This window comes from Myzus persicae, unplaced genomic scaffold, assembly GCF_001856785.1.
Source record: "Myzus persicae strain clone G006 unplaced genomic scaffold, MPER_G0061.0, whole genome shotgun sequence".
Lineage (NCBI taxonomy): Eukaryota > Metazoa > Arthropoda > Insecta > Hemiptera > Aphididae > Myzus > Myzus persicae.
In genome coordinates this window covers 124,856-267,844 of record NW_019103730.1, presented here as the reverse complement: position 1 = coordinate 267,844, position 142,989 = coordinate 124,856, and the positions used below count along the sequence as shown (strand labels likewise).

Sequence of the window (142,989 nt, the reverse complement as noted above, 5' to 3'; positions counted from 1 at the left end):
AGTTTGGAGAAAACACAGCAACAACTTAATTTACCAAAATTAACTCTTTTACAATATTGTAAAACGAGATGGAACTCTAGCTTTTTAATGCTAGAAAGACTGTATATTAATAGAGCACCTATCACAAATGTTCTCGCAGATCGTAATATAACAGCATCTAATATTGCCCAAAAATTAGAAATTACAGAGTCTGAATGGTTAATTATTGAAAAATTATTGGTACTTCTGAAACCATTGCAAGCTCTCACTACTTTATTTTGTGGAGAATTAGAATCTTCTGTTTCAATGGTACGACCTTTAATTCACAAAATTGTAACTTCCCATTATGAACATAGTATCGATGATGACAATATAACGGAACGATTTAAAAACAAAATTTCATATCAACTGACCACGCGTTTTGAATTGACATATTGACATGGAATGAAATTGTTACTGCAAGACACGTCGCTTCTTTTCTAGATCCAAGATATAAAGATATGGATCATGAACCCGTAAGAGCTAGAGAGATAATCCGATCACATGTCTTGCAGCTCATTGAATCAGTTGCCCCAACTACTACAAATCTTAATGATACAGAAGAAAGCGATTTGAAAATGAGTAATGTTTTAGCATTTATTTACAAAGACCATACTAATAGTACAAATGATGCATCTACACAGTTTATGGGATATCTTTCAGAACCTCAACTTCGATTTGATTTAAATCCCTTGGAGTGGTGGAGAACACGAGAAGAAAAATATCCAGCAATAGCAACTATTGCCAAAAAATATTTAGCAATCCCATCTACATCGGCAAGTTCAGAGAGGTGCTTCTCAATGGCAGGTAACATTGTGAATCCAAAAAGAAGTTGCCTTCTTCCTGAAAATGTGGATATGTTGGTATTCTTATACCAAAACAGAAAATTATATTTCTAGAAATTAGAATTATAGACTATAGTTCTTGTTATGTTTAGTTTAAGTATTATTATTATTATTATTATTATTGGTTATATCCACCTGTGAATAAGGTTCATAATTTATATTAAACGTTTAATAAATTACGTTATTAATTATATTATTTAGTCTTCATTATTTCTGCAATTATAAATTTCTTTTATATAAACGTGTATTTCACGTGTAGGATTTATAAATACATGAAATTCACGTGTAGGATTTTTAAATACTCGAAATTCACGTGAATTACGTGAACTACGGATTACACGGTTTTCATCACGAAATTTTTAATTTCACGTGTACACGTGTATCCGTGTACACGGGTAATAAGAGCTCTATTAAAAACTGACTTACTATTGGTAGATGCAGATGATGTAGAAATAAAATTTTGTTGAAATTTAAGCTTTCGGTCTCTATTGTCTCTATGTTTACTGGTATTTATGTGCTGAATAACTTGACCACGTTGGTCCATAGATACTGATTTATCACAAGATTGACAGTATAAAACTTGTCCACCACTTTTAAAAGTTTCATTTGGAAATTCTTCCAAATAAATATTAACCTTTGATCTTTTTGTGGGAGCGACTTTTGGCATATTTAAATAGTTAACAATACTATAATATACAAACTACACAAACGGATACAATACGAAAATAACGTGATCGAATAACGCTCATACGAATACTAATCAAAAAGCGAACACATATATACAGAAGTAAGAAATTGGTACCTACTACTTAGATAAGATATCGATTATACATACAATAGATGTCAAAGAATCGTTTTTAGGATTTTATAAATTGACAAAACATGGTGCTGAAGACCATGTCAATTTAATTTATGATGTACTAAATAAATGTAATTTAGACATAAAAAAATGTCGAGGTCAAGGCTACGACTGTGCTGCAGTTATGAGCGGTGTATTCTCTGGTGTTCAGAAACGCATATCCGATATAGTTCCTAATGCTTCATATGTCCATTGCACTGCTCATAACTTGAATTTAGTAATTTCAGATGTTGCAAAAAGCTCATTAAAATTGTCAAATTTTTTTGATGTTGTCCAAACAATATTTTTGTTTTTTAGTAAGAGTGATCCAAGGTGGGCTTCTTTGGCATTTGGTAACAAAATTGCTTCAAATATAAGAAATAAAGTTTTAAAAAAAGTTTGTAACACCCGTTGGGAAGCAAGGCATACTGCTGTTTATGCACTTAAAGTGAATTATATACAAGTTTTAAAATCTTTAACTAATATAATTTTAACTAGTAATAAAAATGATGAAAAAAATACTGCAGTATCACTAAAGAAAAAAATGGAATCTTTTGAATTTGTAATTTTAATGACAATATGGGAAAAAGTTTTGAAACCATTGTCTGTAGTTTCTAAAATTTTACAGAGTTCACAAACTAGCTTACATCAAGCTGTATAATATTTACAAGTATGTATTGAAGCAATTCAAAAAATGAGGAATGGTTATGAAGAACTAGTTTCTTCAGCAACAGAATTATGTTCAAAATGGGGAATATCTATAATAACACAAGAAAATAAACGCAAGAAATTTGCAAAGAGGCAGTATGATAGTATTGATAATGATAAACGATTATCACGGATATAGATACTATAGTATCTATATCCGGGACGATTATACACAATTGAAAAAAACTTTCGCGTTTTTTTGCCCCTTACTGATACGCTATATTTCAATTACAAGAGCGTTTCAAAGGACTTGAAACAGTTTCAAGAAATTTTGACTTTTTACAACCACTGAATTTAATTAAGTACAGTGAAGAGGATATAATTAAGTCATGTTATGATTTCATTTCATTTTATAATACTGATGTTTCGTCTGATTTGACCAGGCAAGTTTTATCATTAAGAGATTTTCTAGGAAAAACTGAAATGAAAACAATAAAAGAATTGTCTTTATATATTATAGAATATGATATTTCATCACTTTTTAGTGAAATACTTACTGCCTGCATAATTTTTTTGTCTCTATAGAGATATACCTGTAACTGTTGCATCGGCAGAACGCTCTTTTTCGAAACTTAAGTTGATTAAGAATTATTTACGAAATTCAATTTCTCAGGAACGGCTAACAAATATAAGCATTTTAAACATTGAAAAAGCACGAACAGATGAATTGAATATTGATCACATAATCGATACTTTTGCAAATCAAAAAGCAAGGAAAAAAAACTTTTTAAAGTAAATATAGTATTAAAAATTACCCATATTTAATGAAATAAATTTTATTGTTATTTTTTTTATTATTTATTATTTTATAAATTATATATTATGTGTTAATATATGTGTTTTCATGAAGTGGTTCTTACTATCTTATTATTTTATCAAAAAACTAGTTGCTTGTGACACTCACTGTCGTGAAACTCGGGGGCTTGTGAGACTCGGCGATGCAGACGTCAATGTCGTTGAAATTACTTATAGAAGTCACTCCTGTTGACGTCATGGGTAGTTAAAAAACAAAAATGTATTCGAGCGCGGGAATGTTTGAAATTCCAGTTGGCAGTTTCAGTGTCAAGAAATCTCACTTCACCTACGAAAATCGGCAATTGAATAACACGGTTCCCCGTCCTTTGCTTTTTCGTATGTAAAAAAAATGTAAATTCGAAAACTGAGTTGGAATATCTAGCAAGTCCGTCACCTCAAGCAGTGCCGGATTTACCTCTTCAGCCGCCCTAGGCTATTAGGAAAATGCCGCCTCAAAATCATACAACCATTTTTTTAAAACCAATATGAGATTCATATAAGTGTTATTTTAGTGCACAATTAAAAACTTATTAAATCAAGTACTCAAGAAACGGGAGATTTAATTTTAAAATACAAATACAAAAGTCAAGATATACAGTGATTACTTTAAAAAAACTTTCTTCGTGCTCTTTCTTCAGTATCTTGGTATATTAATTTGTTTGCTCACACGTGTATTTTAATAGGTGAGCGAAACACTAAAACGACACCAACAGTGTAAAAAAATTAGCGACACTAACGACGGGTTAATTTAAGCCAAGTTTACTAAAATTGACAAAATAATTTTGTGATAACATTAATAAGTATGAAATGTTATATTATGAATAGTGAATACTAATTCAGAATAATAATACACACTAATCTATGTGTTAAATTGTCTAATATAATATATTTATAATAATAATTAAAAATGTATATATAAATTATTAAATTAATAGTCCAATAATTAAAATTGGTACTTACGTAATAATCGTTAGCTCATTGCAGGTGTTCGTGTAAAAACAAAATGACATAAATAGTTTGAGCATCAAGTATCGTGCCGCATCCGTATACAATGTATACATGCAATAATCGTTATCGTAAGTTGACGACGACAAACAAAAATTGAAAAACAAAATAATTCCCAGAATATTAATAACGTTCGATTCCAATAAAATACTAAAAATAATAGGTTTGATTAGAGACGTCGGATCTATATGTCCCAACGGTCGACGTGGCCAGGAAAGCGCTAATAAAAGAGAAAAATAATTTTTTGTCTGTTTATAGAGATGAAAAAAAAGAAAAAATTTGCCGCCCTAGGCTACAGCCTCAAGTGAAAATCGTTTTACATTCAAGTTAGCCAGCTAGGTAAGCAATCCGACTTTGTCGGATCGCAGACCCTCCGTTCAGCGTCTATGAGTGAAACTCAACTAAATTGGTTGTATTTACCTACATTATACACACATAATGTATAGAAAATGAACGTTCACATGAGGCAGATGATATTGGTATAGCAAGTGCAGTTTGCAAAAGTTTATAAAAATTTGGAAAAATATTGTTGTCTACAACTGGTATGATGTCATCTATTTCATAATTTTCTTTATTGATCACATAAGAAAAATAAAAGAAAGAAATGTGATTGCAGTACATGGGCAAACAACAAACCACGGTTTTCAGAAAAATACTGAAATAAATAAATATTATGTGTGTGTGTTCTAAACAAGTATAATACAATTATGTTATCGGGTTATCGTCATCGGACGACGCGACAATATGCACGACACGACGTATAAACTATAAAGATCCCCACACACTGCAGCGGTGGCGGTGAAATTCTTTTGTCTTGGCGGTGCCGCCGCGGTGGCGGTGAATTGTGTCCGGACTCATTTTACCGCCACCGCCACCGCGGCAGTGTGTGTGGGCCGTGGGGACCTTAACTAATACGGCGTTTCCGCGTTGGTCTATAAATAAATGTGTTTATGATAAAAATAAATAGGTATATGTATGTAACTATGTAAGTACAATAGTATTGTCAATAAACATTACACTACTAATATTATACTATGAAGCTTTGACGAATTTTAGGGAAAATTATAACATTTAAAACTATAATTTCGGATAAAATGTAAAAAATGAAAGTAAACACCACGGGGATTGAGGGGGCTACATCAATTTCTGTGGGGGCTGTAGCCCCCACAGCCCCCATGCATACTACGCCCATGTAAAGTACATATGGATATGGTACAGTTATTTTATTAGGCTTATGACAATATTAAGTTATGAAGTTTTGTGGCGTAATAATGTGAATATCATTACCACCGGAAGCCGGAATTTTTTAAAAAAAATTATTGATTTGCATTTAGGTATAGCATTTGGGCTGCAAAATTAATACGTCAATATGCAAGTGACAATATTATGGCATTGAAGAGTCATCCAGCTATCAGCGAGATGGTAATGCCCGGGAACCCCGGGTTTGATGAGGCGTAACATAGACTTTATAGACACTAACTGTTGGAAATTGGAAAACAATGTATTTGGATTTTAAAATTTTAGTAAATAAAATATTTTGAGATTAATAATATACTTATTTTTACATAATACAATTATTTTGATATCATTGATTTCTTTAAATTAATTTTGAAATTTATGATACATGAACAGTGGTATTTTGAATTTGAAATAAACACGTTTTATGTAGATAGTTATAACTTATAACACTTATAACGTAAAAGTACCTATGCAAATTTTAATTTTATTTTCCTTAACTATACTTAGATATTGGGTATTTTTAATTTTTTTACTACTAGGACCTCCCAGCCTAGGGACATAAAAAAAAATTTGCCCCGACCCGAGGACATTCGGAAGTCCAAATCCAACCATGTAGGTATGACGTATACTTATGTGACATACATATAATAATTATTATTGAATATTGATGTCGCATAATAATGAAATATTCATTGCCATAATACAATATTATTAAAAATGTTAAACCGGTTACAGCGTGACACACATTTATAATTTGTGATTATTATATCGACGTCAACACAATGGTCCACGGACTAAGATATAATACTGTAGTACCTAGCCAGTAGCCACTGTATAATCACTATAGAGTGTTCTATGAGTCACTACTAAGCACATAATAGATTAAATTTAATCTATTTTGTGTTTATAGTATTTAGTACCTACAACTCAATTGTAGGGACTACTGGACTAGCTATATTTTAAATTTAATATTTTATATAAATTCCATTTGACCAATGGCCGGTTCTGACATAAAGTTTCGTATTTTATTGTTTTTATTCAACCATGATAATATTATTATCTAAGACCGCGCCATCATATGGGATTTGTCATGGTGCTATCACAAAATATAGGAAATTTCAAATTATATTCTATGGTGCTATTATATATCTATAACAAATTAACAAACCCACAGATATATTCTGTGAATAAACCTTGAATTTAAAAAAAATAACATGTAAATATTATTGTATCATACTATCACTCGGCATTCCATAGATAACAGCGTTACGATGTACTGTGTACAACAACACCGTAAAAACTATATTAATTGTTACTCCTACATTTATGTAATATACAAATTATTAATATATTATACTCGGACAGAGTGCGATGGGAATAATTTTTAGTCATTCGTCAATCGTCATTACTCGTTAAGGCTTAGGATTAAAATTATTTATTACATACCGTTCTTAAATTTTAAATACTTGAAAAACACCGATTGTGCAATCGATATTGACCCTGTGAGACGATAACGTTTACGGTTTTCATTGTGATTACTTATTTGTTCGATTAGACTTTAAACCGAATGACCAGTTTTAGTCGACAGTTCGACACTCGACAGTGCAATAATACGAACTCGCCGCTGTTGTCGTTCTACTCTTCGTCTTGAAACGTTGTTGTTTGTTTATTGTACAATTTGCACTGTTTGCGATGAGATTTAGAGAAAATATACTTCATCAGATATAAATTATTATATATTGCAATATTAGCATTTGTCAGCTAATGGTGAAACTCTATCATCTGACAATGAGTCACGACATAGAGGAAACAGAGTAAGTAAATAATATCACAATGTAACAATTGTTGGGAGTTAACCCTGAGTTAATTGTAAACATTTTTAAACATCTTCTATCCACCTAATGCTCTTTAACAACTTCTATTGAGAAGTGTACAACTCTGATCAATATTAATTATTGGTATCTTTTATTATTAGATATTAGGTAATTAAGTCACCAAGATTTGTTATAATGTAAATTTTGCTATAGTAAATAATCAGTTAAACCTAACACCGATAATTTGCTTTTCAAATTATTTTTGTCAATATTGTTTACATTTTACATAATTTAGTGTAGAAATAGTACAATTTCTAACATAAATACATTGTTTGGGTACCCCCCTGTTTTAATTTGTTATACCTATATAAATCTTAGATACTCACTATTATGTTTTAATTTTATTGTTTAACAATTTTGATTTTGTTTTCAGGAGGTTGATCACAGCCAAAAATGAGCATAAAGACTCAAAATGTTGTGGTTTCTGGTGTCAACTTACACTGTCATTGCTTGGCATTATATTTCTTTTCACAGGAATTATCATGGCTGATTTGTGGCCACAGATATTTAACAACATAATGAAAAATGTAATGCCTTATTGTATTTAATAGTTTGAATGACCTCGTAGGTTTAGTACAAACGCTAGCTATTTTTCTATTTATAATTACTAATTATTACTTGCTGTGGGGTATCTACTACCGTCTACCACTTTTTAGTTTGCTAAAATTTCAATTTTCCCATTAAAAAACGTCTTATAATAAATCATACAATAAATGCAAAATATTAAAAACTTAGTTCATAAATGTTTTGTGTTTTCAGAAACTCGAATTAGAAAATAATACATTAACATATAAGTATTGGAAACAAATTCCAGCTCCATTGCACATGAGCGTATACTTATTTAACTGGACAAACCCAGAAGCTACACTACAAACCGGAGATTTACCAATATTGCAACAACTAGGACCATACGTCTTCAAGTATAGAATTTAAATATTATACTTAATTTAATTCACCTTTAAATTAGGTTCAAAACTTGATTGGAAGAATAAATTTAAAACTGTTCTGTACTATATTAACTCTACAAACGATAAAAATAAAATATGTTTAATTTCAGAGAAAACCGTACTAAAGTGAATGTGACATTCAACAATAATGAAACAATAACATACATGCAGTTGAAAAGTTGGGAGTTTGATCAATCTCTTTCAAACGGCTCATTGTCTGACCATGTTACCACAATAAATATTGTGGTTAATGTAAGTTCTGTAGGAAAAATATTGAATATTTGAATTGTTTCAAATAAAACTTTTGTAGATTTTGGGTGACAAACTACAAGCCTTGAATAAACATTGGATATTTGTTCTTACAAACTACTATTTGAAACTGTCAAACATTAACAATCCATATGTAACAAGGACAGCTGGTGAACTAATTTTTAATGGTTACGAAGATCCACTTTTGGACATTGCAATCAAACTAAAAGCTTTTATTCCCATCGACATACCGTTAAAAAAAGTGGGATGGTTGTATGGTGTAATATATATATTTTTTTTTTATCTACTAACACTATATTGTTGATTTACCATATATATATATTAATTAATTACTGTACAAATTTACAGATGAATATGTCTACTTCTTCAGATGGCTTAATCAATATGTATACTGGAAAAAATAATATAGAAAATGTTGGACTAGTGCATTCGGTCAATTACAAAACCAAGTTGAATGTGTTTAAGAAAGATTGTAGTTATTCAAATGCTTCTGCAGGCGATCTATGGCCTGAACACACAGCAATACAACCTAACATGTCAATTTATATACCCGGTTTTTGCAGGTAAATCAATGTATGAACTTATAAATTCTAAGATCATTTATTTATCCCAATATACAATTAAATGTAAATTAAAAAAATACCCATAATGAAAGAAAATCTGTTCTAACCAAAACATTTATAGAATCTCAATTTAATGGTCTTTAGATCAAACTTTTTAGAATATGTCGCCTAAAATATTGAAATTAAATTACCTTAATTTTCAAATATTAATTAAATTAAATGAAATTAAAAGTAATTATTTACTAGATTTTAATAATTTATAGTGCAATTACTATGCTAAGCAACAACCATACATTTATCAATGGCATAAAAGGAGTTGAATTTGTTGCTGGATCTGATAATTTTAACAATACTTGTTATTGTCCAACATCTGGATGTCCGTTACCTGGTATACGGCCATTAAGTTTATGTGGAGACAATGCACTTCCTGTATTCATATCGTTTCCACATTTCTATTTAGCTGATGAATCATACAAACAATCAGTAATTGGTATGAATCCCAACCGGACTTTGCATGAATTCAAAATAATTTTGGAAAACGTAAGTACCTAAACAATTTTATTTTTACAATTAAATATTATTATAAAATTGTAATTATTAAATTAACCTTATATTAATTGCTGTAGGATTATTCAATACCGCTCAGAGTAGATGCTAGAATTCAATTTAATGTCAAAGTGAAACCAATCAAGGGATTAAAGTAATTATTTTTAATTTTTAATTTTTAATGCAGCCCATGTTTATTCTAATTTTAATTTTTCAGAATTTTAAAAAACATGCCAGAAATCTATTTACCTGTGTTTTGGTTTTCTGAAAGTTTTGAAATTCCACGCAATATGTCTGACCAATTGTTGATTGTTACAAACGTATTACCAATGTTTGTTCCTTACGTATGGCTTATATTGGCATTAGCCGGATGTATAATGTTAGTCTTTAGCACTTACTTATGGGTGAGCAGAAAAAATGAATCCTTCACCATCTTGGACCCCTTGTGATAAAGACACAAATATTTGTTTTGTGACGATCTCAATATTCCTAAAAAAATATATATCAAACTAAAAACATCACTTAGCGGAGATATATTACCATTTTTAACATGCAATATTAAATAATTTTAAATTTTACCTTATCTTAAATAATTAATAAGTTAATAACGTGACATAATTGAATATTGATTGTTTTCGTACACTTAACTTCACATTTTTAATCGCATTTTTAATTACAATATTTACCTATTATCTTATATATTATTTACTTACTTTAAAGAAATTCTATGTACTTTTTATTGATGTTATTATTAATTTAAATATTTTTCTTCATTGTCTAAATATTGTTAACATATTTTGAAATTTCTGTTAAGTTAAATGAGAAATATGCAATATGTAAAATTTGCATATTATAAGTGTACAAAACATTTATTATAAAACAGAACAATTTACACTTTAATCCATTTAATGGATAAGTGTAAAAAAAAATTGACAATGTGTATAATGTCATATTTTTTAACATTATATTTTTCAAAATGACTGCCAATCCTTAGGATTAGTGTACAATTATTAATATTTGTTATGCCATATTAAAATTATTTTTGATTAAATGTGTTTTTATTTTGGTTTGTGTCTCGTGTAAACAAGATGTAATAAATTCGCCAGGTTGTAAAGGGTTCTCAATAATAATCAATGAAGTACTTGATACGGCCCCAGCGCCTCATCACTCTCTCTCAATCGTACACACTGCCACTCTGGCCTAAAGAGGGAATATCGGGATTTAATGAATAATTCGCTGAGGCCCAGTGTTACGCGTCCGGCAGTCTCGCGCGTGGGTCGTGGGTTCAAATCTCGTACCGTGCAATTTTTTCATTAATTTCTCGATATCTCTCCCAAGACCGGCCACATCATCTGTGGTCGCGTCATACTGTTTAACACGTTGACTGTGTATGTATTATGAAATTTTCAACCAGTGTGTATGATAAAAGTAAAAAACAATAGTAGTCTAGAAATAACATATAAAAGCTTCTCCAATAACCTACTTGGTCATAAGTCCAAAGGACGTACGTATACATGGTTTAAAATGTGCGTTTAATCCATGCTAAACAATAATAAAATAACAATCAGCCAAGCGTAAGAGATAATAAACTGTTTACCCTAAATATATATTGAATGCCAATTTTGCACCGTAAGCAGTCAACGTATTCAATAAAAGAACATTCAACGTTAAATACAATTAGTCCTAAGGTACTAACATAAGAGTAGTTTATAAACATCCAATATTTTCTGTTAATATGGAAATATGTAAACCCTTGGAGGTTTAACGAAGGATAAATTCATCATCTTCTAAGCGTCCCCTGCAGAGGGATGGTGGATATTTCAGCAAATCCATTTAAATTTTAGAGTTAATACTATTCCTGGAACCAGTCATGTGAGAATGCCAAGAATGGTGTATTCTCTTACCGGACAGATTATAGATTTAGTAGTTGCCAACTATCCAGATATGACCAAAATATATGTGCATTGCGAATCCATCTGTTGGCTATTTTTGAGAAAAAGAAAATTAGGATTGGAATTCGGACAGATTTTTTGTCATAACTAAAAACAAAATATTGATAACATTGTCAAAAAGTATTCACTATCTGGACACATACTTAACTCAAAAAAATAATATACTCAGCCAACTACGGAACACTATAAATAAATATTTTTGAAAAAGAGAAATAATTGTCTAATTGATTTAAACCAAAAATAAAAACAATTATATTATATTAGTATCTATACCTTAATAACTATAACAAATAACAATATAAATTAAAAAAGACATGGTCAAATAAATAAGTATTTTGTTAGATGAACAACTTAATACTCTTTCATAAATAAGGTATGTCTCATAAATCATTAGGTTCATTTTTTGATTTAACAATGATTTAATATAATTAAAGGTGTATTTTTATACCAATTTTTAAAATATACTGTGTTGTAATGAGTGCAGTACGTTTTTCATTTTTGTTTTGGTTCACTATTAATCAGTTACTATGAAAGAACAGGAAAATTTTCGTCATATGACTGCATCGTGTTGACTCCGGTATACATTATTTCAAAAGGATCAAAGGCAGCCAGATCATGTCTGAAAAGTTTTTAGAAAGTTTAATTACACATGGAAATTCAACCCAAATTAGACAACTTGATTGATAACTAAGGTTTAATAAATAACAGAAACCTAATTATGATGAATTTATTTACTTTAATGATAGTGGAATGCGTAGGTCGTTTATATTATCAATTTTTATTTCTTCCATATTCTCCCACACATTTACCATACACATATCTTTTAGACTGGGCTCTGCGAAAAAGAAATAAAATAAAATATATTGTTTTGACAAGTCAGATAATTACTAAAAAATTTGATATTTTACTCAGATCCAGAACATGAAGGTCATCATGATCCTTGAGATTTGAATTTATCATCGATGGATCTGGGTGATTGTACTCCAACTGTCTCGCAGTCACTGCTGGTTTGGGAAAAATCGGACTAGTACCGCCAGATATAAATACCCTGTCATTGATTAATTGACAAATCTGTCTTCTTCTAGCACACGGTGGTGTCCCCTTTGGTAATATTTTCATCCAGGTTGAACTAGCTGGATCATATCGATTTATGTCTTGAAAATGTAAGTCTTTATTCTTATTAAACCCACCAAAGATGTAAAAAAAACCATTATGCACAACTGCAATCAACCGAACAAAAGTATTATTAACATTATTGAATTTTAATTAAATAGTTTTGACATACATGCGGAATGGCTGCGTCGTGCTATGGGTTTAATACCATTAACTTTTGGACGAACCCACTTTTTTCTAGAGGTATCTAAATAATAAATATCGGAACAATATTTATCTTTATCAGTTTGTCTTGGTGCTTCCCAATCACTACGACCACCAAATATATACATTTTATTATCAATAGCAGTTGCAGTATGAAAATCTCTATACGACGGGGGACATCCCTGTAAAAATAAAAACACAGTATTGCTAACAGCGTGCTTGACAACAAGATACAATTTTATAATCAAATATTACCTTTGTTTTGACTATACTCCATACCATGGAATGAAAGTTTAACATATACAAATCCGAAGCAAACAGACCTGAGTGTTCTTCAAATCCACCAAATATGTACATGCAGTTTTTAATGACGCATGCGGAATGACCATCTCTTGGTTCTGGTATATATCCATATACACTTGGTGTTGTCCATTTTAGAGTATCTAAATCAAAAAACTATTTTATTGCACAAGAATTATTACAAACATTTATGGGGAAAAAAAATTTCAAAACCAAGAATCAGACAGGCTAACATTAATTACAGATAAAATGTTTCTTTAAAGCTCTAATTTGGTTTTTTATATTATTATTAGAGAAAAACATCAGTTGGAAACATACAAATAATACAATTATAAATACCGATACACTATTTAGTTCTAAGACATTATATTTTCAGCAACTTATAGACGTATTAAATGTATAATATTAATTAAATAAATTATAAATTTCAATAAAAAATAATATTTTTTTATTATTTAAATAACTAATTTAAACACAAACATAAAAAAGGTACCTTATTTGTCTATAACTATTTAATATGCCAAAACAGTTATTTAAAAAAAAACATAACATCATAGATCAATGGCATTTTCACTCAATGTTAATATTAGCAATTTCTATACACCATCAAATATTTGAAATATTGTGATTTTTTTGAGTTACTTTTAAACATAAGTACAGGAACGCCCCCAGAAAATCAGCTCAGTGGGTGCAAAGTTAAATTTTTGTGATACATACATAGGAAATCACATATTTGCATTACTACACACTGATTTTTTGATTCATTTAAAAAATCCCAGTGGGTGCATTTGCACCCACTGCCCCTCTCTGTGGGCGCCCCTGCATAAGTAAATTTTGAGTTTTGTTTAATTAATTGTCGATAAAAATGTTTTTGCTCAAAAAGCTTGTTTATGTAATTCAACAATAGTCATAAGTTATTAATGGTGGAAATTAAAAAAGTTTAGTGTTTATCTACAATAATTTTTTATAAGCATCTAAAGTTAAAGTTTTGACAAAATTAATCAAAATCACGAAAATTAGCAAATAATTATGTGTTAAAAATGCACACATTTTATCTATTTATATCTAAAGTTTTAAAATGTAATATAAGGTTCTTCTTAAGTTTTTTTACATTTAACAATAAAAAATGAATAGTTCATACCGTAACCAAAAAATATACACGGTTATTTTTTACAGACATAGTTCAAATTTGGACACAATTACATATAAAAACCAAGAATGGCGATTTTGGTTTATTATTTTAGTTATTTGAGATTTTGTTGCAGTTTAAAAACATTATTCATGAGACTTTTAAAGTACATTATTATATTGTACACAGTATAAATTCTCAAACACAATTTTTTTGGCAAAAATTAATTTAATCTACAGTGATAATAATGCCTAACAGTAAAATAAATTACAAATCACAAAATTGACTCAGTAACATTATAGGTTGACAGATCATCTATACTCAAAATCATTTTCGTATACAATGATTCCTACTGAATTCAAATTTAAACCATCCATTAAAGTGACTCTCTAGACACCTAATGTACAGCAGAGTGTTACTCATTTTCCTGCTTTTTAATTTTGAAAGCTTATAGAAACAATTTCTTTGTGAATGAAAATTTGAATTGTATAATTAACTGCTGACTAATTAATAATGAACTAGTCAGCTATCAATCTTGATGTACTTTATCATTTAAATCATGACTTGTACATCAGTTTAACTGTTAAATCATGCATATTTATTTAATGATTTTAATAATTTCAATAATAATACCTTTATAATGCCCTTATAAGCTAAGTGTTAAAATTATGATTTTAAAAGTGCATTGTACAAATATGAATGAAATATTTTAATTAACATAGTAGGTACCCTTAAATTAACCTTTTTGGTTAAATTATAATACTATGCTTCTAGATAATGATAGAAAATTTTTATTAATTTTCCTTATTTGAGAAGTAGATACAAAAATATTTCTTAAGAGGATGACAGGACATGAAACCTATATGGGTCTTTCAAACGGTCAACATAAAAATAGTGTGTTATGAGCATTTTTAAATATTAATACTTAACATAGGTACTCATAACTCGGTTAAAAATCAAAATAACATTAAAAAACTTATGAGTGTACATGGATAGGCAATATTTTTACCTTTGAGTTTGATAATAAATCAATTTATACTAATATATTTATGTTAACAACACAAAATTGGAACTATTGAACTTACAGTTTGGCACTTATTATGGGTTAGTAAGACAAAGGGACAAAACATACAAGTGCAATATTATTTTTAATAAGCATACTTTAATTTAGGTACCTATTACTACCTAATAACTGTGTAAGTATTTGAGTACCAACATTTGATATTTTTTTATTATTAAGATTTAAAACAATTACTTGTGTCAAAACAGTACAGAGTATTGCAAACTTGATTGTCGTTACGTCCACCCCACAGGTAAATATTAGAACCAAGATTAATTGCTGTGTGGCCATACCTCTGGAACGGAACACATTTGCAGTCTTGATTGTTTAGCTCCAATTTCCACCATTTCAGTTTCACTAGAATTACAAAAGTAGCATAATTTACATTAGGTACAATCTAAAGCACATAGTACTAGACCAGACGTCCTACAAAATTTTACCAGTGTCTAGTATATGTATGTCGATCGGCTTGAAGTTATTGTAGTCTATACCGCTGCAGTAACCACCAAAAGTGAAAATGCTCGTGCCAATCGCGACTGCTGCGTGGTTGACACGTCGGGGGCCACCATACATGTGAACTGTCCAGTACATATTCGAGCTAATGGATTCCAAGCTTCTGTCGCCACGTACCTACTCTGATTTTTTTAAAATCTTTTCTGGCAACACAGGTGCCTAGAAATCTGGTCGCAGCTGACGACGAGAGCACGAGAGGTTCTTTGGACGTTATACCTCAGTCTCGGACGTGCGAAAATAGTTAAGAAATAAGAGCACAAGATAAATATTACAGGGACTACGTACACAATATTAGTCCTTTCAGGGTACTAGCGTTCAACTACAGTAGTCGATTGAGGCAAGTACCTGCCATCGATGAGACTTTGAGAGTACGAGACGTGACATAAACGAGCTGAAAAATAAAATTAATAAATTGTAATATTGTAATAAACAAAAAACTAAAAAGGCCAATAATAGATAAAAACCGTAATAAAAGATAATAATAATAATAATAATAATAACAACAACAACAACAACAACGAACTAGTTCGGTTCCGAGGTTTGTTCGCAGTTGGCAGTTCTTTTCTCGCTGGTGGGTCTATTCTACATTCCTAATTCCTATATCCAACGGTTGGCGTCTGTCCCACATACGGTCGTCGACTGGACCGCGGTCCGCAGTACCACAGGCCGGAACCGGAACGGCAAGAACACCGTGGGGCGGCACGTGCGACGGCCGTCGTGAACGGTGAACGGTAATGTTGTCGAAACTCGATATGGAAATTGATAGGTATTCCCAACGAGTGGTGACGACGACGGATGAACGGTAGGGGTAAATTATAATAATAATGCCATGTTCAAGGGTGGGGGGAATGACTTGAGAATCGCAATGGAATAATATTATTATATTAATCATAGATCAATAATATATCATAATATTAGGTTTTGTATATTATTATGTAGTGCTTTGAATTGGTGGGGGGGAGTACATCTTATTTATAGTAGTATGCAATTTTTTAGTGTAGCCAAGAAGTATTTTTAAATACATCTTGAGCCAGTTGAGCGTATTCCTTTTAATTAATATGCACTGTTCAAGAATCGTTCATCATTAGGATTCTCAATTTAAATTTTCAGGTACACAATTTATTTTACACTTTTGGAACCCATTATAATTTTCAGAAAAACCCCTCTCCGTAGTCAATACTGGATCTTAGACCTTAGTCTAAATAAGTAGAAGAGGCGAGACCATACAAATATTGAAGGCCCCTTATTAAAAAAAAATGTTGCTATTTATAAATATTAATTAGTCTGAAGTCATAGTATTATGATGTATGAATGTATGATGCATTAATTATATTTTTTCGGTGTTAAATAAAAGTGAATATGAATTTTAAAAAAGAAAACATTTCAACCAGATACCTCTTGACCATGAATTATGAATTAAGATATAATAATATCTGTTCTTGACTATTATGTGTTCCTTTAAATTGACAAGAGTAGGGATGAAAAAGATAATTTATAAATATTCTTTTTACTTGACCATTATTTATTATTCTTATAATTTATTAATTTTCAAAGTAAGAAAATCTGAAACATCAACTCGAGGCACCTAAAATAACCTTAGCCTTGAGTCTTGACCCCCAATAATGGTCATGCATCCCGCTAAATCTGGTACTGGCTGTGGTACTCGGGGTACAAAATATGTTTTCACGATGAGTAAAGTCAATAATAATAAAAATTGATGCATGTATAATGTTCAAATCAAGGGAAAAAACCAAATCATAAAAAAACATGTAAAATGTAAATCAAATCAAATTTTCATACTTCACTATTACGCCATATTTTTTTAACATAAGTTATAATTTTATAATTATAGTATAAAATATAATTCAATACAATTGTATAACATTATAATTTAATTTAATTTAGTACAATTTTTTAAATATACTTTTGTTGAATTTCGCATGGTTTATATAAAAAGGTTGGTTAATTTAAAATTATTAAAGACATAATAGTAATAAATAAAACAGTATCTATATGGCTGTTGAGTATTTTCTCCATACTTATTTCCTACTAATACACATATACATACAAATATACTACGGATACATACACAGCTAACCGAACCTAACCGATATCGAACAAGATTTTAATCAACTATATAATATAGACACAGTGCCACATACACACACTAACTAAACAGAAATTTAACATTCCTAAGACGGAAAAACTACTCCCAAAACGTAAAATAACATACTACGCATAGGTAAAATAGTTTTTATTGTACATTTTTATTAGGTACTTATTCAAATTTAACAAATTTGTAATTAGAAAATTAAAACTAATGTTAGGGCTTGGATTTAAATGCTCTTTTAAAAAATGTAAAACATAAAAACTCTAAAAAAATTCCCCGAATTTCTTCAGAAATCAAGATGAATTTGTGAATCATTTGATTTAAAAAACAGATTATCTTATATTGTTTAAATAGTTGTAAAATAGGTTAGGTTAGGTTTATTTATAAATTAGATTTTTTCGTTATAATAATATAATTAGATTAGAAAATGTCCTAAAAAAATAAATAATGCCTTAAAAACATTTAAAAATGCTCTTAAACGTCAAAAAAACTTTGAAAAATGTTATTATGTTAATCTTGAGCACTGCAGGTATGTACTTGAGACACCTAACACTTTTGTAGGACTATAAAAATTTGGTTTTTTTCCGTCCATTATATCCAATATTAGTTCTGGGAGAATAAACATATGGAAAATTATAAATATATATATATTATATATCAATATGACAATATTTCATAATTATTAAATGTATAGAAATATACAATTATACCTAGGTGCCTACTCAATAATTATTTTATTGGCTATCAGCTGTAAAGTATAGATCTAAACTAAGTTTATAGTCTATACTAGTTTAAACTATTGAAGGTTTATGTATCATGCATTTAGCATTAGTATGCATTAGCTGTAGCCCAACTAACCACTCGTTCACGCACTAGTGAAATGACCAATTTCCATACATTATGTAATGAATAATGATAGAACATAGAAGATAGAACCTATAGCAACTGGTAAGAAAAAAACAAGATGAAATATGCCCATGTTCATGAAGTTTTTGAGTTTAAAAAGGATTAAGTCCTATCTTATTTTCTTTTTTTAGAGAAACAGTGAGGGTATGGCAGAAGTAAATATTTCTTCATTTTTTCATTTTTTTTTGTTGAGATACTTATATAATTAGAAGTAAGTATATTGTATTATTATTATTTTATTCAACGTGAAGGGCGGAAGTCCAATTAAAATATAATACAGCACCTATTTGGCATTAACATTTTTCATGTTATATGAATATAATAATGTATACCGTATAGGATAAAAATAAAAACTAATTTGTAATTTAGTTAAAGTAATATAATCAATTAAAGAAGGAGTAATAGCAGTTGAAGGTGTCTGGATTGGCCCATAGGCTTGATCACACTTTTTTTCGCAATGTACCTATGCATATTATGGCACTTTAATAAAATAACGATTAATAATAAAATATATTACTTAAAAACTTTAAGTCTAAAAACCCTAGTATTCTACACACTATTGAGCCTATTAATACCTACTTATAGCCTATAGGGGTAATCGAACAATCATTTTCAGTCCTAAGCCTGTAAGTGGGAAGGGAAATGAGTGTTTTCTAAACGTTTAACTCCTTCAAAGTTCAAATGCATGATATTTTTGTTGGAATACCTTTTTTGGCCGTAGCCATTTTCCTCCAAAAACGAGATATTGTTTTCCTCCAAAAAAATAAAATATAATTCTTAACCATTTTCTTCCACTTCCACTTTCCTTCAAATAATAAGGTATATTTCTTTTTAATTTTAGGACATTTCAGCAGCAAATGAATACCTGTTTAAAGAAAAGAAAAATTTGATATAATTTGAACAATCAATTTACTTTTTGTAATTACATACCCAGAAATTTCTCCGTTTTCCAGTTTAATAATTGCATTGTCGATTGCTCTACGATGTTTGTTTGTTCGGTAATCTTTCGGTTTTTTAGAGAATGGACATTTTTATTTTATCAATTTGAATTTGCTTCATAATATTGAGCCACATAAAAATGTTTGGATTTTCTTTATAACAATTTTCTTTAAAATGCGAATGGAATGAATCACATGCATTGGTAGTTCATATTAATGAAGATGAAGATTCTGCCCAAATGAAGTATTTCTTGAAATGTACGTGTCTGTTAAATAATCAGCGTACTCATTCACTCTATTGTCGTCAGGTTTAATGCTTATAAAATCTTCAATAAAACATAAATAAACTTCTTGTGGAGTTAGAAATGTGAGCCCAAACGTATTTCTAATCCAAGAACCAATTTCAAAATTGTTTTCTGAACTCTGAAATCTTGAACTAAACCAAGACTTTGAATTTTTCGAAACCATCATTGTGTCAGGTGAAACCTACAGCTAACTATTAGTGTATTAGGCCACTATGGCACTATGCTCATACTATAGAAACAGCATCATAATTAATGAATAGCTTTCTCAAAACCGATTAAGATTGATTTTGGATTTATTGTCAATTTTAATTCAATACATTTAAGTGTAATATATTTATATGGTTAAATGTATTAACATATGTGTTAGTGGATTTATTAACTTGAAGACAAAACATAATCGGTATATAATGTCCGTTTTTAAAGTCATGTATGGTAAACATTTGGTTAAAACGTTTAGCACTGTATATGTAAATGTACCATTGAAATAAATACTTTTAGATTCGCATTCATCTTTCATGCCCGGCTGTAAACCCACCAAAACCCACTCATTAAAAACCTATCCATCCAAACATTACCTGGCAACCCCAGGCGTCGATTAAAAAGGAGCTGATGCCGTGACTTGCTAGGGAACTAATATCAAAAAAAAAAAAATCAGAATATATAAATATAGCTAGTTTCATACAACTTCCAGTCAAGTGCCATTAGTGGGTGGCTTCTTACTCATGTACTCATGTATTATTGTAACCCTTATCCCACAAAATTATACCAAATACCCAATTTGGTTTCAGAGAAAACTACTCCACAACCCACCAGATCCACCGAATTGTCGACAAAATAGCCTCGTCGTTTGAGGTCAAAAACTTCTGCCCGGGAGTATTCTTAGACGTATCACAAGCGTTCGACCGTGTCTGGCACACCGGATTACTCTTTAAACTAAAAATGTTCCTCCCGACTCCACTTAACTTGTTGACCAAATCATATCTACAAAACTGCTCATTTTTTGTCCGCAAAAGGAGACGCCCTCTCATCACAATTCCAAATCTTAGCAGGAGTACCTTAAGAAAGTGATTTATCATCAGACCTCTACAAAATTTACACACCTGACATTCCCAACTCCGAAAACACACTGATAGCCACTTACGCCGACGACACGGCAATCCTCTCATCCCATTCCGATTCCACAACAGCATATCAAAACCTCCAAATTCATCTTGATAATATTTCAAAATGGTCCATCAAATGGAGAATAAAAATCAATACAGACAAATCCTTTCACATTCCTTTTAATTTAAGAAAAGCTGTTCTTCCTACAATCTATTTTCAAAACAATCCAATCCAAACCACAACTCAAACCAAATACTTAGGTCTAATTTTAAATAAGCGTCTAACTTGGGGCCCACACATCAAAATTAAAAGAAAGACTCTTAAAACCAAACTTCACCTTTTACGGCCTAACCTCAAGTCCAAACTCTCTATTGACAATAAATTACTAATAAACAAATCAATGCTAAAACCTATCTGGGCCTACGGCATCCGTATTTGGGAAGGTACTTATTACTTATATACAAGCCTTCCAGTCTATTTCCCTTCACCTAATAACATCTGCACCATAGTACGTCTCAAACTTCTCACTTCATAAGGATCTTAAAATTGAAACAGTCTCTAAAACAGCCAAAAACTACTACAAAAATGTACACACCAAAACAGCTAACCACACAAATCCATTGATTTCCAACTTGGCCAGTGACTTCATGCCTAATAACTCCCCACGTCGACTAATAAGACTCTGGTGTCGCAATCTCCTGAATCCCGAACTGCACTAATCAAAAAAAAAAAAACTCTCTCCCCCAAGTTTGAGGGTATCCACACTGGTGGGCCTCCCTCCTCACGCCATTCATGTTGTTCCTTTATTATATTATCAAATTTACTTATTGTATGTATATAAATATTACAGATTGTAAATATTCTATTTTATCCAATAAAAAAAAAAAAACATTTATAAGTATATACGTATATGCGTTATAATATGTACGTATCTTTATTAGGTTTAGTCTTTAGTCGATAGCTGATATAGATATAGTCAATACCAGAATGTAATCATCAACCGATAAGCGCAAATTGCGATCTTATAGCCTTATGTCTAATACTTTATCTTTATAATACGGAACGTAATACTACAACACTGGTTAAAATATTGGAGGAAAATAGACACAAAATTTTATGTAAGGTAATGTGAAAAAAAACGAAGGGGCTTCAGCACCCCCACTTCTTTCATTGAAATTGCGCCCCTGGCTATATGATTTATTACTGTACAACAAATCGAAAGAGCGTCATACAAAAAATGTTACCATTATAAAAATTATTAAAAAATCATGCCAACTCAAGTTTTCAAAATGTATTGTTGTAACACACTTCACTCCTACTCCCAAGACAAATCTACCTTATAGGTACCATTAAATATTTGAGTATAGATAGAATCTATACGACTATATTCAACGTTCAATGTTCATAGCCTTATAGTGTTTATAGGTTATAGTACCTCACTACCTCAAGTCATACACCATATGCTCGTAGACATGATCTAAGCCTTATACTTAACTACTTAAGGCAAAAGCAGGGGAGGCTCCAGATAAGGGCTCTAGGTGCCACACTGCCGCTACCCCAAAGAACAAATTTGTAAGAAATTGTATATTGTTACAAAAAAAATAAATATATAATATAGTATCGAAAGTTTTCTGAAAATAATGATTTAGCCCCCCCTACCAACCAAATTCCGGAGCCGCTCCAGGGCAAAAAGCAAAGGCATTGAACCTGTGTCAGTATATGGTGTAGTTACTAGTTAGACTGCAACTCATGAGCAAAGGGAGCAGGCTGCAGCAGTGCACCATAGAAAAGATAATTCCATTCTTTAAGATATCTTATTTTGTCCGTTTTATCCTTAGATCATATACAATGGATGGAGTCATAACATACTAGTAATTAGTATTATACTACACATCCATTCCATTGTATATGATCTAAGGTTTTATCCATAGATATATCTTTATTATCAATGATATTATCACAATCCGTATTATTCCGTGGTATTATCAAGTTTCCTTATCTGCAATAAAATAATAATATTTTAGTAGTAATAACAAAGGCCAAAACCTTAAACCAGCGCTGTAGGTAGGTACCTATCTAGATAGTAAATGACTATTTAATTCTAAACTATTTAGGCATTACTTATTATATTGTTATTATTTAGTGTATTGAATTACCAAATAAACATAGAGTTTAGTTAACTTAATTATTATTACGAGGTATCACGATGTTGTCGATTTCGTTGTTTCGTTGAATTTGAATTTCTACGACTTTCTGCAGTGGACAGTGTAAAAGAAGACGTTTTGAATAGCTCGCTAAACAAACGGCCTTGCAACTCGACTACAAGAGGTACGCGATTACGACAATCCTCTCCGAACGTGAATTTCGTCTCAAATTAAGGGCGACAGTATGGAGGAGTTCAAGACAAGAGTTAAGAACGAAGGCGATATGGATGCATGGGAATTGTCAGAAGCATACGACGTAAGTTCAAGAGAGTATTAGTTTACTCGTCGAGATTAAACTTAACGCAAATCTTCAAAGATGTTGGATGTTTGTCTGCGTGTATGATATTATTGACTCTTTCCACATGATTGTTCGTAGGGTCTGTCTAGTCAAGATCTGCCTAAATAGGTACTATTACATAATCAACTTGTGTGCCCTCAAAATTATTATGTAATATATATTTACTTGTTTATTTATTTATTTAAATTTCATACAATGAATACTGTGCGTCTGTGCCCCACTGAGAAAACTCGTGCAGTGGCCCAGAAACTATGATTGTATTTAGTTAATTTACATTGATTACTTTCAATTTCTGTGAGAAATTAATAATATTCAAGTCATATATACAATATACATATATATATATATATAGGTAATATTATGTACTATTTCAGCGCAGAAATTACATATTATAGATTACTAGTCTTGTAAGCTTTACTATATATCTTCTCAATGTTGGACATATTACAAAATGTAATGTTGAGTTTGATTTTTCAAATCTGAGGACAACGTTAATTTACTTATTAATGAACTAATTTACTAACAGGGGGTTACCTATATAATGATTATAACAACATGTGCATTGTCTCTTTTTTAGGATTATGTTGGATTCATAATAGCCATGAACAAGTCTGTGTATGCCATACCATTGAACAAAACTTTGACGTTGTCAAATGAGGTTTCACAGTTATTAAGTGTATTAAACACAATTGATGATTGGATTACGGAAGTGGAACCATTGAAAGAGAGCTGTAGGTTTGGAAATAAAGCTTTTTCTACATTTTACAATTTATTAAAAATGGTTAGATAATAATGATTGATTTAAAAATTGTATTTATTGGTAATAATTTATTTTAAAATTTATTTTCAGAGATTACCCGAAATATTGTCAAAGGAACTGTCATCAGTTGACCAACAAAACATTATTGAGCTAACCGCTTATATTGTTGACAGCTTTGGTAATCCAACTCGTATCGATTATGGCACTGGACATGAAATGTCATTTTGTATGTTCTTGTGTGGCCTATACAAAGTAGACATATTGAAACAAAGTGACAGTAAAGCTACAGTCAATGTACTGTTTTCAAGGTTAGTTAATTATTTTCATACTTTATGTAGATATAGTTAATTGTTGAATTGTCTACGACTCCTGTTTTCAGATATTTAGAAATAGTTCGTAGACTTCAACTCAGGTATCAAATGGAACCAGCTGGAAGCCACGGTGCTTGGAGTTTAGATGACTACCAGTTTGTACCTTTTGTTTGGGGTAGTGCACAACTAATCGGTAACACAAACTTAATTATTGTAATTCTATTTAAGATTTTAAAAACTAAATTGATTATTATTTTTAGAAAACCCAGATTTTAATCCAAATTTGTTTGTTGACGAAAAATGTGTACAACAGTTCAAATCAAAGTATATGTTCCTCGGATGCATTGATTTCATAATGCAAGTAAAAAAAGGATTGTTTCATGAACATTCTAACCAACTTTGGAATATTAGCGGTGTTCAAAGTTGGAATAAAATCAACGAAGGTCTAATAAAAATGTATAAAAAAGAGGTAATAATATTACAATACATATTTTTATCGTTTAACTTTCATCTGAATGTGTAACCATTCATAAATTACTATTATTTCAGGTCCTGGGAAAATTTCCAATCATTCAACATGTACCTTTTGGAAATTTATTTAATTTTAAACAATGCATAAAAAAAAAACCGTTTGCCACAACTTCAGTGATGAAAACTCCCGCACTGTCACTATTGGAAAAATTAAAGAAAACTGACCAATCAGTGCCAAACAGTAAATAAGTAAATTGTTGTCACATTTGTTTAACTTATACAAATGTGTTTATACTTGATGTGAATTAATTATAATCAGCTATATCTTAAACGTTTTCTACAAGTTCAATAAAATTACAAACTTAATATTACAAGACATTTGCTTAACTATCACTAGTGACCACTGATGACTTTCATGAATATTCATTGATCCCTATATTGAATTATTTACTGTTGATGAATAATGAAAACAGATTATTCACTATTATTAATTAATACTAATTAATAATTATGAACTTTAAAAAGTATGGAATTCATTTTCTTGATTTGAGTTTGACCCCAGGTTGTCGAAATAAGTTTAATTTGTATAACATTAAAATATGTAATGATTTGTTTTACTTTGTACTAATTATCACTTGTATAAATCTTTCATCTATGATTTCACAAACAATCAATTTGGTTTGTTGTTTTGCAGATAATTTGTATGGTAAATAGTTGTAGTATACTACTATCATTGAGCTTACAACACACCCACTAGCTACGTACTTAATTCTATTTAGGAGCAATAAAATATGGATTTTCACTTTCCCGCTTTGAATCTGTCACTACTAAATTACACAAAAATTAACATTCTCGTTGTGTAATATTAATTCACTTAAAATTTCTAAAAAATGTAACTTAAGTATATAATTAAGCTCAGCCAGTATTGTTGATAATAAATAAAATATTAAACAAACAATAAGCATAGTGTATAAAATGCAAATTAATTATATTCAATCTAATACTTTTAACTAAAATTAAAAAAAAAAAATATTAAATACACATTAGACATTCATTTTCATATTATGCAAGTAAACCAACACTTGCATATTTATATCGTATTAATTAGGTAAAATTTATGTTGTAGCAACAAAAATATAAAAAAAAAAAAAAACATTTTTAATATTTATAGTTATGATTTGAATAATTAGGATAAATTAACAAAAAAAACATCTCATTGTACAATTAAAATAATTATGAAATCAGTAGGAATATAATATATACATTTATAATTTAGACATTATTTTTTAATACGCAATTTTGATATTTGATACAGTGCCCGAGCAGGAGAAAGTACTGAATTCATGGAATTATCCTGTTAACAAATAAAGTTATTTTAATCTCATAAAATTCAAAAGTATTATGAAAAATGTTTTGTTCTTACAGAAGGTATATTACTACTGTCAATTAATGGAGCTTTGCTATCAAACAACTTGCGCTTCCGTGTACTGATTGGAATGTTCGCTATTGCTTCGTCCATCTTCTTTTCACAGCTATCGGGAGTTTCTGTATTTAAAATAGGAAGTTAAGAAAATTTAAAAAAGAAAAAAAAATTTAACGTTGTCATGTTTAAAAAATAGGAAACAAAATTTTTTTAGTTGGCAGCATTTTTACAGATTTACTGAAATGTATGTATTGTTTCCTGTCATTAATCAATGAAGTTTACGTTAAGAGGACACATGTTCTTTTCATAAAACAAATGTGCATTCAGCAGAATAGATTTTATTGTAAGAGTCCACTGATTGTCATAATACTTTCAAACATTAAACTACAACATTATTTATGTTTGTAATTGTGTAGGATGATATTTTAAGTTTTTGCCAATTTTTTTTATTGCAATACCTAACATTCTCAAAACTTACGAAAAATTTAATTTTTCTACAAAAACCATTAAAAAAATAATGAACCCAGATTTTAGATTTAAATTTAACTATAATCAATTTACCAATATTACACATGTGATATACATGTAGGATGAAAACAACACATATAGTGGTGTAGGGGGGGGGGGTACTCGTAAGTAGTAAATTGGCATTATTATCATTTTAGTGATATACAATAATTTATGTATCCTATACTAATGAGCACACAATGGTCTACCACACATAAATTATCCATTATTACCTGTTTTCCAATTTTTTGTTTTTCTGGAACAAAAAAAAAACACCAGTTTTAGTTAATGCTTAAAAAATAAAAACTATTTCTATTAAACTTAAGAGCTTTTTAAAAGCTAAATCAAAACATACTTTTTTTAAATAACTAAATAATAAACATAGATGATTTATGTTTCAAAATGTGATGTAGTTGTATTGAAATACATATGTCGGTAGAGAATTCTAAATTTAAAGAAACTGAAGAATACAATTTAATACTAATAATCAACAAACATTAGACAGTCAAAATACAGTCAGTATCATCTATAACTATGGCTAAGCGACCATAAAAGAAAAGTTGTTATGTAAATGTACATGTTAATAAAAGGGATTTTGCCAGGACATAGAAATGTAATTTGTTATACTTCATATGGTGTTATAGATGGTACATAAAAACCGAGTATGAGCCTAATAGAATGCACTAAAAATAGGTAAAATACATGCTTTTAACTTCTAAAAACCTGCAAATCTAAAAAAAACATAAAAATTATTCAAATCATTGTAAAAAAATACTGAGTAACATGCTATGCAGATATCGAGTAGGTCACTGTAATGAAAGTGTTAAATTTTTATTCAGTGATAAAATATTGTACACAAAAATGATTCGAAATGAGCTGTCATACTATATTTTTTAAGATAATTCATAATATATTTGGTCGCATTTGGACAAATTTAGATAATATTTTACAAATGTTATTAAAATATATAACGTTACTTGTGTTAAGAAGACCAGGTCTTTGATGCTGTATGATCAAATTAATACAAACAATAGCAATTACAAGATCAATCAACAAAGATTACAAGACATAAATTACTCAATTCTGTTATAAGAGAAAAGAAACTTGTTTCGTGCATTTTTTTCTTTATAACAGTGAAATGTTTAAGATTTAATATGAGTTATTATCATATGTAGTGTTACAATTCAAAAATGAAAGGTGCGTTTTATTTAAGATGAATAATCAAGCAAAATAATAAAATCGATGTCATATCAATAATTTGGCGATCTACACAATATCTGAAAATTTATGAATGAAAGTATTAAGTAAGAACTCCTAAAAAATATTTGAAATATTAATCAGTCAAAAAATATTTCATCTGAATAATAATATTACAATAGTTTTAACCACAGTTATAAATATTATACTTAAAACCAGTGATCCAGCAATGACACCAATATTTAAAACAGTAAATTATTTAGTGATGCCCGAGTGGTCATTCGCTCGCTGCGCTCGGACAAAGAAAAACAAAAACATCCCTTAGTTTGCAATGCAACAATACCTCAAGTTGGTCACAATATTGTTACCTAAACTATGGTTTGGCTAAACGATAATAATAGTAAGGTTCTGTCAAAATACCAGTCGGCTTAGATACGGTTCTGCTAATATACTTGTTTAAGTTATTATTTTTTGGCTAAATATTTTCATCCCAATAATTTTTGTAATAAGAGATTTAATTTTGAGATAACTCAATCATCATAAAAATATGTTGTAAGGTGAGAGTAAATGTTTAATCTATAGTAACAAGAGAGTCTGAGAGAAAATAAATGTTGTGAGAACATTAAGTAAATATAAATATAGGCAAATGTGTACTTTGTGAGGTCTAATGTCACCACTGCTTTTATAACCTGTTATCCGTCATATAATAGATACAAAGGAAAAATAAATAAATTCTTATAGAGGTAATTATTATTGTAGTTTACTTGATATTTGTTAACGGAGTCTTATTTTTACATCTTTGTGGTTTGCGTTCTGATTTTGAAAGCTAAACAAAAATTAATTAAGTATATTATATTTTATGATTAATAACATGAAACTTATATAAATAGTAATTATCTTACCACATTTTCTTTTTCTTCTAATACTTCAACCATTTGTAAAGGCTATTATAAATATATAATTAATATACAATAAATTTAAGAAGTTAATTTACAATATTGACTTACTAATTGGACATTGCTTAAATTTGTTACTACAGCTATACTTTTAGTTGCTGGTTTAGTATTTGCCGCTTTTAAATTATCAAATGTGGTCTGAAGTTCATTAAATCTATTATCATAATCCCTATAATTAAAGTAAATGTTATTAAAACAAAATATGCTTGTTTCATTGGTAAATATTTTATTACTTTAATTCATTTTCTAATTTTTGAATTCGTTCTTGGAGCTTTGCAATCTCTGATTCTTTATCTGTAAAAAAAAAAAAAATTAAAATTACGCATAAATAATGATTAATATTATATTAACCTGTTAACTTTGAAAGCAGAAGAGACTCATTAGTACTACTTGTATTTGACTGTTCTTTTAACTAAAATTAAAAAACATAAATTAATCACTAGCACAGGTAAAATAAGGTCTGTATTACCATTTGTTTTAAAGTTTGATATTGCTTTGCCATATTAGACTTCTCTTCGTTACATTTTTTATTCTTTGCTTTCAGTTTCGTTATTGTATTTTCCAAGCCAACAATTGTCTCAATTTTTTCATCCATGTACTTTAAAATATTTTGTTCTGTCTAAAAACATTTTATGTTTAAATTTCTTATATGGTTGCATACATAATTGATTTTTATCATCTTTAAATTATTACTATAACTAAGCTTATTCACTATTACGGCAACTATAAGAAAAAAAAATCTTACCATTTCAGATACACGTTCTTCTTGGAGTAATTCCATTTCTGTAATATAATTGTCTTTTGCCTCTAATGAACCAGTTAGTCGTTCGATTTCTAAATTCTATAAGATAATAATTACTTGTTAATTTATATTTTTATATTAAATATAATATGAAGAGTATGAACATATAGTTTGAATGTTGTTTTACTCTATTATTATTATTAATACTAAATTACTATAAATTTACATACAGCCAAAAGAGTAGTTTTAGAAATAAATGCTGAAAAAACTGAGTACATGACATGATCATGCAGAGGAGAGGTCGAGGATCATGTTCACCCACTTTTAGAAGTTGGGCAGTACAAGTTTCAGAGGGATAAAATACTTGGCATAAATATTGACACAAAAAATAGATGAAATAATTAAAATAAAAGATTGCAATTCAGTAATAAATGTTACTACAGACTAAATAAGTTGTTAAAGTCCAGAACGATATTAAAAAAACAACAAGATACAACTGTATCGCACTATTATCCATTCAGTGGCAATGCACGGATGTGTGAAGTGTAGACATTATAGAAATCATAACACAAAGACTACTGATTTTTAAAAGAAAAATATTAAGCAGATAACTATAAATTGGATTTACTACTCATCGGTATAATTTTTTTATTAACTATTTGTTTTACACAATTATATTGTGACTTACAGAACTGTACGTTATGTGTCTGGCGACACAATTTTGTTTTCTAACATAATATTTTATTGATATAATCTCGATAAGAAATGAATTGTATTCATATATTCTAAAAGTTTAGTTGCATAGTATCAGGATATGTGCCAGGTCACAAGTACATAATTAGATGTTTAAACTGTTAGAATCTCTAACTTCCCTAAAATAAATTGTAAAACAGCTTTTTTATTAGAAAACATCAGCACTTTAGCGAACAACTATAACTCTAATAAGTAGCCTTCTTCAATGATAGCTTTAAGACTAGTAGACAAATTGTTATTAAATATATTAAACAAGATTTTTGGCATTAAAATCGGTTGGTGTTTTCCGGTAACCCAAATACCCATAAATTAAAAATTAATTAATATTATCAAAATTTCAGAAAAAAAGTTCAAGACATTGAAGAAATATTGTTGAAAAAACCTAGGTTAGGTTTTAAAATTTGTTTAAGCCATATAAGTAGTTTGTTTCTAAAAACGATTTTCATACTTTAAATGTATGTATAGCAAATAATAAAGAAGACACTGTACCTTGTCTTCTACTTCTTGATATAGTAAATCAAATTTATTATTCATTTCATTTAAGTCAGCTTCCATTTGTTCATATTCAGTATTTGCCTCATCCAACATGACTTTATAGTTCTAAATTCAATTAAAAATATTACAATAATTAATAGATATAATAACAACATTTTTACAAAGTTAATACTTCAATTTCACGATTCTTATCATCAATATCTTGTTGTCTCAAATCATGTACATTTTTCAAAGCCTATAAAAATAAAATATGAATTACAAAAAATGGTTATTTTGATAGAAGTTTGTACATTTTACATTAATTTCTGTAAGTAATTCTTCTTTTTGAATTTCAAGTTCTCCAATTCTGAATTCATAATTTTCCATTTCACTTTTATTTTTATTGCTCTCATAAGTATTTGTGAGGTTGGGGTTTGAATGAAGCTAAAATAGATCATATGAAATAACATGGGCGAATTCATTAATAAGCTAAACAACTTACTGCTAATTTTTCATCTCTCTCACGAATTTCTTCACAATAATATGCCCTTATTCGTTTAATTTTGTTCTCATACATTTCTGTTTTGTTTTTTATCATAGTTTCTTTTTGTTTACTGAAAACAAAGTGCATAATTTTAATTGACTTTTTTTATTATAATATATAAAAATGGACGAGGTTTTACTTGTGGAATGCATTATTATTATTTAAAATTGTATGGAACTGTTGGAGTAATTCTTTTCGAAGTGTTGCTTCTTTTTCTTTGAATCTTGCATCAAACTCTTCAATAGAAATCTAATATAAAAGTAGCATATTAAAATATTTACAATAAACTTCATTGATTTTAAAATTACCACTGATTTTCTTTCACATTTTGAGTTATTTATGCTATTCTCATCTTCAACTATTGGACCTAATAGCCATAAGCAAATATTAGTATTGATGTGGCATGTAAACAACATTTCATAATGAAAATATATAAATACTTTGTTTGGAGGTTGCCTGTCTTGTGCTTTTTCTGTTATTTTCAGCCCATACCGCAAAACTTGGCCTTGGTTTTGAAATAGGTTTTGATTTTGTTTTAGTGATCGCGCGCACTATAGCAGACATGAATAAGACTTGCTTTGTTTCCTCAAATAGATTTGGAGACATATCTACATTCACTGCCATTGATATACCAGTTCTATTATTTCCAGTTAAAGCAGTTTGAAACATCTGAGTTAATTTGGACTCTCTGTATGGAACCAAATGATTTTCTCCCTTTTTTTGATTTTCACTAAAAGAGTATTATATAAATTTTTAAATTATAAATTAAAACTGTATTTATCTTATTCAATATCTATTTACCGTAATACGGAGAAACATTTGTTTAAAACTAATAAAGAAGTATTAATATTTTTAGATTCAGTGAGACGATCACCAATGTTCATAGTTTTTTTAAGTCGTTCAGAACCTGCCAAATCGCAAAATGAAATGCTGAAAACGAAAAGTTAAAGATATAAGCATTTATATGGTATATATAAATTATAAACAAAATTAAACCTGCTAATGACAGCTGTCGTAGGATTTTCAATGTTTTCTACTCTCATTAATTTTAATGTAAAAATGCAATGTGACCGGCTTGAAGATTTATTTAAATTGTTGCTTGCAATTCTTAAATTGTTTCTTCCAAAAGACATTACTTTATATGCTTCTTCGGCAGACTGGACAAATACATGAGTGAGATCTAAAAAAAGGTTCAAATATATTATATTAAGTACATTATTAATATAATAATTAAGCAATCATACATCTTAAGGCACATTTCATTTTAAAATGATTTTAAATACATAATTTATAATATATAAGAATTTAATGGGTTTGCAACCCACTTTTTTCTTAATTCATTAAGAATTGATATAAATTAAATTAAATTTATATTATTATATTTTTTAAAATTAATAATATAAATTATGTTAACACAAATTGTACAGTGATTTTTACATGCCATGAAGTTGTACTCGTAAGAAATGAGTATTAACTTGATAATTATGGGTTATGCGATTATTATAATTAAATATTAAGAGGACGCTATACCCACAAGTGTTGTCTCCATCTTGCAAGAGCGTAACATATAAAATTTTACGTTTAGCAGATCAAGTTTAGCTAAGTTAGCTTAAAAATTAGAGTGAATTTTACCTCTTATTAAAATTAATGGTAAGATTATTACGGAGGGCTTCTCATAGGCATTTCATTATATATTAATTTTAAAGAGGTATTAGTATTTAAAAATTGTAAATTGTTTGTACAACTTAAAATACTAACAACTCTCTTTAAAATTAATATATAATAAAAAGCCTATGAGAAGCCCTCGGTAATAATTTTACAAATAATTTTAATAACAGGTCAATTCACTCTAATTTTTAAGCTAACTGAGCTAAACGTGATCTGCTGAACATAAAATTTGACTTGTTACCCTCTTGTAAGACGACAAATGCGGGTATAGGGTTCTCTTAAAAACGGTTGACAAAAAATAATCCTGAATATAGAATATTTTGAAATTCAATGAGTATATGTATGTTAAATATTTAAATAAACCATAATAATTTAAAAATGGATAACTAACTTACTTTTCACATATACATTCTTATTTTGGTCAAGTGATAGTTTGAGAGGTGCTCGTTTTTGGTTAGCTGAGTATGTTATCAATAGATCATAGATAGATTCATTGTAAATTTCAGAATATGAAACCCAAACTGTGTAGGAGACATTGCCATGATCCAAAGACGCTATTTCATCATTTTTCAAATAATCAAACATTTTAATAATACTATGATTAGTAAGTTGATCAATGCTATGTATAGTTTGGCATTCATCCACTTGAGACTTAAAATCATCCTTAAATAATTAAGAAATTAGAAACCATAAAAATAAATAACACATACATTAATTGTGTAATAATTACTTGGGTTTTCTCATTAGACCAATTGTTTAAAATATTATTTCTAATATCCTCTTCAGATTCCATTAACTTTTCATCCAAAATATGGGCTGCAATAACTTTATCAGGTTTGTACTTACATTGTGACATTAACTTTTTATTTAATGAATTGAAGACAAGTAGTAAAGTTCTAGGAATCATACCAGGATCATTTATATTTCCTAATAATTTAAAATAATTAAATACATTGAGTATTGTTTTAAAAATAATAATACACAAATTGGAATTTTCATTAACTACCGTGAATTGTATATGTTTTTCCTGCATTTGTCGTGCCATATGCAAATAATAATTCATTGTTTCCATTTAAAAATCTTAATACTTTATCGTATACCCAGGTGTCAAAAAATTTCTTTTGATCAACATTTGGACCAAATACACTAGAAAATGTATACCTTGAAAAAAAATTTTTTTGTTAGAATACAATAGGAATATTAAGCCAGAAAAAAATCTTACTCAGTAACATCATCTCTTGCATTTCCATTGTTGCAAGCAACAATATTATCACTCAATATTGTTAATGTATCAAGCTAGAATAAAATTCATTAGTACCTACTTATAAATAATTATCATTATTTTAATTAACTTACCCCAGTAGGAACACTATTTATTCGGGGTTTCAAGCGTAAGCAAACATCAATTTTTGGAATTCCAGAATGCTCATTACATTTTTCCAAAGAATAATCCAGTACTTTCTTAGGTTTGCCATTAATTTTTCGCTGCCCAAACCCAGTAATACTTGGAACTCTTGGTTCAACATAAGAACCAGTTGAATGGTGATCAGTAGGATGATCTTTTGAATCATTCATTTTTTCTTTTTCAGTCTAAAAACATGATAGTTGGAGTGTTTTTATTATTATTTTATTGAACAATATTTATCAATTAAAAATGTACCATAATTTAATGAAGTATTCCAAAGTTTGTACATGAATAAATATGTTTTAATACTTAACAATAAAATCGATTTAGCATAAAAATTTCTGTTTTAAATCATTTATTTTTTCAAGTAATCAGAAAATTAATGGAATCTTTTACGTTTACCTCTTAGTGTATAATACTTTACATTCTACTTTTTTTACTGACCCCAAGAAGGTTTAGACAAAAATAAAATTATCCAAGAATAGTTAAATTCATTTTTTTTTTAAACCTTTTTTGTAGGTAGGTTACTTGTTTCAGCAGAAGCAGTGTGTATTATTTTTTAATGGCTTATACTGTTTTTGATTGAAGATTTATCAATCTCTATTCATTAAAATCATGATATACCTACTTCGGGATTTATTGAATAACATTTGGAACCAAATTTGAATAAAACAGTGGTGATGAGGGTAAAATGGATTATATTTATCATAGCTTCGTGTATCAAAAATTTAAGTATCTATTAGGTAATAGCATTACTACTCTAATATCAGTTTCTATATTTTTTTCTCATTTAGGCAACAATATTGACATTAATATTATATTATTCCTGGTTCATTTGCATTAAAATATACTCTATGATTATTATACAAAAATTATGGGTCTATAAATTCCTTGGTAAATATCATAGATTTTTATATCAAGCAACAAAGTAGTATTTAAAAATATCTTTCCTGCAATAACAATATTTATTTAATTTATTGGGAATTCATTTAACGTAATGGTATTTTCCTGCACTTATTAAAAATAAGTAAGACACTAATAGGCCACAACAATATTTATTTATTCTATTCTTATTTTTTTTGTAACCATTTATTGTTCATTAATGATTTTTACTGAACTATATATGAATTCTTTATTTAGCTGTTAACTATTACCATTGGTACTAATAATTTTTACTTCTTTGTTAAATTCAAATTCTGTTATAAGATAAGCTGAAGTGTACTTATAATAATTCTAATTGCTAAAGGGTTTAATACCCGTTTATTATACATAAATAAATACAAGTATCTTTAGGCGCACAGTGCAATGTCACTGTAAGAACTCAAAATAATTGCTATACCGAACACAGAAATAATTTATCTGTTTTTGTTATTGCTATACTATTAAATGTGGTTAAAATAAGATATCCAATTTTACTCATAGGTTTGATAAAATAAACATTATATTAATTTTATTTTTACCATACTAATTTATCATATTATGTATATTGTGTAACTCAAAATCAACAGTTTTTGAGTTAGCCGCGGCCGCCCTAAGGTACTGACAGTGTGATACTGTAATAACTAATGTTCAATACAAAAATCTTTAAAATAAATCAAAAATTATTCATATTTTATCACAATATAATGGTAATCATAAGTTTAAATATTTTTTTTTTTGTAGTATTTACCTAGCCACAACCAACCCTTATTTATATTTTTAAACAATATAACATTTTTTCATAATATTATTTCAACAGAATTAGAATTAATAGGTTGATATTTTGTTTCTATATAGGAAATATTTGTTATCGTTTAACGTTGGTACTATATAACAATACTTACGTAAAAACGATTGATTTGAGGAACACACTAATTAAATGTAAGCACTAAACACAAAACAGTTAATACAAAAGTATAGACCTCGAAAATTACAAGAATGTGCACCAAACACGAAATAAATTATGAATAGTCATTAGTCAACAGTTTAAAACACAACAGCAGTCTACCAGTAGCTGTTTGCCCGACATTCGAAACAAAAAAATTTAACGGTCATTAGTACAGTGGGGCATAGAAGTACGAATATCCATTATATGGATATGGAATAGAACGATGTTAAGGACGTCATGGCGGATAGCCAATGAGATCAACCAAACCGATCAAGTGTTGCCACCCTCACAGTAATGTAAAATTACAGTGTGTAAAATATACAAGATAAAAAAAAATGGTAACTGAAGATTTTGAGCACCAACTAAGACACTAAGTTGATATATCTTAGTTCGTGATTTTGAGATAATAAATAACAATATTATACATGATAAATTAAATTTATCATGATATTATACAATTTTTCAACTTTTGCCTAAAATTAGATCAATAATATTTTTCAGTACATTGGAATGAAAATCTTATATAATCTTATAACCATGAAAGACGGTCCATTACCAAAACCTTATGTATAATTTTAAATGTTCAACTACCGTCCTGGTGACAAATGACCGAATATCATTTATCAAAACCACGAACTACTACATATGTAGTAGTTCGTGATCAAAACAAATGCCTTGTTGATAATTAAAATAATAAAGGAAAAGGAGCATGGTACAGGATGAGACGGTAGTTGGGTGGCTCACTGTAACAGTTACTAAAGAAATAAAATGTTGTTGGCTTTTATTTTTAGTAATTTCTAATTATATTCAACATGTCCATACATAATGTAATAGAGTAACTCATAATTAATCTACGATGCTTTATGAGATCACCGAGTACAAGTTGGAAATGTCATGTTTTGTTATCCACCGGAGACCGCCGCCTATGTCAGAAACTGTAATAATTATTTAAAATGTCGATAGGTAATAAAGGCCCGGTGGCCGGTGGGCGGTGACAATGTAATCTTGTCCATACATTATACAAATACACTAGTACTACAAGAATAATCATAGTGAAATTGTTGGTTACGTATAAAAATTATACATTGCCCTTTAAAAAATATGATCAGTCTTATCAACGAGTATACTTATTCCTTATACTATAGAAATAATGATCCTGTCCAGTAGAATCACGATTTAAGTTACTATCTTAAATCGTCTGTAGACTCACATAACAAACTGGTAAAATTCACCAATTTATTTTTTTGACCAATAAAGGATAATATTCTACAGGCTGCATTGAACTTCGTTTTTCAATATTTAAATCTTAAACTTTATAATATGTCTAATGTCTTTAAAAATAAGACAATTGTCTTTCTTCACAAATTATTTCTATAGGTAATTTAAAATTTAATTAAAAATGGAGGTTCAATGTGGTCTGTAATAATCCTTCATCTTTCAGATAAAAAATAATTGTTATCAAAATCCGACAATTCCATTAGTCCTGAGAATTTTTCCTGTAAAGTTATTTTGTTGATACACCGAGGTATATTTATCAATTTTTGGAGGTTCTGTTTTAGTAACTATAGAAATCAGTTAATAAAATTGTCAATTTTTTTAATACCTACCTATAATGCCTAAAATAATTATGAAAATATTGCGCCAATAATGAATCCATGTTTCCTCGCACCGACACCTTACATTCAACCCCTATATAGGCGTCAGGTGATGGGTAAGTATATCAAAGTAATAGGTATTCATAAATCATAAAAATCGTAGTTGGTTCACATCAGTGACTATGCAGTACGCAGTATATACCTATACGTATACGGCCATACCATAGAGTACTGGCTGTGTCTTTTATTGTATTTCGATTACTGTTGTCTACTCGTCTCACTCTGTGTCTGAAACCACAGAATAGATACAAACATACTACGAACATATTTAGAATTGCAGGAATATACCGTGGCTCCGGCGCCCGGCGGTCTAGTGAAATGATCAACCCACGTGGTGTGTTCAGTATTGTACAATTCTGTGCTGATACTATAAATGCGATATAATAATCATATGAACTATAATATTATATTTACGTATAGCTAATTACATCACATAATATTACTATATGTTACTATATTAGTATATTGACGATACTAAATAAGGTAAAAAAAATAATAACTTAAGAATGCAGCTAAATGCTATGCACTTAGCGTCAAGGTAGTAGGTACCCATTTTATACATAAATCGGGTCGCTGCACTGTACTACGCACTACTACGTAGTACGTACTACCGCACTTGCCCTTATTGTAGTATGTAAAAAATTAAAAATAATAATGTTTATAAATGTTTTTCAGTTTTTTATGATAAGAATGTATTGCAGGAAGTATTGATAATAAGCGATGAATTTTGACATTTTGTAATGCCAATAATCTTCTACTCACTACTGCATCGGAAGACGGAAGTACTTGGTATTTTTCTGACAGTTCGACGATGTACTTACTATCTGAGTAAATTATCAGTATATTGACCACATTTCCATTGGGAAACAGGGTGACTTACGAGGTACTTATTTTTTTAAGCCTCATTCCTAATTTTTCAACCACGGAGTTTTCTTCAACATATTATGTTACTAGATTAATTTGGATCTCATCATTAAATTCAAATTTAAAAATAGGTGCCACACGCTTTCTTCACTTCCTCCAGTACTTCACGACCAGTAGCATAAAGTTTTAACTACATATTTTTTACGATTTTATAAATAATATTTGATACTAAAATTTTTTAATTCAATATTTTCTAAACACTGAATACTTCAGGGGGCAGTTATAGTAAACCATTTTACCTATCGGTTGATGAAGATAATATTTGGTCGTTGATATAATGATATGTTCCAAAACTTGAAGAACGACCACTTTCGGGATTCAGAATCTGATTCTAAAATCATGATCATCTCAAAGTATTATATGATCTCTCATACGTATGGTGTATGTACGATGTTGATAATTTAAGAATTCGACGATTTCCTGATCATCGTCTTCATAAAATATTCCAAATATATCCATTATTCATTTATACAAAATTAAAGTAAATATAAAAAGTAGGGGCTGGTTTAGTATTATTATAATAATAACAAAATACAACTTGGTTATCACAGCTATGCATTTAGATAACACATTTATTCGTCGAATAACTTGTTATTTAGTCAAAAAGTACCTAATAACTTATTTATCGAATAAGACTTAATCTGACATTGAAAAACCGGTAATTAGTTATTTTTTCTTATCTGTCGAATAACTCTTGTTATTCGATGAATAAATAGGATTGAAAAACCGGGCCTATGGCCTATAATACATATTTTTAAATGTTGTGTTATTATCATTATAACCGTTTTTGTGTTATGTCGGACGCCGGTGACGCTTAAAATTCCCGCTTGACGATCGTGATACTGTGATAGCCGAGTCCCGACCATAGAGTAATATTCTCGCAATTTTCAAGTATTAACCACGAATTGTATGAATGTACAGAATACGGAACGAACGTCGCTACCAATATTAATTTGAAGTTGGAATGTTCTCAAATTCTCAATTTCCAAATTAGACTACTAGCGCTCTCACAGTTTTCTATCGGTCAATAGTATCCCGCCAATTTTCAAACTCTAACAATATATTTTATACTTTAAGTATTACATTACGCCATTACGGTGCAATTGTATAAATGTACAATTAACATTATAATTCTTTTCTTTTGAAAAAATGTATGAGTAAATTAATATATATGATTAAAAGAGAATGTATATTGTATAACTTTTGATACTTTTCAAAAATAAGTTTGAATATTGGATCTAAATTATTAGATATCCATGACCTTCTATTTAATTCATTGACTATTCAAACATATTTATGTGAACAAACCAATAATATAATATAAATATATTTTAAAACATTAAATACAATACAATAATATAAGGTGTTGCTTTATTTGGTAACTAATTTTGATAATTTTTTTTTTTATCTATTGCTACCTATATTTTGTTGGTTGGATAAATAGGTATGCTGTCTCATACGCATTGTTTTATATGATGTAAAAATATATTGCACCATTTCTACTTTATGTTCATCGCAAGGGAATGGTATAAGATAGTTATCATTAAAAAAATCTTCAATAGTATCTTCAAATACATTTTGACTGTTACAGTGTTTTAAAAACGATTTTTCAATTTGTCTAAGAAGTATAAAAAGTGAATGATCTGGATGAGTAAGGTAACCATATGATTTTATATTGACAAGCTTTGCTGCAGATAAGTTTGAAGTCTTATTATTATTAGTATGGTTTTTGAATTTTGATACCAGATGAACACACTTCACAATCAGTTTTTTTAGATATGCATCTAGCTAAGTATCTACAAAAATAAAGAATAACATTGAAGTTAAACACAACTTTGTAGTATTAAATTAAATGTAAAAACTAAATTATTTACCCAGCTATGAAGTATAATATAACACACTGAAAAGTAGTGTTTTCGGCAAAGTCTTTATCCCTAAAAACATCATCTATATCCCAACACCCTAACACTCTTCTTCCACAATATTATCTATACTATTTCTTAACTTGGTAAGTTTTTCATTTCTAACTTCCAAACTATTTTCAGCGATAACTTCTTTGGGGTCTGCTATATTAATATATGGTACATAATCCGATTCTAAAAATTAAATATATTTAAATAATAAACAGTTTTAAAAAACATATTTTATTTATTAACCTCCAGAAATAGTACAATTTCCAGTCTTTGGTGGATAAAATTTGGTAGATAAAATTGTTCTTGTTCATCAGCACTCAGTTTTTTATGTAGCACATGCATGATAAGTTCTAACCCTAAAAATAAAAAAATTCTTTAAACAAATAATATATGACATACAAATTCTTTATGAAATAAAGAAACAAATGTAGATACCAGCGGTAATAACCAATTGTTTTTCAACCATACGAAAATAACATTCATCAAGGAGGCCCATTTTATAAAATGTTTGAGTATACTGATTCGTCAAATTATTTGAGGTAATATCAGATATCCAATTAGTAGGTAATGATTATTTTTGAGATAATATCATGCATAAGAAAAGTATGGTTTACATTTGGCACAGAATTTACCTAAATAATATAATGTACATTAATACATGTATAATAAGGTTGACAATTATGTTACGAAATAAAAATATAGGTGAGCACAATGCATATTAAAATATACTTAAACTCTAGATATGATGTCTCAAATAATAAATGATTCATCAGTCGAAATCTCAGTTTCTTTTGAATACAATATGAGAACATTTTCAAAAGACCTTAAGATATTTAATTTTGACATCACTCCAGGTACCAACCTTGGTTTTTTTAAACATATCTAATTCAACCAATAATCAAAACAATTAAATACAAATGTTAAGTGTATATTAATACTAAAAAATTTTGTAAATATAAATTCTTACTGAATATTTATTTTCACCAGTGTCAGATTCCCACTTATCCACAATATCTTCATTTTGAAAATGAATAGGACAAACTTTTGAACTATTTTTTAATTCAACACCTATAGCTCTTTCCCATAAAACTTTGGAAAGAGGTGGAACACCAAATAGAGTTCGAAAAGTTGATGATGAACAATATGGCACACAATCACGGCTTAAGATAGTTTTAGGTATTTGGTAAGAACGTTCATGGCTTTTCCTCATTTCGTTACGCAACCATACTATCTAAACTCTAATGCCGTGTACACAGTACACTATAATTAGCTACGTAATTATTGCTCATAATGATAATATTATAATATTTCTGAACTACGGAGAACCATTTTGTTCTGATGTTAAGACAATTTTACAACAAGAGTTTTATTTAAGAGGATGTCAGCGCACCATTTGTTTTCTCTCTCTGGCCCACGCGTGATATGGACAAACTACATTTAAGCAGAATCATTTTTTCTGTGTTTGTAAATAATCTTAGAGTAAAATCACCCATTACAAAAAAGATAGAGAATAATATTCTTGAGGGAATGTCATATTGATTTTATATTTTATTGGAATTTGACTTTGTATTCGACTTTCAAAATAAACAAAACAATGTTGTACATTTAAATGATGTTTAAATTGTTTTGAGAAAATATTTAGACAAATCGATATGTCATACCCTCAAAAATATTGTTCTCTATCATTTTTGTAATGGGTGATTTTACTCTAAGATTACTTAAAAACATAGAAAAAATGATTCTGCGTAAATCCGTTTTGTCTATGTTGCGCGTGGACCAAAGAGAGAAAACAAATAGTGCGCTGACATCCTCTTAATATGAAATACTAATTAACAAATGTAAAATAACTTATGATTTCATATCGGATTTATAAATAGTACCCACGAATTCAAATATCTTTTCGCGATAATACAAAATCTATCCACCGTCGATTATTATCGTTATGTGTCAAATTTGAACGAGAAACTTTTGTCATCAACTGATAAGGTTTCGTTCCGTATCCTGTATATCTTAATTCGTGGAATTAACTATTAAAATATAAACTTTAGTATGCTATAAATCACTGCCTCCTAAGTTCTAACTGTTAATTTTTTTTATTAATGATGAAATCAGTGAAAATTTAATGGTTCATGACGGTGTTTTAATTATTATTTGTAAACATAATTTAACGAATACCGATGACGATGGATCATTATTAAACAGTTAATTGAAATAATACGCGCCAAAAAAATGTCTTCATTACAAACTGGTAAACAGTTTTTTTTCTACCTAATTATAATTTGAAAAATTACTTTAGCTAATAAAATAATAAATATTATATAATTATTTAACTTGAAAGATAAGGATCCTTAACCTTGTATAATTTATATATTTTAAATATGTATTAAATCCTTATTAACTTTAATATCAAAAAAATAAAAATATATTCAGTATTGGTCTTACATCTCCTATATTTTTTTATACAAACACACTTGATTCCCAATATAAAATAATGGAAAAAAAACCATAATTTTACTTGATAATTTACTTTAATTAAGAAAATAATATTAACAATTTTTTTTTGTGTATCGCTTATTTTTTAACTTACAAGCAATATTTTTAGATAAAGTTTACTTTTCTCATACTTTGATTCATACAATTTTATGCTGTAGTAAAATTCTATGGCATTATTTTGTGCTTTTATTTCTATAGCTTTTTAACCTGTATTAGGAAAAAAAAGCCCCAATATCAAAATATGGTAAAAAAAATCCCTCCTATAGGAAAATGCCCGGTACCAACTAAATACATAACACTTTTTTTACTAAAGTATACGTTTCATCATTTTTAATTTTTAAACAATATATTACTATTTATCAATAGCCATATATCTATTACTACATATATAATGTATAATTTTTATATACTTTTATATCATAATAATATTTAATTAAATAATAAACCCAATATTTTAAATTATTTAGGTGAAAACATACATTTGAAATAGAAAACTTTTAAGTACCTACATAGTAATAAAAGTAATTGATATTGACTTTATCTTAAAAATTATGAAGGTATTATATTTTATTGTAGACTCCATCTTAGTATCTACAACATTTTATTATTTTTAAATATGTGGTTTTTTCGTTCATGTAGTTATAGCAATAATGATATAAGTTTATTAGATTTTCTAATGGCAGTTAGCCTCAACATTATAAATCAATGCTATTAAATCATTTTTTAATTTTTTAAACTTAAAACATTTTTTTAATTTTGTATAAATGACAATTATTGTAGATTGCAATTATACTTGTATATTTTATAAGAGTAATGTATCTTAAGGAATGTTATTTATGGAATGATTTTTAACTGTGATATAATTAGTTAATATTTAATGTCATATGCTAAATATAATTTTTTTTAAATAACTACCTTTATGTAACTCCTTTTTAATCAAATAAATGTACCAACTAGTACCTATAATAAATTAGATGCATAATAATATAATAAAATAATTTAATAATTAATAAAATAAATGTAATGATTATTATGAATATAATATGTCATCATGCGAATCAAAAAAAAAAAATCATGTATTTAGTACGGGGCTTTTTTTACCTTATTTTGATATTGGGGCTCTTTTTCCTAGATTCTTTTAGCCAAGGTGTTATACCAATTTTTTTTTCGGTTTTTTTCTAGGTTTGTTTGTCCCACCTTTTAATTTACCTTACCTAATGATTATTATTATTATTTTTTTAAATTTTACTTTTTAAATTGTCACTGTTTTCATTTTTAAAACTGAAACAAAGTTTTTTTTGCTGTATGTAATACCTTAGCAGATAATATTTAGTTTACAATACTCATAATCATAAATTACTTAGAAATTATAATTTTTATTTCAGAGGCTCGAGTGTTAATTGATGTGAGTGATGTAGTTGACATATTTACTCGTCTTCAATTAGGTGTCATATCTCAAGATTATGTAGACCAAGTTATGAGTAGCCATTACAGTTATTACAAATTTCCCGAATCATATGAATCAATTGTTATGCCAGATATTGATTTTCCATCAATTATAAATGATTCTTGTGAGTTATTAAACATTTACTTACAACAACCATCAGCTCTAATATTATGGGATCAGTTTATTAGTGATGATTCTTGTTATGTACATCCTAAACCATTGAGTTGTTTGCTCAATTGTTACATTCATTATGGACTAAAATGTATGGCTGAGCCTAGTGCTAGGAAAAATGGATTGTCTGCTACACGTTTATTTCTTTTAGCATCTACATTTATGGGTAGTAAGAATATTGGATTTTATCATATTAGCATACTCACAAAATGCACAGAGCTAGTGAAGTCATGTATCGCCATGTTACATTTTACCGGAGGTATAAATAGTGGCGATGATGTACAATTGGAAGAAGATGAAAAGATCGATTTGATGACTGATTTATTGGCTATTGTGAGATCTATAGGAATAATGGTCAAACGATTTCAATTCTTTGATGAAATTAGCTCTTTAGATATGATTGTAGATATAATGATAGATGTGACCCATTTAGAACGTAATTCTGGCAATATTTTAGAACGAGTGCCTACTGAAAACTTAAGCTATGGCACATTAGCATTCAATGCATACTCAGGTTTGACAGATATGTTTAATGACAACTGTGGATCAACACTTGTTATAGGTAAAAAACTTATGCATTGTATGATATTAGGTTTATTAGTTGATGGACAGCGTGAAATGCAATTGACTACTAGACAATTTAATACAATTCGTGATCATCATTTATCATTTATTCGTAAAATAACTAAAAAATTGGGATCTCCATTTGAGGGTGTATTAGAAATACTATTGCAACATTTATTACATCGAGGACCTGAACGAAGTGAACTAAGACCCCGTCAATTTCAAATCATATTAGATGTTTGGAGATTATGCCCAAATAATGTTCGAATTAAAATTAAATATTATTTTTTACGTTTGGTATATGATGTTGATGTTAAATTACGCATCGTTGCATTGGAAACTCTTTTCAAATTACTTTCAGAACCTGAAGAAATTGAACCTGAGGACCCAACTTTACTAAAACTTATGCCATCAACTAAACATGAATTCATTGTGGCTGTTATTCTTTCTAAATTTCAAGATTTATTATTAACAGTTCGTTCTAAAGCATTCTCATTATTTGCAACTTTAACAGCTGGTCCACCTACTGCTACTGCACATCAAACTGCTTTAGTCAAACGTGTTCTTGTTGATCCTTACCTACAATTTGATAATATAAATAACACACCATTCTGCAAAAAAGATTTCCATGATTTTTATCAATATTTGGAAAGTAATATGGCCAATTTTGATCCAAATAATATTAGCAATTTAAATATTTATCCTGGGGCCAAAATTTTATTGTGGATCTTAAATGTACATGCTCGTGATGAACGAGCTTATATTCGACGTGTAAGTCTTACAATTTTGTGTAATTTATTTCTTATAAATCATAAGTTCATGGAAAAATATTATTTAACATTATTGGTGAGTAGTTGTTCAGACAATGCAATGACCATCAGAAAAGTGGCGGTTTCTGGGTTAACTGATTTGCTTTTAAAATATCCAGATAATCAAGATGTGCTTAAGTATTGGTTTAAAGGATTAATTCATTTAGTTGGAGATCGAGACAAAAAAATTCAAGAATTGTCTGTTGAATCTATGAATCAAGTTATTTTAAACAATATCAAACCATATTCTCCCAAAATAATTGATGGTAATGATCCATTAGATTATTTACCTTGGCGTGTATTAGACAATGTTTTAAATGAAAAAGTAGGGAAGTACATGATGTGTTTGTGTGAAAAGTGGCGCATCAATGGATTCTTTACAGATCGTAATGTTAATGATTTAATGACATATGTGGGTTCTTCTAATCATGAATGGACTGTACACAGCTTATATTTATTACAATTAATATCTCATCAATTAACAATTTCAAATATATCACCTATTATTAAATATTTTGATACTCAGTTTGATTTATGGTTTGTTAGAGAAGAAAATCCTTCGGAACTTAACATCTTGTTAACACATGCACAAATGACTATTGATATTTTATTTTTAAATCATAAACGTTTGGATATAGAAACAAGACAAAGACTATTAAGCACATTTGAAGATCTTTTGTTTAATTTTAAAATACCAACTCGTCTTATATCCAAATCTTTGGATTTGTACACTGTGTTACAATTAGATAATTCTGAAAAACTAAATACCAATTTAAAAAAATTGTTTCAAATAATTTGTAATTATATTGAGACATCTACAAATATAGATAATGAAGAGATTATTATTCGATATATATATACATTGGGTGACATTGGTTTAGTACAGCATTTACAAATCAAAAATAAATTTCAACAATATTTACTAGGCTTTTTGGGAAAAACTGATGGATCTGTATCTTCAGCTCTTCAAACTATCGTTATCTTGACAATAGGTAAATTAAGTATTGTTGATGAACAATTTGCAAAAGAAGCAATAGTACAATATGGAGCAATACTGAAAAATCCATACCACCCATCAATAAAAATTAATGCTTTAACTGCTTTAGCTGATTTATGTTTACGCTGTACAACTTTAGTGGAACAAGCTATTCCAGAAATGTGTGTTTGCTTGAAAGCCGAAAGTGTTCCAGTCAAACGGGTAGCACTAAAACTACTAACTGGATTAATACTTGAGGACTACATAAAACTGAGAGATGTAGCTTTCTTTGCTTTACTGTGCATGCTTGAGGATCCTGATGATCAAGTACGGCAAGAAACTTCATCATTCATTGTGAACTATTTGCTGATCAAAAATAAAGACATTATGGAAAGTAAACTAATTGAAGTAATTTTTCATTTTAATGGCTATACTGGAGTACGGGCAAGTGGTGTTGAAGATTGTTTTACAAACCCTGAGCTAAAGGCATTTTTTTCAATGGAAGGTGATTCAAAGAAAGCATCTCGACATTGTGTTTATAGATTTATGTTGACACATATGTTAGATGATAATAAGTTGAAACTTATGGTGAAAATATTTAATATTTTTGAAGACGTTGTTAAAGATGTCAGTGCGACAGCTAACAATGAAGTCAGAGAGCGCGCCACACAAGTTATGAGAGATGCTTTTTGGATTTTAAAAGCCAAAGAAATGGCTTTGGCGTCTGGAAAACCACGTGATACCACCAACGATGATGATCCAGGAACATTAGAAAAAGTGGCTGATTTAGCTAAACAACGAGTAGTTATGGAAACATACAAGATGGTGATGACTGACTACATAATACCTGGTGTGTTAAAATTAAAGTATGAATTAGAAAAGAACAAAAAAATACTACCTAATGTAATGAATGATTTACGTGCCTATTTATGTGCTCTAACTTCGGGAAAATCTCCAATAAAGACTGAAATTGTGGAGTTGTTGTCAGTTGATAATGATCTAATGGCTGAAATTCTACATGATAATATGCTAATGAAACAACACAATAAACATTTAGATGGTGAAAATGGTGTTGGAGAGTTGGAATCTGAAGATGATGATGATGATGATGATGACCCCGCTACACATTTAATGCAAGATTTGGAGTATGTTACTTGGGCACAAACAATGCAAATGCGTGAAAATGCTGAGGAGTCTGGTATGGATGTAACAACACAAGCCCAAATGGAAGAGGAAATTCAACAAAAAGCATCTGAGATATCTATTAATGAAGATGATTTGCAAGATGTAGCAGCAGCCAATTTTAGTCAACTAACAGGGGAAGTTACCGTACGACCAATTAACACAGATAAGAAATCGGTTTCTAATGAAACATTTACACAAAACTCAATTTCTAAAAATAATTCAGCAATTCAACTGTCTGCTAAGAAACGACTATCTAATAAACATTGAAAATTACTGATGTAGATGACGATAACTTACCCGCTTACAGGTTGTTTGATTAGTGTAGATACATTTTTTTTTATTACCCTATGACGAAAAGAGGTATATATATATATATATATATATGACTTTTGTTGCCATAAGTTTTGAATTAAGATACAATTGTTAATTTATGTACTTTATTTTTATTTTTAATATATATAAACTCTTCACCTAGTTGAATGTGTTGTGAGAATATATAATAGTAAAATATTGGTGTTTTGTCAGATCACTAATCCAGTGATCACACTACATCGATCATAATTGTACAAATGTTTGAATCAAATGTGATTTGTGTATATACTTTAAGTGATATGTTAAATTTGATAACATTTAAATTATTGATAGTTAACTGAACTTGAGACATTTTAGAAAAGAAGAATGTTTAAGTTTAGTTAAATACAACTCAATATTCAACTAAATTTGTATTTTCAAATCATTTAGATTACTTACTAAGTTATGAAAAACAGCAGATATCGGTTGAAAAAAAGACATTAATTATCACATGTTCAAGGACAATTGCATATTTTTGTATTAGAAAAATTTTATTTTTAGTTTACTCTTCTAAGTATAATAATAAATTAATTACTTAGAAAATAGAAATGATTGAGGACCAGTTTTTTGGACAGCTAAAATAGTTACAAATTGTACATATTAGTAGTTTAAAATTACGGAAGATACGTGACATTTTCACCAAATGCTTATATAAGCATTTTCTATACACCATAATTTTAGATTCAGAGCAGAGTGATAAATGTTTATTTTTTTTTTGTCTGCCATCACTTTTTGGTTCAGTAAAAATGTTTCGATTTTCTTCAATAGTATCTGGTATTCTTTTCTGGTAGGAAAGTGAATCTAGTTATTGCTTTGGGGGTTCAGAGAATACAATTCTCAACAGTTAAAAAGCTGTAGGAAAAACAAACAACAATTTAAGGAAAAACAGTGATTTTTATGCAAAACTGGTTTTTGACTAAATCGATTTTGGTTTTTTTATTAAATAAAGTTTTACTGACATACTATGGTTTTGGTGTAACTCTAAAACAAATGACTATAAATACATCCAATTTTCGCTGAATGTTAATATCTGTATTTTCTATGCACCACACAATTTTCAAAATATTTTGACTCATGTTGAACTATTAATAGGCATATGAAATTTTCGATTATTATTAATTATTTCTTCGTTCACTCCGTCAAAAAATTCGAAAATTTAATACAACGTTTCTTGTAAGTTGTCAGTGGAAATTAAAACAAAAAGTGAAGTGTAAGTCCATAATAATTTTTTATGAGCGTTTAAAATGGGAATTTTGACAAAATTGCATACTAACAAAGAATTACGTTTATAATTTTGATGTAATTCGGTTCCAAAACAGCCAAATTGTACGAAGGTATATATTTTTTTCCAGCATCACTGATAATTTAAGAATAATATTAATTCAACTTACAGGCTACCATATTAATAATAAGTAATAACAGTATAAAATATCCTAGACTGACATACCGACTTACCGCTCAGAATTGTTTTTCATATTCAATGATATGATATCATTGAATATTTAAATTTAAATTTATTATTTAATACCATGCATTACATTACACTACTACAGCGACCTCCTAGATACCTAGTGTACAGCAAAGAGACATCCACTTTTTAAACTTATATTTACATTGTACTATAAAATACTACTATGTAGGTATTTCTGATTTCAACTAATTATTATTATTATGCCAATTCAATTCTTATATATATAGTCATTCGTTTTATTATTTAAAGAGTAAATTCTACACTCCCCTTTTCTTCAGTCAATATATATGAAATTTCTTCCACCGTAACTGGTACTTCTCCATGTATATTAAGATAAGCCAACCCATTCAGTCTATTTTCAGAAGTAATGTTTCTTAAATAGTTTTTAATTCTTTTGAATGATGAAAAGGTTCGTTCCCCTTCACATGATGTAACAGGGAGAACAACAAGGATGTCCAGAATTACATTTTGATAGTGTGGGTTCAATATTATTTTCTCTTAAAAACCTATGCCATAAATTAATTTCTATAACTACTTTATCATAGCATTCGGTATCATTTTGATAAAAATGTACAAGTTGATGAAGATCTGTTTTAATATTTTAATTAATCAACGCAACCTGATATAACACTAGGATCTATATGAAAAATACAAATAAATACAATGACATTAGCCAAGGGAGGGGGGGGGGGTCCTTAGGTTCACTACTGTTATTGGCTACCCTATAAATAATAAGTAATAAATTATTACTAGCAATATAAAATATCCTAGACTGATTACCGTCTTTTCTCAAAATCGTTTTTCGTATACAATGATATTTTATCATTGAAGTCAAACTTAATACCATCCATTACAGCTCCTCCTACCTATTGTACAACAGAGCGAAATCCACTTACTCGTTTTAAAAAAATATATTTTAACACTTGTTATTTATCAGGATGAGAGCATCAAAAGATTTGTTAATACAAATTTTTATTTAATTATTTTCGATAAAAATTATTTGATCGATCAAAAAACTTGAAAATGTAATACATACAAGGTTCCTCATTAGGTGGTATAAGCGTAATTTATAAAAAAAATGGACGAAAATTTGTCACTGCCTTTGCCGAATGCTGTACACAATATGGGTATCCGACGTATGTTATTTGTAATGGATGTATAAGGTATAACACAACAAAAATACAACAATTATAACATTTGATTTCAATAATAAATAATTGCATACGAAAAATGATTCTAAGCATTGACATTGAGTGGAGATCTATTATGGTGTCATCCAAGTATACTTGTTTAAATATTATTTTAGGTTGGCCAGATGTCTCGTACTTCCCGTTTATTTTGTTATTGTAATTAAAAAAAAAATTTGAGTAAACTCACAGAACTTTTATATAAGCATCTACAAGTTCAAATTTTACGACATTTAATAAGATGACGTTACACAGACATGTCGTTGTATCCGTCCTACAAGAGCGTAACATGGCAAATTTTACGCTCCGCAGATCATGTTCAGCTCCTTAAAAATTAAAGTGAATTATCCCATTATAAAATTAAAAGGTATGATGTAGGGCATCTCCTAGGATTTTTATTTTTTATAATAATGCTAGTTATGAGTGTTTTAAAATAAAAATGTTCTGTATTAATCTTAGTTCGTGCTGAAATCTATATAATACAGTAGACGCCGCTTATAATACTCACATTGGGACCAGCACAAAGTGAGTATTTGATTTTACTACATATTTTTATTTAATTTTAATACTCTAATACATATTACATATGACATACGTATTATTGAATAAATTAAAAAAATTCTGATAGAAAAATTAAAATTACAATACATGTAAAAAATGATTATGTGCATTAATAAAAAATTATAAAATATGTACCTATATTTATTATTTATGGAAAAAAATTGTGATTTTGTTTTTTTTTTAGTTATAATTATAAACTAATATTCCGGAAATATATTGGAAAATGTGAAAGACGATACAATTTGTTGTACATACACACATAATAGAGCAAAAAATATTAATTTATTTCTAAATTTTGACCAAAAATGTTTATTTTTACAAAATTTGAGTCTTATAACCGAATTTTGTATAGCGTATTTGGATACGTCCGGACCGCCTCAGACAATTTTGAGTCTAATAAGCGACTGAACCTTATATCCGTGATACCTAAAAGCGGAGTCCACTGTAACAATAAACAACAGTGAGCACTTAGCAGATGCGATCGCTGCATGCGGCAGTTTAATTGTGAAACTATTTTCAAAATGTTTTTTCAAGTGGATGGCAGTATCTTGTGGTATTTCCATAGAATCTTATTGTCACCCTATTATAAAAAGGTTTACACAGTACCTACTACAAATTACAATACTACATGCTTAGATCATATTATACCGTATGTCCGTATAATATGATCTAAGGACCGCATAAATATTTCAAGGGTGCTATCTGAAAATACCATGGTCGTGATACCAAAATACAATGTTGCCAAATTATTATACAAGTTTTCCTACACTGTTTGTAGCAGTATTTGCGGTTTTTCAGGTTCAATCTTCAATGTTTTCATGATTTGGTTTAAAACGTTTGTTTTTAAAATCATTTTATTAAGTTTATTTCGTGATACATGTTACTGGTTAGAGCTCCTGAATCTCAAATGTTGATTTCTCAATAGTATAATTTATTACAATGTAATGGATTAATTTAAGATTCAGAAATTTGTTCGTGAAACTCAGACGTGTTTACATAAATTCAGTGATATCATTTTTTAAAGTTTGTTGAAAAATTACTCTCGACACCATGTATGATTTTATTTATCTTTAGTAGAATTAAAAACGTTAAACATTAAAAATGTTTATTATTACGTTATACACATTGCACTACATGAGATTAATACGGACTTTTATGATGTTTCCAGGTCTCCTCCAATAAGAGATTTATCACAGGATTGTAGAGATTCCTTGTCGCATCAATTGCAGAAATTCATTTCATCTGATACAAAGTGTAAATTCAACTACCTAATTTGTTAATTGCATTCTACAAACTAAAGATATAATTATATTTTCTGAATTATATATGGGTTTGATTCGTAAACATTTAATGTACAGGATGATTCACTAAGCAGGCTCACCTCCTTTATCTTCTTTTGAACTAAGCAGTTATTTAAAATCCAATTCTTGGAACTCTTTTATGTAGTTAAAGAGACCATATTTCCAAATTTGAAATTTTTTTACTACTTATGACGGTCCTGTAGAGGTACATACTTCTGTTTTTCAAATTACAACCTCCCTTTTCTTTTGTAAATTATTTCTGAAAATGTCAACCTGTCAAAATCAAAATTTTGATGAGTAGTTTTTGGGTTATTTAACTTTGTGTACTAAGAATAATAACAGGTTTGTGATGATGAGTTTGTAAGATGTAAGATCTGTAGTTGTTTGAACATTTGATCATTAATACTAATAAATCAATATGTATCATTCAAAAAAATTCCAAGTGTATTAAATTTTTATGTCTGATATAACATATATTTTATTTTTTTGTGAAATCATTGTTATAGACTTCTCTTTAATATATACATTTTAATAACTGAAAGAATATTCTTTCAAATTTTGAATTAAGTATATCAGTAGCTAAGGTGAGTTCTCTTTGAAAAACAAAAGTTTATTTTGCTTCAAGACACTCTATATTAGGTAAAAAAATCGCAAGTATTTCAAAATATGTTGTTTATATTTACAAATTCTAAAAACAAGAATTTGAATAAATTCATTTTCACTGTTTTATTTTATTTTAAAAATGGGAGTGAGCATGCTCGATTCACTTTGTCATCACACTGTATTAAAAGTTACAATTAAGCTGGTAAAATAATAAAACAGTTATTCTTTGACTAATTATGTTCTTGAAATGAGTGTAATAACATAAATATGCACTGAATAGATAGAATGTATCTGGTTTGTAATCAATTCATAGGGGTGATAGTTAAAACATTGTTATATATATGTTTGCTTTTCGCGGAACTATATCATTTTCTTTATTTATCGAGGATTTTAACACATACCATTATTATTATATTAAAGCTGATTGTATATTGAATTATTTATGATTTCTTCAGTAAATATCTTAACTTATATTTTTTATTTTTAGACACTTTGTTAACAAATAATTAAATATTTTTTATAATTAATGTAGTTTGTTAAAAATATACTTACTAAATATACTGCTATTTGTTTTAGCGTACACGTTTCCATCAACATTGACATCAGATGAACGTAAATATTTGCATTTAAAGAGTGCTGAACTTGGCTTAAAATCTAAAAGTTATGGGTTAGTAAAACTTTATTAGAAATTAATTTACTTTATTATGTAATATGAATGTATGAGTTGTTTCTTTACTTATCCTTTGTATTTATCTAAAATACAACTGTATTCATTTAAGTCCCATTTTATTTCACAGTTTATTAAAAAATAATAAAATTGTTTACTCGCTCATGCCTTTCTTAAAAGTATATCATCTAAAGTGAATAGTAATTTAACTTGTACATTGTAGTTGATATAATATAGTATTAATTTTTGATTTATTGAATATTATGGTAATTAATATCTTTTCAATAAACTAGTTATATTTAATTATAAAAAGTAAATTTAGAAAACATTGACGTTACACACACAAACGTATGTGTGATTTGAAAATGTATAGTATGTTTTTAGAAGAGTACAAATATATTTGATATTAGTACACAATTTTAGAAACCACTGCACTTCAATTTTCCTTGTTTCCTAGAATTTAGTGGTAAAAACCCTTTTGCAGTAATGAAAGTTTAACAGGAATTAGTTATAAATAAATTAATGATAATCATTCTGAATTCAACAGTTTTTCAATGCTCATTTATAACATTGATGTAATTCATCAGAGATTATGTTGGTGCAAATTTGTTCTAAAATTATATTGTTCTGCATTATAATATTTTTCTAAAAGTTTGCTATGAAGTTGGGTGGGTTTTTAACAAATTAAACTTTAAATTTCTACTAGTTCTATGTGTTAAAATTATAATTCAATTTCATTTCATTGATTGCTTTTCATATGAATGATAAAATGTATAATAGTGTATAATATGATGAAGTGTAAAATTATAATATAAATATTTATACATTTGTTTTTAATTTCAGAAAACCAGGACATCGATCAATAACTATTCAAATGGATAAAAAAAAAGTCAATAGTAAGGCTTGTAGTATAGAAGTATCTGTAGCTTCAAATGATATAATAAGAAAAATCTGTGATCATGTTCCTATTACTAAACAAATGTATGATGAATTACTTCCTAATCCTATGAAACCATATCGACGAATGGCGGGTAAGTAAAAAGGCTTAATTTCAAAGTTAGGTTCATAATAACTGCATATGATGATTTCACATAGCTTAAGAATAATATAAAATAAACTTCTAAACAATTAATTAATTCATATTTTAATATTTATCATTTATATTTTATACTTAATAGATGTTTTCATAGCATAGTGTGAAACCTGGAATATTTTATCTAGGACTGAATTTATTTAAATAACGAATACAACGGAATGTTTTATACTTCCATATTGTATACCTACTTAATTTTTTATCATAGTCCATCTAGATTGGTTAAATTATATTAAAAAGTATTTTAGGTTACAAAATAGTATTTAGGTCTCTTGGTGTCGACTAAAACAATTGAGGAGTTGTCTTATTTTTTCAAATTTAATTAAAAATCTTAGGTCAAAACATTAAATGTAAGAACCTTAATTTTAGAACCTAACAATGTTAACAAATTAAAATATAACATTGTTCAAAAAGTTTTTTGTTAATTTATCATTATCCAAGATATATTTATTTTTGTTTGGAATTTTGAGTATCAAATCTATCAAGGAGTTAAAGAAATTTTTATGAAATAAGATTAACAATACATGTGTCAAAACTAAAAAAAAAAATTAATTAAATAATAGAAGATAAAAAAGTTTTATACTATGTATATTAATATCTGAAAACTAATTTGTATGTACAATAAGAATAGAAATATTAATAACACCAAATATAATCGATTTTCCAATTAAGACATGATCATAGAGTAACATCTATACTAGTTAAGACTGCATTCTAGCTGTTAAAATCTAAAAACAATCACTTAAAACAAGTGATTGTTTTTAGATTTTATTATATAAATTAGACAATTACAACGGCTAGATTATCTACTTATAATTTTACGTATTACATACTTTTATTTTTTAGAAAATTAAATTTCATAAGTTTTTGTTCAAGTAGTTTTATTGCATTTCTGTCTATTTGTAAAATGTATACAAAACTACAAATAACTAGTGAAGAATTTTTTTTGTTTTTTAATATTTTTTATAAAAATTAATGAATTATTAAAACGTTGTTATACGTGGTTTCATACTTTTTTATGCCAAGTGCTAAAGCTTTTAAAATAAATATGAAAAATTATAAAACTTTTAACCCCGAGTTGGCACAATAAGAGGTTGAGTGTTATTCAAGTGTAATACTTTCCAATAAGTACTTTAATATTTGACTTAATACATCTAGAAGATACAAACCAAAATATATTGAACAAAAACATTTCTTAGCTCATCAAATAAGGGCCTCCTCAATGCTTTTATGCATTATTTATTTCTTAAATATAATAGTGTAATAATATAATAATGTCTCATAATCTTTATTTTTTTTTTACATACATATTAAGTGGCAAATTGTAAACGGAATCTTCCACTTATGTGTGATAAGCCCATGTCTATACCTCGTTTTTCTGTTGATGAAGATTTATTATTGATGAGAAAGTCTTTACCAATATGGGCAAAAAAAGGACAAATAACTCACGCAATTGAGAATAATCCTGTAGTAATCATCACAGCTGAGACTGGATCTGGAAAAACCACTCAAGTAAAAAACGATTAAAATGTTTATTTTTAAATTATGTTTTTTGTCATACTTATAATATTTGCTTTCATAATTTTAAAAATATGAACATTATTGTATTTTATATAGTTGAAAGTTCAATATATTTTCTTTCTAGATCCCACAGTTCATAATTGATGATAGTGCTGCAAAAAATAAACCATGCCGGGTTATATGTTGTCAACCAAGGAGGATTGCAGCTATATCAATGGCTGATAGAGTGTCTAATGAGCGTGGAGAAAGTATTGGAATGAGTACTGGATATCAAGTTAGACTTGAAAGCTGGTAATATACTAATTTACATTCTCAATATCTATATATAATGTTATTAACATTTTAACTTATACAATTGTAAATGTAGTGTTAGTCAAGATACAACAATTATATATTGCACAACTGGTGTTTTGACAAGGACACTTATGGATCGGCATCAAAAGGATAATGAACCTAATAAAGGAATGTTGATGAATGTTTCCCATGTAATAGTAGATGAAGTACATGAGCGGGATAAACATGTGGACTTTCTTCTCATAGCATTGCGTATGATTTTACCAAAATATAATCATTTGAAACTTATTTTAATGTCAGCTACAGCAGATATACACTTATTTTCAAATTATTTTAATAACTGTCCTGTATTGAAAGGTAAAAATCAAAATACTAATGCATTTTCAATGATAGTATTTATATATATATGTATGTATCATTTCATTTTTAGTGGAAGGAAAAATTTTCCCTGTGCAGGATTATTTTTTAGAGGACATTTTGGACACGTAAATATAATAGTATATTATTATAATTTTTGTTATCTGATGACATTATTTTTGTTTTATAGAATTAAATATGAGTCTCCATCAATGTCAAGAATAAAAAATAAAACAAAAATTGGATATTGGGATAATGATATTGTAGAAAGAACTGTTGAAGCTGTTCAGAATATGAACCTTATAGAACCAGTAAATAAAATATATATTTTATAGTTTATTTTAATTTAAATGTATTTTACATATTTTGCTCTTTATTAGATTACTACATTGATGCCTGATCAAGAATGGTTAAAATCAGAATTGGATGATTGTATGCACCAAATCTGGTTCAATGCTGAAATTGAACAAATTGATAGAATGATATATTACATTATGTCAGAAGGAATCCCAGTAGATTATCAAGTATTTTTATTTTTTTAAGTATTCAATTTTAATTTGTAATTTATATGTATTTTGATACAATTTAACATTTAAATTTAAGTATAAAAAGTTGATGGGTGATGAGTTAGAGATTATATATCTATCTTTTTCAGATTTTCATATTCTGAGTGTAGCGATGAATGTAATGATCTTACATTAATATGTATTTATTATTATTTTTTTTTTTTGTATACACCATAAATAGTAAAAAAAAATGCTTCAATTTTCAAGCATGGGGTTTCTAATAGAAAATTTGATCTAGTTGATATTCTTTTTAAAGTTTAAAAAAAATGCTCAATATTTTTCTTATTAGTTGGGATAAACAATAAAAAAATTAGAGGGAAATGAACATGTTTACACTAAACTAGTCTGATAAAAACAAATCAATTTTGTTTTTTTGATGTAACTCAAAAACAACTAACTGCAAATACATACAATTTTCACAAAATTGATGTCATAGTATTTTTGTACATGATTAATATTTTGAATATTTTTGAGCTATTTAAAGGCATTATACATTTTTGATTTTTTTTTTTTTGTCAAGTAATTGTCGACAAAACATTTTTTACTTGTTCAAAAAGTTGTAACTACAAATAATTTCCAATGAAATAGAATATTCACGTGTAAAACAAAAAATTTTCTTATTTTGTAATAATTCTATAAAGAATAGCAGTAGTAACTTGAAATTGTTTGACTCTTTGCTTTTTGTAGTCATTTGATTTTTTTGTTTTTAAGTTTTAGTTCTTGGTTGGAGCTATTTTAAATACTTTATTTTAAATTTTGTTTAATTTTTAGATTCTGAGCGGAGTGATGAATGTATTGATTTTACAATAATGTTTTTTTTCGTCTGTCATTTTGGGGCAGTAAAAGTGCTTTGATTTTCTTCAACACCATCTTTTTTATGGGACAGTGAATTTAATTACTACTTTGGCAGGGTCAAAGTAAAAAATGCCTAATAGTTTCTAAAAGCAACAGGAAAAATGGGAATTTTTACAGAAATCCAGTTTTTGACAAAATCGATTTTCGACTATGATGTAACTAAAAAAAAAAGTTACATGACATTTTCATTGATTTTTTTATATCCGCACTTGCTATACACCCTAAAATTTTCAAAATATTTTATATTTTTTTATTACTTGTTAAACTATTATCTACTAGGCATTAGAATTTAGAATGTTTAATTTTCAGTCCGAAAACTTAAAAATGTAGTACAAGAATAAGGGATTAAGTTATTTTAAAATTATTATTAGTAGGTACTCGAAACTAGTACTATAGTAATTATTATATTTTATACACAAAGTCTTTTCAAATGTATTTTCTTGGCAAAAATGAATTAAATCTATTGTAGTACTAATGCTTAATAGTAAATTACTTTCATCACAATAATAAAATCAAATATACTAAATTACTTAGCAATATTGTAGGCTTACAGACAGTCTTCCCTGAAAATCGTTTTTTGCTTACAATGATTTTATATCATTCCAAATACTACCCATTACAGTGATTCGCTTGTAACCTACTGTACAATAGAGCATCAACCATTTACACGCTATTTTATTTAAACATTGATAAAAAAAAAAAGTTCTACTGTTATAATATTTTTTTTCATTTAATGTTTGAATTTTTAAAAATTTGAAAAATTATAACAAGATTCCTCATAAGTTATTACAGTAATTTAGTATTTAATTTGATTAATTCCATAATAATTTTTATTTCTACTAAATTTCTCATTGAAAATATTTTCTGAATTTATTATTGTTTATAAATTATAATAAATGCTGCTATCTATAATTAATATATGTAAATACATTATAAATTATAAATTGAGTATAATGCTATAAACCAATTAATTGATTTATGAAACTAAATAATAATACTAATTAATTTAATTTTGATCTAGCATTCAGATACTGGTGTAACTTTGTTAATGCTTGTAGCAGTTCATGGATTAAATGATTATGTTACTACATTATTAAACATGGGTGCTAATCCAAACATTCGAACCAGGGTCTTCAATATGGACGCAGCTACTTGGGCAACAGAGTTTAAACAATTTGATACTAGAGATTTAATTATTAACAACAAAGGCATTCATGCACAGACAGATATCCAGAAAAATGAAAATTCGGATGAAGTGGAAGTTAAAGAGAGACTAGAACTATATAAAAAAAGTTTACCTCCTAATATTATAATTGATGCCTATTTAATAACATATCTCATAAAACATATACTTTTTAAAAAAAACGCTGGTAATTAAACTTGGTTGTATGATATAATATAGTATATTTTAAACAAAAAGTGTGTTTTTCAACAATGTGTTGTTATAGGTTCTATTTTAGTCTTTTTGCCTGGATTTGAAGATATGTCTATGGTTAATAAAGTTATAATTGAAGAACTTATTACTAAAGATAATTTAAAAATTACAATTTACATGTTACATTCAATGATGCAGGTAATATTTTAATAGCAATACATTTTTAAGTTTTTGAGTTATATTTAATTATTTTTTTAAAGACATCTGATCAACGTAGAGTCTTTCAACCTGCACCTAAAGGTCACCAAAAAGTTATATTAGCAACTAACATTGTAGAAACAAGTGTTACAATTAATGATGTTGTATATGTGATTGATTCAGGGAGAGTAAAACAGGTAAATGGTATTTAATGTTCAACATTATTAAGGATTAAAATTAATTAAAACAATAAAAACTCAAATTATTATTATTTATATGCTTTCTGATAAAATTTTGATAATTTATTGACATTTTATATTTATATTTTTAGAAAGGTTACAATGCTTTTAATGGTATTAGTTGTATGAATGTAAATTGGATATCCCAGAGTTGTGCAAAACAAAGAGCTGGCCGTGCTGGAAGATTATGTGCTGGCGAATGTTATCGTCTTTATACTAGAGAACATCATAGTCACATGGCTACTCATGATGTACCTGAAATTCTTAGAATGCCTCTACAAGTAAATATACAAAAATATAGTACATTTAATTTATTGAAATAGGAAATGATGATTGGTCGAGTATATTTTTGTAATTGCAAAACAGAAAATAAATATCTAAATAATTCAAATCAACACGAACAGTGGAGTAAAATTAGAGTGTGCTGTAAAATTGTCCGATGTGTTCTCAATTCTGTACATTACACAATGTGTTATACACGCAGGTTGAGAAGCATGATTTAAGATACTATGGTTGTCCAATTAATTATGATAAAGTGTATTGAGATCATTCTTAAAAACAGCTAGTAAATTCACCACTAACTTTTGCATGTTATAACGGCTATAAGTTCAAAAGCGCTAGTGATAAAATTCCAGCTGTTCTGGTCATTTAATTTGGATTCTACTTTTTTTTTAAAAAGATTTAGAACTTCCAGTAAAAACAATTGCAGTTCGACAATTAAATTATGAACACTATAAGAGATAGTTACCGTTAAGCATAATGGTGTGATAATGAAAATAATAATAAACACAGATAAGAAAGAGAAACAAAATTAATGTATGTAATATCAAAAATAATTAGGATCTAATGTCTTGATTATTTGTTTATTAATACGATAGATAGAAATTAGTTAAGAATAGAGGTTAATGGGAGGAATTTTGAAACAGCTAAATTAAGATATGAATTTTTTAGATTAATTGTGCAGTTAACAACTAGAAGTAGCAGCAGAGGCATGTGAAGGATAAAATTGAGGAGAGTTTGCAAGGTACCTTAAGTGAGGGTTGGAGGACTTGATTTTGTGTCGATTTAGAATGGATTGGTAGAATCGGTACACCTTGAAACTGGCCATATGATCCTCGGAACAGTGGACACATTTAGTTAGACAGGAGCAACCCTTGGTAAAGTTATCTGACTCGTAAGACTCCACATTTATTGCAGCGAGATAGATGATGGTAGTAATTCATTGTGTGATCATAGTCTTGACAATTGAAACATTGCAGTAGACCGTAAATTGTTTTATTTGATTTTTCAATTGCTTCTTTCGTTTGTAGTAATAAAGTGACGTTAAAGATTTGATTGTTATTATCATTGAGTTTGAGGTCGACAAAATATAATTGGAGAAGATGATTTTATTTTTATTTACATTGTGGACTTGTTTCACTATATGTCCTTCCAACAATGCGAACAAAATGTCAGCACTGAGAGTAGAATGATGGAGGTTTCTTATAACAATCTTAAAAGGACGCTGAATGCAAAGACTAAAAGTATATAAACTAGCGTTAGTTTCCATCAAATAGTTAGCCAAAGCTTTGAAATTATCTTAACCATTGGGACAAGGAGTGGACTGACATGTAAGCCCGTTAGGGCCGACTGTTTTAATAAATGCTGAGAAGTTATTGATGTTTCTGATGTATAGAGGGTAAAACAATGGGCTCAGCATGGAGGTCTATGAGAGAGTGTGATTGTTCAACAGTGCTGTCGCTGAAGGATGGAGCCGCATTGAATATGGAGTCATCACCTATGTCGAGAAAGGCGAAACGGTTAGGTGAGATAAAAGTTATGATCTTTTTCTCCACATGAAGAGGAGAATTTGAAGTATTGGATAATGTTTGTTTTGATGATGTAGGCGTACAAAGCGGAATTTTACCAGAATGAACTATTATACTATATAATATGTTGAAAACGCTGAAGCAATTATAAAATAAAAATAAAAATAATGGAGCGAATGTGAACGAGGGCGCTCATGATGAATGTTATCGCCAAATTGAGGTTTCTACTTTAATACGATCTTGTCGGCCAACCATACTATATATCTTAAATTGTGTTGAGAAGCATTGTCTACTGACAGGGTGCAGATTGCGGTACAATGAAGGTCACCCTCCACTTTTTGTGTCCCCAACTATAACTGACTGGCTTAATGTATAACAATATTATATTAAGTTTTATATATTATTATTATGTTCAAAAAAACGGAATATCTTAATATTGTTGTAAAATTAATTTGTGTATCTGTTTAGTATAATATTTTTTACTTAACAAAACTATTTTGTAGGAACTATGCATGTTAGCAAAAGTGATTTCCAACAATATGAGAGTAGTAGACTTTTTAGCATTAGCTATACAACCACCACCAACATTATCAGTTACATCTGCTCTTGAATACTTAAAGACAATAGAAGCAATGGATGTGAATGAAGACTTAACAGATCTTGGATTTTTCATGTTGGATTTATCTATTGAATCTCATTATGCTAAATCACTAGTATTTGCTATATTTTTGAAATGCTTGGATCCTGTGTTAACAATTATTAGCTGTTTAGCTAATAGGTATGGTACATTTTTGTAATATTTATAATATTTGCAATAATAATTATAAATTATTTACAGAGAACCGTTTAACTTGACTCTTAATGTAAATATGAAGACCTCACTAGGATCTATTCGCAAGAAATTAGCTGGTGATTCATTGAGTGATCATATAGTCCTTTTGCGTCTATATCAAGTAAGAAATAGATCGAAATATAAAACTAAAAACTATGATGTATTTGTTCAGATGGATTAATTACTGCCCCTCAAACTGTAGTTCTTTAATTCTATATTTTTTCTTAATCTATGGTAAAAGAATAATTTTTATAATGTTATTTAGGCATTTAATGAAGGAAATATGGTTGATAGTGATTTGTTTAACCTTGTTTCACAATCAATTATGGGATTAATTACACAAACTAGAACTCAATTATTAGGTCAGTTAAGAGCATTGGAGTTAATTCAGACTCGCGCTGGTCCTAACGATATAAGGGATGTAAATATCAACTCAAATAATTGGGCTGCTGTTAAAGCTTGCTTATTAGCTGGATTATATCCAAACTTGGCTAAACTAGATAAATCTAATCCAAGACCAATTTTGAAAACAAAGTAATTCATTACATTTAATTATAAATTAAGTAACAGTAATTGATTTTAATTCATTGTCTTGCAATTTAATAGGACAGAAAAAAGTGTTATTTACCACGGATCAAGTGTCTTACGTGAAAATTATGTCAAAGACTTACCATCAGAATGGATAATATTTGAAGAAATGAGTTCTTTCAATACTAAAAAATTTATAAAAAACTGCACAGTAGTATCTCCAATGTCTGTGGCACTTTTTTCTAGTGCTATGAAATTACCTCAAGATTCTGTTAAAACTGAAGGTAGATTAAAAAAATATTCATACATTGCTGTTACTTTAAGAATGATTTCAAAAACGAATTTTCATTATTATAGATGATAGTGATGATAGTGATGAAGAAAATGATGACAAATTAGGAACGTTAAACCTAGATGGCTGGACTAGTTTTGTTGGAAATTCCGAAGATATTGCAAAAATCTTGAACATGCGGTTATGTCTTACTTTAGCTTACCGTGAATTTCTTAAAAATAAAATGATCTCCCAACATAGTGTAATTATATTAGTTTACTATTTTGTGTTTATAATATTAATTTATATTACATTTTTTTGTATAGTCCTTTAGTAGTGTCGTTCAATCAGTTGTTAAAATATTATCTATAGAAGATAGCGCTGTAGGATTGGAGGCTCCAGATGATGTTGGTAAACGTCCGAAAGAGAATAGTAATAAAGGTTAGCTTATTTAAGTTTATAACTACAGTCATCAAAATCTTATGTCAGTGTTATTACTTTATTATATTTATTTTGTTCATAAGGTCGTCATAGCAAAAATAATGATAATTCTTCATTTTCTTCTTTTCGCAAATATCCATATGGCCAGCACTCTCAAAATAAAAGTAAAATAATATTTATATTTAGTTATGTTTTTATTTAATAAAAAAACTTTATTCAACAGGTTATACAGACAGCAGCTCAAGTTTTAGAACAAGTAGAAATAGTTTTAACATGCCTAGTAAGTAAACATTCCAACAAAAAAGTATAACCCCTTTTACGATACTCTATTTGTATTAAAATGCAGCGACTGACTTGAAAATTAGGTTCCATAGTGTAGTGGGGAAATCTAAACAAAATTGGTTGACGCTGTGATTCCAAGCATCATTAAAATTAGGGATGGGCCGATGCTAGAATTTAAACTTGATATTGGTGGTATCAGTCTTTTTTAAAACCGAAATCAGAACTGATTTCAAAAAAAAATCTAAATCAATCTGCTTAATATATTGATATCATAAATTTATAGATTTTTTGATAGACTGATATAAGTTATCTTTTAATATCGGTTATGTTTTATGCCAAAAAAGGTGTTTTTAAAATTAAATGTTTTATCTGTTTTTTATCGATAGCATAACAATATATCAGTATCGGATGTTGGTAAAAATTTGTATCAATCCTTCCCTAATTAAAATGTACAATATTTATTTTTATTACATATGACCAGTACCGTAGGCAGGATTTTTTTTTGTGGTGGAAGGGGCTTAAACCCTAAAACTTCCCCTCCCTGGCTACAGGATGCATACAAAAAATATTAAAATAATTCTTTGATTATAGATATTAGAGGTACAAGTAATAGACATTATCAACAAAATTTTTCAAGTCCAAGTACATCTCAAGTTAACAATAACTACAAATGGTAATATTGTAGAATTAATTTTTATTTCAAAACAGTATTATAACCTACCTGTATTAAAGCAGGCTTTTTTTAACAAAAATAATTTATTGTTATTTTATTTAAAGTAAAATACTTTTGTTATTTAGTTTCTTAATTACAACCAAATGTATACATTTAAGTAATTAATTGTATTGTTTTAAACATTTATCAAGAAAAAATATGCTCTATAAAAATTAATGAAGAAATTAATTTAGTTTTATATGCTGCTTTTCATAATTAAATATAATTAACTCATTGTAAATCAAGTATTTTTAATTACATTTATTAATATTAATATAGTAAGTAAATATTATATTAAAAACCATTCAAATATATCTTTAAATTGCTACTAGTCCTGATTAAGGGTATGTGATATTTTTTAATGATTTTTGGAATTTAATTTAAAATACATGTTTCACCACAAAACATGTAGATCTTTTGTAGTATGTTTAAAAATGTATTATCATTAGTAGTTAAAATGTGATATTGTTAATATTATTTTTTAATTGAACTTTTTCTATTTATGTTATATTTAATAACTTGCAAAGCTTATAGTTAAAACTATATGAGATAAATATTTTCAAAGTACTTAAAGATTTAAATTTGTATTTCTTGTTATTAATATTGGTGTTGTATGGGTTTTTGGAAAATTTTGTATTTTGTGATATGTAAAGTATTCATTTTTAATTATGTTAAACTTTTAAATGTAAAATGCATTATTCTATGATCATTATGATCTGTTTAATATTATGTTATTATTAACATGTACAGTATCCAGTATTACCAAAGCAAAAGTTTGTTTAGTAAATGAATAAAGTACTTTTACTGTGTTGAAAAATTATTTTTGTTGTTTATTGCTCTTTTAAATAAAATTATTCATTAACTGCAAAAAAAAGTATGTTTAAACATTTTTTGTAAATTTAACAAGTTACTATGGCATCTTGTGAATAGTGGTTCTATAGCTTTTAAATAAATAAAATATATTTTCAATATTATATACCACACCATTTTAATAAAGTGTAGGTATTCCTGATTTTTTTTTTTGTATACTGGGGTGTTGGGCAAATTAGACAACAAAACTGCATTTGTTGTAAATCAAAATATTAACTAATATATAATATAGTTCAACGAAACATAAATACTTACAAAGAAAAATTAGTGTATGATTTCTAAAAATATCCAGATTCTTCTATAACAATTAACTATTTTACTTTTCAGTTGTATCTAGAACTGCTGTAAAACCACTTAGTCCCTCCCCCACCCCAGATCCTTGTCTGCGTCAATAATGGAAATGTTTAAATTGTTTTATAATTGTGTATATGTGTAGGACTATTAAAAAAAATATTTTATAATATTTCATGTATTATTGTTAATTATAAAAAGTCAATAAGATCTATAATGAATCTACGGTATGTCTAGGCAGTAGGCAAGTAATTGAAGGGGGTGGTGCGGGCGATTGCCCCTCCCCCCAAAGCCTTTATTATAAGTTTATCTTATAAGATTCTAAATATTATATAATCTACTGTTTTAATAAATTCATATAAGTGTCAAGTGTGCATTCAAAAATGGGACAAAACCGCTCTTATGCCTATTCCTTATACAGAGTTAGTTACCTATATATTTATTTATTTATACGTTATCATTTAAATGACATTAGTTAAATAAATGTATGGTTAACGTATATCACGTATAATAAAAATGTATTACAGTGTTTGGATTATTTTCAAAAAAATTATTCCCCTCCCCCAAGATGAGGTCCTAGGTACTTGCCTGGGTATGTCAATATACTGAATGGATACCTACCTAAATATTAGGGATGGGCCGATACTAGAACCGATTCTAGATATCGGTTTTATCGGTATCGGTTTTTTTTTCAAAACCGATATTTCAACCGATACCAAAAAAAAAAACCTATCGATCAGCATAGTATTGATAGTATCATAATTCACAAATGCACAGGTTAGGTTATTAATAATCAAACACTAAAGATTATTTTATAATAATCAATGTTTTCACTTTTCTAGGTAATATTATTTGTGTTATCAGGTATCGGTTTTATATCGGAATATCGGATATCGGTAATAAGTGGTATCGGCCCATCCCTACTAAATATTATAATATAAAATAAATTAGTCAAAATATTTTGTACATTTCACTGTCTAAAGAAAATAATGACAAACATAATTAATTGCATATAGTTTCTATAGTCCATCCAGTGAAAGCACAGTGTTTGACTGGGAATTATGTCTGAATGACAGGTGGAGTATGAAGGTGCATGCCAGATCGATTTTTTTTGTATGGTGTGCTGACAGGTAGTCTGCAATTAATTTTATGTATGAGCATCGTGTATATTAATGACTCATTCTCATGATGTGAAATAATTTTAAATCCTATATTTTCTTTTTTTTTCTTTTGGTAGCAGCATCATCAAAATGTGTAATGCAACATATATTAATGGACACCATTAGGTCCTCAACAAATAGGCACTTTTAAATCCCCATCAAAAATGTGCATTTATACATAATGTATTATGTAGTTTAGATGTTGTATAAGTTTGTAACCTCTACACTCTCAATAATGCGGACACTATCAACTGGTCCCAATCTTATAATTTAATTTCTAGGATCTATTTTAAAAAATAAATAATGAAATTAAAACTATCTTTTTTATTTCTATACAATCAATGTAAATTGTACAATGAAAATAAATTTATATTAATAGTAATAATTGTAACATGGTGTGACATAAAAGTAGCTAGCTGGTTACCAACCTGGAAAAAAATCTTATTGTGATATGATGAAAATATCAATTCACAACTCATAGTTGAGGAACAGAATCTTACTTTAAGTGTAGGTTATTTAAGAATTGTTTATTACAAATACTTGGATTAGTTAACATTTATATATTTATTTTAATTTTTGACATACAGGTAGGTACTTATTACTACAACATTGTTATGTACTATGTATACTAATTGATATTATAATAATTTTTACTATTAACAATAAAATTATATAGTTAATTTATTTGTTGTATTAAAATTATACATTGATACTTAATGCATTTAAAATGGTGACTGAGGTGAATGAGGAATTGTACTCATTGCTTCTTTTTTAATTCTACTAAACTTCTGCTTTATGTTTTCAATTGATTTTCGTGAAATAGATACACTTTTAATTTCATCTTTTATAATTTGAGATTTGCGGCCATTCTTATGTTCAGTTTCATTCATCATTGCAATATCCGTGGTATATACAGGTTGATTTTCAAGAGTAGCATACGTTTTATCCTAAAAAAAGATAGTATATAATGCACAACAATTTTCTAATTCATTGGAACCACTCATTTTATTACTATATTATTATACTACAGAACTAAATTTATATTTAACTATTAATATTACATATAAGTATATTTACCTGCAAGTTTCCAATTTCATAACTTTGTAATATTTTAACTTCTGCTTCATGTAATTCATTATTTTCTTCCACCATTTCCTGTAGGTTTTTTTAAAAGATTAATTACAATTATACATAATAATTTATAAATATTAAAGAAAATTAACTGAGTTATGATTAAATTTTGTACTTTGAAACTAGAAATTAAAGGTTTTTATAAAACTTATTATTAATTTGACTCAATAAAAATTATTTAGTTAATCACCATATTTGTCCTAACCTATGATATTTTTATTTTTATAAACTCAACTGGCCACTTCTACTGAAACCTTAACACTTGTTTTAATACTTAAAATATAATTTTATTTAAGTAATTCATAAAATAATTTACTATTTATTATTTCAGATTTTGAAAAAACACGAAAACAAAAAATCTATTAATACTATTTTAATTTTAAGTTTGGATTAACTATTATAAATTAATAATAAAGTTATCGACAAGAACACTTTGAGACACTGTTTTTGCCTAAGATGTAGTGCACACAAATATATTAAAAATATTTAATCTAATATAACAAGAAAATGTAAGTGTTCAATTTTGAAACACGTAAAAAGGAGCATCTCCAGAGCCCAACTTAAGTACTATTTGTGATGAGTACAATTAAAAAAATCCCAATAATATATATAATATGTTGAATATATTGTAGTAATGAATAATACTTACTACTTATTGGGATTTTTTTAATTGTATATATATATATATATTACGATACACAATATATATTATATTTGAATATGATACTATGAGAAGTTCTATAGAACACATTATATATTAAGTTGATTATAATAATTACTTCTTGTATATTATCTTCTTTAATTGGATTTGGTAATGTTTCATTATACACACATCTAATGGTATCAAAATTTATTGTCTGATACTTATATGGTTGACTTAGAGAATGTAGTAAAATTGATCGCCTTGATTTATTACTTTCTTTTGAAGTCATTAATTTCGGTTTATCACTGAAATCTGTTTTTAAAATTATTGGAGAAATAATTTTGTACACTGATTGTATTCTTGGATCGAGATTTTCAAGACTTTTGCCTAAAAAAAGTAAAATGTTTGTTTATGATAGATATATTTACTCTAAGAAAATAATTATAGGTATTAAGGATTATAAAATATATTAAGTACGGGAATGCTAATAAAACTAACTAAAAATTTAAGAATGATGTACCTGCTAAAAAAAAATACTCAAAAATGGTAAAAACAAAAAAAGGTGGTCAAGTACTGCTCTACTTAACATTATGTGTCATGTGGGTCACTGTCATAAATGTGTTAAATTTGTATTCAATGATAAAAAATCATTGTATACGAAAAACGATTATGAGAGAGTCAATCTATATTACCATATTATGTATATTTTATGATAAATTGCAATTAAAGTAATTTGTTTTACTATTAGCAAAACAGTAGGTATTTTTCAGAAAACATTTTATCCATAATACTTTAAAAGTTCTCAAGGATAATACATTTAAATTAATAAAATTGTTATATTTTGTTTAAATATCTAATTTTGTCCAAAATTGAACTTAAAATATCTATTAAAAATACTGTATTAATATATATTTTAGATTTTTTAGTTACAGTATAGAATACTTATGAAAACCTTGTTTAAAATGTTCAATCCTTAGTTAAACGAATTGAACAGTTTATACATTTATAACTACAAAATAATTTGCAGAGTTAACTTTGATGAATTTCAAAAGGTCAAAAGTAAAAATTCTCAGTACTTTCCAAAAGCATCGGAAAAATACCACAAAAAAAAAATTAAAATAAAGGAAACAAGGATGTGAAAAACCAGTTTTCGACAAAAATGATTTTTAAATAATAACTTTGGTTACTTTAAACATAGACCAAATGTTTATACTAACAATTTCTTGCTGAACAATTATCAAAATATTTTTATTTATTTTGAGCTATTTACGAGCTCACAAAAATTTTGATATTTGTAAGCTATTTTAAAATTTATTGTCAATAAGACGAATCAGTGTAATAGACGTATTAAATTTAATTACTATAACCATTGTTTATTTAAAATGATTCTGAACGATGACAGTTGTTACCTTATAATATTACTAACTAGTAACTATTAAGTAAATGCTATGATATTATTGTTATTAAAGTATTTATTTTACTTTTAGTCATTTGATACTAATGATACTGTAGTATGTTAAACTAATGTTTGCCGAAAAAATTGCATTTGAGAATGTCATTGGTGTGGAATACCTCATAAGTAGTTATAATATTAATTCAAAAATACTAAAGATACATAGGAATGATGATCAATTTTTATAGTTAAGAATTGACAGTTCAAACAATTCATAAGTAATTCATATTGTAACCAAAAATTCTAAACATTTTATCAATACAGTTTCTTTTATAGGTATTCAAAGTTAAAATTAGGGGCAAAATTGGATATTTAAACAAGAATAATAATTTGTTATTTTTTTGTAATTTAAAAATATTATTTTAGGTACTTGAAAATTGAAATAAAGCATAAGGTATATAATTTTATTTTACACACACAACTACATTTTCAAATGTAATTCATTATCCTACCTATAATAAAATAAATTACTTTAATAGCAATAATGTCAAACAAGTCTTTCCTCAGAATCATTTTTGTATACAATGTTTTAATATCCTTTAATTCAAATATAACAAGTTTGTTATAATGATCTTTCTAGACACTACTATACAGCAGGGTGGTACTCTTTTTAATTTTATAATTGAACATAATAATAAAAATAATAAATTGACTTACTAGAAAATACTTCTTTGTATAATACTTGATTTTCAATTTTTAAATTATCAACTATGCTATTTAAAATGTTTATATGTTTCTCATAAGATAGAATTTGGTCGGTCATATCAATAACTGATTGTTGTGATTCTTTAACCATCATATTAATATTTTCTTCGTCATTTAGCTGTTCACACCAATTTATATAACCATTTAAAGTATTTTTTATGATTGTAAGGAATTTAACCAGATCAACTTTTCCATAATTGTCCATTAATTCTTCTTGATTTATCTACATAATGTACATATTAATAAATAGGATAATACAAAATCATAACATAACATTAATTAAGAACTTACATTAAAAGTTAAATTAATTATGTTGGCATCCAAAGTTTCTGGAGTTTTTAATATAATATCAGTTAATCTTGCACACTTCAGAGCAATTAATTTATTTTGTTGAAAGTTTGCACACAAATTAATACATTTTTGTTTTAATTCCGAGACTTCATTTGCTTCAAGTATGTAAAAAAACATAATAAACAATAATTGGTTTTTGTAAATAAATATTATATTATACTAAGCCAGTGTCAGCCTGGTCAAGGCGGTCATTGCTGCCTGAGACCCTTAACTTTTTTAAAACCAAACTACATTAAATCTTGTTAAAACATTATGAGCACAAAAATATAAATGAGTTAAAATAGCTAAATTAGACAAGCAATACATGTATTTTTTCTCTCATACGTTAGTAAGATAAAAATATTTGCAGTCTGGAAATATATTAGTCCAAGTGTTCCTAAGCATCACACTCGTTGACCCATACTAATGTTATTAGCAGTCATACATTTTCAATTTTAAAAAATAATATTATTGATAATAGTAAATTTGTTACATTCATCTAGTTTTTAATTGAAATTATACTAGGAAAAGACAACAACTTCAAGGTAATTACTATAGTTTTGTTAGAAAAATTGTTAAACTCTGAAACTATTTCTATGGCTTATTTTATACATATTTTATGCCTCCAAGGGCACTCATAGGAAGGACATGCCCCCCTAAAAAATAATAAAGTATGCAAAAAGAATTATATATGCTTTAAATCCATATTATACTTATTTCATATGTAATACCATACTCGATACTACACTTTTGCTTAAAATATTTTATGTTCATACAGAATAATAGGTTTTAGAAGCTAGTTTCATTTTGTCCCTCCTCCCCTGGAAATTACACCATGACTGTCTCTACTCCACTCTCAGTTTATTTTCAAACTAAATAACTTAACTATATACAAGCTTGGTCAATGATAACAACACTAAAATATCGTATTTAAAAATACATAACAATGAGGAAATTGAATGTTTATACAAACAATGCAAGGATTTTTATAATTTTAAATGAAATAATGATTTTAATAAACTTTTAATAAAATAAGTATAAGATTATGTTTTTTTTTTTATAAATTTAGGTAGCCAATAAATATAATAATATACAACTTACATTATAGTTTGAAATTGCATGCATATAATTGAATAACAACTTAAGATTTGTTAGGCACCAAAACAAAAATCCTACTCAAGGACCCAGGCTGACACAGTACTAAGCCATAAATAATTAAAAACAAATTACAAAATTCTCATGCTTATTAAAAGTTATTTTCATACCAGTTGCTTCACAATGCTCAATATGAAGTAATTCAGATTTAAAATCTTTAATACGTTGCTTACTATCTTGAATGATTTCTTTATATTTTCTAAAATCATTACTCATGTTATGAAACAAAACAATAATTATTATGATTAATTACTTACACAGCTATACCTGTAGTATTTTTAAGAATACAACCAACTCGAGAAATTATTTCATTTACTTCATTAAAATTACAATTTGATATTCCATTAAACATTGATATTTTTTTGTCAATAAACTTGTCTTCAACATAAAGTGGTGCATTTAAAAAAATAATTCCTAAACATAAACTCAAAAAATAAGATATTACATACTATATATTTGTCACTTGGTTAATATTAATGGACAATGTAATAGAATAAGCAATTTAATATCATTATTTGTGAATATAAACTTCAATTGGGAAAAAATTAACTATAAATGTATACAATTATAGTTAAATGATCACTTGACTTAGTCCATTATAAGTAATTATTACCAATTTATAAATTTATTATAAGCAATAATACTATTTGTAGTTTACTCAACACATCATTGATATCGATATGATGAGCTAAATGAGAACTTTCTGTAAATTATTCAGTGGATAATATTTCTGAAAAATTGACAAATCAGAATCAAGATTTGTTCTAGTAGTTTTTTAGAAATGTGATATGAGGATAAAAGGTTAGGTAGGATAAGATATCTGGGGACTATGGTGATTGGAACATTTTAGTTATTAATATAAGTTTATCAACATAAATATTTTTTTAAAAATGGTCCAAGTATAATAAATATTAGTTCCAATATTATGTCTATTTTTATTTTTTTGTAGAACCATTTATAAGACTATTATTAGTACAAACATTCAATAGCTAAAAAACTACTCATTCAAAATTTGAAAGAGACAAATCAACAGTTTCAAAACAATTATCACAAAATAATTTTAAGTTAAAAAATCCCTAACGGAACCGCCCACGCGGGATCCGCCATTTTGATATCCAACCAAATCCAACACTACTTACTTCAACTGCCGTCAATACAAGCAACAAATATCCAAATCATACTAAACCATATACCAACTACACTATCCTCGGTTTACTGTCCTCCTCTACTGGCAATAACACCCCCCTCCCCCCCAAATCGAAAACTTCCTAAAGTCACTTGGGCGTTCGTTTATCGCCGGCGGTGATTTCATCGCTAAGAACATACAATGGGGTAGCAGATTAACCAACTCTAGAGGGAGATGTCTCTTTTTTTTTTTTTTTTTTTCGTGTTTGAACCGACGGCGCCGCGGGAACTGCTTTCGCATAGAGGGAGATGTCTCTAAAGCTGCGAAAAACGACTACAAAAACTTCCACACCAAAACAGTTAACTACACAAATCCATTGATTTCTAACTTAGCCAGTGAATTCATGCCAAATAACCCTCCACGTCGATTAAAAAAACACTGGTGTCGAGATCTCTTGAATCCCAACCTGCACTAATTTAAAACAAAATAAAACTCCCCACCCCAAGTTAGAGGGTATCCACACTGGTGGGCCTTCCTCCTCACGCCATTTCACGTTATGTTCCTCATATTTTATCCAATTTACTTACTGTATTGTAAATAAATATTACAGATTGTAAATATTCTATATTATCAAAAATAAAATTTAAAAAAAAAATGTTAAAAAAGAAGGCTACATTTCAACAGGACACTCCTTAAGTGGTATAAAAAAATCCAAGGATTTTAAAACATTGTATGCATGACTATTTAACATTCTAAAAATCAGGATTAATAAATTTATTATTAGAGGAAAACATGGGAGTGAGCATAATTGGTGATTCAAGTTGTAGATACTTATGACTTTTCAGATTGATAAATTCTCAAGAAATATTTCTTAAATTCTTTTATTTACAATATTTTATTTGGAAAAATGTCAATTAAAGGTATTAATTGCCCCAGAAGAATCGAATGACATTTACATTTTAAGCAGATGGTTCTCAAAATTGGAATTAGTAATAAGGTGAATGTCACACTTATGATGATACCAATGATGAGTTAAAAAACAAATTTAATATTTACATTTAGATGCCGATTATAAAATAAAAACTGAGAACATTATTTTTTTTTCGAATCATTTAATTATGATAGAATAATTAAAATACTTTACCTTTTTTTTTTAATTCACAGCACTTTATGTATAAACAAAATTGATACATAAAAAAAATAAAGACATGGCCACCAGGATTTGCTAATAATGATGAATTAACTTTTGAAACAACATTTGAAGATTTTTCATAGACAAACCCATCTAAACCCTAAAAAAAGTATAATGTATACTAATACCAAGGTAAACAATTATTTTTTCACCCTCATAAACTAATAATTTAGTTAATGATCATAGCTATATAAAATTATCATAATATACTTACATTAATTAGGAGTGTTGCGGTATTACGGAATTCAGCAGCTTCTTTAAAATTAGTTATTGGCCAAGGTACAGTTTTTAAGCAATTTGGATCTGTTAATGGAAGCAGATAATATAATACCTGTTCCATGGCTTCTTTGTTGGGTTTATTAAATATTTTCTAAAATGTAATTTACATTTAACATTAATAAATAATAGTATTTTTAAATAGATACAAAAACTTACATTTGTTAGATGTTTATTCAATGTCGGAGGAACAGTTTTTCTGCTTAGCATAGATATACCTTGTATATGATGACTAATTCTTGCTTCCATTATGCCAAGTTCAATTTAAACTCAATATTTTATAAATAGTCGATTAGTAAGAACATGTTTAAATAAATGCGTATACGACAAAAAAAGGTTATTGTGAACAAATATTTTATTCTAGGGCTATATTAAAATAAAACAACCGATTATTATAGAATTTACAAGTCCATCAAAATAGTAATTTATTTTATGCATAATAAAAATATAAATTATAACGAAAAAATGGCATGTATTAATAATTAATTATTATGCCTTACTACCCCAAAAAGCGTGGCATTGGTTCATTCTTAAAAACAATGAATAGAAACATGGATAATAAAATGTATTATAATATATTTCATAAGAGCATGGATATTTATTATAAACTAATGCTTTAATGAGTAACAATTGATCGGCAAGGTGATTGTGTAGTTATTTTTTAAACGTTTTTTATACTTTAAAGATAATACAACATTGCATTGTTTGTAATAATATTATGATAATTCCCGCCAAAATATATTTATTATTATCACAGAACAATATAGAATAGACACTCGGTCAGCTGTGTGGGTTTATGTATGAACTATGAAGACGTATTGGACTCCACAAGTTATACCGTATCCATATCTGATAGAACGTTGGCAACGTGTTCCCTCTTTGTTACAAAAATTTAAAAACGGATACAACGCAATCATAGAGTAATATTACTCTATGAACGCAATGGCCAATGGCATATTGACTATTCTTAGATCATATCACGATTAAAGATATACTCATGACTAAATAAACTTTATTTAGTCATGGATATACTTATTACCATAGAACAATGCTTATTACATATTATGATATTACTTAAGTATATTATCTTAAATCGTTGATCATATGCAATAGTAAAATTGAATAGTATAACTTATAAGTGTATAACGTCATGATCTAAGGCGCATAGGGAATAAAAACACCTACCACCCGGCTTGTAGGCTGCCATTTTGAGTTTTCTCGTGGAATAAACAATTTTATCTGCGCGATATTATCATGGAATAAAATTGTATTGTAATGTTGCCACTTAATTTTAAAACTCACCGTAAGAATACCAAGAAATGATTTTAGCTTCACAGAAAATGAAGTTCCTGAAAATTAAACGCCGTTGTTGGAATTCATGTCATTTTCCAATCTCCATTCTACTGTTCCATACTTTAATAAATTATAGAACTTCCTAATTTATAGTTTTAGAATTGTCTAAGTATTTTTTTTTTCAATTATAAATAATAAAGTGATTTAAAACAGAAAAGTTTATTTATTTATAAACATTTTATACATAAACATACATATTATTTTGATGTCACAATTATTATGGTCCGAAAGTGTTGTAAAGTTAGTTGCAGGCAAACATATTTTAAAGGCCTGAGTTTGTTCAAGTATGTATTTCAATTAAATATGCATTATTAATATTTACCTATATGAAACTATTTAGAGTTCCATTTTATGATGCTTTAGGGTCAGAAAAATGGATGAATGTGATAAGGGGTAATGAAACCAGAAACGAAGACTACTTTGTTTATGAAAAACATTTTAAGAGTAGTGATTTTGAACATAATGGCATCGATGTAAATGTAAAAAAATTAAAGTTATCTGCAGTACCCAGTTTATTTTTACCAGTACTAAATAATTTATTATTTTTTTATTTATAAAAATTAATTATTAAAATTGCATTCATTATACCTACCTACTTATAAAGGAGATTAAAATAGTATACAATGAATCTGAGAATAGAAATAACCATATTGAATTATCATTTGATTTTGAGGTAAACAAAATATATACCCATTAGATTTTTAGTTGGTTCTTTACTTAAGTTTTAAATAATTTGTTTAGGAAAATAATTTGAATTATGATTATATCAGTTATGAAAATTTACCATTGAACATAACTGAAATGAGTATTTGTAATGAAAATTCACCAATTCAAATAAATCACGGGACGCCAAAAATATTATTTTCTCAGGTAATAAACCATATTATTAAATAAGCATTAAGTTAGAAGTATACATATAGTATTTTATATTTAACAGATGCAGCTTATGAAGTATACCAGAATACTTTCTATTTAAAAAATAAGGGGGGGAGATTATCTGTTAAAGTAAAAAAAAAGGATATTTACTTAAATAGTATTATGTATTGGGTAAAACTAGTTTTAAGATTATACCAATCCAGGTAGTAGTGATCAATGAGTATTGCTCACTAATATGAATTTGTATATGAATATTTTATTTCAAGTTGATGGTTCATAAAAAATACAAATAACTAAAATAAATAATTACAATTACAAAAAATATAAATAAAAATAAAAATAAAGTAATATACCTAGTACAATATCTAGGGCACCTATTTAATTGAGCAAACAGATATTATATTTATGTATCAAAATAAATACCCGATTACATGTTCGTATATATAAGTCCATATAAGTTGAGCAGGTCGGTCAATGTTGTTAAATCATATTATATTTTTTTATGTTGTACCTATATAATAAACAAATAAACAATATGTGTTATTTATTAGTCAGTTAGCACGCCTTTCCTGAAACAACAATTAATAAATAAAACATAATACATTAATTGATATTCATAGCTAATAGTTTTACACTAGCGGCGTAATCTTTACATTTAGTTATACTGACGGTATGCAGAATTCTAAATTCTATGTCCGCAAATCAACACATACTGACATACTTATGTCGTGTAAATTAAATTAATTATATGAATTGAATTAAATTCACAAATATGTTCCTTATTTACATGGAGACCTATTTTTTTCACATCAAGTGTATATATTTTTTTTAAAGTGATACAGTAATGCATATTGCTGGATGCACACAAATGTCTGTTGTTTAAATGTACCCTAGGATAGTTAATAATAAATAATGTACAAATGTAGTATGTACAATGTATATTTTAGACTGACTGACTGACTGACTGATGTATATTTTAAATCCAAGATATATTATAGACTTAGTTATGATTCAATGTGTGAACCAATAATTAATAATAAAACATAATATATTAATTGATATTCATAGCTATTTTTTTACGTAAGTGGCATAATGTCTACATTTAGTTATACTGACAGTACAGCGATGGGCGTAGCCGCGTAGGTAGGAAATATTTTCGGAGGGGGTTTTTGTCTAAATCCTAAATAATATGCGAGTTAATAATATTCTCCAACAAATTCACAAAAAGCTCAACTGCTCAAGATTGTTTTATTTAATTTCGGGGGGTGTTTGAACACCCAACCCCCCCTTACCTACGCCCATGAGTACAGCTGTAACTGATCTTAACGCACAAAAAACAATTCTAAATTCTGGGTCTTATATCATGTAAATTTATTTAATTACATTTATTATTCATCGACAGAACTATTTCCTTCCCATCAAGTATTTATTTTTATTTAATAAGTTAAACTAACATTAACTAGACATTGCTAGGCGTACACACATATTTCTGTTGTTTAAATTTACTCAAAGATAGTACATAATAAATACTGTTACATTTTTATTTTAGACTGACTGATGTGTATTATAAGTCCAGGATAATATTGTAGATTTGAGTACCTATTGTTGAACAAAAATATTATACTGGATTTTATTTTAATGAGCAACGTTCAACTGTTTTTAATTTTTATATTAAAACCCATCTGGACCTACGGGCTCCAGCTCTGGGGTAGTGCAAAAAAATCAAATATTCAAAAAATTCAAGTTTTTCAAAACATTGCCCTAAGAAAAATCACAAATGCCCCTCCCTTTGCATCCAATCTTACGCTTCATAATGATCTAAGAATAACAACAGTACTTGACGAAGCTAAATGCTACTATAAAAGATTTCACACTAAACTACCTCTTCATCCTAATCCTCTAATTAAAAAACTATCTACCTAGTCCATTCCAGGTAATCCACCTAGACGGCTTAAGCGAAGATGGTGCCGAGACCTTCTGTCTAATAACTAAAACTAGCTTACCTTAAAACTTAAGAACACAAAATTAGGCAGTACCATCAATGGGTGGTTTCTTCCATCAAAAAATTCACATGTAAATACCCTTTGCACATTTGCTTATTGTTCTAGTTAAGAACAGATTGTAAATTTCTTGTAAAAATAAAAAAAATAAAAAAAAAAATAAAAAATTTTTTATATAGGTAGTTCAATGTATGCTCTGTTACGTGGTAACATTAATACTTAATCAACATAAGTAAGATAATATTCGCATAATAATATAGATACTATTTAACCATACTTCAGTATTCATTATATTGTGTCCATGTGTTTATATATATATTAGTATATACTTATAGTAAAATTTTTTAACAAGTTGTATCAGAAATTGCAGTGTATATTCGCAAAATATATGCTACTGACATGTTGACGATTACCATTATTAATTGTATGCACTATTAATTGTCACATCATGACGATAGTTTAAAGCAACTTTTAATACATTCCATTCAAACGGTCTATATATACCTAATGTAGTAAAGTACATACACAATTGTTGATAGGAATTGTAATGTGTAGTATATATGTACCAAAAACATAAGGAAATGCAATTTTAGGTTTAATTACACACAATTCTTAAGAATTTAAACGGTCGACGTGGTGAAAGTGTATATCTATAAAACTATTAATATGAATGTATACATGTTCTTTTTTGAATAAATTCAATAAATTACAATACATTTCGTTGTGCTTGTGTTTACCTTTTTTCCTCGGTAATCATAAGGTAATTAAACGCTTTATTATAATAATATAAATTATATAAATTGGTTAGGTTTTTAATCAAATAGCCGCTTGGTCGAACTGAAATTGCTCATATTGGTAATTAGATATTAGTCACATATACTTATGTTATGTAAATTATTTTAATTATGTGAATTATATCAAATTTGCAAATATATAATGCACATAACAGCTATTTCTTTCACATCAACTGTTTATTTTTATTAAATAAGTTACATATGTGTATATTTTAGACTTGCCGGTTTATACCATAAGTCCAGGAATCCAGGATAATATTATAGATTATAGATTCCATACTTATACCTCGAATAATAATACATATATAGTACATATCTTAACATATCTTAACTCATGCCGGGTGGTCTGCGTTTGGACGAATTACCTTTTTACCCGCATAATAAAAGTAATGTGGGGGACGAGGTGACCGAGTGGTGGTGGTCTGACTCTTCCGCTGCGACGCAGCCGGTCGCGGTTCGATCCTCGGCCACCGGGCGGCATTTTTCTCCGGACAAGTCGCGGTGACCGGAGAGCAAGTGCTGCCATCCCCCACCCCCGGGGCATGGCAGAAACCTACGGGTGCCCCATTCGAAATTCTGCCAAAAACAAACACACACGTGTTCCCCCTACCGTTCCAAAAACCTACAAACCATCAATACAAAAACCTACACTACCTACTAATAGCTAATGGCCACAGTTGCCGGGCTCAGGATCAATAAAAAAAAAAAAAAAAAGTAATGTGTTTGAGCGAGTTTCTTATAATGTCGTTGAGCGAGACAATTTAAAAGATAAAAATGAAAAGATTAAGATAAATATTATAACATAAAATATATAGGGAATTTTAGATCAACCTAAATATAGCACAGTCTTATTGTTGCGATCCAGATATGGAGTTCGGTTGACAAGGGTCGAAGCAAATGAATTTACTCGTAGACAAATTAATTATTATTATTAATTTATTGTCTTAGGTTAGTAATTTAACTTTTTAAACACTCAGAGTAATGTTCACAATTTAAGACAAATATCTCTAACATGAATACTGTCAACTAGTCGTCACGAAGAAATAGTGTGTCTGGTCTCCCTGATGGGGGCCTTTATATACTAGACAAACAGATTACATGGTCTTTTACTAGGTCCCACTTAAGTATTCACAACGGCTCTTTTACTACTTTTAGAAATCAACTTTTCCTTGTGACACTTATTAATAGTAATTAATATATTGTGCCACGTATGCCGTGTGCAATACTGTCTTAATAATATGTTCGTGTGTGGTCCCTTACCTTGACTATCTCAACACTTATATGCCAGTCGGGCAACTAGTAAAACTATTATATTTTCAAATATCAGTTTGCTTGAACATTGAAAACGTGAAGTTGTATTATAGTGTTGGGTTAGTGAGTTAATTAATATGGATGTTAAAATTGATTAAATTTTTAAAAACAAATTATTTTGTTTACTTGTAGGTACTGAAAATTTAAAACATCTTTGTGAATCTGAAAACGTTTTTGGCAGTGGAACATTTAGTATTATTACGCTCCTATAATTACTTTTATCAATTATAAACAATACACATCTTCAAACATAATTACTACATACCCGTAGTATATGCATTTTTGACATCAAAATCTGATGATCAATATATTTCTATGTGGTTAGAAATAAAAAAAATGTGTCTTGATTTAATAGGTAAAATTATAAATGTTCAAAAATTTCATTCAGATTTTGAAAAAGCAGCTCATAATACAGTTACTAATACATTCCCGGGTTGTCAATTGATATGTTGTCAGTTTAATTTAGCCAAATGTTGGTTTAGACAAATCCAAAAAAATAAAACATTGATAAGAGAATATGGTACCAATTTCGAACTTGGAGTTTGGCTTAAACATTTTTTTGGATTACCATATTTACCACCCAATGAAGTATAGGCGATGGTTTTATAGAACTTATGTCAATTGCTCCGAATACTCAAAAAAACATTGAATTTACAGATTATATACTTGATACATATACATATACGTCATACGTCAATGTCGATGAAAATTTGGAGATTTGTGGAGAATGGACTGAGAACGATATTATCTCCGATATATTAGACGAAGATAACGAAGAAGAAATTGAAGACCAACAAATACAATCCACCATTACAAATAAAGAAGCGAAACTTGTATTAGAAACATTACGTAAATATATTGAAGGCAATGAAGGTATGGAAGATTTATTTAAACCACTAGGTACTTTAGAAAATAGAATTGAGAACAATGTTTTAAATAAACAAAAACAATTAACTTTACACCAATTTTTTAAAAATGATAATAATATGTAAGTAGGAATGTAAGAAAACATTTTTTTAATTTTTTTAATGTATAATACTTAATTTAAAAATAAACATACTTTTTAAAAGTTTTTGATAACTCGAAATTTTTAGTAAGTCGAATTTTTTTTTTCCCCCTTGAACTTCGAGTTACCGAGAGTCGACTGTATTACAGAGGATGCTATTTTTCCTCCTTATCAATATACGGGCAAGGAAACCTGAAAATGATCCAAACACAACAAATGGAGCCGAATCATTCCATGTACATTATACCTCTCAATTTTATTCATCGACGCATCGCATCCAAATATATATCAAGTATGAAGTAATTAATGTGTTACAACAAATTCAAGTAGAAACTAACATAAAATACAATGCTATAAATAAAAATATTTACAACATTCGAAGAAAAGTCATATTAGAAAAACAAAAATATTTAAAAACAAGCTGGGATAAGTATATGTCGGGTGAAATTAAAATTTTAGATTATATACAACGTATGGGCGTAAAATTTCAAGGAAAAAAAATTTAAAAAACAAATAATTTTTTTTTATTTTCATAATATTTTAACTTAATTTATAATCATCTAAATAATTTCAATTTTTAATCATACCCGTGGAATTTACGGATAGTCCCAAGTCTGTCAAAATGAGAGGGATAATTGATTAATAAAAAATACAGCATCCTAGTATATTGAAAAAAAAGGTCGCCCAAACACATTGTTTTAAAATCACTGGCCCTAACACATTGTAATATTGTACTAAATTGCCCAAACACATTACGCCCGTTCATACCTCCATGGCTATATATTTGTAGCTTGTATACATGAACATTAGAGAATTCTAATTTCTCTAATGTTCATGCTTGTATATCAGTATGTCTTAACTCTTAAGTGTCCCGGTAACGGCAACGCCATCTACAAGAAAATAATATTATCTTCTGTATCGTAAGCACGGCTATAGATAATATTATTATCTATAGCCGTGATCGTAAGTATACCAATCACCCGTGACTGGCGCTCACTTGAATTGCTAGATGGCCTTGTCAATTATGAAATTGGATATTAATGATAATATATTATTATTTTTAAAACTAGTGTGCAGCTATATTCGGAAATACAGTGGCGCCGAAGTGTTTAAAAAATACTATGACATCATAAATCCAGGGGCCCCTCCTGAAGCTTGGGCCCCCAATTTTTTTTTCAATGTAACAATTGAATGCGAAACAAACTACCCACATAACTACATATTTAATGTATAACCATTTTTTTTTTCATTTATTAGCTGAAAAAATATTTAATTAATCCGTTTAAACATATGTAAGCTATTACCTAGCGACTAAGCCACTAAGCTGTGACCGATATTTTTAGATAAACCACATGAAATCGAGAACTAATTAGTTATTATTATCATTTAAATATTCATAATACAAAATAGCATAACATAATAATTACCAAAATACTACATAGATAATCAAGCTTTTATTTAATTAAAAGTTAAAAATCTTATAAAATTAATAATTTAATCAATACACTCCTTTTTTGTGCAAAAATATCTACTACTAAATCTTTATCAATCACAATGTCATTCTCACAAGACATTTTAACTTGGCCTTCTAGGCGGTCTTCAGATGTCCCAGGACCACAACCGGGCTCCAGTAACCCTTGGTGGGCCCCTCCCAGGTATAAAATCTACTATGACATATGTCATAGATAAATTAGGTGATCGGCGCCACTGCGGAAATGTATTATAATTTTAAGAGGCTAATACGTTTAACATAATGTAAGTAATATGTAAGACTTAGCGGCCTGCTTTTGTGGTTACGTCAAGGTTTGTCTCTACGATGTATGTACAATGTACGATACTTTTTGAATCATAACAAAATAATTAAAATTTGTTATTGCTTGTTTAAATATTCAATTCCTTTGAAATTTGAACTTCGAATATCTATATAAAATAATAATTGTACATTTGTGTATTTAGGTTTCTGTAAGATAATCATTAACTTTTTTTAATAGCATCCACAAGCTAAGAGCATTAGCATTTTTAATATCTTAAAACTAAACGGTATGCAGTGAGTAATTAATTTTTGACTACTTCAGCTGTGCACCAGATACAACTTTTATCTGTTAACAACAATTTCAACTGTGTACACATTAAATATTAAGGTACAGTGGCGACATTCAAGATAAATAAAGATGCCAACTTTCAAGTGGGCCACATTTTCTTCATCATAGTAAACTCATTTACTTTGTGAATAAATATATAATAAATATTTTATGCCATGAAGGGTTAATTGTTATAATTATGATTATTGATCAAATCTGTACTATTTCTAAATGTGATGAAACTAACATAATTTGATCAATGTATTTTTTCTATTTATATTTAATCCATTGTCCATTTAAAAATTAATTTACAGACTAATGGCTATTTTTGAAATATATGTATATTTACATATTAATACAATTATCAAGTTACACGGTTATATCACTTCAAATAATTGACAATCATAACATTAAAAAAATATAAAATGTTTATTGCTGAACACAAAAACCTATTTAATACTTGATCATTGAGTCAAAATGTATCCAAAAGGACAATATCTGATTTATTGGTAATGGGTAATATAATATAATAGTTAAGACGTTATTCAATTAATTGTAAATTGTTTTATTTTCATTTTTTTTTTCAATTTTGGAATTACAACGGTTCTATTTATGTTTTGTTTTTTAATATAAACTGTTGACATGTATGCAAATTCAATATTATCACAATGAAACATTTATGAATGTATATAAATTATTAAAAAAATCAATTTTGCATTTATGTAAAAAAATTTTCTTTTTTCACAATATTAAAAAAAAATCAATTTGTATTTATTAACAATAGTTTTTAACGTGCATTGCTTGTATAAATAATTTACTTAAAAAACATTCCATACTTCTCATAAAAAAATACACAAAAGTTTTTAACTTAAACTCTATGCATGACAGCCTTTTTTTTCTCTATACCATTACTAACAAAAAAAAAAAAAAAAACAAATGGCACCTGATGAGCTATATTCTAGATAAGACATTAGTTTTGGTGTAAACATTCGCATATTCTGCGGACTAACCTATGTCTAATTATACAATATATTAATATAGGTACCTTGTTGGTTTTCTATAAGAAAAAAAAAATAACAAACTTATTGATTTTGTTAACCATACCCGAAAGTTTACATATCAATGGCACCATAATATAAAACATGTTGCCAAACATTGGAATTATCACAAATTTTAATTATTACCTTTTTTTTTTTTGAAGACTGAGCTTATCAAAGTACAAAAATAAGTCTGTATTTATATATATTATATAATAACATAACTATTAAGTTATTAATATATCTTATAATATTTATTGCATATTTTAGTCTTTATAAAAAAACAGGATACATGACTATTAGTTAAAAAAAAAAAAAAATTGTCAATTCATATTTGTATTTAAATTATTTAAATTATTTCTAAATTTTTGTTTTCTAATGATTTTAATTAGTATAAAAAAGTGGAGAGGTAATGAATGTAGGAGGCCTGTCAAACTCTAGCCGCTAGGAGATGCAATGATTGGTAATTGAGCAGGAGCTCGGTTACCAGTTGTTTCGTTGGAACATTGTGGTTTACCAAGTGATCTACGCTGTACAATCATGGAATGCGATGGCGGTGAAAGTCTTTTAGCAGCAGCAAGAGGTACATCAGATGATGAAAACAAACTGAAATGCTGCAGGAACACTCGATTGGCCGACATAGCAGACTCAGCAAATGAAGATAGGGCACGAGCACTATTGTTGCGTCTTATAACAACTGGTGTACTTAGTTCACGATCTTTGGGTTTTTCTTGCTGTAATCTGAATACCCATGGATGATTTAAGACCTCAGCAGCACTTGGTCGAGCACTAGCTTCTTTAACCAGCAATTTGCTAATCAAATCTTTGGCTTCACTTGATATGTCTGCCCACTCACGGTCTGGAAATTCATAACGACCCTCGTGAATGCTTATAAAAAGCAAACCCTAAAGCAAATATTCACCATTAAAAATTTGATCATTAAATTATCATTCCATGAAATCTTACTTGACATTCTGGACAAGCATTTCCTGATTCCCATCCACAATTGGAGCCGCAATTCCCATAAAATGGTGGGTAGCCACAAAGAAGTATGTAAGCCACTACTCCAAGTGACCACAAGTCGCAACGTTTATCATAATAATGGTAATTGGAGTCTGGACTTCCAACAAATGCATCTACTACTTCAGGAGCCATGAAATCAGCACTTCCTACTGGAGTTAATAGTTGAGGCGTTGCACTGCCATCAACTGGATTTAGCTTAATACCAGATCCAAGATCAAAATCACATAACTTAACAGGAGTTAATGCTACAGGATCCACACAAAGGATATTTTCAGGTTTCAAATCACGATGAGCAATACCTGAATAATAAAAAAATGAAAATATTTCAAATATACATTTCAGAAAATCAAAAAAAAAAATTATTGTTTGATTAAATACCTTTTTGATGAAGAAAATTTAATGCACTTGCCAAATCTTTGACAATAAGACTAGCTTCACGTTCTGTAAATCTCTTCCGTTGCTGTATTCTGTCAAGCAGTTGCCCACCTACCACCTTTTCGAACACCATATAAAATTTGTCATCAGCCTCAAAGAATTCAAGCATTTGAATGATGTTTGGGTGGCCTTGGCAATGGTAAAATGTTTCAACTTCGCGGAATACACGTGCTCGAGCATGTTCGGCAATTTTGTCAATTACTTTAACAGCAAATTCTAAGCCAGTTAACACGCTTACACATGTTTGAACAGATGCATAAGCACCTTGACCCAATACTTCACCAGTCAATTTATATGCATCTAAATAAATAAAATATAATACATTATTATTAAATTGATGATATAAACAAACGAAATTCAACTTATATTATCTGGGAAAACTAAATTTACAACCAATTGGCAATGACCATGGTATTACAACAATCAAATATTTAACAATTTAAAATGTTTTCTATATCAGTTCATTGTTCATAAATTTGAATACATATTTGATAAAATATTTTATGTACCTACAATTCTGATTGTATAATAAAATAAACTTAAGCATTTATCAATTCATTAATGGCTTCATACATAATAAATAACCAACAACTAATAACATTTATAAATGTATAATTGTTTGCAATCAAAAACTATACACTTTATTGGCTCATTGAATAGCAAAATATTGCACACTATTTTAATCTGTAGACCTTAGACTCTGTGTATTCTGAAAGTTCACCAAAAGGTTTGGTACAAGCTCTAAATTTTGTTTTAAATTATGTTATTCTTACCACCCAAAATACAACAATGACTTATGTTTTCAAGAAGATGAAATTGCTATTGTAATATGTAAAAATATATAGAATTCTAATGTTAATTATAATAAGTACTTAGATGTCAGATATATTTTTAAAATTTGTATACTTCAATTTTAAGTTATAAATTATATACCTACTTTGTATTTAAAATATACACATTTTAATGTAATTAATTAATTTACAATTTTGGATATAAAAACCCTCAACAAGTGTATGGTTATGTCAGAGCCATTATAGCACTCTTAGCAAGATGACAAATTTGAGCCCCCTGCATCTTTAAAAATGTATCAAAGTTTTTGCTGCTCCAGTCATTCAATGTTGTGCTCCTGGCAGGGCCACCTTGTATATCCTGTATTTTATCTGAAGTGCGATGCTTTAGGATTTAACAGTATCATAACTCAATTATTTTAATATAATAAATAGTTTAAATAAAATTATTATAACAAACACATTGTAATGTCTATGAAAGTGTATTACATATTTAATAAAAAAAATGTAATCTAACCTATTCTCAATGTGTTCTTACTATACAATTAATATGTTTGAATAAAGTAAATTTTTAGGATAAATGTTATTAACATTAATATATTATAACAATTTTAGTTTTAGAACAATTATTCTTTATTTGCAAAGATCAAATTTTATACAGGTATTATGAGTTTGTAAATATTTTTATCATATCAAATTCCATCTCGTTGAGAACCAATTAAAATTTTAATTTCCTTATCATTAATTTAAACTGTTTTATGATAAGAACACATTGCAATATTATTTCATCATAAAATAATTAAGTACTTACTACTTATTACTTAACCCATCAATTACATATTAAATTCAGGAGAATACAAATGTTTTTAGATTTAATCATTTACATTAATAATAACTTAGTTCTTGTTATTATTTATCTAAAAAAAAATTCAATCCAAAATTACTAAGATAAATATTATCGTATTCTTGGAGTAATTATAAAATATACTATTTTTAAAATGTATTAAATTTAAGTAAGAAAATGATACTGTATGAAACGATAACATTTCAATGACACTTTAACCTTTGGTATGTTTCAATTATAGTCTTAACAATTAATTGATTTGTACCTATAAAATTGCATTTATGCAAAATATTAAACTTCACCAGATGTCAATAAAAATATTAGAAAATTAAGCATTATATCACAGGAAATACCAAACTCAGCAAATTATTTCTGTTGGTCACTGTTTGGCCAAGTCATTATGTGTTAAAATGTTGGCAAATGAAGTCGTTTTATTAACCATAGCAAAAACTATTAAAAGAAAATGACCTACAAATGGTTTTCAAGTAAACCATATCGAGCAAATAAATTATAAACTATAGAACATAGTCCACACTGTTAATTGTCTTGTAATTATTAAGTATTATAATGAACAATATACATCTCAAAAGCCATACATACCTTGGAAACAAGATGTCACGAGGCTGTTGGTGATCTTCTTCTTCTTACGCTTGTTACGAGCCTCTTCTTTTCTCAACGATAGTGATTCAGACTTTTTTTCAACCGGGACATCTATCAATCAAAATTGACATGCATATTAGAACTACAATCTACATACACAAATTGTATCTATGCACGGCGACGCGGAGGAGCAAATACTTACTTTGGGTGCTCTCAGTCTGCCCGGGTGTTTCTTCTTCAATGATACTCTCGACCATTTTTGATGCTGCGTTGCGTACGAAGATCAGTGGATAATACTTTTGGGAGTAGATAGTGGGACACGGCGTATGAGGAAGTTCACAGACGACGTGATCACAAAATAATTTAATAACGAATAAATATTAAATTTAAACTTAAAAAAAACGATATATCACAGCACTTAATTATCCGTCGGCGAATGTAATATTAAAAATAAATTTGGTAATAAAATAATATTACGCTTCTTCGCCCGTATATGACTATAAATATATAAATATAAAATCTTTTATCAACTTGTCTCCTTTTTTTCTTGACTTATCAGCGGGTTTTTTTTCAGTATTTATACAGGACAAAAGATATATCGAAATACTTAATAAATAACGAATAATTTACAAAAACCGGGACGCGTGGGACGACGTGTAATACTTTTGAACGACCGACGATATAGTTAATTCATTCGATCCCGGGAGCGTTGTTACAGTCGCACTCAGTTCTCGGCTACACGATTCCAACGGTATAACAACAACAACAACCGTTACGATAAGACGACTTATTATATTATTATTATTCTGCTGCTGTTGCTGTACACCACCATTCGAACTCCAACACACCGCAAGAGCGACAAATACGAACGGGACGAACGCAAAAGCCGACAGCGAAACGAACTCAAACACGACTCTCGACTGACTGACTGGCTGAACACGGCGACGGCGGACCGGCCTGCTGCTGCTGTTGTTGTTGTTGTTGTTGTTCGCTCTCTCGCACACACCGAAACACGCTACACGCTACGGCTGGTTGTGCAGTGTTGATGGAAACCGGCGCACGACGACACTACCGCCGCGGCCGAACGTCGCGTCCTCTTTTATACTGGACACCGCGAGTCCCGCCCGCCCATACACGTATCCGACACGTTTTATTTAGGCAGCGTGCACACCGACCTCCTCCGTCCGCGTGTACTGTGCGCTGTACGGAAACGCATAACGCCGTCACGACACTCGTCGTCGTCACCGCCGTCAGCCGTCGCTGTTGTTGTTCTTCGGCCGACGGTGAACTCTATTCAATTTTTTTTCTTCTCTTCACCCGTCTTCATTTGCGTTGACGTCACATTTTTATCTTCGGAGAGGGAAAACACATTACAGTGAAGATAATAAATAATAAATAATAATAATAATAATAGTACTATGCGGCGTAGAGCGTCTTTTACCCTCCCTCCTCGGCATTTGTTTTTTATTATTTAAATAAATTAAAAAATTATAATATGTACTACCTACATCTCCGTCGTCGCAAGCGCGTCCAACTTAGACTCTAGAATACTTTATCGTTTTGTTTTCATTATTCGTTCGGTCCCGACGAACATTGCTGTGGGGAGGGGGGATATTGGTAGAAACGCGTTGTGTGTAATAAGTACCTAATAACTAAGTAATGACTATAATAACGCTCCCATAAATCGTATTCCGATTAAAATAATAAATGTTACAATATCGCGTTTCGTGTACGGTGTTCGGTTTAATAATATATACGAAGACTACACGTCTACACGTGTGCCTATTGCGTCTCGTGATTTCTAATGTGTTGTCGTAGTTAATCCGAGTGAAATAATTCAATCGGCGCGGCGACCGGCCCGTAAACACGTCGGAGTGTTGGACGGAAAAAAATCGCCCCCCAATTTCGTTAATGTTGTGGTGCCGTTCAACGGTGCACGCGGCTTGGTTAGGTTGGGGCCCGTGTACTGCGCATTATACTTAAACTACAGACCGTTGTAAATAATACACGAAACGGTCGAAACGACGAAACCCGGCACACTATGCGCTTGTAAGTTGTTATCGAACGTAAAATGTACAGAGGCTTTACTGCCTTGGTACGCCACACCACTACCACCGGGTCTACCTCGGCGAAAACACAATATAATATGACAGCATATAATAATATAATAATAGTTGGTACTTTGTCGTTGTCGTATTTATGTTATTCTATATAGTGTAAATCTGTATGGCAACGCAACGGAGGTTGATTAGGAGTTGTACCTTGTACATAAGTATTGTGCGCTGTGTGCCCACCACCCACTCGCCTGCCGATCAACCTACGGTATCCACTTACGACTAACCAATAACCATAATAATATCATTGTAGTTGTACACAATTATAGTGGTTAACGTATTTCATATAGGTATTACTCATTAGCAACTCGAGTTCACGATCGTTCAAGAAATTTGAAATTTGAAATTGTACAATATAATAATATATTGACAAGTTGCGTTTTCAAATATATTAATACTTTAATGTTACATTTTCCGAAATTATAAATCGATTTTTGATGTATGTGTTGTATTGTTTTGAACATACGCTTATTTTACAAAAATTAAATATTTCATTGTACATTTTGACTAATTGAAAACTCCCAATGGTAGCTGGTTTACTAGTTTATATTTATACGTTTCACAAGTGAAATTATTTGTTTTCCATCATAGTTTATTGTCTATTGAATATTTACTTAGAATATAAACAAGTAAACTTTGATCGTTTGCGAACAAAATTGTTTATTATTATAAAGTAAAAAAAATAGATTGATCTTTTTATTTTATTGCATTTTTCAACTATTGTGTATTAGTTTTACACTGATGCACCCACCAAGTATTATTATTAAATAATTTAATTATCACATCAAAGAACGTTATCGTCAAACGCCAATTTATATACATATTAATATATTATGTATAATAGATAATTATATATCATTATTAATTAATAAGCAATAACGCCAATAACCAATAATATTAAATATGTATGATTGAATTACACGTGTTATATTGTTATAACTAATTATAACTTAAAACCTTAACACAACTCGTAACTTGTAATTATGTACTCGTACACAATTAAACAAAGTAGTTTAAAATATAATTGCAATGATGCCTATATATTGACATATTGCAATATATATTCCATACTGCTATAATGGTGTGCAGTGTGCTTTTTGGCTAACAATCTTTAGTAATTTGTTGTCTTGAAGAATAATGAAAATATTGAATATTACTTTGATATCCAATTGTGTGCCTTGTGCATTTGATTTTATAATATTATAATTTATAGGTACTTATACTAGTAATATTATTATATTTTAAAACCAATGGTTGTTTAAAGGGTTGTTTACGTTATAGTCGTTATAGTGGTTATACAATATACATAATATACGTTTTTATGAGATAAAAATTAAAATTGGTATGATAGATATTGGTAACAAAAGTAAAAAACCAAGATATTATAAATTTAAAATAATATAAAAGTTAATACTGGTAAATAAATTATGTATGTATGTTTAATTTTATAATATTAAGTATTAACCTATATCGTTAAACAAAACAGATTTACAATAATTGAATAATATTCAGAAATCAGAAGAACGATGTTCAACAATTATCTGTTTTGATAGTAATTCTATATGATCCCATTGCATATGGCGTTTATAGTTTATACTATGATTTATTATTTGAGTATAATAATATAGTAGTCATATTATTTACATATAATTTAGTCGTTTGGTTATGCACTTATGTTTATTTTTTATTTTTTTATATATTTTAATATCGAAACATTTTTTATTTATACTTTAATTGATTGTTGATTATAGAACACAAATTCTATTTTAAGAATTCAATAATTTTAAAAATAATATAATTAGAAAAAAATGAATAAAAAATAAATGGTAAATACGTATTTAGATTTCCTAAAAAAACAGATAATTGAATAAAATGCGTCGAGTTGAGTGGGTTATACATCAAAATAAAAAATAATTTTATCTAATATAAGATATCAGTAAACAATATTATATTCTAGCAAAATGTGTTAGATAATTGAATATTGTAATGGTAAAAATTGGAAATGATTGCGTACAACTCTTAAGCATATGCATACTAACATATAAAAATATTTTTTTTTTTCATTTGTACACTAAAATTACGCCCTGTGAACATTTATCTTGAATTATATAATTATTATATTTTATGAACAGGTAATATTTCCTATATACATATAGAGGTAACATAGACTAGAGATGATCTGTTCTATGTTGAAAGAAAAAACACAAATAGTAAGTTACCACTAATTTTGGTCCTTGGATACAATCATTTATAGCTGTTGCATTCACAAATATTGGTTCATTGGATAAATTTGTTTGATGTTTCTTGATGACCTCGTATAGCAATTTAATAAAATAACTACGGATCCGAGTCGTGCCTAACGAAATATAGGTAACCTTAAGCCTTTGAGGTCTAACGGTTTACTGTATAACTTTGTAAAACGTTTAAGTATAAATAAATAGTAAAAACTAATAAATAAAAAATATATATAATATCGTTAATATTGCTTTCATTGAAAAATATTGAAATATCGATATAATAAGATATACGGTAACAATGATTTAACAATTAACAGGATATACTGGGTTTCTGGATTATCATTCTGAAATATTAATATTATGATTTATGACACTATTAGGGGAACTTCTATATTATATCAACTTACTATTACTAATATATCTCAACTTCTAATTCATATTATTTTGTGAAATACCTTAAGCTGATACAAATCATTGTATTAAACTATTTAAACAGCTCAAACCCATTAAAAATAAATCAAAATATATTTGTTAGTTTTAAAATTAATTTTGAATGTAATTCGATATAACTTTGAATTGTATATGAATTATAATATTATTAATCTTACTATTACTATACCTAATTGATTAGACAACAATGCCATTATTTTCGATACTTAAGTAAGTTAACGGCCAGTTATCAATAAAAAAAAATTATCGATACTTTTTACGTATTAAGTTAAGCATCACGCATTGAGAGTATTCTTAGAACATATAAATAGACCGTGGTGGAATTTTTTCGCTCACGGTTTGCATTCGATCAGCGAAAGTTCAAAATATCGTCCCAACTATCCGATACCCGAATATCGTTGCACATTACTCACACCTAAAGATTAATGACACACGAATCACTTTTATATGGGCAGGAGAAGGGGGATCAGAGTTATGAAGTCTTACTGTTAAAAGATCCCATATTTTGAGCGCCGCCGCACCTTCTCCCGTATGTCCATTAAGTTTCGAAATTGTTTTTAACTTTTTGTGAATTTAGAACATTACAATATTATACTGCCATTAAAATAAAACCATTATTACGTACGGTATTTTTATCATTTATTGATGATGATATTATACAATATTGTTAGGTGTAAACTATACAATACTGTTGAGCTTATCTTAATGACTTCAAATAATATTGTTGTTATACATACTAGCATGTCGATGTCGACATGTCGTAGTCAACTATCATTACTTATGTTTACAATTTCAATAAAACAGTATTGATACATGCACACAACCATATTATATTTATAATCGTAATGATAAGTGAGAGTATATTTAAGTATGTAGGTACTCAATAACTATTAACAATTAAGGATGGTTGTTAGTGGCTCGGAAAAAAAAATGTAGATATCGTTAGTGCTTTTATTAAGATTATACTCGCACATTATATTTGAAACGTGAAATAAGGTAATTGTGATGTACAATATAATCATTAAGTCTGTTGATCCGGAATCCCTTTACTGTACTACTGTAACGGAATTATAATATAATAATAATATCTACTAATACGTATGGTTGTACACTTGTACAAACTACAAATTACACCGAGGCCGTCCATCAATATTATATAATATTATTTTAGTCACCCGGGCCAACGCGATCGTTTCTCCACGTCGCGCACACAGCAGCACACCTGACCAACACGTAATCGCTGCGCGTACCACGTGTTAGCACAGTGCGGCGGCGTCGACGGTGTTGCCGCGTTCGAATGATATAAAATTATCAGTCGTGAAAAAAAAAAATTAAATTACGATAAAAAAGCGTCAATTATTGTTGTTGAAATGCACAATATTATTATTGTGTTTTGGCTTTGGTGCCGTTGTTCGTCGTTGATATTTCGAGTCTGTCGTCCAGTCCCTCACTCCCAACGCCGCCGAAGACGCCACCGCCGAGTCGGCGTCTACGTGGTGCGTAAGCGCCGGCAGGCAGACGGACCGGCCGGCAACCCGAAACTACGCAGCAGCGATTGCGCGCGCACTGTTGCCCCCCCCCCTCCGCCTTATTATACACACACATCAACCGAAAAAAAACAACACATACAGAGCGTATATAACATGGTGGGTATGCAATCATACACTATTACAATCTGTTCTATAATATTATGGTGTATTAATGTATTATGTATATTGTATACAGCATACAGATCAGGGCCCTTGGCCTGTGGTTTTGATGAACGGATGACGGAGAAAAGAATTATGTTCTTCACCAGGTCGAAAGACGTAAACACAATAATAATAATAATTAAATTATTACCGTTTTTTGAGACCATAATATTTTTACGTGATATTATTATGTACATAATATATCGTCATTTTCTTAGGAGTGCGTGAAAAATTTAAAATATATATAGTTTTGAAATTATATGCAAGTACCTCCTATCTGCTTATAATATTAATGCATTTTTTCTTTTCTGTTTTTTTTTTATCAACCCATCATTTAATCACAATTTGAAAAAATGACTACTATTTATTTTAATTTCCACGATGCCTTAGTTAAATACACAGATCAATGTCGTAGCCAAGATTTTACGCTGAATGGCTGATATCTTGTTATACTGTAGAGGAGGCTTGATTCGGATCCATCATAAGTTTTATATGTTGATGCCTTGGATATCAAAGATTGTGGACTTTTTAAACAACCTTCAAACATATTACAATTTTAATAGGTATTTATAATTTATGATAACGTTTACGTTGTACGTGATACGTTCATAGAAAACTGAAAGTATTTTACTGGAATTTGCAAGAGGGCTAAGCCGCTGGTTACACCACTAACCCAGATAACGAGGAAGTTATGCGGACTTATTTTTTATAGATCGAAGGTGTTAGTAACAGTCACTGTTTATAAAATGATTTTTATTTTTTATGTAATTTCACAGTTGTTACAAACAACCTTGAATTATTTACCTACAGTTTATATTATTGTTACAATGTATATTATTTTATTTTATTTTTGTTCATACAAAATATAAAATATTGTTATGTTAGGCCCACCTAGTATAATATAGTCATCGTGACGATATTTTTATTAATAATTGATAGGGTTTTTTTAGAAATCATCGACCGTTCAACTAGTATACAAACGCATGACAGCGTTGGTGGATTACCAATACTTCGTAGGATATAATATTCATGTCACTGCGGCTCCGAAATCGAAATAACAAATTAAATTAATGGAATCGGAAAAAAAAACGTTGGGCAGGTCATGGGGTTTGTAGTTCACAAGCTCGAGGGACCGTGTTTACAACCCTCGGGTTTTGGGGTAGTAGGGACTAGGGTCACTTTGTTTAGATGGAATGGCAGCGGTGTCGCCGCCACGCGGTGAATTCAGCATCGGCGCTCGTCGATTGGTTTGCGCCGCATGGAACGTTTTCATAAGCCTTCTAGAACATTCGTTCATCATCGGCCAGTGGTCGTCAACATTTTACATCCTCTCCACAATATGAGTGTATTGCATAGTTATTTATAAATAAAATTCTCGTTGCGAATAAATCGCACAAATGTGTTTAACTTAGAAATGCAGTGCATCGAGTCGTGCGCACGATACATGTAGGACACTATCGATATGTCATGCAGTATGACGAATCTATATAGAACTCGATTTCTGAGGAAGCAGTAAACAGTCGGAAGCCGGACAGAGTTCCCCTTATTTTACATACTTATATTAAAATTATATTGTTTTTACGAAATTTTTACGCAGACACAAGACTAGTACTGAATTTGATGAATACGATAGAAACAAATAAATAAATAATTTTGTTTAGGGGAAGAGTCAAGAGACAAACCATCTTTGCCACAAACCCATAGGAGAACATAGTATAGGTACCCGCATATTGTGTTCAGTGTTATATCCAAATTGACAATTGTACGTTCAGAATAATGTAATTAACTCAAGTTGTTTTTTATACTATAATGAATTGATGTATTGTCATTTATCAATTATGAGTGTTATTAAAGGGTATATTATATTTATTATACCTATTATGTGTTATTATATATTATTTAAGGACTCATGTAACTATGTAAGGTTGTTTTGATATATTAATTTAAAAAAAGTTATGAGCATTTTAAAATTGGAAATGTGTTTGTACAAAGGAGACACGACAAATGCAGACAACACACGCGAGTATCAACATGGGAGGTTAGTGTACAATACCAACACATCAACGTGATGCACATGTGTTATTTTGATACGCTTTTGTTTTCATTGCAGGTCTGATGAGTAGGTTGTTCCCGTGTCAGATGACTCAGGTCGTATAATTGAATATTTATTACTGTCTGTACTCTGTGCAGACTGTACAGTCATACTGTAACAGTCTGTAGTCTGCTAATATTCAATTACTGTCAACGTCGCGAAAAATATTTTTACTAAATTTTTTTTCCAATAATACTTGATTGTCTGCCATCATAATATTATTCTAGGAAAGATGGACGACTAATTAAGAATATTTTCGAGGCTCGCCAAAAAAGTATCATTTACAACGATGATATATAGTGTCGATAACTTACTTTGTGTGATATGTTTATTGACAGGATAAACCTTAATTTTATGTCAATATTTGTTTTGGAAACTAAGCTCAGACTCTGCTCTATTCAAAATGTATTCGTTTCAGAACAGTCATTATTTCGTATTAAATATTGTTAAATCTTAAATTTTATAGATCAACAGACAGATTTATAAAAAAAAAATATTTTGTGTTCTATTTATTTTACTACCTAACCTAACCTAACCTTACCTAACATATTAGTCATGATTTCAATTTTCAACTGTAAAATAGTTTTTAAATTTTTATACCTATAGGTGATATAGGATAACAATAATATTCAGCCTGCATAATACAGTCTATATATTTTAATATAATAATAATTATATAATACCTTATTAAGTTCTTATTGTTAAAATAAAACATTCATATTAACCTATACTTTTTTAAAATAAATATGATTAAATTACTCGAATATGAATTTTGTGTACACAAACTCAATACATGAGAACATACTCCGGAACCAAAAACGTTGTGTAGTGGGAATATTATTGCTCTAAAGTTGGGTTCAGGTTTTGGGATTTTTCTAAAAATCTATTTGTTCACAAATTGCTGAAGGTAAACATTTGTTCCCAACCAACAAAAGATTCAACAAGGCATGGAAAGTCATTTAAAATAATAACTGATGACTTGTGACAGCAAAATTAACTCGCATAAGTTTTAATTTCTTATTAATAGGTTCAACCGTTTTTTAACCATTACAAATCACGTGGTTCAACAACTCATAGGATAAGCTGTATAATTATTAATTAATAATAATTAATTATTGAGTTAATTATAATTGTGTACTCCAAAAAAAAAATACAATTATTATTTGTTTTTAAATTACTAACTAGAAGATTAAATTTCCATGATTTATAAAGATTATATTTACCTAATAATTAATTGTAACTGTATATATTTTAATTAATAAAAATATAATTAAATATATTATAAATATAAATACATATTAGATTCTGAGCGAAGCAAGGAATGTTTTGGCTTTACAGTTCTTTCATGTTTTTGGAGCAAAAATTTTAAATTTGCAAATACTCGTTCACATTTTAATTGTGTAACGTCACTGCGGCGGAAGTAGTCTGAGTAATGATTCAAAAGTAGTGATTCAAATGCAGGACCTAATCGATATTGGATACTGATTTTCAATACTGATTAAAACTGTTAAAAACCTAATCTGAAAACGAAATCAAAAAAATAATAAATACCTATATCCGAAACTGAAATCAAAATTTGGAACAATGTAAAATTTAATGTATATTTTACTATTTATCTAAGATCCCACAATGTTGAAAAATATCCTAGGGCCCTTGGCATGGTAGCCAGGTAGGATGGATGACAATATTTTTTTTGTAATTAAGAAAATGTCAATTAAGTCAATGATAATATCTTTGCAAACTCCCAAAAGTCATTTACAAAAAACAATAATGTTTTGAAGGTATGGCCTGTATTTAATTTTAAAAGTAGGTATTAGAAAATGATTAGTTAACAAACCAGCAAACTGCATAACCTTACGAATACAGCGTGATTGATTAATAATATCCACTAAATTATTTGATCATTTTATAAATATATAAAATATTTGTAATATTTTCTACGTATAAATATTATTTGTAGAGATTCACAGTAGTCAAAATATACTTAATGTTATTTGTTAATTAATATAATTATAACTGTTCACCTTTAATTTTCCTAATCACAAGTAGGTACCTATAATAATAATAAATAATTTCAACTACCTATATTGTTGACACATGACTTATAATTAGCTATTTTATGCATTTTTGCCATACGATTGTTCATAGTGTTAAATGTATAAATTATAAATTTGCTATTTAGCTATTTAATTAGCTATTTGATCAACACCGGAGGTAAATATTAATTGTTATAAGTTATAACTTTTCTATTGATTATTTAAATTAGACCCCTGGTTCATAAAAGAATAAACATAATAATTAGATTTATTGTATGGTTGTCACGGTCAATTGACAATTAGTATGATTACGTCTACACATCTACGAGTATAATATTCTGTGATTGTAAATTGGTTGTCTTGATAACATAAAAATGTATTATGTGTGTAATGGACATCATACTGAATGTGACAAGAACTCCAGTCTTTACACAGCAAAGGTGTTTTTCTCATAGAAATAAAAACCACTGTACTCCTAACTCCTGCACATATTGCTACAGCTACATATGTATCTATAGTACAACTCGTTTTCATTCCGTATGGTAGTTGGTATCAACAAATTATTATACTTTCTATTTTGAATTTTTTTTATCTATTTATTTTAAACCGATTAAATTGGCTTATTCATATAGTATTTATCATATATTTAGACTAAATTTTAAATGTTGTGTACTTGTATAGGCGTATATTCATATTAAATCAATTCAAATTATTTAGTATTTGAATAAAGTGAGAAGTAACTTAGAACTTTTCTATCTATACATTTGTATGCTTGAGCTCAGAAATAATTGAATACTCAAATAATAATAAACTAATAAAAAATCATTGTGAAATCAGTTATTATAGAATATATACCCTAACCTAACCAATTTTATTATTGAAAATTATTATTTTTAATAGGTGCATCATACATTAGTCATTATAGTGTTAAAAGTTCATGCTTAATACGATTTTATTTTTATTTAAAATTGATCATAAGAGTATATGACTAAATGACATACAACATAAAGTTACAATATTTTATTACATTGTTATTAAGGTTACATATCGAGCTTTTATAAACGTACTATTTTTAAATTTTTAATAGATCAGTAGTTTGGTCATTTGCTGTTATGAATTTGTATTTGTAATTGTTTGGAAAATCAATTATTTTTTTAACGGAATTTAATATTGCGTAATATTTTAATTAAGTAATAGCACTAACTTAAGTACACTTATTTATTTATTTTGTAACTTATAAGTGCTATTGTCATTTTATGAGCATGCATATGGTAAGATAAATTAATAAAAGGTTAAGAAGACGTCGCACCCCCATGTATTATTGTCTCCGTCTCACACACATACGACATAGTAAATTTTAGTTCTCTAGTTTCAAGTGTGCTGTTAGTTCGATATTAGAGTAAATACTAAAATACTATTTTAATTTTAAAGTGAATTATGAGCATTTCTAAATATTAATACTTTACATATTCATAACTCACTAAAAAAAATTAAACATCATAAAAAACCGACGAGAGAACACGATTATGTTCTTACCTATAAGTTTGATAGTAGGTCAATTCGCTCCAATATCAAAACTAACAGCACACTATTGAATCTAGTGAACGAACATTTTGCAATGTCGTACATGTGTAAGACGGAGACAGCGGGCTCGAAGTCCTCTTAATGCAGGTACCTATGTTAAACTCAATATTATCTATGATGAAATGTGTAATTATATAGATATAATGTGTTAAATATTAAATAAAAATCAGTGTCATACTAAAATCTTTCTTTTTTCTTTTAAGCTTTGAAAATCACACAGGATGATTGTTTTTTTATTAGGTACAAATAAAATTCTACTTACTTTTTTCATATCAACATATACTGATAAACAATTGAGTAGATAGTCGAACAATTTAATATAGATATATAGTCTCTACAGCTATCTTGTATAAGGTAAACTTGTATTTTACTACATAGTAAATTTAGGTAACTTAAAATAAGAGTACGTCTACCAGTTGATTTTTCTAGTATAGGAAAAAAGACAAATTATATAATAAAAAAAAATTTTATTTTATATTTTAATAAACTGAAGTGTAATGATTTTTTATTTAATGATAAAAGACCTCTGAAAACATGGGCCATTGCAGGGTTTACAAATAATTTATTCGATTACCTACACTTATTGTCTACTTATTCTAAACATTAGATTTTAAATTTTGGTTTGAAGTTTGCCGGCTGTGATGAATTGGATGATGTTGGCTATGGACTGAGGATGATTGTGAAATATTTCTGCTAATGATTCAGGTAGGCTGTAACACCTTCTGATGTTGTGATATGTTCTGCATTTAGGGAGAATGCGATTGATGGCGACTTGGACACCACAGGCTATGCATATTTGGGGTTCTTTTTTGGCCTTTAAGATATTTGGGGAGATATGGCTGGATTTAGTTTAGTGGAGTAGGATGTTTATTTCTGTTGCCATTCTAGCTGGTATTTCTTTATTATTAGCATTGTTATGTCCTTTAAAGAAGTGATTTTGTGTGAGTGATGATAACGGAAAGGCGAGATCGGGTTAGGTTTTCATTCAGAAGAGTTTGATTTTGTAGTTATTGTTGTTTTATAGCTTGTAGATGTCTTTTTGAATATGTATATGGAAATGTCTTATGGGTTATATTATGTATTTTTAACATTATTAATGGCCCTAAGGGAGTCAATCTAATTATTATAATTATCCTTAGCTTATTTACTTCAAAATTTGATTTAGTTCATTATACACTTGGAGGTGTACGATAAATGACGTACTTATATATACTTTAAAAAATACAATTAAAACTTTTTACGGACAAAATAATTAAAAACATTTTTATATTTGATAATAAAATACACATCATTGTTCAGTTTGGCATTAATGCATTAACATACACATATATTATACATAGGTACCTAATAAATAGTAATGTAGGTAGTTTATACAATAAAGATATCATTTCTCTAAATAGATGACTAGATGAGTAAATAAATACATTTTAGAACATCTGAAATAGTTTGTTCAAGTATTCACGCGTTTAAAATCTTTTTAAACTTTCGGAATCCCGAAAAAATTTGTATCAAAAAGTAATTGTAATATATTATTTAAAAATTGTTTTGTTATTAAATTAATATTTTTAAATTGATTTCTTGTATTTATTAACTTTTCAACCTAATATTTTATACTAATAACATAAAATTGTATTATTTTTCGCTCATTTAAAAAAAATGCTAAAAAGTATGTATTGGTAAACATGTTTAAACTAACGAATAAATAATGTTCTCCTTAATGATCTTGAGTTGTGACTTGTGTTTAAATAGGTATGGATATAGAAAATATTATAATTTGTAAATATTTATATAATGTATATGTATTGGCCTCCTAAGATTACCATACACGAAGGTCTAAATTACACCAGTATTATTTGTAACAGTCAAACAAAACCTTTAATATTTTCTAAATAAAAAAATATATATTTATAATAGTACAGAAAATGTATAATTATACCCAAAATATCAAAATTTGACATTCAAATAGGTATTTAAGTATTAAATAATTGACCTTATTATTATTTTTACTTTGGTAATTATAATAGTTACATTACACCTATTCCCAGAGATTAGAGACACAGCCACGCATCTCTATTGCCAACATATTTTATCATATACAATAATGTATAGGTACTGCAGTTTATTATCATTGACCATTGTTGATAGTTGAGTGATGACGTTAATGGTAATGTCTCCTAAGAATCCAAGATTATAACTTGTCTAATTAGTAATTATAAACAATTCTGATTGTTATGATACGTTTTGGTAAGTTGCTAAGAAAATTACTCATATAACTTGTCGTAATGTCCATATTCCGTTTAATATGAAATTAATACAATTTCTCAAAGTTAATTCATTATTCATTTCTATACCTACCACCTATATCATAAACATTAAAAAGCGGGAAAGTAGGTGGGTAACCGCTCTGCTGTACAGTAGAAGTCGAGTGTACTTGATCATTGACTAGGTCACTATAATGGATGTGTTAAATTTGAGTCAATGATAAATCATTGCATACGAAAAACCATTCTGATGGCTGGGGGGGGGGGTTTGTCTGTCAGCCAATTATCAAATAAATATATTGCTATTACATTGTTTTAGTTATTTATTCTACTATTTATTTTACTACTTTTACAGTATTAACTATAAATAGGCAATTAATCTTAATGTTCTGAAAACGTCATTGACCATTGCAGTGTACATAAAGAATCATAATATACGTAAAAGTTTCAAATCCCCACAAAAAATAATTTTGAATGACAACAAAATAACAAAATTCGTTATTTTTTGTTTAAATATCGAATTTCGTCCAAATTTGAACTTCAAATGTCTATAGAAAACAAATCAAGTTTATATATTTTTTGGTTCCAGTGTGAACTACTTATGAATAACCTTGAATTAATTTTCAAGCTATACAAATTGAATACTATACATTTTTAATTACAAAATAATTTGCACATTTTCGTGATTTTCACTTATTTTGTCAACATTTCAAATTAAAATGTTTGTAAAAAAATCATGCTTATGTATCTTTAATATTTTTAAATGTCTATAATAAAATATATTATAAATAAAATATACATATATCATACAGATTGATATATAAACCCTATAATGGAGCCTCATATACTTGTATAATTGTTTGTAATGACCTTTTTCAAAAGTTCAGGCTTTGAGACAACATACTTCAAGATTAATAAAAATAAATATTAATTTAATATAAAACGTATTCAAATCAAATTGTAACCTTTGTTGCTTATTAATTTATATTAAACATTGATAAAGTAACATTATGATTAAAATTACTTAATGACGTCAATAGTACAGTAATACTTTAAAATTTAAATCTAATTGAAGACTGAAGTAAATTAACTAATATAGCACGTACAATTATTTTCAATTATTAATTGAAGTCACGTAGTTTTGTCATTTGGAAAAATTTTAAAATTTAGTAGATTGAATAACCAATTGAATAACATGCCAATAAATCACGTGAAATGGATATTACATTTATTATTTGCATGTGAAAACATTACAAAATTTGTAAAATATAAAAATTTAAAATTTAAGAAAGTACCTATCTTAATTTTTAATTAATAATTAATGCCAACATAAAATCTATTTATGTTTTATTTAAATAAAATCAAAGATAATAATAATATGTTTGTTAAACGACGATCTTACTCCTAATAAATAATATATTGGTTCACGTTCACTTAATGTTCGTCTACGTGGCTATCAACTTCTACCAACTTTTTTATCAAGTGTTGTGTAAATAATAAATATAATAATTAGAAACTATAATAAAATGATAATATTTTATTGAATAATATTATTATTATTATTTATGTAAAAAATTACTATTATTTAAGTGTTGATGTTCTAAATTGCAGGTATTATCAATAAATTATTTACATACTGTGTTCTTCTATCAACATGGTTTTTAGTTTTTATTGATTCTAATGCACTATAGTACACCTAATATAAAAATATTGCATACGATGCAAATTTCTTTAAAATACGTCTATGAATGGTCACTTGGGCTTTCAGATTTCAATAATAATTTTCGAAGAGATCAATGAACCATAATCGAAAATTACTATTGACATTCAAGTTGCATTGGCCATTTTTCTTTATAATGTGAGCAAAATAATATTTTGAACAAAATTGTGATATGCAAAATATATTTTTGATTATAAATATGTCTAATTTAAATATATTATAGAGTATAGATGTTACTGTATTAGGCTGGTGTTATAGGTAGTAGTACCACAGTGAGCTTAAGATATGTTTGAATAATTAGTTTGTAAGGCGAATGAAATTATTATAATATTAAACCTAATGTCAAATATGAAATAGGTGATACTAAATTAATATATAATATGGAACCTTTTAAAAATTAATATTTTTGTTGATTATATAATTTAGCGACGAAATTAATGACACGTAGCCACGTAGGTATACTTTTATCCTTGAGATAATATATGAATACTAGCTGGTGCAATAATAATGTTATAAATCACATGTTTACTCAGATGACCTGCCATTACAACATTACCATAGTATCATGATTATAGTACACTACAAGTAGCTACAACAGATTACGGTTTTATACAACTGTATTATGCTGAAAATGAGTACGAATTTGTTGACAGTATATCAGCCTAAAAGTTATTTAAAATATATATTAAATTGCATCGGTTAATATGAATTGTATGTCAATAACTTCTATAATTATTTTAAACTCTTTACTTTGGAGCTGATGTATTTTTAGAATGATAAGAATTATTTTTCTTTGTCATCGTATTTTAGGGCATAATAGTACTTCGATTTTACACTATGAGGGTGGTTTCAGGCAGCAAAAATATTAAGGAAAAAGGGATTTTTTAAGCAAATTAAGTATTGTAATTTTGTGTTATTTTGTTTTATTCATAGACGTTTGAAGAGTTGTAGCTCAGTTTCAAAAAGCTTGAGAATTTAATACAAATACAATTCCGTATAATTATTTGTTCTCAAAGATACCTAAAACTCCCAAAAATACATTCTAATCTTGACAAAATTTGATACTTAAATAGTTCAATGAAAAATAACAATTTTAGTTATTTTGTTGTAATTAAAATAGTACCTATTATTTGTAGTGAGTCGAATTAATTCTTTATCACGTATATTATTGTTTACATAGTTGTTTAATATTTTAATTATTTAACCACAATGCTTTTTTCAAAATATTTGCATTCATTTTCAGCTATTTTTAAGTTTATAACACACTGTTCACATCATTCTACTGTACATTAGGATTGACTTATATGTTAATACAGCTGGTCTACAGGCTGCACCTAATATTATAGCATATTATGCGATTTGCTTTTGGCAGAATTTAGTTTAACCTACCGTATAACAAAAAGGCAATAGAAAAATAAATTACTTATAGCAATATGAATATATTATAAGAAATACGGCTTACAACATTACCATCTCCTCTCAAATTCGTTTTATTATTGAATACAAATTGAACACATCTATTACAGTGATCCTACTCAATAACGACTTACGAGGTACAAGTACACTATTACCTAATATACAGCAGAGCGACTTTTCGTTTTTTTTTTATACAATCATTTTATATGCATTTTTAGAATTTGTTTTTCGAATATTGCAGTGGTTAAATACCTACATATTATTAATATATTTAATATATATATATGTATACATATTTATTATTCATTATTTTAAAATATCAGTAGTTACAACTTTGCAAAAAATAAAATATCATTATAAGTTTAACGATTGTTTAAATCGTAAATTACAGTTTTTGAAGGTACAAGGTAGTGCAGATTACACAATAATATTATGTCCTATAGGCTATTATCTACTTGAATCTAGCTTAATTAATCTGCATGATGTTTTGACTATTTAGAATAGTGCCGAAGTATTTAAATTCTTGTACTTGCTCAAAGACGTTGTATCTCTTACGTAGGTTATTGCTTATGACGAGGGCTCGGATTTTAAAGCAATTGCTTCTTTTTATATATTTAAAATAGAAATCTAATTTTTATGCATAAATTCGTTTCACGTCATTCTGATTCCAAATAAATGAATTTATTTTTGTTTTTTTATTTTTGTAAATGTTTTCTTTCTTTTTTATTGCTTTTTTTCAGTTATTCTATTCTAGCTGTGGAATTTTAGTATGTTTGTTATGCCATAGTAATAAACAAATGTGTATTTAATTTATAAGAACTGTGAAAACCCTCAATAATAATGTATACTATAAATATAGATATTGCAACTTCAATTTCGGGTAAACTAAATCGTACTCTTTTGAAAAACAAAGGCTGGAAACAATTACTGGACATTAATACTATGCTGTGTGGCGTTTCATTAAACAAAATTAATTATCATGGGTTTGATTTAAACGAAATGCATGAAGTATGCACCGATTACTTCAGTAGATGTAGAGCGTTCGTTCTCTATGTATAAAAACATCCTGTCAGACAATACGTAGTCAGTTTCACTACTGAAAATCTTGCCAAATACATGGTTGTAAATTCTTTTTCAAAATTTTCGATTTTTTTATTCAGTTTTATAAAATTATAACTGATTCATGTTAATTTTTAACTACACTTTTTTTTGCTTTTTAAAACGATTTTGAGCTTTTTTTGCTATTTATTATGCTTTAAAATCCGAGCTCTAATTATTATGATTTATGACCTTATCGTTCGCCATCATGAATTTCGCTTTTCGCTGTTAATAATTATAATTAATATTGTAAGCCGTTATATTTTCTGTATTAACTATAGTTCTGTAACACTTCGTTGAACCTCCTCTCTGCCCTCTGAATTTTCCAATGATCACTATGTCGTCTGCATATGCAAGCAGGATGTTTCCTTATTGTTTAAGTTTAATGTTTCAGTTCGTGGTATCTCCCTTATTATATTCTCTAGTGCCAGATTTAAAAGAACTGACGATAACACATCCATTACTTGTCGCAATCTGTTATTAATCATAAACGAAGCTGATGTCTCGTTGTTCACCATGCAATATAGGTAATAGGTATTAGATATAATGTAGATACCCATCTAAAAATGATTAAATGAAAAATAAAGGTTTGCAGCAAATAACATGCATTATTGTACTACAATTATTGTCGCAGTGCCTGCATGGAAATTACAATGCCCTGTATGTGTAAAAGTGTAATTAACCTTGTCAAGATTTGTTAATTATAAAAAAATTAATAAATAATTATTTATTATCTTTTGTAGGATAAGGTGGTACTTATTACATAACGTGTAGCGTAGTCACCATACCAAGTACAAGTTCACGGAGAAATGGCATGTCATAATCCCTTAGTTATAGGATAGTGGGTTTGTAGTTAAACAATTTATATAAAAATTAATAAAAATAAGCTTTTTTAGAGTATTCCATATAAAAGGTTGTTAAACGTTTGTAAACTTTATTAAAAAGTTAATTTTATAAAAATAAAAATTCTTCTCACATTTTAATATAATAAAAAACTACATAAGATGCTTTTAAAAATATTGTTCTTTTATTCAAATATAAGAACGTTAGTTCTAAAGTCATATCTCTATAATTAATAACTATTATAAATGAACTCGGTGAACTTGTTTTTGCTACGTTAAGTGCGCGTGAGCGACAAATAAAGTAAAAAAAAATATTATTCTATGACGTCTTTTTAAAATAAGTTAATAGTTTTTAACTTTTAGCAATAATAACAATACGTCAACAGTTATGAAAGGTAATTCTTGACAGCTGACAGTCAATTTATATATCAGAAAATATCATTGAAGTTATTTGTCGTTTAAAACTTTAAACATCACTCGTTGATGTAAAATTATTGGTCATCTGGCCACTAGGCATAAGCTATTTTCAGTACCGTAGCTAGGGGGGACGTCAAAGGCTTAAGCTCCTCTCCCCCCAATTTGCTCAATTTACAGACTAAATAGTAAATACCCTGCAGTATTTAATCAAAATTGTATTAGGTATTTGCAGCCCATCACTAAACCTGCCTGTAATGTTTTGTAAAAATAAAAAAATTCATAAGTACTTTTTATTTTTTTCACGTCAACACACATGTTAATAACTATTTTGCTTTTTCATGAATACTAATTGTAATTATTGGAGTATGGGATGTCGACGAATATCATGTACTATATGTGGGTACACATTTAAAAAAAATATTTTTACATGGTTTTACGAATGTAGAAATAAATAGGTATACAGTATATTCAAGGAAAAAAAAATAAAAGAGTATAAAATATGTTCTATAGACTACTAGGAAATGATATTCGCTGAGCGCAGTCTGCGGGCGCAGGTACGTATTAAAGCTAGGTTAGGTGCGTATTGCGTTTATTTGAGAAACCACGCTGTGGACGCCGGTTTACGGAGGACCGAGTGTAGGATAATAATATTTGTATAAAATATACGCAGTGAGCACTCTTATTTTTATTCCGCCAAGGTTACGCCGGCTGTGCACATAGTAATACACATTATACACACCGACACCGACACGGCGTATAGTATATACATAATATTGTATCATACACGATAGTTTTCATTATTATCACACATTCACACCAATACAACAATTATAAATAGCATTTAAAAGTTCAGTCAAACGGCAGAAGCATCCGTCTAAAGTCGCAAGTGGTAATAACGTCGCATGTTCTGTGGAGTTAAATTCCATTCCATTTGAAACATGCATATGCATATTATAGGTACTATAATGTGTAAAAAATAATAAACTTTCAAAATTCAGAAGTTCATAACGTATTACAATTTGTTCATGCATAAAAATAAACGTTTTAACCGTGTAAGTTTGTCACTATCATCGACGACCACAGATCGATAGGGAATACTATAAAATTGTGTCCTACATTTGTAAACAAAATTATTATGGTTATATTGATAAAATTAATCACTGAAGCAAAGCCTAATAAATATATATGATAAATGATAATCATTAGTCGATTAGTGGCCAGTAATGATTACAAAATAAGGAGTAGAATATCTAAGGTTCAACAAAAGTACTATAAATCCATTATTTTTATCATATAAGTCAATATTTTTTTTGAGATTGTGTTCATTGTATTTGTATGAAATATTATTATTTCTTTTTATAACTTGATTCTTCTTTCTTTTTTAAAATTATAAAAGAGGGGGGATTGGGGTCTTAAATTTAAAAATTGGGGAACTTGTTCTATAAAATTAGTTGCCGAGCCTACCTCGCCAATGGCGAGTCGCCATTGAGTATGTAGTTCACTGCAATGGATATTGTATAACATATTTTGAATTCAATGATAAAATATTTTATGTGGTTCTGATTAGAGACATACCGTAGTAACATATATTTTGTAAACAATAACAAATACACTTTGAATTTGATGTAATATATTTAAACTTCAAACTTTCGTTTAGGGATTAAATCAAGTAGTTTAATTAAGCTGATATTCGATGAATATATTATACTAGCGGTTCTCAAACTGTGGTACGCTAAAGACTACATGTTGCCATGTTGGTACACGGAAGGTCTTAAGTAACACTGAACCAGATATTTCATCGCTAATATCAAATCTACAAATCCATGGTTCTCATTGAAAAATTGTTATTTAATTCATACCTTCATTTTTAAACACTAATAAATTTGTATTAATAAATAAATAATAACTTTATCGTAGTATATAACTGCATTTTTATTTAAAATAAATGTATTTAACTATGTAAAGTTTGTATCCTTCTATTTTTAACCATCAGTGGTACGCGACTGATTGATAATATACTTAAGTGGTACGCGAAAAAAAAGTTTGAGAACCCCTGTATTATACTATTATGGTATGCTTGTAATTAAGTAATTTGTTGGTTGTTAGTATTTCTATAAAGCATTATTATTATATTATTATTTTAATTTTAAAATGATCTATTCAAGACAATTATAAATGTCCCATTTTTTATTTTATTTTATACTTTGGACACGCGGACATGCGGTAGTGTAAACGTTTTATTTTTGAAATTAAATGTCTTTAATGTTTATTTATTAAGTCTAAACAAAATAGAAACTTTTAGAGAATATTATACCTAACCAAAGATTTATGGTGAGATTTGCGAGTTCAAATAAAACTACTTCTACTTTCGATATCGCTATCTAATCGTATATTATCATGAATTGTTGAAGTAGCATAATTTATATAAATCGCATAAAAACATGTTAGATAATATCTAGATTTCTCAGTTATTAATAAGAAATAATTAACCAGTATTTTAGAGTTCATCGACACTCGTGGGTGAGATATATACTGAGATTGTGAGAATAAACTAAAATCCGAAAAATGATATATAATCAATGTAATAGAATGTAGAAGATAATATGGAGGAGTAGTTTTTGAATTTATAAAGCACAAGTAAACAAAAAAACATTCATTTTTATACATAATGCTTACAGTTTTCTCTGTTATAACTTGTATGTGTTGTCTGTTGATATTCTTGTGAACTTTCGCAATTTTATTTTGACAATACTAAAACCATAAAATGCAAGAACATTAATTTTGTAAATAGTATACCAATACCTAAAGCGGCTAAAATAACATAACTTATTGCGGCTATTTGTCTTCGTTATACTCTTTGTTTCATTACTAATAGAAAGTATAAGATCTCGAATATTAATAAACATGATATACACTATTACACTGAAACTACATCTAAGAGATTACGAGACACATCTTTATATTTATCATGGCATTTTGTGAACACTATTGTAGTAGTAATATCTTACTGTCAGGCGTCAGCTGATGCCTGATTTATTGGTTTTTAACAAAACAATATTATTTCTTGTTGTTCTTTTATTATTTATCATATTGTGACATGTATATATTATTATAGGTACTCGGGTATATTATACTGACCGATTTTCTCTCGTGAATCGATGCGATTAATAATTACTTGCACTAACGTATACGGTGCAATCATATTTGATTTAACAGGTGAACGACCTTATATAGGAGGTAGGTGAGGGGGTATATAGACATATTTTAATGTTTTGCGGAGCGAATTCACGACAACGGTTTGTTCGCGCTGTCGCCGGCCTTGCAGATGCGAGTGAAAGTTGTGGTGCGTGCGTCCTTCCTTCACCGTTATCGTGTATCGGATAGTCGGATCAAACTAATGTTAGCGAAATGACACACTGTTAAAAAAGAATCTTGTTTCGTTCAAACGTATTACATATAATTATATCATTTATTCACATTTATAAGACTAAACTTTGCACTATATGTTAAGAATATAATAAAATCATTTTGTTAATACGATAAAAGTATTCGTAATACCCATTATCACGGACATTTCCTAATGCGTTGGTTAGTACAATTTGATACTGTACTAACAATAATACTTATGATATAATACTCAAATAAATTTATGATTTTCAAACCCAAAAGCATCCGAAACATTCGTATCACATTGTAGAAAACTTTTTGATTCAAAACATATTTAAACTTTGAGTAAGACAATGTAATGCCTTGCTGAATAATTTAAATTAGACGGAAGTTTACATTATCGAAACGTTTGGAAGTTGTAAATCGATGAAAACATTAACTAGTCGAGTATGTACAGATCAATTTGTTTGTTCGAGGAATTTGTATACTGTACCCATATGCATTAATGCAATTTATTCATTTTATTAATAATAATTAAATAACCTCAAACGTATATTCTAAATTTCAAAACACTCACTTACCATTTACAAAATTAAGATTAGAAATTATATTTTCAGTGTTACACTAAATCACGTGGTTGAAAATAATAACAAATACAAGTGTTTTATATTTTCATCATAATATATATTATATAAGTAAAAGAGAGTGGTTTATTTGCATGTAAAAAAAGTTCCCTCGCAACTGCAGCTCAGGATTTAAGACTAAATCATTAATCAATATAATATTGTTTTTGCTGAATATATAAAGTTATTAGGTATAGTTATAGAGTATAGTGGACTATCCAGGGTCTAGCTTTTATCGTTTTAAGAAGATCTATCACGCGTGATTTGATATCGTATTATTGTTAATGTTGTTATTATATAGTTTTTAAAAGACTGAACATATTATACATTATTGTTAGGTAATAAGTACTATTAAATTGTTACTTCAGTATAAATGCAGTGTTTTTATTTTAGACACTTCGATTATTAATGATTATACATTGCTATCATCAATTATTATAATGTCAAACTAGGTGTTATTGCCGATTTAATATACTCTGGATAAGTTTATTGTTTTTAACGTTGTTGAAACGAAATACTCAAGGTATTTCAACAAAATATAGGATAACCTAAAATAGGACTTACATTCCTCATACATTTTCTTTGTGTTTATTTACAATCATTTTAATATTTTATTAAAAATACTGTATCTAAAACAAATTTAAAGAAAAACAATAGGTAGGTAGACTATTAAAATTGTATTATTACCTGTATCGTAATATTAAAAGACAACATAAATCATAGGAGAATTCCCAGTTTAAAAAAAAATGGCTATTATAAAAATAGAAAAGTACTCTACACTAAAATATTTATGTATTTATATGACATATGTAGTAGTAATAGTCATATTGTACATCATTGTAATTTGTCCAAAATCTGTTTTTAAATTTTTCAATTTTTCTAAACCATTGTATATATTATCATATTAAAACTATAAACACATAATATTTAAAAAAATATTTCCTGTAGCTAACTCTCACAGTCATTTTTTTTTGTATTTGTACAACCAAACCATACCTATAACCATATTTATCGTCTTATTTAATATGTTTATTGAAATGTGCTAATTTAAATATACAATAATAATAAAATAACTTATGACTAAATTAAAGTTATTTACTCGCGAAATTTAATATACGTATGTAAATATCAATGTGCATTTAACTATTTGATATATTTTATAATTATAAGTCACAGATCACAAGTTTACTCATGATTATTTCTTATATTTTAAAATTATTTTCGTGGTCACTCCACTTGAACATTCTATTATGTCTAAACCGTTCAAAAGCAACTCAGACCGTCCCCCTTAAGAATATCCATTGAAATACCTAATGCAGGCCTAATGTAATATAATATGTACAATTTACAGACAATTCATCAAGCATAATCATCCCCCTTTTTCTTTAATAATGCAGTTATTCAAAATCTGATTTTTGGAATTTTTCAAAATACTTTAAGAGTATATTTTCAAATACTTGAGATTTGTTGTACTACTTAAGGAGTGTCCTGTGGAGATAGACGCTTCTGTTTTTCAAATGAGAACTCCCTCTTACAACTGTAAATTATTTAGCGGATACATTTTCTGAAAATGTTGATGTATCAAAATCAGAATTCAAACTAACATTCAACTTTATGTTCTGATGATAATAGGTTAGGTTTTGATAATACATTTAAAAAATATGGGGCCTAAAAAGATTTTAAAATATTAGTAATTAATATTGATCTACGTATCAACATTAATAATTTCTAAAAAATCCCCTAGTAATTAATACTAGATCCAATAATGCATGTATTTTATATTTTTATCCAACCATTTGTATATAGACTTCTTATTAAAAAATAACTAAAATCAACATTTTGAGACTTATCATAATATTATAGGATAACTGTTCATATATTTTTTTTGAAAACGGTGCCAGTGTTAGCGACTTTATGAAATGTACTCCATAATAATATAATTATTTTCGAAGGTAAACTGGTATACAACAATTATATTCTCATAAAATTCATAAAAAATTCTAAAAAAAATAAACTAATATAACATGTATGCGAGTATAACTGTAGCAATAATTGATTATTGATGCAAAAATACACATAACCTCGAAGCGTAATAATGATAAAAAAAAAATAAACCTTGAGTGTGTAAACATAAACACCACTTCAAGTAGATAACAGAAAGCGGGAAGGGCGAAAAGCACTCAAGAGTCAAGACTTATATTATCATCGAACACCGGTAATGTATTAACCGGTATACCAAATATGTGTTAGCTATAACTGAAATATATTCATTCAGGGTTATTTGTCAAAAATGCCCACCCCCTTTTTTCTTCCATAACGCACTTATTTAAAATATAGTTTTTGTAATTCTTAAATATACTCGAGGACCATATTATCAAATTGTTGTTTTTTTGTATAACTTATGGAGTGTCCCATGGAAATAGATTCTTTTGTTTTTCAAGTGAGAACACCTTTTCTACTGTAAACTGTTAAGTGGATAATTGTTTCTGAAAATGTTGACTTATCATAATCAAAATTCAAACGAGCAGTTTTTGAGATACTTTACTTTGTGTACAAATAATATTAGTCCTATGATAATTTGTTTAGACGATATGGGGGGGGGGAGGGAATGAATATACCGTAAAAATGCATTCGAGTATAATAAATATTAAAATATATATACAGTATTTATACTATATTTTCATATTTTTGTGAAACGATTGTTAAGAACTAATACAGTAATACTACGCATTTCAATAACTGAGTAACTACCCGTTCAAATTTTGAATAAATCCACAATAATCTTTTTAAAAAAAATATCCACCATATGATTTACGGTAAAAAGGAGGTCCTCATTTGAAAAAAAAACAGAGTTTGTATTGCCATAGAACACCCCTTAAGTAGTACAAAAAATTCATGATTTCAAAAATATTGTCTGAGTACATTTAAAAATTCCAAAAATCAGAATAATATGAATAAATTCATTATTTAAGAAAAAACAGGAGTAATCATGATTGGTGAATCACCCTGTATACATTATAAAGAATACAACTTACGTTATCAATTACCTTATTGTACTCACAGATTAAGACGTATGGTATACTCCTGCTACATTTAACTTTTAAGAAGAATATGCAAATAATTAGCATGCAGTTATTACGCTTTTAGTATTTGAAAAATGTATCACTTTTATCACGGGATATTTAACGAGAGAGTACCAAACGTTAATCCATAAATATAAGGGTCATGTTAATGTTAAATATTTATATTTCTAAAAAAAAATGTTTAACTGAAATTAACACACAGTGCGCATGGATTTTCAGTTTTGCACTACTTTTGATGAAGTTAATACCTGTCACTATTTTCAAAAGAAAATGTGATTTCCTGCCCCAGCACATCCACCCATATTGAACAAATAACATTTCCGCAAGTTAGTACAAGTAATTTCTATGAATTTTACCGTGATATAAGTTTTATACTTTTTTTGCCTTTTAATTTTCATTATCATCAGGGTCATCATATCTAGGAAATTTCAAGGGATATGCAATCTATTAAACTCATAACTCAAATAATATTGGTCAGACACAACTATGATTTGTAATTTGTATTATAATGCTTATAAATTATAATATTATAAAGTTACAAAGTTACATAATATATTATATACATTCTGTATTAAAACGGCGGGAGTGAGTGGGGATAAGTTCCATAACCCCTTCTTTAAAAATACGCCTCAAAATAATGCGCTTATATTATGTAAGTTAGTCGAATTCAACACAATAGTGGACGGAAATGTGTTAATACAAGACGTTAGAATAGCCGCATGATTTTCACTGCAGGATGTTGTGAAAATAATTTCGACCCGCCTAAAAATGTATTATAATTTATTATTAACGTTTTAATATAAATATAATATATGTATGTTACATACGTGATGATGGCGTATGCCGTAGGCATACATTATTATGTGTGCCTGTGTGCATATTTTTAAATTATACGATTTTTTGTTACCCGATTCCACATTTTCACAAATAAATATTGTGTAATGGAATCAATTACTATTTTTTATTAATAGTACATAGAATAACGCGGCTTCGCCTGTGTGTAAATATAGCCATATTGGTGTATCTCGGTTTGAATGTATCTCAGTTTTATCTACCTCAGTTCACGAGCAAATCGGTGTCAGTGTACCTAGATTTGTAAATTATTCGACCTAGGCGGGCAACCGCAAGTCGCATATTAGATTTAGCACTTGGTACATATATTATATTTTTTAAACTACTCTCTAAACTTTTTTGATATTTCTAAAAACAATCTCTGAGGTTTCACTTAAAATCAAAAGTTTTTGAGTATATAAGCTATAAATATAAGTTTGGTTTTAAGATAAGTTTATTTAATCGAGACCATGTAAACGTGATTATTTGTTGCATACTTAATGCTTATACCAAATGGCAACTATTTTAAACAGACAAAAGGTTAAAATTTGCATCGTGAATCTCAAAATATTGAAAATCCTTGTTATTGGAAGACTTCTTTAAAATGCGGATTTTGAATAATTCGTTCTTGATGGGTATCTATATTGTAAAACGAAACTATACTGACCAAATATTCATACTTAAACATTTATACTCAAAGCTTCTGGCTAAGCGATGATAAATCAGTCAGTCACTTAAGCTGAACTAGGAAAATTTTTCTGGGTAGGCTAGAACTGTATCAACAACACAGACACTGACAATAGTTAAAAACTGAGGGCCTTAATTGTGCCTATATGGTCAGTCTGTCCAAATTATTTTATACACAAACACATAATATATAGATTAAAAAACAGATTAATACATATTTACATTTTACATTGAACTCATTTTTTAACAACACATCGTATAGATAGGTACATTATTTTTTTTTAAACTTAATATTACTACAACTGTTAGCTGTGATTAACAATAATAAATATGTAGCTAATTCAATACAGACGCACCACAGAATGAAAATATATACATTTTAAAATCTTATTCTTCACAAACCAAAATTTTAGTTAAAACGACCACAATATTTTTAAATTTATATCAATTTTAAGTTAATATTGTCTAAAATAATCATTGTAATTTGTAAATAAATCAATATGAATTAAATATTATTCAGGTAAGTCGTAAGTATAGAATTTACATGACATATAAATTATAATAGTATATAATAGTGGGTACTATAAAGTACCTATTAGTATCTAAAATATAAATGTATGCAATAGTGAACTGCTGCAGTCTGAAGCCTTCTAGAGTATTAAAACGTTGGATTATTAAAGTTGCATTTCTCCCAATAATAAATAATACATTTATGTTTGTGTTTGGACATTTGGAGTGATGTTCTTAATGTTATCAAAAAGTTTAACTTAGTGAATTCTAAAGAGTTGTTGTAAATTGTAATAGCTCAACGATAAAATCAGAATTACACAAAATTCACTGTTGCAAAATCATATTTGAATTTATTACCGAGTGGGAGATAGATTTTGTGGAAGTGTTAAGATGACTATTTTAGATTCTGAGTAAATCAAGGAATATATTATACAATTTTATATTTTTTTTTATATCTATTTCTCTGAACATCTTTTTGTGTAAAAAAACTGTGCTTTTAAAGTTCAAAATAATCTAAGATGCCTACATCGAGTCTAGTAAGTTGTTACTTTGAAGTTTTATAAGTTAATTTTTTTAGTTTCTCAGTACATTGCTTGCCTTACTACACGTGTAATAAAAATGAAAACCAATAAAACGTACGGGTATTTTTGGAAAAAATATTTTAAGAAAATGTTGTTTGCTTAAAATAAACACGCTTCATCATAAATAGTTTTTTTGGATGGGAAATTCGACGATTGTATTATTTTTGTTTTCCAATTAGTATCGAGCAAATATTAGGACTCATAATGTGCCTAATTTTTTGCGTGCGTTTCATTTTTATGAATTATTATTAATTTATACTCAAATTTTACTATTACGACATACATTATATTATTATAACATAACATTTTTTTAAATTAAATGTCCAAGTGCAAGATTGTTTAACTTATAACATAATAAATGCGAGGATGATTACATCTACTATTATAAATATATTAAATTGATTATATTTGCGCAGTTAAATTCTCATTTCAGAACATGAAATATTATTTACGATAATAAAAGCCGTACAAAATAGTATAAATAATATAGATGAATGGTATCAAAAAACAGTTTTCATTGGAGTTTAAAGTAAAAACTTAAAAGCGAAAAGGTACCAAATTTTAACATTGTGTTTGCTGCTCTATTTTTCTCACGCATTAAGATTTAAGAAACTGTTAAGAAAGTTATAAAAGCCCTTTCAAAGACACAAAACTCTTTATTTGAATTGATTTACAACATTTATAGCGTTTACTAGTGCTATGAAACTTTTTGACCAATAAATAACATAATAGTAGATGTTTATACTATAACTATTATTAAAAATACAATTTACAAGTAGCAATTAATTATCATTCTGACGATCTTATTTTTCAGCAAGTGAAATGAAAATTTTAAAAATAGTGTATACATAGCTCATTAAGATATATTTGTAAACAATTGATTCTGTATAAATCTATTTTTAATTTTTATCAATTTTAAAAGCTTTGGTTAGATAAATTAACCTTGTATGTTCGATAAGAGCAAGAAAATGTTTTCTAATAACTGATTTTTAGAAGAATCGTTTTATTTCTTTGGAACCTAAGAAAATAATATTTATTAGAAGTTTATAAGTGCTTAACCGAGTCATTTTATTACGAGTTTCAATCATTAATAACGTTAATTAACGCATTAAATATTTCAATTTACAGTAAAACATTTATTTTTCATGGTATTTAAATTTTTAATATTTTTTTATTAATTTGGAAATATTTATAAAAAGTGTATAGTTAAAACTATCTAGGTATATTTACGAATACATAAGTTTTTTTTTCAAAGTCACATTTAAATAAGATATGAATACTAACAAAATAATTTTATTTTCGTGAATCAAATAGAGTTTGACCTACAACTTTAATATACGTACGGAGAAACTCAAAAACATTCATTTGTTTATTCACTACATTTTATTTGTTGGTTTTTGGCATAAACACATATATTACGTTCGGTAAACATCGCAGTTCATAGCCCGTAAATGCAACAGCAATTAGTTTGTTGGAAAAAAACTTGTCATTATAGATGGTATAAATTGGTTCAATAAAAACGAACGTAACATAACCAAACATGTTCTGGAGAAATATTCAATCATTCCTATTCATTCATTGTTATGCCCATTAAAAGTAGATATTTAGAACTTTAAAGTACAACGTATGCTACTTCACCTAACGTGAGTTATGTTATAGTCTTATAGATACTGCATACTATTATGTGTGTGATCATGTATTCATGTGGAAGAAGGAAAAAACTTCTCTCCCAACGTTTTGAGTCATTGTGTTATTTTTTATTCCATACAATTTATATCATTAACAAAAAACTGTTGATACCGATTTAATTTATATTAAATGAATCGCATTAAAACTAAATTGGGGATACTTTGGTAATTAGATCAATGCCCATCCGATTAACGTATTTTAAAAATGTCCTTTCTAATATCAATGAATTTTATCGAATTTTAAGTTTTGTTAACTCAAGAGGATGTCAGCTAAGTCTCTCTGACCAACACGTGACGTAGTTTTGTGTTGTTAACTTTAATATTAGAGGGAATTTATCTAGAACGAAAATTTGTTATGTTGAGTGGGCCCGGGTAACAATATAGGAAAACAAAGAGTGCGCTGACATCCTCTTAAGCGTTTAATTAAGTCTATTGGTCGATTGACTTTATAAAGTAATCAGCATATGACATAATATTATATAAAATATAATATACAATCTTAATATCATAATATCATATAAAATATTATATATAATCAATCGATTTTATAATAGTTTTGTATATAAATTCAATGTTATTACAATGCTCAAAATGTAATGGGACATTTTGGAGGGGTTGACTTTGGCATACATTTTCAATTTTATGCAGGAAAATTATTTAAATTGTAAGATAGTATTCCCAAAACATTAAGTGCAAGTGTGGGCAAGACCCTTTGGCACTATATATTTTTAATTAATTTCAAGAGTATCCAAAATTTCATGTCGTCCTGCAGCATATCAAACAAATATGTTATTTCTGAAAGATGCGTGATTTATTGTGGTTGAATTATCTGTTCAATGATTATTTTAAGTTAAATATTTGTGCGTAGAGGTATACATTACGATTATTATGACATATAATCATATAAATATAGGCTGTCGGAGGTTCAAAATTATATTATTAAACAATATATATATATTTTATATTATTATTTCAACTGAATTAATTGCTTATTTGTAGTAATATTTATTTCGGTTAAAAAAATATGATTAGGCTGGTTTTATTTTTCTGTCAGATTAAAATTATTACGAAATATTCTTCAATTGTTTATTTACTGTGGTTTCTAATGACGATTGGTTGTTATTTAGAAAAATATCACGGAATTGTTTAACTTTATAGGAAATAAGGAATCGATAAGATTTCATTATTATTATGAACTAAATGTTGTAATATTAAACCATATCTAAATTGGGTTGTTGTTTGTTTTGACTGCAAGTAATAAAAAAGCATAATATACAAACACATCACCTTGTTATTAATTGAAAAAATCCTTGGCTTTACTGCTTTAGTTTTTTGAGTCAGTGTGACGTGAGTGAACTTGTTGACTGTTGTTTTTCTCGTTTTAACGTTTTAATTATATACCTGCACAGCAAAATAACTTATGTTGATGTAATATATACTGTAAAATCAGGAACATAATTAATATTGAATGCAATTCAAGTGTTTCTAATAGTTATGATCATTGTTTATTAAAATATTACTTACATACAGATTAATATATAATTTGAATATCTCCAAACACCAATAATCAATGTATAATATTGCATATATACCTAATGTGTGTATGTATTAATTATATATAATTTAATATTATGTTTAAAATTACCAAAATATTTTTGGTACGCATGCTATAACCCAATAAATAATAATAAACCAAATAACAAACTATATAACTAGGTACGTAATTACTGGCGCAGTGTTCCTAAAAAAAACCATGATTCATTATATATTAGGGAACTACAGCAAAATTACCCTTTTTCTAAAAGTCGATATGTTAGCAGTGCAAAAAAAAATTAACTTATAGAATCTGCAACAAAACTGATAAGAGACATTAATACATTATACAACCTACATAACCTAGCATATGTGTCATGTAGGTACTATATAGGACATAGGTAGTAGGCACCTAATATTGTTCAATCAATTATGTTATATATTTCGTACAAATTGGTAAGGTAAATTCAAATGTATTTTTAAGTTTTGACCTAACATTGTAAATACTATTGGTTCCTTTACTTGTGATAATAATGTCTTAGTGCAAAGAGATCTACTTATACTTACTTAAATAAATTGCCACAGTTTACATATCCACTTTTAGAAAAAGGATAATTTTCAGTTTACCATCTTTCTATATTAGATGCAGAGGCTGCAGGTGTCACCCCATTTAATCCAAAGTAACCTTTTTCTTTTTCCAAATTACGATTGTGGGCCATAGAAAGTAGGTGGTAAATACTGTTTTCAATGGTTATTATAACTACATAAATATACCGATTGCGTCTTAAGAATATTGATAAATGATGATATAAATATTATACAGCTCATTCAAGCGAACTTACAATATTTGGCTCAAATATTCTAAAAATTAAGTTTTTATGGGAAATTTAATTCATTATTTTATACTTCACAGTTTCACATCCAAGTATCTACCTATATTTCAATTTTTACAAATTGTAAAACAATGGCAAACATGAGAACCATTCAATTTTGTATTTTAAAGTTAGGGGAGGATATTCCCCCTCACCTATTCCACTGTGAGTACATTTTCCGGCCAAAGATTAGTGAAAGGCACCCCCTCTCTACACCACACTCTCATGCACGTACACCATATTTGGTCTGAAAACGGTTAACAAAACTATATAGGTACACCATATATGGCCATATATATATATATTTATTTACTATATCAAAACTATAGTAATGAGTAATTGAGTCCTAAAAGTCCTGTTAAAAGTCATATTTTATTGATTTTATTGATTTTATTGACAATAATATTGACATCTCAAAAACAAACGATAGCTGCTGTCGTTCAAGAAGATTTGTTATAACCAGTAGTGTTATACTTGGTAACAACCATTGGTTACAACCACGTTAGGTAATAATATTGGTTACAGTTTTGTACAGCATGTAATATTTTTCACTTTTAAATTATGCCCATGTCATATTTCCACTTGCATTCTCAACAAAATATTTACCCATACCCAAAGTTATTATTGGACATAATAATCAATAGGCAATAGATAAATAACATTCAATGGTTTCCTATAATTTATCTATTAATAATAAATTATTGTTATTAAATACATAACGTTAAATAACGAGCGAATAATAAATTTAAACAAAACATTTTATTTAATCTACATATTTTGAAAATATATACAAATAAGATTATTATTATAGTATTGTTATAAATATGTCCATTTTTTTCTGATGGACTTATTATTACGCATTAAAATTATATAGGTACTATATATTATATTATTTTATCATACTATATATTACAGAATATCAATAAATTTGTAATAATTTGCACTGATATGACATATTTAGTCCTATTTTAATATATTTATACCATAAACTTATTCACACCGTTTTAATATACACCATTAAAAGTTACTGTTCAAATCAGATTAATATACATGAACATATTGATACGGTTAGTCTAATTTATCAAATGGTTGATGCGTTCTTTAGTTTGGTGAATCTAGATACCAAGAACAGTTCATTGTGGACTACCAGTGGTGGTCAAACGGTGGTGAGTGGGGTAGGTCCCTCATGGCTTTTTTTTCAATGTTTAATTGTTTAAGACCTGACAATCACATTTCTAACAATAAAAAAATCAACCATATACTCCTCCCCCCGTAACAAAATCGTTTGACCGCCACTGTAGAGCAGTGTAGACTACCGTAATAGTATAATATAGATAGTTAGTTTTAGAAGTGGCAAAGGTGTGACAAAGAATAGATAGTATATGTGGCTCACGTGAGAAGACAATTTCAGTCTTTGAAAAAATGCAACATTGTGTGGTACACGTGGCTGGTGATTGAAATAGCTCACTTCCCGCTTTTGCCTAACATATTTTATTTCTGGTGGCTATTATTTTTTATTTGATCTTCGTTACACTTAAAAGTTGATTTTTCTCCACCATCATTATTTATTATAATATTATTCTATGCGTTCTTATGAGTTATGAAGGACTATAGCCTATATAGGTTTCTGTTTTATTCCAGAGTTCTAGAATATATTTTTCAAAACATATTGGTTTTGCAATAGGTACCGAACATTATTTTGTAGGGTCTCAAGTTTTCCACCCCCATGCGGCCAAGCCCACTTTTCAGGTACCTCTATGGCCCTAAGTATAAGTACGCCATAAGTGTTTGATTATACTTTACAAATTATTTCAAACATTTATATTTTTAAATTAGCTAATATGTACAATATGACATTGTTAAGAATTTTTAAATCACAACGGTCAATAAATGTACCTATAGCCACTTCTATGTGATCTCCATCGCCCACGTAACACATTATATTCATATAGAATGCATGTGTGTTGTGTATACTAAACTATGTTTTTGAGGGCCCCTCAAATTAATATATTCCAAAAAGCCGTACACGCCCTGTAATGAAGTGCGTTCTACCAAATACCATTTCATTGTAGTAATTTATTTTTACATATAGTAAATAATAATATAAATTACAATTTAAAATGTATACAAGAGGCGAAGTTGATTTAATTATTTTACCATTGAAATTAAATATGTATGTCATCATACGACGTAAATTATATCTAATATACAATATATAAACATTAATCGTGTATAGGTACGCTTATTGCGTTCACTAGTTCTGGGCGACCGGCGAATATTGTCTTCCATTGCGATTATGAGAAATAATTCGTGAACTACAGTGAAATTATTGTAATTTAAACGATTTACGCAAAGTAAGCTTTTATCTGCAGTAGTCTGCATACGCAATAAGACTATAAAATATAATGTAACAACTAGTAGTAGTTTTGGAACTATATTATAGTATATTATTATAGACGATGGTTCTGTAAGATATTTGGGGGAGGGATCTCAAGTATTTGGAAACAAATTTCCCATCTGTCTGACCGTTACAATATTTTACTTTTTATAGAACTTTTTTTCTATGATAATAAAACCGACCGGACTGAACAGAATAAATAGAATATTTTACATTACATTTTTCAAACTACCGTCTACGCTAAATCACGACGTAGTTTAGTAGTTCGTAGTTCATATCAAAATTAATTACAAATTAAAATTTTGAACAGTATAAGTGAACTAAAATCTCAACACTTAAGTAAGAATTTTTCCCATCATTTTTTTAACATCCAAAGTCCAGTCCAGTTCAAAATTTAAAGTTTTAGCCATTCGTCTAAAATTCAATAAAATGCAAAAGAAAAAATATCTTTGGCTTGAATAAATTATTGGAGGGCCTGAGCCCCCGTAAACCTCCCCCCTCCCCCCAATCATCACCTATGTTTATTAAAAATTGTAATGTATTATGTTGTTATTATGTATATTGTATAATAAATATATATATATATATGTTCCTACATCCACGACCCACGCGTTAGCTTTAACTTTTATTCATACATTGAGGTTTCAGATGATCGATTTTTATACCGACATTAAGTCTATCTATCTACAAGATGTTGCTATGTTACGTTCGAATATAAAATATATTTTTTATTGTCATGTTGGTATTTATATAAAGTGATTTACCGAGCATGCACACCTCATTTCTTTCATTTTATAATGAATTTATTTAAATTCTGATTTTTGGCATTTGTAAGTAATTATTTTTAAGGACCATATTTTCAAATACTTAGAATTTTACACCAAAAAAAACTTTGACCTATGGTGATAAAAATAATTTTTTCAAATGAGAAGCAACTTTACATACAGTTAAATACGAAGGAGACGATTTTCTTGAAAATGTCCGCGTATTCAAATCAAAATTCGAACGAGGTTGAAAGATGTTTTGAAAATTATAATAATTAACATTAATCGGTCAACATTTTATATTTTCTAAAAATTATCTGAGCTTAAGTCCTAAACTAAATATTATATCTATTTTGTAGTATTGTAAAACCATTTTTAATGACTACTATTCTTAACATGTTATAATACATTTTAATAACTCAGAAACTACTTGTTCGAATTTCGAATTAGGGACATCAACATTTTCCAAAAAATCATCATCTTCATAATTTTTGAAAATATGTACCTTTAAGTATACCGGTACTTAATGATTGCAAAAGTCAGAATTTGAATAAATGCATTATTAAAAAGTAAAAAATGGGATTGAACATGCTTGATATTTCCTATACAATTTATGGGAAACTACTAAACTTGACTTTGTCCGTGGAAATATAGAGTTATTGGTGGATTTTAGTTTGAGTGTATTGGTACCTCAGTTCAAAGGCATGTCCGTGTCGGTGTAATCATATACTTGAACCCGTACCTGTATAGATATATGTATTTATATTTAATATATGCGCGCGTATATAATCGACGTATTATTGTATGACGACTGTACCTGCATTATAATATATTATATACAATAACATATAGTATTTGTTGTACGTACATAAGTACATTTTGTGTACCGATTATTCAAATTAAAAACAATTTGTCAGGATCCAAGGTCGGATCCCGTACAATGCACTGTTTAACATTACGAGCATGATGAATTCGTCGACCGTATGTCCTCATACGCATTTAACGTTTGCATGTATATATATATATATTAAATTTAAAATAAACAAGTGGGACTTTCGTTTATGTGTATAGAGTATGATACCGCGGTGACGAGATGTGTGAGTGTGGTGGATGGGTGACGATAAGTACAACTTAATTTTGGTACAGCCATGCGATCGTGATTCATAATTCGGCTGCAGTCATATTACATCATCGCACAATATTTTCGTATATTATCTGGTGAATAAAATTCATATTACAACTAATTAGACTATAGCTTTATAAATATTCGATCTGCTGTGCGCACTGTAGCATAGCTTTCCCTAATACGCATGGACAATACGTAATGATGGTGATTTATTTTGAATTAATTATACGCATGTGTGACGGGGACCGCCTGCTAAGTCCTGCTGCAGGATTTTTGTGCCATCAAACAGATTTTTGTCACTTTTTGTAAAAGTATACGATTACACATGAATATTAGATTGAATATGAACATTGGATACCCCAGATTTGTGATTTGAACAAAATGTTTCAGCACAACTTAATGTATGACTTTGTGATGGTTTTGGCAAATCGTTTCGATCACTTACAACACCCTACTATACGTGGTTTAATAACAAATTGTGGATTTATAGTGAATAAATAATAAAAATCCTACAGTTATTTACACACTTTGACGATATAATAAGTATTATACACACACAAAAAATTATAAAGATATAAATGTGAAATAAAGTATAAATATGTAACCTACACAATATAACAAAACGTGCGTTCATACAAAACAAAGCACTAAGAACTCCATTGGGTTATGGTTTCTAATCATTATTCGTTAGGTATAGATAATTATGTTCATATTAATTATTAGGTATTCGATAATAGGATGGTTTAATAATAATCTACTTCGGCGTTTGACGATAGCAGTATTATTAAAATAATAAAATTCTGAACGTGCCAAAGACAATAACATATAATATATTAGTATGAGTATTTTACTAAAATAAATTATTGTCTGATGTCGAGATATATAACGATGACACGCCATTGTTAAAATGAAGTCGAATTTGTCGCGTAAAATGGTAGGTAACCCAGGTACTCGTATATCATTCCTTGGATTAATGAGTTTTTACAGTGTTATTTTACACGTCTGTGCTCAGACAATGCGTTTAGGTACATACGATATCTAAGTATCATAAGATACTTTACAGTTTACACGTACGTAGCGGCTAGCATAATGTATAATGCACCTCGCCAACGTATAATGTGATTTCGCATGAGTATGATATATTGATTCACCTAAAGTCTCGAATAGGTAGTCGAATGATAGTGCAATGGTGATGTTTTAACTTGTTATGAAATTAATTTAATGTAATCACGATTTTAAGGAGTTTTTGAACAAATCGGGTAATGAATTAATGTGACGTTAACCAAATGGCTATGTCCCGCTGCAGTGGAGGGGCAAGTGTTTTGTTTTTTCGATGCTCCGAGTTACCGATAATCAATTTGACAATATTTATATTTTATACTATTACGATGCAGTCAAATAGTCAATATACAGTCGAATCCTACCGTAAGCCGTAAGGAATGTACTTATACTGCCTACAGGTGATGATAATACAATTTCTAGGTACTTCGGCTGGTGAATCATGATAAATAGGTCTGCACTCGTTGAATAAACTGCCACAAAATATTTTAACACTAATTCCGTTTTGCACGTGCGTAGTCTTTCATAATATTTTAATAATTAGTTGTGGTTTATTTAAGTATTATTTTTATTTTTGTTGAGCCGTATAAAATAAAATAAAAACATGTAATTTCAATAATCAATAGGTGTGTTGTATAATATACAAACAATCGAAATAACGAAAAACCCATAAAAAACAAAAGAAGGAAATTTCGCCCTAAAATATATTACATAATACACTTTTTTGAGTTTTATCTTTACCGGACACCTTGTAATAAATGATAAAAATAGAGCGCGGGTCGTAATATTTTTTATGAACCACGAGGGTTTTCGAATAGGTCGCGGTATTCAAACTGCGATAAATTTTAAAACGCCTACCCTACGTGCTAATGGCATGAATGCATGATACGTTATACATTATATGACCATTATACGACCCGAGTACCCGACGAGCAACGTTTTGTAGTGGGATTACCGGATACCGATTTCAACATTTCCTGTGCAACTACGAAGTATGAGGGGTAGTCTCTAATCGCACGACATATTCCCTGCTGGTTACGATTTCTTTTATAATATTATTATTTCTTACACACATACCAAGGTATTATATAATAATGTGTTTTCTTCATCGCACAGGAACCGTGACAACAGCGAAAATTTTGTTTTTTTCACAACCTCCGATTTGCAATGTTATTTTTGTAGTTATCGTCGGCATTACACTAAATTATCATAGTGTACTATGCTCCAGAAGATCTTCAGACTATGCCTGCAATCAAACACTTACCTGCCACATAGAATAATATAGGTGTATTAAAATATTATAATAAAGCGAAAGAGTTTCCGGTTGAAATACCTACGACGTAAAAACGAAACTAGTTACCCTACGGGATGTTGTCGGTGTAATTACATAATAATAATATTATGCGTATATTAAAATATATTGTGTCGTGAGTGAAGAAGCCTGAGAGAGACGGTCGTTTCGTCGGTGGCGGAGAGGGGTGCTTAAAAACGAAAAAAACAAAACAATAACAAATCCCCCTCCTTGCGCAGCAGTTCAGAGTGGGAGTGGCTGTTCATAGTGGTTGTAGGTCAATATTGCGCACTACATCATAATATTATAATAGGTACTTTGTAGGCTGTTATTCTAAACAAAATAATAATACATTCTTCCCTTTTATTCCGAGTTGCCGGTATTTCGCCAACAACCATATACTAGCGATATCTTTTCATAACTTATCCGAGTGGAAGTGTATATTGATTTCGATACTGCGCAACTAAATTGTTGGCAATAATATAAATATACTAGGTATCTATTAAACCATATTGGTTACCATTGGTAAGCTTTTTGAAATTCGTATCCTACCCTGCAGTGCGTATATATTACAAATACCTACATAATATGAATATATCCTTTTTTTCTTCCTGATATTGTTCGGGTGCACGATTCGTCGTCTAGCAACCGCCTATTTAAGTATTATTAAACTTCCTATATTTGTGCGAGAGGAAAAAAGTGAAAACTTACCTTTCGGTCAGATAGATACTCAAATATAGGTGCGCCGTACGCGTTAACAACCCAGAAACTAAATTTGTAAATCCCACGCGGAAGTTAAGTTAATTGTATCATATAGTTTCTGAAAAGACAAAAATATTCTTTTCAGAGAGAGAAATGTTTTTTTATGTGTATAGGCTACGTATTTTTTTTGACCATGTTTTATTTATACAACCGTGAATTATTTATTAATTTATCGTTTTGACGATATTTTGAACCCTTTATTTCTTCATAAGCACGAAATCAGTGAATCTTATGACGTTGGAGAGCATTTCGTATGTAAAATTGTAGACATATAAATGTACATAAATTATCTAATTCTGGGAGCCTGTGGGTAACTCCAGTACGTATAACTTAATAATTTATGCACCTATAGTTATATGTACAATATGTGGGGAAGTACACAATGTCCACGAGCGTTTAAATTATCACTTTTTCCGTATGAATTTAAATATTTTAAAATACGAATTGGAATCATAGAAAAACAATTTTGGAAATTCGGAAGGTCGTTCCTGAATTGTTGAATGTGATAATTATGCGGAAAAGTGTCAGATTCACGCATGGAATTTTTTTGATAAAGATTTTATGAAATATTGTAAGTTTGGTATGACTATATAACACTTAATACTTTTGCATCAACCTTCATACTAATTGCAATTCTAATGTATCGTTACGTCTAATGTAGTAGATTCACAGAACACTTAAAGCATTTTATAAATTTTCTTGAAATTTGAGGGAGGACCCTTAGACCTTAGTCTTCTCCAAGTTACACCACTGGGTACAACTATACTCTAAATAGTACCTATAGTTTATTAAATGTAAGATGTGGACAATAAATCGTATTTGTCCATCTCACCATCATTCTTAAAAGGATATGAATCCGATCATTTTCAACAATAAAAATAAGTTCACAAATGAATCAGAATCAAAGGTTAATAAGGTTTTTTATTTAGAATTTTGAGTAAAAGGCTTATTAAGAAATGTAATGAAAAAATTTCGTTTGTATACATATCATAAGTAGTATGCTACATTGCTATTATAGTGTTATTGTTATACTAATATCCATGGCAATAGCAAACCGTTACAAAAATCGTCTAATTTTTGTACACCCAAAACTACAAAAGTTATGTATACTTCATTGATATAATACACATCGTTTATAGACGCAAAAAAACTGGTCACGAAATTGAATATAGTTATAAAGATACAAATCTACCTCTACCTAGCAACGAATGACTCGTTATTTTTTGCGTCCGAGTATAGTTATTAAGCATATGCTATTCATTATTGTAATTTGTAGCTGTATTATAACATTAACGGTATGAATTATTATTAAGACCGTTCGCATAATCATTCTATTTTAACTTGCTAAGCTACTAGTTTATAATGGTCTACAGATATTAATACATTATTAAACTGCAAACAGACAGTCTGGGGTGCTGTAAATGTTAATTGTCTAACCGCTCTAACCCTCTAGGCTCTATGCCTCTACGGCTCTACAGCGTATATTGCACGCCGACTGTGGTGGTATAGAAAAAGTTGGTCTTGTCATTATTTTGTTTCAAACGACTTTCGACAGTAAACAAATTACACTGTACCATGTGTCGGTTTTATTTTTAAACTCGTATGCTATTATGTATTATTATTGTATGCGTATGTATACAAGCTATTAACTTGCCTCGACGATACCTATCATATTGTATACGAGACCATTTCCTGAAACGGTTATCGAAAGGTAAACACTCGAATCAGTTAGTTGCACGGATTAATTATTATTATATTCTATACGCTTCCCCGGATCAAGTACGCTTACCTACTATAATATATTATTATATTATTATAATATTATGCATACTTGCTACATGCTTAACCACTACCAGAAAGACACACCCACTCACCTACCTATACGTACGAACGTACTCGTCGAGTGCATGATTTTGTTCGGTGAAATTCTGTAGATCTAACAGAACAACACAGGAACACAATTTAATGATTATATTATTATTATATTCGTCGTATTCCAACTTCAGATTAAACGCGGATTACGAAATTATGATGGTTCTCAGAAAAACTAACGAGAGCGGGGTGTTCCAAGACTACCAACCATATATTTTGATAATAAAATAATATTATTATACTATATTGTTTACTGTGTACGCGTAAATTACGGATATACATTATTATATTAAACGTTGTACGCTATTATATTCAGTTTAATATGAAATTTTAAACGATAAAAACTGTGTTCGATCCGAACCTTTTATAGTGATATGTTTTTAAATATTATTATTATTATATTATATATATTATATGTATATAAAATGACGTGTCTCCATACATACTCCATGCATCGAGTTTTTTCTATCATTTACGGACGATAATAATATTATTGTTGTTATTATGAGATATGATCGAGCATACTCGCGATAAATAATAAACATGTTGTGTGCATACTAATATGTTTATCTACCATCGGGCTCTCAAATCGTTATGATTGAATAAAACGAAACTCAAATCTGAGTTTTCAAGTGCTAACTTCTATATAATCTGACTGTGTGAAAAATAACAACTTCATCTTTTTATGACATAGATTCGTTTCACTGTACTAATAACATGAGACACTCAGACTGAATGCGAAATAAATGTAACGTGATACCAAACGATATCGAAGCGCTACACTAGGTAGTAAATACTTCATAGCAGACGCCAGACGGTAGTCTAGTACGCAGAGGTGTCGGAAAAACGTACAGGTAGGTTATAAAGAAGTATATGTATAAGATTTTGGTGAAACCTTAACCTGATGCTGTACACATAAACATGTATTATAAGTAAATGTTTTATTAGATTCTAGTGGTTTAGTAAACATGACAAATTATGCAGAATGCAATTTGAATTAAGCATTTGCTCAAACTGTTATAATCAAATTGAAAAAAAATATTTTTTTTTTTTGTTACCACCATATTGTACGGACTTTTTTGTGAGCATATTCAAATATTTTTCTTTTAATATTACACGGGTATTCTCAAGCTCAGGTGTATTGAATAAGCGGAGAAACAATAATAAGTATTATAATATTTGTGTTTGGGGAAATATAAGAAACACGATGGTTGTACATAATTCAACATTGGGACCACTGAAGCATATATTTCGGGCGAAACAATTGGCATTTTGATCTCATGAGACGGTGCTATGAGATTTTTTTTCCAAAAATCCTGGCAAAACAGTAATCGTGAAAAAAGACGGTGGTGACTGGTGGTGAGCAAACGAAATACTTGCCAAACAGGCTGTACAGTGCACAACACGTGGGTGATCGGTGATGATCACAACGACAACAACAATAATATTATTGTACGACTCCTGTGAGACGACACGCATGCGCATTAGGGGTATTTTCATTATTATTGTTATTAAAAACTGTTTTGCTTCTGGTTCCTATTTTCTCTCCAGCTAGGCAGCGATGCGATCACGTTGACCTTGGACCGGCGCACCGTTGGTGGTGGCGGCGGCGGCGTTCGGGGTGTGCCGTCGCGTCTTCTGTGCGTAACCAACCAAATAATATTTATATATTTTTAAGACGCAGTTTTTTCATTTCTCTAACACATACAAGTATACAACAACACAGCCGCCGCCGCGTGGCACGTCATGCGTATCGTCACCGCCGAAGCGTGCGTGTTTACCGTCGCACGTCTTTAGAGATTATAGTAAAAAATTGCTTTTTTTTTATGTTTTTATGATTGTTGAAGATAGAACTCGGAAGTGTATAAATCGTAATTTTATGACTTTTATAAATAACAAAATATTATATTAATGAATAGTTAATATAACATGAAAATTAAACCCCCTTCTGAAATTAAAAAAAAAAATTATATTGATAATTGATATACCACCCATTGGAATTTCAATGTGGGGGGGAGGGGGCTAAATCCATCACAGGTCCCTGTATAAATACGCTATTATACAGTGTCTACAGTATAAAGCTATTAAACTCTATACCTACATAATATATAACATACCTTAACGAAGAACTTTACTATGATATCCAAATTGAATTCTAATATTGCATTAATATGCGAGAATTTGTTGTCGCATGTAAAATCTTGCATTAGTTATCGTTAAAAGAATGATGACAATATCCGTTTGAGATGAATGGATCACAAGATCGGTGATTTAATATATTATAATACCTAAACGACAATTTACACTGAAGCAGGCGGTACTGGAGTACCTATATTGTCCGATTTATTTATCATCTCATGACATGTTTATTGCAGTATTGCTATTGCACTATTGGATCAACATCATAGGCGTATTTCGAAATATTTAATATGAAGAAGGGTTTGGATGGTTTTTCTGCGCATTAGCACGTCCACTGTTTAAGATACATTAATAATAATAATAATAACATACTTTTTAAATATTTAATTCAAAAATTCAAAATACCTCATTTTATAAATTATAAGTTTCAAAAAAAGTTCATAAAATATTAACTTATAATTATTGTAAAAAAGTATGAAATTTTACATAGAGAGGTTTTTGAGAAAAGGCGAACCAGGTTTCACTTCCACTCCATAAATACACCCCAGTACTGTTGATACATTTCCCTATAATAGATAGGTCAGGGTAATAGTTATATATTTATATCGAAATACTAAACATGGTTATTCGAAAATGACAGTTCGAAAAATATCTAGACACACTTTTATTTTCTTATGCATCCTGAAAATAAATAAATAATGTAAATACTAAATAATAAATATCCGTTCCCCGGAGTCCAGTGTACATAATCATTATTTGCACGAAGTCGTTACAGGGTCGTAAGTTGTTTTGAACTTTCGTTTATTTGCCATAAATGTAAAAAATGTTGAGCGGTTGCTACATATAGCAAAAATAAATTTAGGAAAAAAAGGCAGTTGAAAAAAGCAATGGGAAAAAAAAACAAGAAAAAAAAGCAAATGCAAAAAAGGCATAGGTACAAGTATAAATATAGAAAAAACCAATATGGCAAATATGCAGTAATGCAGTATAGTTAATTTTTTTCCTAACACCACAGACTTAAAATAATATATTCTATTTTGCAAAAATTAATTAAAACATATAATAATTCCAAATATAAAATTTTATTTAGAAATATAAATATAATGAGTAGGGTAGTAAATGGGGTATTAGTAAATATACTAAGTATAACATTATATTTTAAGTCACGTTTATTGTTGGTAAAATTGTAAACATTTTTACCTAATAAGCTAAAATAAAATTTAAAATTTAAAAATATTGCATAAATATCACGTCAATATAAAACATAAATTTATCATAATATAATTTATAATGTAAACCTTGTGGTATGAGATATAGCAAACAAAAAATTCGGTAGATCACGTTGCTTATCTCTATATTCTTCACATATTTTTTTAAAAATAAATTGCATTTTTTCATACTTCTTAAGTTTTTTTTTTTGGTTGGTCAGTGCCTAATAACCGTTGCTGGAGTTTTGTCTCGTCGGCTGCAACTTCCAGTGTCATTTTCTTAATGAGGTTCCAAATAGAAAGGATGCTTATGGTTTAACAACTTCGAAAATCTATTATTGAAACCATCAGTTTGGTTATTTGTACGCTCGATGTTATGTAATGTACTTTCGTGTACATTCCAAATTTCAGGTGGAAAAAGAGATGGTACTTTTCGGAATTTTGATGTACTTCCTTGGCCAGTACAATTTCTGTATGCCCCATTTACGTATGTTTGATCAAAATATTCCAACAAGTCATGAGCTTCTTCGGTCATGAATTTACGTGAATGAGACATTTTTTGCTTCTATCCTTAAAATAGTTTGCTATATGTTATATATATATGACATATTAAGAAATGATTAAATAAAATAACCAACAAATGAAATAAAACCTTTTAACGAGAAAGAAGATAGTAGAAAGGGCTAAGCTACAAAATAACCACATATATTTTATGCTTCTCACTGATTAAGTAAAATATTTAAAATATCTGGAGTTACCTGTTGACAATTTTTGAAAAAAAAACAAAAATGGGTCATTGGATTTTTTTCCAGTAGCTTTTTTTACAATTGCCTTTTTTTCCGATTTCCAGCAAAAATATTATATAACATAATATTATATACACAATACGATAGATAACAATGCAATTTAGGTACTTCTCGTCATTATCGAGATGATAAGATCAGAAAAATTGTAAATTTCTATTTGAACCATAAAAAAACTAGATAAATGTTACACTTGGAGTTGGATCTAGGACACTCCGTGACCGTAAGACATAAGTACAATAAACAATATACATTTTATTGCCCACACAAATTATATATGTCTTATTACTTATTATCTATTTATCATATTAAAACTATTAATAATATATCCGAAAGTAATAATACTGGGAAAATAATTAATTTTTTAGGAGGCGAGGAGGATTTATAAACATCATCTTAAGTCCATACCGTCAATAGTCTATTACAAAACCGAAAAAAGTTGGGTTATAAATTAAAAAGTCAAATAATTATAATAGAAATGTCATTGAACAGTCATAATATGCAATCAATGACATTGTACGTGTAATCGTAACCAACTACCGAGCATATTTCTTAGGGAATAGCATGAGCGTCCCCGGGGGATGACAAGACGGGGCACTTGCTTGCTCCCCCCCCTGGAATTATAAATCTGTTTCCCAAACATATTGTCTATTATCATTCTCCATTTTAAATTTCCTTTGCTCCTCCCCCCTTAAAAAAGTGTCTGGGGACTCCCATGAGGAATAGGGATACAAGTACCTATAATCCTCTCTCATTGAAATGTACTTCGGTATTAGCCTCTGTAGATCGATGTAATGCTGCAGATAATTACAAATATCATATCTGATGTGAAAACATTTAGCTGATGAACTAGTTCAAAAGTATGTCGAGCATAACAATTATTTTGTTTTCAAAAGCACAACAAGTATAGTATTTTTCTTAATTACATGTTTGCATACTCAGTATCTATAAATTATAATAATGAGAATCTACCGTAGATATCGTGAATTCGTGAAATACTTGTACAGTTGTACACATTATTTAACTGCCGAATCCCGTTGTAATATAATACGAATTTAGGAACTCCATAAATACATTGTTAAACTTAAGTATTGCATTTTTTTAGTTAAATAATATACACGTGTTAATTATCAATCAAACATTTAAATAGGAAAAAAAACATATAAGACATATTTAAGATACAACTTTAATATTACCTAACGGCTAACCTTACTTTATCTTTTCACTATACATTTGTAGTTGTAGTGTATTACCTACATATAATATTAATTTATTTTTTAATTGTCATGAGGATTTTTTTAGTTATTTGTACATTTTTTCTACATCGACCTCCAGGGTTTCTCAAGTATGTTTTCATTGGTTGGCGATGCTACTGCAGGAACTGTTGTGTATCTACCTATGGCGCTGACACGTGATCCAAGGATATAAAAGTATTTTGATTATACTCGATTGAATCACATTCATTAATAGAAACTAAGTCTATCAAAGAGCAAAGGGGTCAATAATAATGTTTTCTACATTACAGCACTCACTTTAATATTGTGTTTTCAACATGTATCATAATCATATTATTTATAATTTTATGTATAGTCATTGCAGCGCACGCTGGAAAGAACGTGTATACAATATAATACCTGAATATATACATAACAAATACCCATTGGTTAAATTGTGGTAATCTTAAATTTCTCCAAGTCTTTTCTCCGTCTTTCTTATTTTTCTAAACAATATATTTCAATTCGTGTATACGTGTTGATTAATAAATTATAGATATTTCTTGGATCCATAATTACTATAAATTTGAATAACTAATTATATATATATACCCATACCAAATAAATATTAAATTAAACGTGAAACTCGCTAAACAAAAATTATTCACGTCTCTTTATTTTGTATTCATTATTTATTGTGTTCAATAATGTCCTTAATTTATAATATAATATTTAATAACTAATAATCATAATTTCTCACTACACTATTTGTCCCAAATTATAACGCTAATTATCTCCGTGCCAAATCAATATAGGTATCTAAATGCGGTTTTCTCTACAGTTATCTATAAGAAATGTATGAGTTTCAAATTTTATTTGAAATTTTTGTATATTAGGCTGTTGAAAAAACAGCATTTAAATATATTGATGTATCACGGACCTATATATGGAGATACTAGGTATACTTAGGGTGATACAGGACTTCTGGGGCCAACTATATAGTCCTCACTAAACTGCTTAGGCCCCCAACGACTTCATATGATTTGTTTAATCTGAATCTGAAACCAATAACAGAAGTAAAAAAATCAGATATTAAATTGAATAAACAATAGTACATAATAAACCTTAAGAGTCCTATACATAAAAATTATTGTAGATACATTTTTTACCGTTTAAAAACTGTTATTTTTGAATGTTTTATTTTTATTTGTTGTAGTTATATTATCATCAATTTCTATAAATGTCTGCTTTATTACACCATTAATAAAAATTTGTTTTTCAATTTCAGTTAAGAGAACAATGATACGTGTTATAATGATGTTATTTACTTTAATAACAAATGACAATAGACGATAAAATATAAACTCCATATGAATTTTCTATCATATGTATTATATTTACACGTTCATTGAAGGGCACTGTTAAAAACCTTAAATCCTCCTATCACTGTGACTGAGGAATGCACCTAATGTGCGTTTTATATGAAATTAATTGTGGTGACGTTTTGTTAATAATATTATAACATTATCGATAGATATTATGTTGCGTGTCAAAATGCCAATAATATTTTCGGATACGCGTGCTTTGTATAGATTATAAGTCTACGTATAATAATAATATAATAATTTGGGGTAAGCTCTGAAGAATATGCCAAAATTCGCATAGTAGGGATTTATAACAAATATAATGTATGATTATTTAACAATTAATTGTATTATGACTTTAATTTATTAGGTTTTGCACTCGGGGGGAGAATTTTTGCGCAGATATGAGTTAAAAATAAGAATTTATTTGTTATATATATGTATAATATATAAATATATAATTTACATTTTTTGGGTCCATGCCCGCAGCAATTAAAACGTCCATTGTGCATTATAATTTATTTTCTATTGAAGATAAAATAAAAAAAAATAAGTGTGTCTAACTATAGCTCATCGTCTTAATGTTTTGCAGTGTATATATATATATATATAATATATATATATATATATATATATACATATAAGTACTTCGAGTTTAAATAAATATATTTATATATTGTTTTTGTATGTAGGTATATATTATTATTATAACACTATTTATTTCACGTAAAAAGTTTAATTAATAATTAACGATTGTTGTACAACATTTTAAATTTCATTACACAATTTGCATGACGCACTCGAGTCGTCGACATAACTTCAGAACACACTGAAACTGCAGCTATAGTCGCAACCGGTTTTGATTAAACGATCAATTTTTTTTAAAGACATCCGTTCTTGATTAATTCACTAAACACGCTTATTATATATGACAAATGTAACAATTTGTTTGTTGAATTTCCTCTACTCAACTACTATTTATTAACCTAAAGAATAACATTCGAATAATTATTGCAGTAACTTCAATAATCTGTGAAAAATTAAAATTAGCTTGATCGAAAACTGAATATAATCGATCGTGTGAATATTATAATAATATAATGTATCTACAGTTGCAACACAAAAGCACTATAAATAAGTCATAAATTCTGATATTCAAAACAAGGTCGGCGGTGGTGGGTGGTACAAAGTACATACTTGAACAGCTTCAAATAAGGAATTCAATTTCATACTACTGTAGTGTGATGATGATTGTGTCGTAAATGAAATCGACAAATCACACGACTCTACCTATATATTATAATAATTAATATGATATATTATATATATTTTTAGTTAATGCAAATAGTTCACGAGATTTTAGTCTTGAAGTCGTCCACTCGTTTATTGATAATAATATAACATTATTATACGCCTCGTTCTGCGTCCGGTTATTATAAACTTGTAACGACAATCGACGTTGCAACTTACAGATCAATTAATATAATTAACACTTACCGTGCGGTAAAAGTATTCGGTTACGACAAATAACAACAGCATAATAACTAATAAGTGTCTAAAGAGGTGATTGATGATTGTACATTAAGTGGATACTTCGGTACGAATTCCACGCCATAAAATTCGTCAACGTTTTGAAATTTTGAATTATTTCAATATTATGCACGATGTACCTAAAAACCTGCAGATGCACCTAAGCAATGCATATTATAGTCCAACATCATAAAATATTATAAGTACGACGTATAATATAGGCACGTATATTGGGTGCCAACTGCCAGGTACCATAATATTATTATAGTTGCGGTTTGCGGTTAGACTTAGAACTACTTGTAATTTACATGTATTTACTATAATAATCTATTAATGTATTTATAAAACAACTCGGCAAGCTTAGATGGAAATCTAAGTGATTTTAATCGATGACTATATAGCTTTCATACCATTAAAAATGAATTTAATAGACAATTTATACTTAACGAGTAGACGATATACTGTTGTTATTAGATCTAAACTGCCTATATATAGTCTATACTATTAGTATTTAGTACCCCATATAATTTAATGTATATTATTATTCTCTTTAGGACTGTACTTATGTTCATATTTTTATTGAAAAATTGATTAACGATGATCAATCCTGATCGGTTCATACACACTACACTACTGCAGTATAATGCAAGCTTATTAATGTAATATAAGCAAGTATTCGAATTCCATTGATTTTTTAAACACAAAACGGGTTTT

The 142,989-nt window shown here is 28.4% G+C and overlaps 10 protein-coding genes, 1 long non-coding RNA gene and 1 pseudogene across 17 annotated transcripts; 6 read left to right on the top strand and 6 right to left on the bottom strand.

Annotated features, from left to right (window-relative positions):
* Window positions 1-463: 463 nt before the first annotated feature.
* On the top strand, window positions 464-939 carry LOC111035171. Its single transcript, XM_022316692.1, has one exon. The coding sequence runs from the start codon at window positions 480-482 to the stop codon at window positions 915-917; it is 438 nt and encodes a 145-aa protein (XP_022172384.1). The 5' UTR covers window positions 464-479; the 3' UTR covers window positions 918-939.
* Window positions 940-6,686: 5,747 nt separating this feature from the next.
* On the top strand, window positions 6,687-10,699 carry LOC111035146 (protein croquemort-like). Its single transcript, XM_022316666.1, has 9 exons — window positions 6,687-7,262; window positions 7,696-7,849; window positions 8,082-8,242; window positions 8,380-8,521; window positions 8,580-8,798; window positions 8,888-9,102; window positions 9,366-9,642; window positions 9,729-9,802; window positions 9,866-10,699. The coding sequence occupies exons 1-9, from the start codon at window positions 7,213-7,215 to the stop codon at window positions 10,095-10,097; spliced, it is 1,524 nt and encodes a 507-aa protein (XP_022172358.1). The 5' UTR covers window positions 6,687-7,212; the 3' UTR covers window positions 10,098-10,699.
* A 1,142-nt stretch (window positions 10,700-11,841) lies between these two features.
* On the bottom strand, window positions 11,842-16,680 carry LOC111035147 (kelch domain-containing protein 3). Its single transcript, XM_022316667.1, has 8 exons — window positions 16,443-16,680; window positions 15,847-16,310; window positions 15,602-15,763; window positions 13,173-13,360; window positions 12,886-13,099; window positions 12,509-12,820; window positions 12,336-12,435; window positions 11,842-12,219 (listed from the first exon to the last, which is right to left on the bottom strand). The coding sequence occupies exons 2-8, from the start codon at window positions 15,995-15,997 to the stop codon at window positions 12,126-12,128; spliced, it is 1,221 nt and encodes a 406-aa protein (XP_022172359.1). The 5' UTR covers window positions 15,998-16,310; window positions 16,443-16,680; the 3' UTR covers window positions 11,842-12,125.
* A 6,542-nt stretch (window positions 16,681-23,222) lies between these two features.
* LOC111035166 (serine/threonine-protein phosphatase 2A activator-like) lies at window positions 23,223-25,702 on the top strand. Of its 2 annotated transcripts, XM_022316690.1 has the most exons (7): window positions 23,223-23,346; window positions 23,542-23,742; window positions 24,362-24,565; window positions 24,635-24,852; window positions 24,924-25,048; window positions 25,116-25,324; window positions 25,405-25,702. In XM_022316690.1, the coding sequence occupies exons 2-7, from the start codon at window positions 23,671-23,673 to the stop codon at window positions 25,573-25,575; spliced, it is 999 nt and encodes a 332-aa protein (XP_022172382.1). In that variant the 5' UTR covers window positions 23,223-23,346; window positions 23,542-23,670; the 3' UTR covers window positions 25,576-25,702. The 2 variants fall into 2 exon arrangements, with proteins under 2 accessions (XP_022172382.1, XP_022172381.1); XM_022316689.1 differs by having other exon boundaries at window positions 23,293-23,742.
* An 838-nt stretch (window positions 25,703-26,540) lies between these two features.
* Window positions 26,541-37,047, bottom strand: LOC111035151 (kinesin-like protein KIF20A). Of its 2 annotated transcripts, none has more exons than XM_022316672.1 (25): window positions 36,819-37,047; window positions 34,947-35,180; window positions 34,813-34,886; window positions 34,597-34,751; window positions 34,321-34,517; window positions 33,986-34,253; window positions 32,919-33,102; window positions 32,724-32,852; window positions 32,363-32,652; window positions 32,231-32,289; window positions 32,062-32,171; window positions 31,881-31,992; window positions 31,697-31,822; window positions 31,572-31,634; window positions 31,394-31,504; window positions 30,155-30,250; window positions 29,879-30,028; window positions 29,761-29,821; window positions 29,643-29,703; window positions 29,461-29,578; window positions 29,356-29,397; window positions 29,218-29,279; window positions 27,490-27,512; window positions 26,750-26,871; window positions 26,541-26,680 (listed from the first exon to the last, which is right to left on the bottom strand). In XM_022316672.1, the coding sequence occupies exons 2-25, from the start codon at window positions 35,163-35,165 to the stop codon at window positions 26,606-26,608; spliced, it is 2,907 nt and encodes a 968-aa protein (XP_022172364.1). In that variant the 5' UTR covers window positions 35,166-35,180; window positions 36,819-37,047; the 3' UTR covers window positions 26,541-26,605. The 2 variants fall into 2 exon arrangements, 1 of the variants encoding a protein (XP_022172364.1); XR_002604621.1 differs by lacking the exon at window positions 36,819-37,047 and adding an exon at window positions 27,970-27,971 and having other exon boundaries at window positions 26,564-26,680; window positions 34,947-35,165.
* Window positions 37,048-43,398: 6,351 nt separating this feature from the next.
* Window positions 43,399-50,048, top strand: LOC111035152. Its single transcript, XM_022316673.1, has 2 exons — window positions 43,399-43,602; window positions 45,233-50,048. Exons 1-2 carry the CDS (start codon window positions 43,584-43,586, stop codon window positions 49,264-49,266), a joined length of 4,053 nt encoding a protein of 1,350 aa, XP_022172365.1. The 5' UTR covers window positions 43,399-43,583; the 3' UTR covers window positions 49,267-50,048.
* A 3,316-nt stretch (window positions 50,049-53,364) lies between these two features.
* LOC111035150 (probable ATP-dependent RNA helicase YTHDC2) lies at window positions 53,365-66,698 on the top strand. 2 transcript variants are annotated; one of them, XM_022316670.1, is made up of 23 exons: window positions 53,365-53,621; window positions 53,738-53,823; window positions 55,050-55,140; window positions 55,984-56,171; window positions 57,549-57,745; window positions 57,879-58,045; window positions 58,122-58,405; window positions 58,479-58,533; window positions 58,596-58,716; window positions 58,786-58,929; window positions 60,848-61,196; window positions 61,275-61,399; window positions 61,462-61,596; window positions 61,731-61,919; window positions 63,950-64,224; window positions 64,285-64,399; window positions 64,544-64,812; window positions 64,885-65,090; window positions 65,164-65,339; window positions 65,404-65,518; window positions 65,602-65,682; window positions 65,742-65,798; window positions 66,392-66,698. In XM_022316670.1, coding segments are annotated over exons 1-23 (3,513 nt in total). In that variant the 5' UTR covers window positions 53,365-53,619; the 3' UTR covers window positions 66,478-66,698. The 2 variants fall into 2 exon arrangements, with proteins under 2 accessions (XP_022172362.1, XP_022172363.1); XM_022316671.1 differs by lacking the exons at window positions 53,365-53,621; window positions 53,738-53,823; window positions 55,050-55,140 and adding an exon at window positions 55,883-55,911.
* Window positions 66,699-69,137: 2,439 nt separating this feature from the next.
* On the bottom strand, window positions 69,138-77,209 carry LOC111035164. Its single transcript, XM_022316686.1, has 10 exons — window positions 77,004-77,209; window positions 76,783-76,938; window positions 76,521-76,668; window positions 74,508-74,664; window positions 74,361-74,449; window positions 73,057-73,211; window positions 72,718-72,988; window positions 70,744-70,994; window positions 69,911-69,988; window positions 69,138-69,780 (listed from the first exon to the last, which is right to left on the bottom strand). Exons 1-10 carry the CDS (start codon window positions 77,091-77,093, stop codon window positions 69,556-69,558), a joined length of 1,620 nt encoding a protein of 539 aa, XP_022172378.1. The 5' UTR covers window positions 77,094-77,209; the 3' UTR covers window positions 69,138-69,555.
* Window positions 77,210-77,238: 29 nt separating this feature from the next.
* On the top strand, window positions 77,239-84,005 carry LOC111035163. 2 transcript variants are annotated; one of them, XM_022316685.1, is made up of 5 exons: window positions 77,239-78,481; window positions 78,538-78,721; window positions 78,802-78,870; window positions 78,939-79,067; window positions 83,836-84,005. In XM_022316685.1, exons 1-5 carry the CDS (start codon window positions 78,417-78,419, stop codon window positions 83,938-83,940), a joined length of 552 nt encoding a protein of 183 aa, XP_022172377.1. In that variant the 5' UTR covers window positions 77,239-78,416; the 3' UTR covers window positions 83,941-84,005. The 2 variants fall into 2 exon arrangements, 1 of the variants encoding a protein (XP_022172377.1); XR_002604623.1 differs by lacking the exon at window positions 83,836-84,005 and adding an exon at window positions 79,135-81,201 and having other exon boundaries at window positions 78,561-78,870.
* Window positions 84,006-87,607: 3,602 nt separating this feature from the next.
* LOC111035148 (MAP kinase-interacting serine/threonine-protein kinase 1) lies at window positions 87,608-92,143 on the bottom strand. Its single transcript, XM_022316668.1, has 5 exons — window positions 91,195-92,143; window positions 90,993-91,103; window positions 88,704-89,060; window positions 88,269-88,624; window positions 87,608-88,207 (listed from the first exon to the last, which is right to left on the bottom strand). Exons 1-5 carry the CDS (start codon window positions 91,247-91,249, stop codon window positions 87,740-87,742), a joined length of 1,347 nt encoding a protein of 448 aa, XP_022172360.1. The 5' UTR covers window positions 91,250-92,143; the 3' UTR covers window positions 87,608-87,739.
* A 21,406-nt stretch (window positions 92,144-113,549) lies between these two features.
* On the bottom strand, window positions 113,550-131,539 carry LOC111035169. 3 transcript variants are annotated; one of them, XR_002604624.1, is made up of 5 exons: window positions 131,426-131,539; window positions 131,170-131,356; window positions 123,628-123,741; window positions 114,089-114,366; window positions 113,550-113,701 (listed from the first exon to the last, which is right to left on the bottom strand). It is a non-coding gene; the product is annotated as an uncharacterized LOC111035169 (long non-coding RNA). The 3 variants fall into 3 exon arrangements; XR_002604625.1 differs by having other exon boundaries at window positions 131,430-131,533; XR_002604626.1 differs by lacking the exon at window positions 114,089-114,366.
* Window positions 131,540-137,538: 5,999 nt separating this feature from the next.
* LOC111035168 lies at window positions 137,539-138,111 on the bottom strand (annotated as a pseudogene).
* Between the last annotated feature and the right edge of the window lie 4,878 nt (window positions 138,112-142,989).

What these genes read in the sequence shown, in the direction of transcription:
- LOC111035171 (XM_022316692.1), top strand. Translation starts at nt 480, where the DNA reads ATGGATCATGAACCCGTAAGAGCTAGAGAGATAATCCGATCACATGTC.
- LOC111035146 (XM_022316666.1), top strand. Translation starts at nt 7,213, where the DNA reads ATGGTGAAACTCTATCATCTGACAATGAGTCACGACATAGAGGAAACA. An exon ending in CACGACATAGAGGAAACAGA is followed by an intron (nt 7,263 to 7,695) that starts GTAAGTAAATAA and finishes TTTTGTTTTCAG; the next exon opens with GAGGTTGATCACAGCCAAAA. An exon ending in AAACCAATCAAGGGATTAAA is followed by an intron (nt 9,803 to 9,865) that starts GTAATTATTTTT and finishes TTAATTTTTCAG; the next exon opens with AATTTTAAAAAACATGCCAG.
- LOC111035147 (XM_022316667.1), bottom strand. Translation starts at nt 15,997, where the DNA reads ATGTACTGGACAGTTCACATGTATGGTGGCCCCCGACGTGTCAACCAC. An exon ending in CATACATATACTAGACACTG is followed by an intron (nt 15,764 to 15,846) that starts GTAAAATTTTGT and finishes TTGTAATTCTAG; the next exon opens with TGAAACTGAAATGGTGGAAA. An exon ending in CCTTCATGTTCTGGATCTGA is followed by an intron (nt 12,436 to 12,508) that starts GTAAAATATCAA and finishes TCTTTTTCGCAG; the next exon opens with AGCCCAGTCTAAAAGATATG.
- LOC111035166 (XM_022316690.1), top strand. Translation starts at nt 23,671, where the DNA reads ATGGAGGAGTTCAAGACAAGAGTTAAGAACGAAGGCGATATGGATGCA. An exon ending in GGGTAGTGCACAACTAATCG is followed by an intron (nt 25,049 to 25,115) that starts GTAACACAAACT and finishes TATTATTTTTAG; the next exon opens with AAAACCCAGATTTTAATCCA. An exon ending in TAAAAATGTATAAAAAAGAG is followed by an intron (nt 25,325 to 25,404) that starts GTAATAATATTA and finishes CTATTATTTCAG; the next exon opens with GTCCTGGGAAAATTTCCAAT.
- LOC111035151 (XM_022316672.1), bottom strand. Translation starts at nt 35,165, where the DNA reads ATGAATGATTCAAAAGATCATCCTACTGATCACCATTCAACTGGTTCT. An exon ending in GGTCTAATGAGAAAACCCAA is followed by an intron (nt 34,254 to 34,320) that starts GTAATTATTACA and finishes TAATTATTTAAG; the next exon opens with GATGATTTTAAGTCTCAAGT. An exon ending in ACTCCGTTAACAAATATCAA is followed by an intron (nt 27,513 to 29,217) that starts GTAAACTACAAT and finishes TTTTTGTTCCAG; the next exon opens with AAAAACAAAAAATTGGAAAA.
- LOC111035150 (XM_022316670.1), top strand. An exon ending in GAATCCCAGTAGATTATCAA is followed by an intron (nt 58,930 to 60,847) that starts GTATTTTTATTT and finishes ATTTTGATCTAG; the next exon opens with CATTCAGATACTGGTGTAAC. An exon ending in AAATAGTTTTAACATGCCTA is followed by an intron (nt 65,799 to 66,391) that starts GTAAGTAAACAT and finishes CTTTGATTATAG; the next exon opens with ATATTAGAGGTACAAGTAAT.
- LOC111035164 (XM_022316686.1), bottom strand. Translation starts at nt 77,093, where the DNA reads ATGGAAGCAAGAATTAGTCATCATATACAAGGTATATCTATGCTAAGC. An exon ending in ATACAAAGAAGTATTTTCTA is followed by an intron (nt 70,995 to 72,717) that starts GTAAGTCAATTT and finishes TACTTTTTTTAG; the next exon opens with GCAAAAGTCTTGAAAATCTC. An exon ending in ATGAAATTGGAAACTTGCAG is followed by an intron (nt 69,781 to 69,910) that starts GTAAATATACTT and finishes ATCTTTTTTTAG; the next exon opens with GATAAAACGTATGCTACTCT.
- LOC111035163 (XM_022316685.1), top strand. Translation starts at nt 78,417, where the DNA reads ATGGTCCGAAAGTGTTGTAAAGTTAGTTGCAGGCAAACATATTTTAAA. An exon ending in AAAGGCCTGAGTTTGTTCAA is followed by an intron (nt 78,482 to 78,537) that starts GTATGTATTTCA and finishes GAAACTATTTAG; the next exon opens with AGTTCCATTTTATGATGCTT. An exon ending in CAAAAATATTATTTTCTCAG is followed by an intron (nt 79,068 to 83,835) that starts GTAATAAACCAT and finishes TTGAATTTACAG; the next exon opens with ATTATATACTTGATACATAT.
- LOC111035148 (XM_022316668.1), bottom strand. Translation starts at nt 91,249, where the DNA reads ATGGTCGAGAGTATCATTGAAGAAGAAACACCCGGGCAGACTGAGAGC. An exon ending in GCAGACTGAGAGCACCCAAA is followed by an intron (nt 91,104 to 91,194) that starts GTAAGTATTTGC and finishes TTTGATTGATAG; the next exon opens with ATGTCCCGGTTGAAAAAAAG. An exon ending in AAATTTTCTTCATCAAAAAG is followed by an intron (nt 88,625 to 88,703) that starts GTATTTAATCAA and finishes TTTATTATTCAG; the next exon opens with GTATTGCTCATCGTGATTTG.